This window comes from Schistocerca cancellata, chromosome 4 (genome assembly GCF_023864275.1).
Source record: "Schistocerca cancellata isolate TAMUIC-IGC-003103 chromosome 4, iqSchCanc2.1, whole genome shotgun sequence".
NCBI lineage: Eukaryota > Metazoa > Arthropoda > Insecta > Orthoptera > Acrididae > Schistocerca > Schistocerca cancellata.
The window spans coordinates 587,022,573-587,166,751 of NC_064629.1; the positions used below are offsets into that span (position 1 = coordinate 587,022,573).

Sequence of the window (144,179 nt, forward strand, 5' to 3'; positions counted from 1 at the left end):
GAATTAACCACTGCAGCATCCCACTTGGTTCTATCACACTGATCGGGTTAGCATCACTTGTACCATATGCCTTTTACTTTATACAACAACTATTCATTGACTAAGGACTTCTACTGTTGATAAACTTGAATTCTTAAATAAATTCCTATTCACCAACATACAAATTTTACAAACCAAGATCACTGGAAAAAAATTATCTTAGATATGTGACTAACTGTAAATAATTTATTTTATGTAATGAGAAATTTTATTACCAGTCAATGTCGCTATAGATACACTGTTAGCTCAACAGTTATCTTTTTAGGTGGAATTTTAGAATGTCGTTTCAAAGGGAGGACAGCCAAAATTGACCTCATGGATTTATTAAGTAACTTCACAGATGTTCTATAGACACTTGAGAACAGTAGATGCCAAAAATCACAATTTTCGTGAACAGTATCCATCCATAACTGAATCAACTTTTGAAATGCAGTGGGGGCGGGGGAGGGGGTTAACGGTGGCGGCACACAAATGGTCTCTGGATCTTAGGTCTGTTATTTTACAGAAGACCCAATGAGGGATTTGAACACAAAGTTACAAGACCATAAACATTCATGTTACTTATGCCACTGTATCTAAAGTACGCAGAGCAGCTTGCTTGAGTATTCAAGACTTTCAGGAGCAACAGTAAGGACAGCATAGAAAACTCACTCCACTCTCCCCCCCCCCCCCCCACACACACACACACACACACACACACACACACACACACACACACACACACACACACACACAGAGAGAGAGAGAGAGAGAGAGAGAGAGAGAGAGAGATCCTGGTAGTTCTTAATTAATGGAAAAAAGAATATTCGGGGTCAGCGGTGTTTTCTTCAAATCATATCCAACTGTTGCACTCAAACAATACTTTACTGGCATACAGGATTGACCATTGGTGAACGTTGTTGTGCATCCCGGACAATGCCCATGTATCAATTGATTTCAGTTTCTACTAAACACTTCATTTAAGTGTTCATTACATCTGTGTGTGTATTTACACTTTTAGATGCTCAGCATGCTTGGCAAATTAAAAGTGTGATTTACCTTGTCACTGCCATGCCTGAGGGATAGGCACAGCTTATTCCTCCTATATTATTCCACATCCTGCAGTAGTCTGAGGCAGAGATTCCTTATTTTATCCCCTGCAACTAACCTTAATTCTTAAAAAAGTAACAACAATACAATTTCAGAGCTGCTTGAAATTATGTGGAGCACTTGAGAAAATGTGTATCTGAAAATTTTTTGAACTCTTATAATACCTCATTACAATGGCTTAATGTTGGATAACATTAATATTTTATGCAATCAGTGTAACTGAAAAACTATAACAAGAAGCAACTGGTATTTCATGAATGGAGTTACAGTCTTAACAATAGTGAAATAACCTGTTGAGCAAATATGTAAGACAAATGCGTGTACTGGCATTCACACTTATCAAAGTAATTAATGAATGCCATTTCCAAGTTGATGTTAATAGACACAGGACACTAGTTATGGCCACTGTTTCAAATCAAGTGTGTGTACTTAAGTTTAAGAACAGTATCATAAAAATTATGAAAAATATGTTTAAACAACTTTCAGCTAAATAACCAACCAAAGAAAATTATGCTACGTGTGATTTAGTTTTATCTGATTTTCTTATAGTAAGTGCAAACCTCCTCCAAGCAAAATTCAGATAGGTGAAGTTAAGCAGCAATTGAGTTCATTTTTTAATGATGCACCATTCTAAGACATAATTAGGAAGCACCACCAATACTAAAGCAATCCACATACTCTGTGGCATAAAAAATATCCAGAAACTAAGATTCTTTCAACAGTTTTAATGACACGAATGACACTGAAAATGCTATATAAAATATACACAGTTCATTCGCACACACACACACACACACACACACACACACACACACACACACACGAACACACACACACACACGAACACACACACACACACACACACACACACACACACACACGAACACACACACACACACACACACACACACACACACACACACACACACACGAACACAGAGAGAGAGAGAGAGAGAGAGAGAGAGAGAGAGAGAGAGAGAGAGAGAGAGAATGGCCACACTGATCACAGATTCCAATATTTGGAAGACAAATGGACATTCAATGTAACAACCTGTTAATGCGTGTTGCATAGCACATTAAGTGCCCAACAAATTTTTTACTCAATATACAGAACTCAAAACTTTTGGTTTGCAAGTGACACTCATGTATCCTCATAGAAAAATATTGTTCAATATTCATTCAAACAATACATTTTTGCTGATGACTATCACTTGTGAGCCACAAATAAATAGATCTCTGATGTACTTTTGAACTGACGAACTGACATTTCTTGTATAATAAAATATAAAAGCTATCACTAATAAAAACACTCAAAGTAACAAAGTAGGTAAGTACACTAAACACAGTTTAACAGCAATAAATTGACTAGTAATGTACTTTAAGAGCAAAATTTATTATTTACAAACAAGACTCTGTAGCATTTAACAGTATTACATAATGTAAAATCCATGTTTGATACAATTCATCTTGAGACTGTGTCCAGTTTGTGTTCTTACTAGATTTTTTTTAACTTAAAAAATCTAATACAAAAGATACCCTCTTGTGTAATTACCAACACATATCACAGTTCCCTTTAGAAACAAAACATTTTTGATTCTCCAAGTGACCAACATAGTATTATCTTAGAAATACTAAAGATGTTATAGAGCAGTAAAGCAATAGTACAATTCACCAACAGGGCATTTGCAATCTGTGAGACATTTACAAGGCCACAGGTATTTTATAGAAAGAAGATTTTAATTCACTCCCATTGGAATTCAAACTCTGTCAAGGAGACAAATGAGATTTCAAGGCAGAAGGTTCCTAAAAAATACACTAAGATGATTTACCAAAAATAAACAATGAACCTTTTCTGCATTACAGTGCAATATATACATTGTTGGAACTGAAAAATTCAGTCCCATGCCACACACTATTTTCTCCCTTCAAGAGCACATCATATAAGCTTATCTGTATGGATTTGCTTTTGATTAATATACCATGCTTATCTTTCTAGTTTTGATTTGGCAGTGCTATATATGAAATGTAAAACCTATCACTACCGTATGCCCAAGTACATTGTCAAAGTAATACCAATAGCTGTGGTTTCTTTAACAAATGTCTTTCAGCCTTTGATAGAGCAAAATATCTGCACTACTTTTTCCATTTTTATGTAACGTATTTGTTGTATGCAATCTCCCTTTGTATAAAAAGCCATCACACAAATTAACACAGAAGCCTGATTGCAGTTAACACCATGAACACAGGCAATAGTGGCACCATATTAACATATGCAATCGATAGAATTTCTTTTTTACAAAATGGTCACTTCTGTCATACTGAATGCCTTAATTTTATTACTACTGAGGTCATACAATTAATTGCAGAGTTGACATCAAAGTTTTGTGCCTTTTGGAATATAAATACAAGGACAAAATGTGAATAAAAACAAGCAATGTACTTCAATCTAATTTAATATGAGAAATAAGTATGCATCTTCTTCTTCTATATCTTATTTTAACAATTAGAGAGAGAGAGGTGTGTGTGTGTGTGTGTGTGTGTGTGTGTGTGTGTGTGTGTGTGTGTGCGCGCGCAGTATTTTCCACAAATATTTGAAGCTTATAGTTACTGCATTGTATATACAAATACTGAAGAACGCACAATCCAAAACACGGATAAAAAAAAAAAAAAAAAAAAAAGAATTGGTGTTACATTGTAAGTACCTATTAAAATCCATGACAGGAAATATGACAGCTCCACGTTTCAGCACATGGGCAACCACTATAGTGTTACAGATATGGATTTAATAATTGACATAATGTGTATGTTCATACATAAAATAGAAAAAGTACGTGATATTTCAGAAAACTTAATTAGGACCATATTGCAAGAACTTCCCCCCCTCCCCTCCCCCGCGCAAAAATACTTGATTCCAAGGTCCTGTTTCTGAATGATAGGACACAAATATTTAGTACAGCATCAATAAAAAGAATTAACCCATAAATAATTCTGAGGTATTATTCTTCTTAAGATATGTCCTTCAAATTTCTTCATGTAAGTACTCTAGAGAGAACACTGCAACTTGCCATAAAAGGATGCAAAAGTAGAAAAAAATTCTATGACTCAATAATACTACAGTAAAACAAATAAATTATTGTTCAATAGCAACTGGCTGACTTTTTGACTGAACATAAAAAGCAGTCTATACTCTGAATAGAAGAAGGTATTATGTAGATTTGATTTGTGTGTTGCAGACTTTATTTTCCAATTACGCTGTAGCTGCCATATTTGGGCTGCTCTGCTTCATTTTGAACCAAGAAGTTTCCTTGTATAGGAACCACAAATCTGATGCCCAAAGGAAAAAATTCAGAAATCCAAGAATCTGTAAGACAACAAAAATTTCAATCAGTTTATTATTATCAGCTTTTCATATTTGTATGTATTACTCCTGTTTGATTTAACATATGATTTACAACATAAATTTACTTCAATAAATTACTTTTCCACTGCACCAACACTTGTCTATAGTACAAAACCACTTTTTGCAACGTATCTGCAAATGTTGAAACAGCAGCTGAAATTAGCCTATCTGGCAGATGGAGTGTCACACAGAACAAACACTGCACGAACAGAAGTGTACTTACTATTTAACAACTTGTTAATACAGATGTAATCAATGACAAAATAACTGTTTAACTGAAATACTAAATCACTAGCTGAGTACCTGGTGGTTTATTCCAACCTTACCTTCTGTTAGAGCCACCACCTCCCCTCCTGCTCACCTGTCCAACACCACAACACCACCTTCACTCTTCTCCCATTTACTGCCCCCCCCCCCCCCTCCACCTGTCAATCTCCTTCTCCTTCTCCTCTCTGAATCTCAATTTTATCACCGCTATCCCAGTAGGTGGTAGTCATTTCTTAAACCCATAATATTTTTTTGCATGTAGTAAGTAGAATGTGTACCAAGTTAGATTGAAATCAATCCAGTAGTTTCAGAGAAGCTTTTTACCCACTGCTTTGGCCACTTACAATGTCACATATTTAACATATTTTTACACAGTTTATCTGTATATCTAGCGAATTTCACCCTGCAGTGTCATTTTCACGCAGCTCAGTGTTTATGACAACACATCTTCACAACTGTGTGTTGTACAATGACAATTTTGCACATACATTCAGTGGTTTATGTGAATACTGGCTGCAGAAAGTGTAACAAACACAGTTAATAGCAAAGAAGTAATAAATTAAAATGTAATGCCTGATGTGGCAGTTTTACTGCAACAATGAAACAAACCTGCCAAATTTAAACAGATGCAAAATCCCCAAGATTGGCGATCTTTTACAGAAGTTCGAAATTTAGTGTGGACTCCAATGCCAGATGCTTATAATAGTTTCCACAATGACACTGTCTCGAAACCTGGCAAAGAGATCCTGGTCGTATGTGAAGTATGTTAGCAGCAAGAAATAATCAATGCCTTCTCTGTGCGATAGGAATGGAGATACTATCGAAGACAGTGCTGCCAAAGCAGAGTTACTAAAGAACCTTCCAAAATGCCTTCACAAAAGAAGACAAAGTAAATATTTCAGAATTCGAATCAAGAACAGCTGCCAACACGAGTAACGTAGAAGTAAATATCCTCAGAGAAGTGAAGCAATTTAAATCACTGAATAAAACCAAGTCTTCTAGGCCACACTGTATACCAATTAGGTTTCTTTCAGAGTACGCTGATGCATTAGCTCCATACTTAATGATCATATACAACCTTCGCTCGACAAAAGATCCGTAGCCAAAGACTGGAAAGCTACACATGTCAATACCAATATTCAAGAAAGGTAGTAGTAGTAGTAGTAGTAGTAGTAGTAATCCACTTAATTACAGGCCCATATCATTAACATCGTTATGCAGCAGGATTTTGTAACATATATTCTGTTTGAACATTATGAACTACCGTGAAGAAAATGGTCTATTGATACACAGTCAACATGGGTTTAGAAAGCATTGTTCTTGTGAAACACAACTAGCTCTTTATTCGCAGGAAGTGCTAAGTGCTACTGACAAGGGTTTTGGATCATTTCTGTACTTCTGGATTTCCAGAAGACTTTTGACACTACACCACACAAGCAGCTTGTAGTGAAATTGCATGCTTATGGAATATCATCTGTTATGAGACTGGATTTGTGATTTCCTGACACAAAGGTCACATTTCGTAGTAACTGATGGAAAGTTATCGAGTAAACAGAAGTGATTTCTGGTGTTCCCCAAGGTTGTTTGCAGATGATGCTGTTATTTATCAACTAATAAAGTCACCAGAAGATCAAAAGAAACTGCAAAATGATTTAGAAAATATATCTGTATGTTGCAAAAACTAGCAGTTGACCCTAAATAACGAAAAGTGTGAGGTCATCCACCTGAGTGTTGAAAGGAATTCGTTCAACTTTGGTTACAGGATAACTCATTCAAATCTAAGGGTCATAAATTCAACTAAATATCAAGGAATTACAATCATGAACAACTTAAATTGGAAGGAACACACAGAAAATGTTGTGGGGAAGGCTAACCAAAGACTGTTTTATTGGCATGACACTTAGAAAATGTAACAGATCTACTAAGGAGACTGCCTACACTACGCTTGTCAGTCCTCTTTTAGAATACTGCTCACAGTGTGGGATCCTTACCAGATAGGACTAACAAGAGTACATAGAATAAGTTCAAAGACGAAATAGGGGAGAGAGTGTCACTGAAATGGTACAGGATTTGGGCTGGACATCATTTAAAAAAGCATTTTTTGTTGTGATGGAATCTTCTCACGAAATTCAAATCACCAACTTTCTCCTCCGAATGCAAAAATATTTTGTTGACACTGACCTACATAGGGAAAAACAATCACCACGATAAAATACGGGAAATCAGAGCTCGTACGGAATGATATAGGTGTTCATTCTTTCTGTGCACTATACAAGATTTGAATAATAGAGATTTGTGAAGGTGGCTTGACGAACCCGCTGCCACGCACTTAAATGTGATTTGCAGAGTATCGACGTAGATGTAGAACAGTAAGAATGTAGTAAGCAATAAACACTCTTTCCTTTCATCAGTTACTGGGGGATGTAGGCGAGAAAAAGTTTTGTAAACGTTTGAAACCATATGTAAAGTTTGTTGCAAGTCAGTAAGTGCTCTCATTCTCTAATACTGGATGAATAAAGTCTCAGTATCTGCGCTGTAGACTACACTTCATTTTTAACACCCACCCCTCCTCCCCACTCCTTTCACACACTATGTGATCAAAAGTATCCGGGCACACCCAAAAACGTACGTTTTTCGTAGTAAGTGCATTGTGCTGCCACCTGCTGCCAGGTACTCCATATCAGCAACCTCAGTAGTGATTAGACATCATGAGAGAGCAGAATGGGGTACTCCGCAGAACTCGCGTATTTTGAACGTGCTCAGGTGATTGGGTGTCACCTGTGTCATACGTCTGTATGACAGATTTCCACACTCCTAAACATCCCTAGGTCCACTGTTTCCAATGTGATAGTGAAGGGACATGTGCAGTACAAAAGCATACACGCCAACCTCGTCTGTTGGCTAACAGAAATGCCGACAGTTTAAGAGGGCAGTAACGTGTAATAGGCAGACATCTATCCAGACAATCACACAGGAATTCCAAAATGCATCAGGATCCACTGCAAGTACTATTCCAGTTACACGGGAGGTGAGAAAACTGATTTCATGGTAGAGCAGCTGCTCGTAAGCCACACATCACACCGGTAAATGCCAAACAACACCTCACTTCGTGTACAACTGAACAGTGAAAAAACATTGTGTGGGGTGACAAGTCATGGTACACAATGTGGCGATCTATTGGCAGGGTGTGGGTATTGTGAAGGCCCAGTGAACGTCATCTGCCAGCGTGTGTAGTGCTAACAGTGAAATTCGGAGGCGGTGGTGTTATGGTGTGGTTGTGTCTTTTGTGTGTGTGTGTGTGTGTGTGTGTGTGTGTGTGTGTGTGTGTGTGTGTGTGTGGGGGGGGGGGATGAGGGGGGGGGGAGGGGCTTGCACCCCTTGTTATTTTGCATGGCACTATCACAGCACAGGCCTACATTGATGTTCTAAGCACCTTTTTGCTTCCCACTGTTGAAGAGCAATTCAGGTTTGGCAATTGCATCTTTCAACACGATCGAGCACCTGTTCATAATGCACGGCCTGTGTAGGAGTGTTTACATGACAGTAACATCCATGTAATGGACTGGCCTGCACAGAGTACTGACTTGACTCCTATAGAACACCTGTGGGATGTTTTGGAACGCCGACTACGTGCCAGGCCTCACCGACTGACATCAGTACCTATCCTCAGTGCAGCACTCTGAAGAATGGGCAGCAATTCCCAAGAAACTTCCAGCACCTGACTGAATGTATGCCCGCGATAGTGGAAGCTGCCATCAAAGCTAAGGGTGGGCCAACACCATATTGAATTCCGGCATTACAGAAGGAGGGCACCACAAACTTTTAAGTCACTTACAGCCAGGTGACCAGATACTTAAATAGTGTAGGCAGGTGGGTTGTACTCCTGAAGTGATTCTTTCCTGACAGTATGTGATGTGCATACCAAATTTGGTTGAAGTTAATCCAGGGGTTTAACAGAAGGTGTGGAAAACACCAGGAGATAAGAACTGCATAGGAAACTACCATATTTTTTTTAATAACCAAACCAGAATGTTTAGTCCACCCATACTTGTCCACATGTTTAGTGTCTAGGACTTTACTATCTTATGGATCCATTAGTAGAGCCTATCTAGCATCTGACAAATGAACTGCAAAAGCCACAAACATTCGTATCACAAATAAAGAACAGAAATGAAATAGATCTTCAATACTAATGTTATGTCTAGGGATTAAAGTAAATTTATTCAGAATATAGTAATGTGGGGTACTAGCCTTCTTGTACCCAATTAATTGACAGACATAGGAATCCTTACTCCACTCCTTGGTTTGGACCTTAATTCCATCAACCCGAAAAACGTCAAGGCTCACTGTTGCAAAGATTCAAATGGCTTTTTTAACCAAGGATAGTTGAACATATGTTTCTGTAGTGGTCAGTTAATGGAGAGTGATGGAGGCAGTTTTGAATCGGACAGGATCTTAGTGATAAGTACACAATGATATGAAGCTGTTATGTGGACAGAGGGAACTCTTCAGCCTCTACACCCAAGCTAACAATTGGGCTTGTGGGGTGAACTCTGTCTGGCAGATGACTGCAGATAGTGAAGTGTTCACTTCCATGCAAGTCATGGTCCACTTCCCACTGAGCGATACCTCCAAGGGCAAATGAACACAAGTAGTGTATGGGTATAGGCGAACCAGTAGCAATGCTGTAGTGTTAATTACTCCACCCTGCTCCACTCCTCAGGCAGATGGTGGAAGATCTTGGTAGAGCAGTAAATATGTTTAAATTTATTAAAAGGAGAAATAGAAGTGAGATTTCAGCAATAAAGTTATTGAGCTTCTCAACAATGGGGTGTTGTTGTAGGAGGTACACAGAGCATACTGTGTTAGTATGGGCAAGAACACGACAGGTACTGCTTGTAATGTTAAGTGCACAGGGTAAGTGGCATATGCCTTTGACAAACATTACCACCCCACTCTTTAACCTGTCACCAGTAAGGCTGTCTTTTTCTCGGGAGGCTATGTCTTCCAAGTAAAAGACCATCCATGTTTTAAAAATTTCTTCAAAGGACATGCAGAGGGGTCTTCCCTGCACAGGAAGTCAATTCATTTTTGTATGTCCTGAATTTTAATCTTAAACTGGAGTATGGAAGCAATTTTAACATTTTTTTGATCATGTCAGCTATGTCATCACATCTGAAGGCACCTGGGATAGCTTGTTACTTTATACCATTTCTTCATTCATGGGTGAAGGAGAAAGATTTGGTTTGGAGGCACTGTTCTTTAACTGCTTTTTCTACAATTAATTTACTTCAACATTTTTCAGCAGGGTATCTGAGACGCTATTAAACCAGGTTCCAATATTTCGGCTGGCAACCTTTCAGCCATTCTCAAGATGAGTCACTTGCAAGATTTTGAAGCACCACTTTACACTATGGAGTAAACACTACTGATAGCAAGAAGTGTCAGTTAAAATACCAGAAGAAGATTTTATATTATCCTGAATACAACCCCCCCCCCTCCCCCCAAACAAAAGAAAAAAAATTGAATATTTGATCACGACATTGATATGTTTGCTTTCTCTTGTTCTTATATTGTGGCTACCTTTTTTGCAGTTTCTTGAACCTGTTAGCTTTTGCAGGTGTGCATGTGTGCGCTAGTATTGGTTCCTGTTCAGTTAGATTTCTGCACCAAAAATATAATAATTTTGTAGAGCACATTCCCACAAAAAGCAAAGGTCCAGAGTTTGAATCTCTGTCCAGCACATAGTTTTGGTCTGCCAGGAAGTTTTATGACAGGTTTTTTCACAAAGAGGAAGGCACTGCTGAGAAATGTTGGAGGGTCAGTCACTTTACATTCCTTCTTGGCTTCCACAATTGGGATCTACTCTCTTCTTTTTGAACTTTTTTTGTTCTCAGTGAATTTTGGGACGTCTTGGTTTCATATTGGTTTGCTTTCAAATCAGCTGATACACACAGCTAGAGAGATGCTGTCAGTGCAAAGTTCATGAGTTGCCTTTCAGGGTTTTACCCGCAGGTTGCTTCTCCTTTGGAACTCATTGTTGTCCCTGGGTCGGGGCACAAGTCTCAACCGTAAACCAGAGGAAGCCTCCACACAGTATTCTCTCACTATCAGAGCAGTGGAAGTCACAAGGAAAGTGGCAGTCTTCACCAGCTCTATATTATTTCTTCTTTTCATTTGTTGCACCTCAATTGTTCCTTCATATGGACAGTCTTGTGTAATTTAGGAGACATTCATTTCCTCCATCATGACGCAAGACATACTCTTGCTTCAGTAGAGAGTGTTTGGCACCTCAATGAGAAAGTCATTGAGTTTCTGGATTATCTTTGTAGACCCGCCTGATAGGATCATTTTGTAATGGACAGCTAGCTGGTTGGGGAATACCTTGGGATTTAGTGAAAAATTTTATTCCGCATTTCTTGCTTGTGTATTCAACTAAGCATCCAATGCTAGTTCAGCTACCCAATCTTTTAGCAAAATGTATCCCATTCTCTTTACATACAAGGGTTGTTGTCACCCTGATTCCCACCTTCTGGTGGGATTACCAGTTGGAATGCACCTCACTTTCCTCTGCCACAATCTCCAATCTCTCTTCCCTGGACTGTGCTTTCCATATTTCCTCACATACTCCCCAGAATGGTGCCTGGCCACAGAACTGATCTCTTGCTGGGTCCTAACGTTTTTGTCACTCTCATGACATTTCAGCATCTGTTACATCCAGTTCTTCAAGAGTTCCAGGGTGCTATCATCCTTTACACCAATGGCTCAAACTGTGCCTCAGATGGGATATGCTTGTAAATCTCCTACTGATATCTAACACCACTTGCTCCTGGGAACATGTGTTTACAACACAGCTGACCGCCACTAGCAGAGCTTCTATTTTATTAGACGGACCTCCCTTGACGATGTTTTAATACAAACTGATTCAATGAGCAGGCTTTTGACCGATGCTATTCTTGCCATCCTTTGGTCTCCACTATTCATGACCTTCTCACTTACCTTCATCATGCTGCCTGCTCAGTTGTCTTTCTGAGTCTCAAGTCATGGGGGTGCCCCAGGGAATGAACTGGCTAAGCCATTTGGCTAGGGAGCAAATACATACTCACATTTGCTGTGCTGATCCCAGGTGCAGATTTGTGGGTGCACACGGTGTCTCTGGCTGCTCAGAAATGTAACAAAATGTGATGGGCTACTGCCTCATCTAATGAAATTTGCACAATGTAGATGACAGCAGCATTGTGCTCTTCCTTCTGCTTATCTCAGAAGGAATCCACATTCCTATGCCATTTCCACATTGATCACACCAGGTTAACCCATCATTTTCTTTTGTGTAATGAATTGTGGTTATGGAGCCTTGCAACAAGTAGCTCATATCCTGGTGGAATGCTCCCTCCTTATCACCATCTGCATTAAGTATGGACTTCCAGACTGATTGCCTGTAATATTGGCAAGGATTCATGGATGGTTGAACTGGTTCTAAGTTTTATCTGTGAAAGTGTGTTTATTCTCTGTTATAAGGCTTTAGACATCTCCAGAACAGGGGTAGGGTGGTTGAGGTTGGGGCGTCTTCCACTGTATGCTGTGTCTGGGTGGTCCCCAACCCTACCTCTTTGACCGGACTACTCTCTCATTCCTTTTACTCTGTTTTAATTATTTTCACATTTGGTTAGCCTCCTTTCTGCCTCACCCATTTTTCACTTCTTGGTGTTGCACTCTGTTGGATAGTGGATGATCTGGACTGTAACTCAGATTGGAATGTATACCGCAGAGACAGGCTGAACAGTGAAGGGGGAGGCGTGTTTATAGCGGTAAGAAGTGCAATAGTATCGAAGGAAATTGACGGAGATCCGAAATGTGAAATGATTTGGGTGAAGGTCGCGGTTAAAGCAGGCTCAGACATGGTAATTGGATGTCTCTATAGGCCCCCTGGCTCAGCAGCTGTTGTGGCTGAGCACCTGAAGGATAATTTGGAAAATATTTCGAGTAGATTTCCCCACCATGTTATAGTTCTGGGTGGAGATTTTAATTTGCCGGATATAGACTGGGAGACTCAGACGTTCATAACGGGTGGCAGGGACAAAGAATCCAGTGAAATTTTTTTAAGTGCTTTATCTGAAAACTACCTTGAGCAGTTAAACAGAGAACCGACTCGTGGCGATAACATATTAGACCTTCTGGTGACAAACAGACCCGAACTATTTGAAAAAGTTAACGCAGAACAGGGAATCAGTGATCATAAAGCGGTTACGGCATCGATGATTTCAGCCGTAAATAGGAATATTAAAAAGGGTAGGAAGATTTTTTTGTTTAGAAAAAGTGACAAAAAGCAGATTTCAGAGTACCTGCTGGCTCAACACAAAAGTTTTGTCTCAAGTACTGATAGTGTTGAGGATCAGTGGACAAAGTTCAAAACCATCGTACAATATGCATTAGATGAGTATGTGCCAAGCAAGATCGTAAGAGATGGAAAAGAGCCACCGTGGTTCAACAACCGAGTTAGAAAACTGCTGCAGAAGCAAAGGGAACTTCACAGCAAACAAACATAGCCAAAGCCTTGCAAACAAAAATTACGCGAAGCGAAATGTAGTGTGAAGAGAGCCATGCGAGAGGCGTTCAATGAATTCGAAAGTAAAGTTCTATGTACTGACTTGGCAGAAAATCCTAAGAAATTTTGGTCTTATGTCAAAGCGGTAGGTGGATCAAAACAAAATGTCCAGACACTCTGTGACCAAAATGGTACTGAAACAGACGATGACAGACTAAAGGCCGAAATTCTAAATGTCTTTTTCCAAAGTTGTTTCACAGAGGAAGATTGCACTGTAGTTCCTTCTCTAGATTGTCGCACAGATGACAAAATGGTAGATATCGAAATAGACGACAGAGGGATAGAGAAACAATTAAAATCGCTCAAAAGAGGAAAGGCCTCTGGACCTGATGGGATACCAGTTCAATTTTACACAGAGTACGCGAAGGAACTTGCCCCCCTTCTTGCAGCGGTGTACCGTAGGTCTCTAGAAGAGCGTAGCGTTCCAAAGGATTGGAAAAGGGCACAGGTCATCCCCGTTTTCAAGAAGGGACGTCGAACAGATGTGCAGAACTATAGACCTATATCTCTAACGTCGATCAGTTGTAGAATTTTGGAACACGTATTGTGTTCGAGTATAATGACTTTTCTGGAGACTAGAAATCTACTCTGTAGGAATCAGCATGGGTTTCGAAAAAGACGGTCATGTGAAACCCAGCTCGCGCTATTCGTCCACGAGACTCAGAGGGCCATAGACACGGGTTCACAGGTAGATGCCGTGTTTCTTGACTTCCGCAAGGCGTTCGATACAGTTCCCCACAGTCGTTTAATGAACAAAGTAAGAGCATATGGACTATCAGACCAATTGTGTGATTGGATTGAGGAGTTCCTAGATAACAGGACGCAGCATGTTATTCTCAATGGAGAGAAGTCTTCCGAAGTAAGAGTAATTTCAGGTGTGCCGCAGGGGAGTGTCATAGGACCGTTGCTATTCACAATATACATAAATGACCTGGTGGATGACATCGGAAGTTCACTGAGGCTTTTTGCAGATGATGCTGTGGTGTATCGAGAGGTTGTAACAATGGAAAATTGTACTGAAATGCAGGAGGATCTGCAGCGAATTGACACATGGTGCAGGGAATGGCAACTGAATCTCAATGTAGACAAGTGTAATGTGCTGCGAATACACAGAAAGATAGATCCTTTATCATTTAGCTACAAAATAGCAGGTCAGCAACTGGAAGCAGTTAATACGATAAATTATCTGGGAGTACGCATTAGGAGTGATTTAAAATGGAATGATCATATAATGTTGATTGTCGGTAAAGCAGATGCCAGACAGATTCATTGGAAGAATCCTAAGGAAATGCAATCCGAAAACAAAGGAAGTAGGTTACAGTACGCTTGTTCGCCCACTGCTTGAATACTGCTCAGCAGTGTGGGATCCGTACCAGATAGGGTTGATACAAGACATAGAGAAGATCCAACGGAGAGCAGCGCGCTTCGTTACAGGATCATCTAGTAATCGCGAAAGCGTTACGGAGATGATAGATAAACTCCAGTGGAAGACTCTGCAGGAGAGACGCTCAGTAGCTCGGTACGGGCTTTTGTCAAAGTTTTGAGAACATACCTTCACCGAAGAGTCAAGCAGTATATTGCTCCCTCCTACGTATATCTCGCAAAGAGACCATGAGGATAAAATCAGAGAGATTAGAGCCCACACAGAGGCATACCGACAATCCTTCTTTCCACGAACAATACGAGACTGGAATAGAAGGGAGAACCGATAGAGGTACTGAAGGTACCCTCCGCCACACACCGTCAGGTGGCTTGCGGAGTATGGATGTAGATGTAGATGTAGATGTAACAGATCAGGGATGGTGCAGTTGTGGGTGGTAACATTTCGTGTCACATGCAGAGTCCCTGGGACACCCACCTGCTGACTTCCCTGATTCATCTTGCTTGTATTACTGACAGTGCAAAAGCTCTATTACTTTTTAGCATTATAGTTTCTGCTGTTAAGAGTCTCCCTTACATTGCCTCCATGCCTCCATAATTGCTTTCAAGGTGGTAGTTTATTTTACAGGTAAAAACAATCACCAGAACTCAGGGAATTCCCATTAGCTCAGATTTTGGGTCCGCCCACAAGATATATTCCTGTAGCTCAGTTGGAGACACTTAGTGAGACAGGTATGTTCAAGACACAGAACCAAAAGAGAGCGGGTGACCTTGGGGCACACAGATGGTGCATAATGTGGCCGAGTTGTTGTTGTAGGCTTCCGGCCTCAGAGATGGCAGGGAGAGTGGTCCCAGATGTGAGCCCCATCACCGGCAGGTGCCGAAGAAGGGGACATTCCTTGGGCCGGGGAGGGGGAGCAACTGGAGGGAGGTTGTAGGAACTGCAGGGGCGGGGGAGGGGAAAGGTGGACAGGGCTGGGGTAAGGAAGAGGTAGGAAGGGGAGAGGATGTAACAGAGGCAAAACTTGTAGAAAGTGACACTAGATGGCATGTCTCATATTTTTGGCGAGCCTCAGCATAAGGCAGGCAATCTAGGGACTTTTACTCTTGTATCTTGTTTTCTGTCTTTTAAGCCAGGCAATCTGGTGAGTGAGGGGAGTGGCGGTCGTGACACTTTACACACACAGATGACTGAACGCAGGGTCTTCCCTCATGAAGTGGGTTTTTACAGTACTACAAAGTGGGTCTGCCGTATAGTGGGAATAGATATGCTGAAAATACAAGGACCAAAGTGTCTAATGGGTGGTAGGACGTATGGCTCCGCGTCATATCTGTACCACATAACCTGTACCTTCTCTTGGATGGTATGCCCCTCAAAAGCCAGAATGAAGGTGCCAGTATCTGTGCAGTTATTTTTGGGACCATTCTGCACAGGGTAACAAAATGAATACCTCGTTGCTCCAGATTAGCCCGGAGTTCCTCATTGGTTGGCAGGATGAGGTGTCTATGAAAAATCACCCTCTGGACCATATTCAGAGAATGGTGAGGGGTAATAGACACTGGGACAATGCCAAGATGATCATGAGCATGAAGAGCTGCAGACGAGATGGCAGAAGCAGCTTTGATCAACAGAGAGCCTGACTGCACCTTACTGAGAAACTCCACTTTACCAAAATTGTCCTCCATATTCAATAATATAAAAGGGGAGGGGGTGGCTTTGTGTCAGTGAATGTGTTTCCATCAATCCTTGTACAGGCGAGGTAGTGGGGAAAGTGTTTCATACCAAGATGGTAAGCCGAGCCATCCTTCCATGGTGTAGCCAGAGAAGGCAAGGCTGCCGGGTCGTACAAAGCAGCATTCAATGATCCTTCACCATTCTAAGAGATGGCCATTTGAGAATGGCCAAATTTTTGCAGGTTGACACACTTCATGTGCCCACCCAGACACAGAAAGGGCCTCCTGGTGTGCCGTCACTGGACTACAACACACATCATCATCTTGGCTTCGTTATCAGGTTACTTCTTTTCAATTTTGCGTATTCCTGGTATGCAGTTACGGATGTTCTGGACTAACCTGCCTGCTTGACACATTTAGTGCTGTGCTTTAGGGTTATTTAAAGAATCAGAGCTTACCTAACAAATTTTCCCCCATTCACAGCGTATTAGCTCCAATGCATTCAGTGTCACACAGGCACTATACACAACTAGCTCTGTTGAAATATGGATCCTGAGGAGACGAATTTAACATCTCATCACATGATTGAACATGCTACATTAAAATTATGCTCTTCTTAGATAATACAAAAAATAGAAGGTTAAAAACAAAGGTTTTCTTGTTTTTACCCCTTTAAAATTGCCAGCTTGAAAGCTGTTATGGAGTGCATATAACGTGGTGACACATTCCAGTCCTAACATAATACTCTGATACAAAAAATCCATTTCTAGAATGTTAATTTTCACACTGATTTCATACATCATCAAAAATTACCACTTTACGATTAGTGGTGTGGTAGGGATCACCTTACCATTCATGTGATCATATCTATACTCTTGTGGTGCGTCAAATCTAATACTTCTAAGTCCAATGGCCTAGCAGTCCAATATGAGCACACTAGACAAAAAAATTTTGTGACCACTCAGGAGCCATCAACCTCGCCATGTAACACCAGCACTGTCCTTGATAATGGCCTCAATTCTACAGGTATGAGCTAAAGTTTCAACAAGTATGCCATATCCAGTTGAAGCTACTCACTGAACATTATATCCCAGAACACTACTAAGCTGCAAGAGTGTTTATTACTTTGTTTCACCAAACTTTCTATGGTGATTATGATCCTGTGATTTATCAAAACAATTTGGGTGCAATAATGGATGGTGGGTTGGTTGGTTGGTTGGCTGGCTGGCTGGCTGTGGTGACGGGGTAGGGGTGGTAAGGAACCAAACAAGGTCACCAGTCCCTCCATCCAACAGTGGTGCATCCAGAAGTATAGACTGCCACTGAGAACATTTTCTCATTTAGTTGGGAGTGTGTGAACAGTAGAAACGAGAAGGCTAAAAATTTAATAGACATCTTTTGTACTGTCAATAACACAATGAAGATGAAGGAAACAGTGAAGTCAGCAAGCGAGTGTCCCCAGGGCTCTGCACGCAACAGGGAATGTCACACCCACAACTGTACCATCTCTGATCCATTACAGAGCAGAGCATTCACTATCCAACCAAGTGTAACAACCACAACAGAAAAATGGGAGCAGAGGTGCAAAAAAAGGAGGCAAACTAAATCTAAAAATAACTATAACAGAGTAAATGGGGCTGAGACAGTAACCACATAAGTCTTTTGTGTTCATTTGACATGACAGCTGTAAACTAAGAGGAGACAGTAAAATCACTACACGTAAACACTGGTCAAGGGGGAACTACCCCTCCCCTCCGGAATTCAGACTGACCTGTGCAAGCGTGAATCTGGCAGCTTGGGTGCATGAGAAAAATTTTCTTTGTCCTAAAGCCTTTGACACATTTTTCTGTAGGCAGACACTTATGTGTGCACTGTGTTTGTTGCTGCAAATGGCACATTTCCTTTGCAACTCAAGTTTTATTTCTGTTTTTTCTCGCATTTGTGTTTTATTAATGCAGTATTATTCTGCAGTATCACGATATAGTAATATTCTTTGTTAGAGTGTCAGTTCTTATCAGTCAAAATTACAAAAATTTTGGAAAAAAAACAAAAACACACACACACACACACACACACACACACACACACACACACACACACAAAACTGCCTCGGAGCATTGGAGTATAGAAAAAACTAAACTCCTCCCGAACAGGCATGAAGGCCCAATGGTACCGACCAGCTGCTGTGTCATCCTCAGCCCATAGGCGTCATTGGATGTGGATATGGAGGGGCATGTGGTCAGCAGACCGCTACTTCTTAATCAAGCAGCTCTTCAGTTTCCAGAATGAGATTTTCACTCTGCAGCGGAGTGTGCACTGATATGAAACTTCCTGCCAGATTAAAACCGTGTGCCGGACCGAGACTCGAACTTGGGACCTTTGCCTTTCGCAGGTAAGTGCTCTACCGACTGAGCTACCCAAGCACGACTCACGCCCCGTCCTCACAGCTTTACTTCTGCCAGTACGTCTCCTACCTTCCAAACATTACAGAAGCTCTCCTGCGAACCATGCAGAGCACTTGGCTGTTAGAGCACTTGCCCACGAAAGGCAATGGTCCCGAGTTTGAGTCTCGGTCCGGCACACAGTTTTAATCTGCCAGGAAGTTTCAGCTCTTCAGTTTGCCTCACAAGGGCCTGCTGCACTCCACTTGCCAAAAGCGCTCAGCAGACCGGATTGTCACCCATCGAAGTGCTAGCCCAGCCTGATAGGAACTGGTGTTACCAGTTCTTCTTCTTCTTCTTCTTCTTCTTCTTCTTCTTCACTTCTGGTGGGCAAGGATTATTCAAGGGGCTATATGCACTGAGTGCGGAGACAGATGAAGAGTGGATAGGCCAGGGATGCCACAGGCCGTGACTCATTCAGGCATTGTTTGGCATCGGGCTTCCGGTCTGGAGGCTGCCAGTCTGGGGATACCAAAGGACGCACTGTCACCAGTAGACACCGAAGAAACTGAACACTCTCTGGTTGGGTGTGGGAAGTGGTTCCCGAAGAAGGTACTGTGGGAACCACAGGAGAGAAAGGTGGTGGTAGATCTGGTTTGGGGGAGGGGAGAAATGGATGGGGCACAATGATCATGTTTGCATAATTGATAATCATATCCAGAATTTAGACATTTATATCTGTTCCATGCCTCAGTATATGCCACGCATTTAATAGATCTGTATTGCTAATCTTCTGTTCTTTCCTGAAAACTGGGCAAACTGGCAAATGTGGAGGGTGATGTTCCACGCAGTTGACATACAAAGGTGGATGTTCAGGAAGACTACATTCATGGAGTGATCATCCACAAGCTGCCACGCATTGTGTGTCATTCAGCGGGATGACATATGCCCAAAGCATAAACATGTGAAGCATCTCTTAGGGAACAGGACAAAGATCTCACATCACACTTAACCATGACCTTGACTTTCTCCAGGATGTCATTCCCTTCACACCTCTGCCTGTAAAATTATCCTTCATCCCTTTTGTACAGGACTGATAAACTGTACACCTCTCCAGTGGAGCTCCTCATCTGTTTGGAGCATCTGGAAGACGATTCCTAGTACCGTGTTCAAAGTTCTGTGTGGGGTACTGATCACAATGTAACGTAGCAAGTAATTCTGTGTGTGTGTGTGTGTGTGTGTGTGTGTGTGTGTGTGTGTGTGTGGGGGGGGGGGGGGGGGCGGCTTGTTAGGGCACAAAACATCTAAGGTCATAAGCGCCCAGTATAGAACCATAGAATGCTGGAACCGCAAGGGCAAAAAATTGTTTCAAGGCCCAATACAGAAAGGAAGAAAAAACAAATCTAAAACGTCAAGACATTACAGAAGAGTATCTAAAAAAACGTTGACAAGACACCGGAGTCACCAGGTACAAATCAAATCTCTTTTGTCATATTACTGATTTTTAAAAAACTTAAAATGCGAGCCACAGCTCGCATATCATCCGCTAAAATGTCCAGGAAAGCAGGCAGCAGCCCGACCCTGTGATGTAAGTGGCTGAAATAGGGGCAGAGGATCAGGAAATGTCTGACTGTTAATGGCTGGTTACAGAAAGGACAGTTGGGTGCAGGGTCGCCACTCAAAAAGTGGTGGTGACTAATGCTGCAGAACCCTATTCACAACCAAGCTAACATTACTTCCTCATGGTGAAATGGCCAGGAGTAAGTCTAACAGGCTGTTGGGAGAGGTTTGACTTCCGAGTTTGTTCCCATGAAGGGAGCACCAATTGTCATGCCAAAGTGACGTGATATGCCGATAGAGAAAATTACAAATGTTTTGCAAGGGAACAGAGTAGGAGATGGGCCGACCAAGATGGACTGTGGCCTTGGCTGCAGCATCAGCGTCATTCCCAGACATACCAACATGACCAGGAACCTACATGAATATTACTTGTGCTCCCCATCCGGGAACAAATGGAGGCAGTCCTGGATCCGTCTAACAATGGGGTAGACTGGATCTGGATCATCCAGACTCTAAAAGGGCACTGAGGGAGTCAGAGCAGATCACACAGCGAGGGACGAGGGAGCTGGTGCCTCCGGGGGTTGTTAACAGCCTGAGAGGGGGCAAAAAGCTGTGTGGTAAAAATTGTGCACTGGTCGAGAAGCCAGAATTGAGACTTATCATCCCCGATGACTAAAGCACAGCCAACACTGTGTGTGAACTTGGAACCATAAGTGTACAAAAATATGCTATTGGCAAGTTGTGAGTGAAGTTCGAGAAATTTCAGTGATAAGTCAGCTCAGGAGTTGAATCCTTTAGGAATGAGCTGAGGTCAAAATGAACACAAACCTGTGCCTGAAGCCAAGGTGCGGAGGGGCTCTCACCCATTCGAAAAGTGGCAGGAAGTGTTAACTGCAGCTGCTGAAGCAGGTGACTAAAGTGGACGCTGGGAGGCCGCAGAGAAGAAATGTACATCTCGTATTGGCGGTCAAGAATGTTATAAAAAAAAAGGGTCAAAGGCTGGGTGGCCTGGCATGGAAGAAAGCCGACACGCATACCTACTGAGTAGGATGTCGCGTTGGTAGGACAGTGGTAGTTCACTGGCTTCTGCATAAATACTCTCAACTGGGCTAGTACGGGAGGCACCAGTGGCGAGACAGATCCCCAAATGGTGGATTGTATTTAGACAGTGTAAGATAGACGGCTGTGCAGAGGAGTAGACAATGCATCCATAATCCAACTTGAGCGGACAAGAGAGCGATACATGTCAAGGAGGACAGTTCAGTCAGCTCCCCGAGAGGTACCACTCAATACACGAAGGATGTCGAGGGATCGGGTGCAGCCAGATAGGACACGTGGGGAGACCAGCTGAGTTTCCTATCGAACGTAAGCCCTAAGAACTGTGCTGCATCCATGAACAGGAGAGCATTTTGGCCCAGTCATAAGGACGGTGGAAGAAATGCCTTGTACTGCCAGAAGTTGCTGCAAACTGATTTGATAGCAGAAAAGCGGAAACCATTTGTGACACTCCACGAATAGAGACGGTCCCGACAATGTTGAAGACAGTGTTGCAGGAGACATGTCCGCTGGGAGCTGCAATAAATAGTAAAGTCGTCAATGAAAAGAGCCTGAAATGCCAGCTGGAAGGCAGTCCATAATTGGGTTGATGTCTATGGCGAAGAGGACGACACTCAGAACGGAGCCCTGAGGCACCTCTTTCTCCTGTAAAAAGGTGTGGGATAAGGAGGAACCCACACGTACCCGGAAAACTCTGTCTGTCATAAATTCCCGGATTAAAGTGGGAAGACGACCACGAAGGCCTCGTGTGCATAGTACGTAGAATGCCTGTCCGCCAACAGGTATCATAGGCTTTCTCCAAATCAAAGAACACAGCCACTGTTTGACGCTTCTGCAGAAAATTATTTATGATGAATGTCGACAGGGTGACGAGATGATCAATCGCTGAGCAGCGCTTTCGGAACCCACACTGAGTGTTACTGAGAAGATGGTGGGACTCCAGCCAACAAACTAAGCGACCATTGATGATGCATTCCATCACCTTACAAATGCTGCTGGTAAGGGAAATTGGACAATAGCTAGAAGGAAGAGATTTATCTTTACCAGCCTTAGGTAGGGGAACAATAGTAGCTTCACGCAAAAGCGTGGGAAATACACCATCAGTCCAAATACAGTTGTAGGTATCGAGGAAAAAGGATTTTCCTGCAGGAGGAAAATTCTGCAGCATGAGGACGTGGATTGTTTCCGGCCCAGGAGCTTAAGACCTGGATGAGGAGAGAGCACGCTCGAGCTCCCTCATAGTAAAATAAGTATTGTAGCATTCTCGATTCAAAGAGAGAAAAGAGATTGCACGAGCCTCCTCCGCCTGTTTCCAAGGAAGGAAGGCAGGATGGCAGTGGATGGAGCTTGAAACCTCTGTAAAGTACCAGCCCAAAGCGTTGGAGACATTGACAGGGTCAACTATGACGTTTCCCACCACAGTCAGACCACAGATAGGGGAGTGGGCGGTAGTCACAGAAAGCCGGTGCAGGCCACCCCCAAATGAGAGAGGATGGAGTAAAACTGTTGAACGAGCTGGTGAAGGAAACCCAGCACGTGCTTTCCTCGATAGTGCGATGTCACTGCGCACGTAGTTGCTTGTAGTGGATGCAGTTCATTACCGCAGGATGACTGTGAAAGACACAAAGCGCACGTCGTCGGGCATGAATCTCATTGCTGCACTCCACAATCCACCAAGGGACTGGGACCCAACGGGGAGAAGTAGTAGTACAAGGGATAGAGGATTCAGAGAGAATAACGTCCACGAGGTGCTCGACCTGATCATCACGGCTGGGGAAACTCAAGGAGGAATAGAGCCTCCACTCAGCAAGAGAGAATTTTTAATGAGCGGGCCACTGTGACCGAGTGTGACTGTACGGGCGAGTCACACAAGGAAAGTGGTCACATGAGTAAGTATAGGAAAGAACACACCACTCAAGACGTCAAGCGAGATCAAGAGGTCTAAGTGGGAATAAGTGTGCATGGAATCAGAGAGAAACATAGCTTCGCTGGTGTTAAGGCACACAAGATTAAGATGATTAAGAAGATCTGCCAAAAGAGAACCTCTTGGGCAGGCGACAGGCGAGCCCTAAAGAGGATGGTGGGCAATGGTGTCACCGAGGAGCAGAAAGGGTGGAGGAAGCTGAGCAATAAGCTGCATCAGGTCCTCCCTAGTGGCAGCAGAAGACAAAAGGATATAAATGGTGCAGAGGGAAAAGGTAAATTCAGGAAGGAAAACACAGGCAGCAACCGCTTGCAGGTGGGTGTGCAAGGGGATGGGACGATGACAAACATCATCTCATAGAAGTATGACCCCATCATGAGCAGGAATCCCCGCCGTAAGGAGAAGGTCCATCCGTAGCAAAGTAAAATGGGAAAGAGCAAAGTGGCCTTTAGGACACAGCTTGGTTTATTGGAGAAGGACTACTAAGTGAACACTGCGATCACCAAAGGCCATGGATATTCCACTGTAGAAGGGCTATAAAAATTCGAAACACCGGAGAATGAATAAGAAACACTCACCTCGACAGGCACTTAGGGCGAGCCGTTGAGGTAGAACGGCCAATGGAATCCACAGGTGGAGGATCTTCGTCCATAAACTCAGCAGGATCAACGGAGCTTCCCCAGTGTCGGTCAGTTGAAACGGGCCGACGAGTCTGAGAGGGCCGACTAAGTCGGAGAGGGGGAAGACAGACTGTCTTTGGATGATTGTTTTGACTTTGGGCGATCTGCAAAAGAGCCAGATGGCTGCCAACTCTAGGTACCCAAGAAATCTTCTGGGAATAATCTTTTTTGAATTGACGGTTCGCTTGATGCATTGCAACCATCTTCATTGGTGAGAGCGAAGAGCAGGTAGCAGAATCTACAGCCCGGGAAACGGGAGACAGAGCGTCAGCTTGAAGGCGAGGAGACTTTGCCACCATTGAACTGAACTGTAAGTCACAAGTTTGCGTAGCCATGTTGTTTGTGGCATGGGGAGAGGCTAACATGGTGCTATAGCTTCCGGATGAAGGGACATTCGGTTTACGGCTCGCCAACAGTTTCCAGGCAACAGTAAAATGTACCTTTTCCTTCACCCTAATCTCCTGAACAGCTCATTCATCTTGCTATATGGGACAAGAACGATAAGCAACATCATGTTCTCCATTACAATTGACACAGCGGGGGGAAGGAGGTGGACAGGCGCCCTCATGTGCATCCCTGCTACAAGTGACACATTTGACTGTTTTTACCATCCAACAGCAGGGTCTAGATAAAACAGCGGGATGAGCTAAGTGTTCTGTGAGCCTCCACTTTTATAGGATATTGGTGGACGATTTGGGCCTTGAATAATTTCTGGGCCTGGAGAGCACTATCAATTTCCAAGAGCAGAGTTCCATTGTGGAGACGAGGGCATGACTTCACAGGGCCGGCGATGCCACCCACGCCTTTCTGTATAACAAAGGGGTTAACAGTAGCAAAAGTCTGGTTTTCATCTGAACGTGAGACTACTAGAGGAGTAGTAGTAGTAGTAGTAGTAGTAGTAGAAGGGTTTTGTGGGCGTACGACAGCAAGGTCTTCAGCGCCCGTTCTGAGACTACTAGATATCGAGGCACAACAGGAAGAGACAATGAGGCAGGAGCCTCATTACACTTTCTTTTATGTGAAACACTCTGATAAAGAGAAGGAAAATTAGTCATTGGGAAGAAGTCCCCCATGACTGCCAGCGTCTCTGATGGTGCGCTCCTTCCAGCCAGGGAACCTCCAAAGGGGAGGCAGTACAAGAGAGAAACCAATGCAAATGAGCTTCATCAGCCCATGGAGGCACGAGACATCTCCCCAAGAGAGGGGAAAAGGACAGGAGATGAGGAGACAAGCAGCACAGAGAGAGAGAGAGAGAGAGAGAGAGAGAGAGAGAGAGAGAGAGAGAGAGCAGCAATGCTGTGAGGGCTTGAGCCCTGTGGGCTCCAAGCACGTACTCACCAAAGAGCGATGAGTGCCCTGGGGAGGGGAGTTGCGTTGTCATAGGTGTAATAAAGTATGGAGCTGCCAGCACCTTCAGTCCAGATGCTAACTTAAGGCAGATACTAACTGTGGCAGTGACTCCACCTGGCAGTAGAACACTGAGTATTTATACTCCCTAAGAATCTAAATAAACTAAATTAGTTCTTTTGAAATTTTGTTCAAACTTTACAGAATGCTTTTTTTTTGTTAAAATGATATTGTCCAAATTGTCATTGTGGTAATTCAAAACTGATCTAGTAATGACAATAGATTAACTTCCAACATCATATGGAGCTATTATGAGAAGTTCAGCTCCTAAATGTCAATTAACTACAATGTTTTGTTTTATAAAAGTTTGTAATTTTTATTTGAAATAATATTTGAACCTTATAAAATTAATATTCAGTTATATTTTGTTATGTGACAGAGTGGATGAGGGACAAATGAAAATTTGAAATGTTTGATTTTGTGAAGACGTGTGTGAAATCCAAACTGTAGGAAAAATTCCTGGGAAGAACACGAGTCATAAAATGTCTGAGTATGCTTTTGTAAAAGGCAGCTGAAACAGAAGTTAGGAATAGAGGAAGTTTGTTATTTAGTTTTGGAATTATTTCATACTTTATTTGGTTTATAATTAAATCTAATGTAATACAGTGGAACTTTGATTTCACAATTTTCACAATTCTACACCATAAATTCCTAGCCCCTGTGAAAAACCCGTAAGATCAATACAGAAAATTCCTCCATTTTACACTTCTTTCTAGTAAAGTTTTCATCGATTCCAAGTTTTTACTCGACGTCTCACTTGACTTTGTCCCGTTTTCTTCCTGTTTATGTTTAATGTGACAAACTGGCATCCGGCCACCCCTTAACATTAACCTAGCCAAATCCGTCCCTAACCACACCGACCTTGTAATCATGGGATAAAGGCACCAGCAAGAGATGATGATGTTTAATGTGACAGAGTTTTAAGTGGCACAAAAGACAGATGGTTCACACCATGGGTGGTGGTGGTGGTACTGAGGGAATATTTTAGGCTGAGTTGGAGAGGGCAGATGTGTGAGGAAATGCTGACGTAATCCACAATCAGTGTTGCCAGCACAACTTCCAATATTTAGCTTCACTGTGCAATTATGATACAACTACTGCAACCTAACAGTGTTAGTGGATAAACAAGACAGTTGACACGATGTGTTCCCAACTGAGCCAATGCGTGACGAATGGGGTCCTGCCACCACCTTCTTTTGTGCTACTTACTCACTTTAATCATTCTTCCCATATTTCTGATGTATTCAACACCAATATCAGTCATCACCTTTTAAAATTCCAAACACTGAGTCTATAAGAATATACTCTGTTATAATCAAGAAAACATCGCCCATTTCTAGCTAGTGAACTCTTATTGGCAGGCGCCTTGTTAAGTCACCCAGTAACAAGCGCAACCACGACACCACAGTAACACGTAAAATGAGCTCGCATAATGGATGTGTGGAGAGTGGGAGTAGTTCTTCAGTGATGGGAATGCAGGTGGGGGTGAAAGTTTTGTGAAGTGCTGAAAATATACTTTTCATGCAGTTGATGTGCCACGACAGAGATGTCAACGGAAACAGAATGTCTCTCAGGAACAGAATGACGGTTTTGTGATTGTATATTTTATAGACACTCATATTCAAATCTGACATCATACAGTTGCTACAACAACATACACTACTCAGGCATATACTTTGCACCGCACAAACCACACACTGTAGATCGTAAACAGTGACAACAGTGATAGAGGGTACGAAGCAAAACTGTAGCACCTGAGCTTTCTTCAAATTTACATTTTACACAGGGTACAGAAATTCACCTCCGATTTCTAAAAAGCTTATAACTTCAAGTGGGGGATATAAAGTGTGGCTCATAAGAAAAGCATTAAACAGTATCAAAAAAGGTGACAAAGTATGACATTAAGTTTATGTCCGCATTTATGCTTACGGTTTAACCACTTAAGTGCAGTGATGTTTTATGATCTCTCAAAGCTTTTTCTTAAGAACTGATGATATTCATTACCACAAATTAATGTATAAACATTGCATTGCACATTTAATTTTCTTCACTTACATTCTACTCACACTATTGTAGAGGACTGCAAATTTTCATCACATTGCCAATTAAGTGTGTTTTTGCTCTCTCTCTCTCTCTCTCTCTCTCTCTCTCTCTCTCTCTCTCTCTGTCTGTCTGTCTGTCTGTCTGTCTGTGGGGGGGGGGGGAGGAGGGGGGTTAACATTTTCCTTGATTCTCTACTTTCCTTAGTTTTACGTTTAAGTCTGGATCACACGAAGACATAAAATAGGGGTTTCACTGCAAAATGAAGTTTTTCTCATGTAAACTCTTCTAAATGGTGATTGGGTAAGAGAATTGTCTAGAAAGAATTTTCTAATTGTCCATTCAGATCAACAGCCTATCAGATATGATAGTTTTCCATTAAGAGAGATGGATGTTATCTATAAGAGAACACTGCCCAGTGAGTCGCTTCGAAATCATTGTACCAAACATGTTACGATCACTCTTCGCAAATAGTATGTAAAAAGAATTAGAGATGTCAATTCAATGCATTTATCACTAACTGAAAGCAACTAGAGTGGGAAGCTCTTTTGTGAATGTCTAGCAATTTTATGAGCTTCCATTTGAAATAACTGCATGTGAAATATTTTAGACAGACTTAGAAACACCATGAGGCACACTTCTGATTCAGATGGAATAGCAAGCACTTCTGTAAAGGAAGACCACTGAATTGACCAAATGTTTAACATGTCTAAGGTTGGGGGTCAGTGACTGTTTAGATTGTGAATAATATTCAGGAGGAACTTGCAAAATTCTGGCTGCTTTCATGTGACTATGTGTAGCACATCTTTGTAACTGTAAACTTGCAGTGGAAATATTAGTGCAGACATAAATAGGGACTATATAGCCATTTCACGTGTCTTCATGGCAATAAATAGTAAATAGAAATTTAAACATCTTGTTACAAGAAGATAATCCAAACGCCCAACAGTTATCATGAACTTTCAAGAAGTTATTTCTAAATTGAGTTTTGCTAGCTCTATCTGGTAGGTATTGGGTGGCGATTTCTTTAACGCTGCTTTGCACCATCTAGATAGTATCTGCTGCGAGACCGTGAAAGGACAATGAGCAGACAAGAATCCTGTCTAAGTAGATGCACTGCACTGTGTGAATATAATGACAATATGAAGAAAACTGAACACTGTGCCCTGCAACAGTTATGTCACCTACACCATCACACACCTGAAGAGCTATAGGTTGGGCAGCAGATGAAATATCGATTAATAACAAACCATTTCACAACTTTCCCACACACTGAACTTCCCCAAATCTGTCTTCAATGTTTTCAACACAAAATAATGGTTTCATTTCGGAAGTAGTATCCCCATGAGTTGAAGTACACACGAAGTATTGGATTAAGTATTGCACTCCCAGACATCTTTCTCGTTCCCCTTCCCTTGGTGTGGCCTCCGAAAGCAATGATGTTGGGTCTTATCTCTCCACGCTGTAATAATCCCTCTCATCTGAAGGGACTATTGCAGCACAAAAGAAATTAAATTCACTTCATGTGTGAATCTTCTGGTATGGTGGCACCAAGTCAGAATCGACTTCTTGCTCTTCACCAGGGCAACCTTTTTGTGGTGCACTTACTTGGAAGACATTGCACTGTTTCATACCAATCTGTAATATCATTTCAATAATTCTCTTTCCCACAGCAGATGTCTGCCTGTGTATTTACATCTTTTTTGAAGTCTTCTTATGTGCCTATTCCAGTGCAACATACAGTGAAATCCCGCTTTTACACTTGTCAAGGGACTTCAAAATAAATGGAGTAAAATGCGGGAAAATGTAAAATGTGGGAAATAATATTTTAAGCCGTGAAAGTTATGTATAGGATACCCCCTTGCACTTTATGTATGATAAATGTACTTACCAGGCATCAAAGGACTTGTCAGGGAATTTTTGATTATCTAATAAAGGTTTATTATCTAATAAAAACCACTGATCAACTGGAATTGATAACTGTCTAGGAAGTGGAAACATTTGACTTCATTTCAAATGTCATAATTGATGTTTTTGGAAAGCCTGCAGCTGTCATTCATTATTTAAATAATGAAATACTGCACTAATTACGCATTTTGAGGATTTTTTTCCTTGTTGTCAAGTGCAAATATGCAAATAAGTATTTTGTATGGTGTTTGAGTATGTGTTATTCTGCGTCTGTTGCACCGTACTTGTCTTTTTTTTGAGGTTATCAGGTACTGTGCCTCATCAGTTATGTAGAAACCACCACACACACACACACACACACACACACACACACACACACACACACACACTATCACTCACATTGATTGATTGTGTAATGTCACAAAAAATACATACATAAATACTGCACTTGACAGCGAGAATAAATTCTCTGAACACGTTTTGCTCAGCACGAATACAATATGTAACGGGCACTGTGTTTGCACTAAAAACATTTGAGCAATGCAAATAGAATGACTGTGTCAATTAGCGCTCCACATGGCCATATGCCGAGACGTGCTAAATGTGGTTTGACAAAGGTGTCACGATGATCACAACAATCACGAAACTGCATTTCTGCAGTAGAGACAGTTTGGAAAAGGTTGTGATTGGTCATGATATCTTCATTCGAACAAATCTAGTTACTCCTCTCAGCCATGCCGCCAAGTACAGCTTGGCAGCGGCGGGAGATATGGCACAAATTGTTACAGCTTTTACTCGTTTACCAGTTCAAATTCGCTGACTAGAGTGCCCTGGTGTTAAGAAATGCAACCACTTAATATATGTGAACACTGCTGGACAGCAAACAATATACCAACATCATATTTTCTCCACGAACATCTTTTCGTAATGCATAAATTGAGGGAAAATTATAAATATGTTGATGCAAAATCAGGTGCAAATTAATATTGTGGGTGTAGGAAATTTGACAGAACTGATAAAGTTATAAACAGTGGGAAAACGTTAATTCTGGGTACATAAAAGTGGGGTTATACCGTATTATTGTTTATAAGGATTCTTACCAGTACCTATCCATTTGGCCTCGCTCAGTCTCAATATACTCAACTTTCACTATGAGCTCTATTTGGTCTTCACATTTTTACAGGTAAATATTATGTACACTAATTTTTTTTTTCCTCAGTTAAATTTTATTTCACCCAGCGTTTGATGCATCCCTAAAGGCCTCTTAACACAATTTTTATACTTAAATATAAAATTACTCCCGTTAGAGCTGAAATTTCACTTATAATTCTACCAGAGAAAGCTATGAGCTTACGAAGTTGAACTATAGTTATCTGTTCATGATTTGTCTAAGTGAATGTGATCAGACATCTAACTCCAATTTGGTTTGCATACTTACAATAGATATATCAAGACTTGAGAAGCTGCCACCAACAGATACTGAACAGGCAATTTGCTTGCAAAGGCTAGTAAGGAAAGAAGGGTTTGTAGCCATCTTTATCTGACTTAGTCCATTAGCCCAAGCAGCACTTCCAGACAACCACAATACAGCTAAAACAACAGTGGCAACAAAATCCTGAAAATATAAAATCAGAAGAAAACATTAGATCACCAACAATGTTTCAGAGAGTTTAAGAAATTAAAAGATACTAAAATTATCTAATACACAACAAGGAAAGGGGGGGGGGGGGGGGGCCACGGGTGGCAAGGAAGATGGAGGGTGAAGGGAAGTAGAGCAAAGAAGATGCTGATTGGTAGAAGGGAATTGAGGGTAGTAAATCAGTTAAAGTGAGGTTAGAAGAGTGAGTCAAGTCTGAAGCTGGAAGAGATTAGAGCTGGAGATGTGGTGATTTAATGGAAGAATGACTTGAGTTATTAAGTAGTCCAGCTAGTTTCTGACTAAAGGGCAAATGTATATAATGATCTAAGAATAGCTGGGCGATATTTATTCAAATGTACTTCATACATATAAGTATGGCAAAGAAATTTTCGACAGAACGAAAATAATTTAGAATCAAAGACGACCACTCGCGAAATTGTGGAACTGTTGAGTCCTTAACAAGCATTAAAAAGAATGAAAACATTGCTATCTTTCAGATACATTCTTGTGCAGTCTCAGCACTGTGTCACTGTGTGTGTGTGTGTGTGTGTGTGTGTGTGTGTGTGTGTGTGAGTGAGTGAGTGAGTGAGAGAGAGAGAGAGAGAGAGAGAGAGAGAGAGAGAAAATCTGTTCAAAAGCTAGTGAAGTTTTCAGTCTTTTTAGTATGACTGTCAATGACTCAACACTTCTATTTGGTAAATGGTCTCTTGCACACATATCTTTTTGTCAAACAAATTCACCATTGATACAACAACTCACAGTAATGTCCGAATTACTTACAGCACGTGGCAGATGATCATTGCTTTGGTACATAGCATCAAACAGCACGTACACCACAATAATCAAGATGCAGTAGATGAATGCCAAAACACCAGCAGCAACAAAGAACTGGGCATCTGATGATGAATTTCCAAGCAAATAAAAATCTAATGGTGGGTCACATGGCACAGTTTTACCTTCACGATCTAACCTGGAATAAAACAAATATGAAGCCTTTCTTTAGTAAGGTGAGTGTTCCTTTTAAGTGTCATAAGAAGTAGTATTCGTGAATTCATTTCACATCAAATGAGAAAATTAACACACACTACTAAATTTTAGATACTGTTGACATACATTTTCATTCCCAATTAATGAACCAGGCTGTTACTTCTCAAGTGTGATTGGTGTTGCTATATGCACGACTCCTGGTACGTAGAAGCACACACAAGTAATAGCACTTAAGTGTCTTGGAACCCCAAATCACTTCTTCAGTTATGAATGAGTTGGTCTCCCTCTCACTCTCCGTGTGTGTGTGTGTGTGTGTGTGTGTGTGTGTGTGTGTGTGTGTGTGTGGGGGGGGGGGGGGGGGGAGGGGGGCGCAGGTATTTTTTTTTTTATAAATTCCTTTTGTACTTTTTTATCGACTGCAGGGAGCTGTTCTTAAATACATACTGGTCAGCCCATCTGTCTCCGAATTATTTTAACTTATCAGGCATGATTACATTTTCAAAACAAAGAAGGCAATGACTTACTACCAGGTTGTAATGAAGATACAAACGACAACAAAATAAAGGAGGGGAGAACGTTGGGGTTTGACATCCCTTTGACAACTGGATTATTAGAGATGCAGCACAATCATGGGAAACCTAAACCTGGATAGCTGGATGCAGATTTGGATCTTTGTTCTCCTGAATGAGTCCAGCGTGCTAACCACTGTGCCACCTCACTTGGTATATTAATCAAGACTTAAGTGTCTTAATGTCCTCAAAATAGAAAACATGGTTTTATTACAGTAGTTGGAAGACTGAAACAATTGAATTTATGAATGGGAACAAATTAACACCTGAAGAAAGGGCAAAACTCCAGTGGTTACAAACAACTCCATGTTAACAGTATAATGAGATCAAATAAACCTTCAAACTCTTCTCAGATTAAAGAAATCAGTGCAGCTTGCAGTATAATGAAGGAAGTATACTTTCAGGTGAGAGAAGATACTAGACTAGGTACGTGGAAGTTATTAGAATGCAGTACGGAGAAACAGACTGGTAGGCTGAAGAGTGGAAAAGTGAAGAAAAGTAACTGCTCACCCATTTTGTACACACAGTTTGTTCTGCGTAATTATAGCTAGATTTCTCAAGCCACCATTTGGTGTATTGCGGAAGGTATATCTGTGCACAAGTATAATTTTCTCCTGTCCTTCCAGCCACAAAAGGTGTTTACTACTGGCATGTGGCACAGAGAAACATGCAACACGAAATCATGAACTTTCACACTTGCTGTCCACATTTACATTACCATGCCACCATAATCATTAGTTACCATCAATTACTGATGCTACACTCAAAATTTATTGGTGCACAAACTTGGGACAATACATGTCATACTTCTTTGCATCAATGCAGTTCCTCTTTAACTCAAGCAAATACACAATTTTATTCTAAAGCATTGTTCATATGTTTTACACATTTTACAAAATATATCTTTCATAAAGAAAATGCAGTTTCCCAATATTCACCAATGAACTGAAGCCTCTCCTTTGATTGAACCATAAATGAAGCTATAGAACACAGCAGTTTTCCATACCATGTACTCTTGCTCAAAACACTTTCCCAACATAACTGACTCAAGTTACTACAACATTGATATGCACACCAAATACTGCTAGATTACAAGAATGTTAAGTTACACTGTGCCACATGGTCCACTAACATTTATACAGAAAATTTGATAGCAGTTCACAACAAATGAGAAACAGCGGACAACATCCGTTTTTTTTTTTTTTTCTCCACATGTTACCTTATAGTATGCGGTGTTAAGTGCCAGGTCCAGATGGCACCTCAATTTGGTTTTATGACTAATTCTCTATGGCAATGGCCCCTTACTTAGCTTGCACTTTTATCTCTCACCCAGTGCAAACATCCAGGTGATTGGAAGAAAGTGCAGGTGTTTTCTATACAAGAAGGGTAGAAACTGACCTGCAAAATTGCAGACCGATCAGTTTGTCACAGACTTCTTGAACATTCAGTTCTAATAAAACGAAGTGCCTTGAGACAAAAAAAGCTTGTGTCTACTAAACAGTATGGCTTTAGAAAACATCACTGATGCAACACGTGGCTTGCCTTTTCCCCCACAATATGGATGAAGGGGACAGGCAAATTCCACATTCCTAGATTTCCGAAAAGCATCTGACATGGTGTCCCACTGCAGACTCTACATTGAAGTGCTGAGGAAACCGGTAAACACATGCGTATTCAAATACAGAGATATTTAAAAAGGCAGAATATGGCACTGTGGTCAGCAACGTGTATATAAGACAAGTATCTGGCGCAGTTGTTAGATTGGTTACTGCTGCTACAATGGCAGATTATCAAGATTTAAGTGAGTTTGAGCATGGTGTTATAGTCGGTGAATGAGTAATGGGACACAGCATCTCCAAGGTGACAATGAAGTGTGGATTTTCCCGTAAGACCATTTCATGTGTCTACTGTAAATATCAGGAATCCGGTAAACATCAAATCTCCGATATCGCTGCAGCTGGAAAAAAGATCTTGCAAGATACAACTGACAGGTGACACTCATGTAAGCACCCTGTCTGATCATCTGCATCCATTCATGTCCACTGTGCGTTCCGACAGACTTGGGCAATTCCACGAAGACAATGCAACATCCCACACGTCCAGAATTGCTACAGAGTGGCCTCAGGAACACACTTATGAGTTTAAACACTTCCATTGCCACCAAACTCCCCAGATAAGCATTATTGATCATATTTGATATGCCTTGCAACATGCTATTCAGAAGAGATCTCTACCCCCCTCATACTCTTACAGATTTATGGACAGCCCTGCAGAATTCATGGTGTCAATTCCCTCCAGCACTACTTCAGACATTAGTGAAGTCCATGCCACATACTGTTTGTGGCAATTCTGCGTGATCGTGGGGGCCCTACATCTACATACCACTGTAAAGCGTGTGGCAAAGTGTATGCCCCATCGTACCAGTTATTAGTGTTTCTTAACATGCCATTTACTTATAGAGTGTGGGAAGAAGGACTGAATGCCTCTGTGTATGCTGTAATTAGTCAAATCTTGTCCTCTTGATCCGTATGTGATCAGTACATAGGGGGTTGCGGTATATTCATGAAAATATTAAATATTTTCCTGTCCTTGTAAATTTGTAGTAATTCTCAGAATAGTTTACCTCTCTCTTCATGAGTCTCCCAGTACAGTTTCTTCAGCATCTCAGACTCTCACATAGGTCAAACAAACCTGTGACCATTGGTGCCGTTCTTCTCCGTGTATGTTCAATATCACCTGTTAGACCTATTTGGTACGGGTCCCACACACCTGAGCATTATTCTGGAATGGGTCACACTAGTTCTTTGCAAGTGATCTTTTCACACTGATTGTACTTCCCCAGCACTATACCAATAGACCAAAATCTATCACCTTCTTTACCCACAACCAAGCCTACGTCACCATTCCATCCCATATCCCTACCAAGTGTTACACCGAGGTATTTTAATGAGTTGGCATATTCCAATAGTAACTCCTTGATATTATACTCATAGGGTATTGGTTTTTTGTTTTGTTTTGTGAAGTGCACTATTTTGCATTTCTGAACACAAAGCAAGCTGCCAATCCCTGCACTAATTCCGAATCTTATCAACACTGACAATATTTATGCAGCTTCAGTCAGACATTAATTCATTATACATATCTGCATCATCTGCAAAAAGTCTGAGATTACTATTAATATCACCCACAAGGTCATTAATACACAACATGAACAGTGAGGGTTCCAACACACTTCCCTGAAGCACACCCACAGTTACTTCCACAGTTGACGACTACTGTCCATCCACGGTAACACACTGTATCCTTCCTACAAAAAAGTCCTCAATAGAATAACAAATTTAGTTTGATACCGTACTTGATCATACTTTTGTCAATAAGCGTAGATGTGGTACCGAGTCAAACGCTTTTCGAAAATCAAGAAATACTGCATCTACACGACTGCCTTGATCCTCTAAGCTTTCAGTATGCCATGTGAGGAAAGTGCGAATTGGGTTTCCACATGATGAATATTTTCAGAATCCATACTAGTTGGCAAGGAGGTGGTCATTCTGTTCAAGATGTGTTTAGCTCAGAATATGTTCGTTCTAAGATTATACAATAAATTGATATAAAGTATAATGGACCATAACTATGTGGATCAATTCTTCTACCCTCTTTGTACATGGGTGGAACTGTGCTTTCTCCCAAACACTGGGCAAGATTTTTTGTTCGACGATCTATCATGGATTATAGCAAGAAGAAGGGTTAACTCAGCTCAAAATTCAGTAAAGAGCCCGACGCGCGAATTCTATAAAGAGCCCGACGCGCGAATTCTATAAAGAGCCCGACGCGCGAATTCTATAAAGAGCCCGACGCGCGAATTCTATAAAGAGCCCGACGCGCGAATTCTATAAAGAGCCCGACGCGCGAATTCTATAAAGAGCCCGACGCGCGAATTCTATAAAGAGCCCGACGCGCGAATTCTATAAAGAGCCCGACGCGCGAATTCTATAAAGAGCCCGACGCGCGAATTCTATAAAGAGCCCGACGCGCGAATTCTATAAAGAGCCCGACGCGCGAATTCTATAAAGAGCCCGACGCGCGAATTCTATAAAGAGCCCGACGCGCGAATTCTATAAAGAGCCCGACGCGCGAATTCCATCAGGCACTGGAGCTTTGTTCCATTTTAACGATGTCAGCTGTTTCAACATTACCGACAGAAACACTTCTTTCACTCATTTGTTTGGTGGTACAAGGATTAAACTGGGACAATTCTCCCAGGTTTTCCTTCGTAAAGACACATTTGGAAACAGTGTTAAACATTTCAGCTTGTGGTTGGCTACCTTCTATGTCAGTTCCTATCTTCTTCACTAGGGACTGGACACTAACTTTAGTGCCACTAATGAGCCTTTATGTATGACCAGAATTTCTTTGGGTTTTGTGGAAGATCATTTGAAAATATTCTGCTGCTGTTTTCATTGCGTCAGCCATTAATCACTCTGATTTTAATACTGTCACCTGTAGGAGGCATTGCTTTAGATCTTTCACCGATACATCCGGTTTTCTACAGCTATCATTATCTGGATTAGATAAAGAGTCACCTAATCTAAAAAGCCCTTGTGTGCACCACACACACACACACACACACACACACACACACACACACACACACACACAGTCAGGTACCTGGGCAGCAGCCTCTGATGTGTAGTGCAAATATGACACAAATGATGGGGCCCTACAGTTCTCAAGCCCATGGTTGAAATCCAGTAAGTCACAGCCTAGCTTGTCACAAACCTAAGTATCTGGTTCAGTCCTACACTCGACTAAGAACCAAAGGGCCACAGTTAGTTCTGTGGACAATGCTGCAAATTGTGAGCTACATTGAAACACTGTGCACAAGGCTGGTGGTCTCGGCCTTTTCTGCCTGTCGCTGGAATAATAAAAATATGATCTTGGAGCCCAGACAACAGGCACCTGCTGTCCTTTCCTGTCCCTTGCTGACATTTCACTAAGGCATACCATCATCTGCCAATGATCAATAGACCCCTAGACTTTTGCATTTGCCCCCTCTTGACACTGAACAAAACAGGTGATTTAAGTCCCACTATATCAGTTTAAATGAAAGACAGCATCTTTAACACGTTTGTGAGGGGGATCAGTGTAATACCTGGTGTCCTCTCTGGTCCCCATCCACATTGTATGGGACACCTGCATCCACCATTTAACCACCACTTGCTGTCAAGTGGGTGATCAATGACAGATCCTGGAATTTCTGTGGAGGGACAGGATCTACAAGAGATAATAGTTCTTGAGGTGCCATTGGTAGTGGTACCGCAGGTACCTGACTCTCGGGAGCTCTTCCTACATGCTGATCCATAGCAGCTGTCAATGTTTTACATGGAGTAGGTTCCCAGATATGCGAGTGGCTAACAAGGAACCCCTTGAGTGTGAGGTTGCAAAAGGCCACAGATGTTTAAAGCATTCGACACCCCATATACTGTCTACTATGCAACGACAATATTGGCTGCAAGGGGGTGGGACTGGAGGTATCCAATGGCGAGCACAGCATGAGGCTACAGAGCGGAGTTGCAATGCTTAGTCGACGAGTAATCCACTCTAGTGCTACTGGTATTGATAAAAAGCAGAGCAATGGCAACAGTAAACAAAGCAAACATTGGTTTGGGTGGTTAATTTTGGGGAAAGGATGAAACAGCGAAGGAACCATCCCGGCATTTGCCTGAAGTGATTTAGGGATATCATGGAAAACCTAAATCAGGATGGCCATATCTGGGTTTGAACTGTCATCATCCTGAATGCGTGTCCCGTGTGCTAATCACTGCCCCACCTCACTCTATGCAAACCCACCTCGCTCTGTGTAAACATTGCATTGTATCTACAGCAAGAGTTGCTGAAGTTGACATTTTTTTCAGTACGGAATGCAAGGAATTTCACAGAGTGAGAAAGAAGTGGCAGATGAAATGTTAGTGTTTCTGCAAGATGAGTCACTGGAATGCGAGGGTTCGTTGCTTGACTGTGGGGACAATTTACCTTAGGAGTACAATGATAATACTTGCTTAAGAAGTGAAAGTGATACCGAAAAAGGTGTATAACCATGTAGTTCATCACCCTTGTCGGACAGGAAGCCACAATTCCTGCATACAGTGAAATGTAGTAAAGGGCAATCCAAGGAGCAGGTGCTAAACATAATTAAGTACATGGAAGATCATCTGCAGCATAGTAAAAAAAGTTATGAACAGATTTCAAGTAAGTCTGCAGAAGTACGACGGCATAGTGTATCCCAACAACAATGGATATTCAAGGGAGGATAAGACGCACTTGTTACAAAAATTTTTGCGCATTTCAAGGATGCTTGATACAATTTACAAATGTGCACAATAGTGACCTCCTACATTACACATGCCTAACTGCACATGACATAGATTACAGTGATTTCAAGGGAAGCAATGGATGGTTGCAGAACCTCAAACAGTGCTATAAAATTGGAAGACAACAAAATTTCATACAAAGCGTCCATTTGACGATATATAGCAAATTGCTCAATTGGCCTGAAACTTTGTAGAAGAGAAACAAAATTATCCCATTGTTCAGTACAAAATATGGTATCAACTCCAACCAATTTGGATTTGAAGAGAAACTGCATATGAAAGGAACACTGGAAATTAGAGGTTCACAAAAGTTTTATCAAAATCAGCCACATTCAATGGCTTAATGCATTTGTATGCAGTTATGCCGACTGTTAACCTGGATGGTAAATTGGCTGCAAAGTTATTTATTGTTGTGCAAGAAGTTGGAGGTTCTCTGTCCCCTGAAGTTCTTTCTCATGTGTGTGATCTTACAAAGGCAGCAGAAAATATTTATATCACAGCAAGCAGGAGTGGGGAAAATGGATGTAAAAGAACGACAACTATGATATGAGCACTGCTTTTGGCCAATAGTTGGTCAAAATAACTTTTTTTGCACGATTCCTGGTCTACATATAAAAATGATACTCCTTCACAGCAAACTATCCCTCCTGAAAAGTGTGTGCACTGCAATTCATACCACTGGAAACACTGGACAAATTCAGCCTCTAGATGTTTGTTTTTTTCCATGCCTACAAAACATTATTGCACTATCTGTAGGTTCCACGATGAGCTCCAGGACAGGCTGTTTCGCATTCAGTTGCGGTACCTCTGCACATAATTTTTCTCTGGTCTTTCCAGTGAGTCTATGCTGCACTCAAGTCTCCAAATTATTTTTTTAGTGACTATCTTGCAGGCGACTATTCCACTTTTTTTTTTTTGCCTCAGCGAAACAAGTTCTAACAATACATCCACAAACTTTGCTACCCTCTTCACAGCATGACTGTCAGCACACCTTTTTTTGTGCTCCAGTTTACACACAGTGCGTATGATAGGAAATACCCTCTACTATCTCCACGGACAACGGGAACTCTTCAACTTCAATCAGCATTTGTACACTGTGTTACACCCTAGTACAGCAGCCACTATCCCCCTCGCCCCCTTTTTTTTCTGTTGCTCATACATTTAACTTTTCCATTATGAACACACATTTGAAGATGTTCATGATCCTTTCATCTGAATTTTAGCCACTATTACTCAACAATAATTCACCTTGTTCCAAACTAAACATTATAGCTTCTACTTCAAATATGACACTACTGCCTTCTTATCTCACTTGCTGACCACAGATTTTTCTGTAACCTTAATAGCTCATTTTAATACCAGTTAGTACTGATAAGACTGATGCCATCTGACTGAGAACATTTGTGAAAAGTGTAGGCTTATATATAGCCAATAAATCTAATACATTTCTAAAACTGTCTATTTTCTGAATTCCCTAAGCTGAACTTATTTTGAAATAAGCTTCTAGTGGTTTAACTGATAATTTGGTCTTATCTGCCACATATGAAATTTACATTTTCTGCTAAATGTCACTAGTATATGCAAAAGAGTTAGTTGGCTAGTAGATAGTGAAGTTTTTGCCCGCAAACAGATCGGACAGGGTTCTAGTTCTCACACCATTCAGAAAAACCAAAGTACAATATCTCACTTTGTTCTCAAACAAGAAACTTGGGTAACACTTGTCCACTTACTGCATTGTACACTAGAGCACTGCATTTGCATTTATGAATAGCTGATGAAATAATGCTCACATTCAGTCTGCAGCTAACATCACATTAATAATGAAACATTTTGGAGAGAACAGATGAAAGATTTACATTGAGGAACACAGCAACCAATTCTTACTTTCAGCTTTGTTCGAAAAAATGAAAAAAAAAATTGTTCTAACTGATTAAGTTAACTGTACTGACTGGAAACAGAAAGGAAGTTGAAGGTGTCATGGTAATGGAAGCTCAGCACACTGCAAATTCGCAGTCTATGTGCAAGTGAGAGCAAGTGACTATGAACAGCATTCACATACTTTTGTCTTTAGTCAAGGCAATGTGTCATTTTCAGCCGCTTCCACCAAGCTATGTGAAGTTTATTTGTGCACTACCACAACATCACCATGTGCAAACTAGTTTGGCAAGTCTCTCACACCTGCAAGCTCTATCATACACTTCCTTCATTAAAATATTCTACTATACATTACACATCAACTAAAATTCTAATATTACATGACAATTTACTTGTGGTTGAAACTCTAAAGTGCACAACATGCACTTCTCATACCATTGTATCCTTCCAAGTAGTCTTATGATTTCTTAATGATGACAGTTATACCACAGAAACTGTAACGTTACCAAGATCTGTTATATAATTTATAGTCACACTTACCTAAATGGATAGGAGATATCCAGTTCAAACTTTCCAGTATTGGTGCTGTTGCATGAATACTCAACATTAACTTTGTTAGTATATCCTGTAGTGGTTGCAAATGCACATATCGAAAATACCTGAAAAAGTTAGTACACACAAACTGTAAAGCATTTCTCCACACAAAAGCAACATGTGTTTTAAAAAGGTGTGCGCACACACACACTAACAAAAATTCAAAAACAGGAGGTAACTGTATTATAACAAAATTTTTGAACTCTGCAAAAAATTATTTTACAGTCCCTGAATTAATTTCCACATAGGTAACTGGTAGTGCAAGTCTCAAAGACAGAAATCATTAAGATCTGTATGTCACCCGGTATATCCAAAAGAATTAATCTATGCTCCAGCAGAATGGCCACTGTAGTGAAGAAAGACTAATCAGAGAAAAATATAATCACAGATATTAAAAATACTTCAGCATTAAATTGTTAACAAAGAATTTTGAGCTAAAAACCACTTAGCATAATGAATACAGGAACAAATTCACATTTGTTTCTTCATTCTGAATTGTGAAATAATTTTACTAAGGACTGATAGACCAATCTAACATATGAATTCTACATTATTTCTTTGACCCTTTTGTCCCTCTCAAACGCATTTGATTAGCACAATGTTTAAATGGGATGTTGCGAGTACTTACGGTTCATTTATAAACCAAATGTGGCACTAATTTTAAACTCAAGTTACATTTTTCTTATAAAATGTTTATATCATCAGCAAAGTTGAAAAAAATTGTCCACATTGCAACACTATGCCACAGCATAAAGATGATGAGCCACTACAGCAGGAATATCTCACTATGATTCACATATTACTCTTCATCTAAATGAATTGCAGTAATTTGTTCAAATCACTTATGATAGCAGTTGAGACAAAAGTCTACAGAATATCATCACACATTACTGCTAATTATTTTTGTTTCTCCATAGTAAGAAAAAGTCAAAATAGGGTGCCCATTTGCAATATACATTCCAAACATGCACCTTAGTTATATGGATCCTCTCAAGGTGTCACTCCAATTTAGTTACTAGGAAAAGCAGTTTGCAGTCACCACTACACATTTTATTATATTCTCCTCCTATAATATGCATCTGTGATGTATTACCTGTTTCAAGAGTGTGCCTGAAAGCATTTTCCTTTCAATCAGATGTATTAACCACAATACACATGCTTTAAGAAAGTCTTACCCGAAATGAAAGTAAGTGCTGTGTCCTTATTTCTGACTTACTAGAGGCATTAAATAAACACAAACGACCATCAGAAATAAGTAATCCACAGTTGCCTAGGATATAAGATTTTGTTCATACAAACCTTTCTCCTTAACTATATTACTTATGCCTATTTTTGCTTCTCGTTTCAAGGCAGCCACAATGTAATGACCTAATTCCTCTAGAGCTCCAGAAGTAACTAGAGTCTCTGGTGACACCACAACGGATTCGAGTACTAACTACACACAGCTTCTTACAAGGGAAACTCCCCATCACACCCCTGTCAGATTTAGTGGTAAGAGGGCCTAGTGGAAAGCCCATCAAAAACTGGACACAGATCAAGCATGAGAACAGGAAGGTGTATTGAACTGGGAAAAAAGCAGAATAGAAACAGTTAACAGTCCAAGTATAGAAAGTGCAACATGAGCACTTTCGAGCAGTGATGGCATCATGGTAGAGTGGTCATGGTGTTGGATTGCAAAGGAGGTGAGCTGTATTCAAACCTTCCTCGTGCCAACATTTTTTCTGTGCTTTTTTTTTTAGCTGTTCAATGTATTCAGATTTGTGTCTGTGTCATGGTGTAATGTCCGTTTGCAATAGCGAGGTACAGGGAAGGGATCTATAATCAAAGTTCATAAGCTGTGACAAATTAATGCAATAGTTTCACAATCATACAATCTCTCTGTCTGTCAGAATATTTGTTTTTAATGTTTTTGAAGTTGCGTTCCATTTTGGAAGTTTTGACTGTTGAATTCCTTTGTCGTAACATAGTTCACTCTTATTTGTTGTTTTCCATTTCTGTGAGATGTCTATGTCGTATCTCATCTGCTCTCACTATTCATCACATTTACTTGCGGCAGTATGCTTATCACCTGACTGATATTCTATAACCAGTGCATAGTATGACGACTGCCAAGACTACAAAAAGAAAAACATTTCAATGACCAGACGGACAGTTCATAATTCATAATGTTGAGGGCAAAAAGAAAGAGAAAATCAATGACACAAGGGAGTTCTGAACCCAGCTCTTCCACTTTGTAGTCCATACTGTGACCACTTATCCATGACACAGTGGCTCTTCCACTTCCCTCAATGTTGCAGTTGTTAGGCCTGGACCATTCACTCTTTCTATTTTGCTTCTCTCTCTCTCTCTCTCTCTCTCTCTCTCTCTCTCTCTCTCTCTCTCTCTCTCTCTAACACACACACACACACACACACACACACACACACACACACACACACACACACACACACACCTTCATGGTTCAGTACACCTCCTTCCTCTTTTCATATTTGATGTGTGTTCCATTTTTGACATGCTATCCACTGGGTCACCTTATTAAATCTGAGGAGGGTGCAATGGGGATTTTTCCCTTGTTAGATTTATACATGGTGACTAACATCCAAGAACAGCACTGTTCAACCTTTCAAAAGTCACAACAGATCTAACTAACAGTGAAGTCAGAGTTAAAAACAAGGAACATTATATTGCATCACCACGAAAGAAGACTGCTTTCTGCACACAAGACAATTCAAAAAACTGGCCACTTAAGGGTGGACTGTGGACATACAGGCTCCACACAGACTCAATGCAGCTGCAATGGATTTCTATTTCAATTATTGAAGGATCATCTGCATGGGCAACAGTTTTGAGACAAGCTTGCTGCATGCATAAAAGTCTTAAGGTGAACAAATTATAGAGTTTCAAGAATGTATAGCTGTGTCATGAAGAAACATCAGAGGTATCATTCATTTCATGACATTTCTGAAGATTAATTTTCTTCTGAATGTCACTACTGATTAACATAATGACTCTTCAGGATGACTTTTCAACACCACCTGTATCATATACGTTGAGCTTTCTACATTCCTTTACTGACAAATTAAGAGTGTTAACACGGAAAAAAGGAGACTGCAGTTACTGGAATAATACATCACAGTCATTTATGAAGATGGAGCATCTGAAGGTATCTGCAAAATAATCAAAATCAATATGCTGATCTTTAAGTGTTAGTGCATGTTTAGTATCTGCTGGTAGTGCTACCATCAAATTGACACTGATGTCCATCACACTTAGGTGATAATGCTCACTACACTTACAGCAGTGAAGTACAATAGAGATTTAAGATTTATGAACTTGTGTACAACTGCTGTGGCAGTCCACTGTACTTAGGGCAAGATATGCTTCAATTGCTATGGTCGTCCACCAGTGTTAATTAAATTCATCTAATGAGACTACATTTGAAGCAAATTCCTTGTGTTCCTGTAATGCTGCCTTAAGCTGGCAGTAAATTTGCATTCTACAATTTATTAGATTAGTAACCGTCATTGTTCCCACAACACTGTTATATCTCAAGTACAATTTTTATCTGGGTGGCAACACAAAAATTCATTACTTATGATTGTACTCTTAATGCTATTTTAAATTTTGTCTGTGATATAAGTCATGTATTATCCCATAAGAACACTCCAGGTTCACTTAATTAACCTGACAAGTAACATGTAAATAATAAAACATACACAACTTAGAATTCACCAAATGTGGTTATTGCAAAGAACAATGACCATGTCCTAGATCTCTTCCAATACTCTAACCTGTAAGGCAAATGAAAATTTTCCTTGGGAAACAGGTTGACACACAATACTGCTAGCAATAGGTGTTTAACACTAAGAGTTCTAAGTTCTTAGTTAAAACAAAAAAGGGGGGGGACATTTTATTAGTAGCAATTGACTGGGATGGCTGGTATATACCACATTTATCCAATTACAAGATGAGGTTTTTCCCAACTTAATCATTATAAAAATACAGGATCCTCTTACACTCTCATATTAAACTATTACTGCTGAGGCCAAGGTTTTTACATTGTGCAGCAGATTCATATAGGGGTCATCTTGCATTTACAGATGAAGCTCTGGTGATTGAAGTCACATGCAGATTTATTTTGAGGAATTCTGAAGGGTTGGATGGGCAACAGTGACATCAGTTTGGCTGAAAATTAGGATGAATGTGGGTAAGGGAATGGCGATCAGACAGCAAATTCCATCATGCTGCCAACTGTGCTGAACATCAAGTTTAAACTGCTGCCTGAATATCTTTGCAGCCTTAATCAAAATAACTGTAAAATTGGACAAATACTCAACAGTAGCATTCATTTCTGCAGGAGAATTTAAAAATCAATATAGGGGCTAGAAGTGCACAGCACTGTTAACACTTGCTGTGATCCTGTAATGTATGATGGGAATGAAACTGGGTGGGCTGGGCGGGGTGCATAGCCAAGGTGTGTGTGGCAGGCATCTGAGATGTTTGTATGCGAGAGACTACGAAATAGTGTCACATTCTCACATCCACATAGTAACTAGAACCCCAGAAATTTCAACATATTCAGAACAAACACCTAAATATCTGTGGGGATCTTTTAATGATGACCAACTCATTCGCAGCAATTTAAGCTGTGCTATTAGATCTTAACCTTACTATGACCTCATAATTTACAAAATATGTGGAAAAAAAAAAAACAGTTAAGCATTAGATCTCAGTTAATGATTTCTTTAGATTACAGCAAGAACTCAAATTGTTTTGTTACTTACTTTTTTGATGGGTATAAAAAAAGACTGTATATCACCACATTAGTTTTGTGTAATACTACATAAAAAAGAACAGCTCTACAACAAACTTCATCTGAATGCAGCAAGCAACTGCCGATATCTATTTACAACATAACTGACAGAGCCAGATGAACTGCAATGCCAAACTCGTGATTTATGTGGCAATTTAGTTAAATATTCACCCTCTGGTTCACATACGGTTATAATAATTTCAAATTACAGGATTTGCATGCAGAAGGTTCAGACAACACCTGCCAGGAGTCTGACTGATGATCAGTATTGTCTTACTTAACACACATTTTAGTACGACAACTTCCCCTGGCAAATTTGCTGGCCAAGGTAGGGATTGGCAAGCACTAAGACAAGCAGTAGGAACTCTCACCATGTGTGGACAGGCATTACCTTGCTTAAAGGCAAGTCTAAAATGGCTTACCATGAAGGGCAACAAAATAGTGTTTAGCATATTGTCGATGTACCACTGCACTGTAAGGATGCTGTGGTTGACAGTCAAAGGGGTCCAGCTATGAAATGAAATTGCACTCCAGGCCATCACTCCTGGCTGTTGAACCATATGGCAGATGACAGCCAGGTGGTATCCCTCTGCTGTTCGAGGTGTCTTTAGACAAGTCTTCACTTCTCACTGGGGTGAAATTTGAAGCAGGATTCATCACTGACAACAATTCCACTAGAGTCAATGAGCTTCTAGGCCAAATGTGTTAGACTCCACTGCAAATGGGCTTGTTGATGTACAGTGGTCAATGACTGTCGGCGCACAGGGCACCTGAGCGTAACAGCCCAACCACACCCTCTTTCTGTGAGCTGCCTATTAATGGTCTTATTCATATCTCTAGGTGAACTGCTTCCTTCTTGATGCCATGCTCAGCCATGGTTCACCCATTTCTGCTCACACTGTTGAACAGTGGCATCGCTTCTACTTAAATGTCTATTGATTCACCTATTACTCCAACTGGCTTCTTTGAGCCCAACAACCTGTCCCCTCTCAAATGCTGACATCTGCAGATACTGTTCACATACCTGACTGCGAGGCATAGTTAATATCCAACTGAGTACATAGAATGAAACTAATGAAGACTATGCCCTGGTATCGACATATTCCCTCTTTACTATCCTTGCCAGCTGCGTGGTGAAATTGTGCTGCAGCATTAAGACATTCATCTATTGGCTGCCAAAATTTACAATTTTCATTTTCTATTCATACTTGTATGAATATCAATTTGTGACCTATTTGGATAACTCCTTTGTGGTGAGATTTTTTGTCTTAGAGTGAATTTTGATCAGGCCTAAAGTTGGAACCTATTACACACCAAACCTCTAGGAATGGGTTGTCTTTGGAGGAGTTCGAGTGTATAGCCTGAAGTTTATACAGAAACACAATAACTCTATATGGCACTGTAACTGCACAGATCTAAACTGATTGTGGGTAGCAAGAATGTCTTGTCAACTACACTCTTTAACTAGACCTTAATGGAGTATATCATCAAGAGGGAAACAGATGGCAAGCCCTCTGGAAGCAATTTATCACATTACAGTGTGAAACAAATAAACATGCCACTACGCTGCATGCATAATGTGAATGATGCCACATCTAATTAGGAGTTTAACACTGAATTATGTGATCACTGAGAGCTGCAGTCTTATTAATAAAATGTTTATGGTAATTACTTAAATATACTTACAAACTGCAATATGCGCATAACTCCTCTTGGTTCCTTGAACACACTTGTGTTCATGCCAGTCTTCACACCCTAAAACAATTATTTTAACATCAATAAAATTTAGGATTTTTTTTAGTTATGCTTTAAATGGTCATCACATAAAATTACAAGATTATGTAACAATTAGATATAGCAATCACAGGCATGTGGTGCTAATGCCATAATAGTGCAGTCACTGTACAATGGAAGTTTGAGGACTTACAAACAATGTTAAGACTGAACAAATAGTGACAAAAATAGTCCTACAATTTCTAATTATAGAGCAAAATAAGGAGAAGAAAAAATACCTCATATGGTACTCCAGGGGCCCCTAGTCCAGGTGGCTGCTTGCAAACAGGTTTTACCATCGTCAGTTAACATACCACAAAATAACAACAAAAATTTTCTTATGCAATGGTTTACATGCACAATGCACCGTTTGTGTAGAATTTTAACTCACATGATGGAAAAGATATTTTCATAAGCATCATTATTACATCAAACTAATAAACACACACATTTGTTATATATTAGGCCATTAGAGAGCACGCGCCAGGATTGCAGGAGGTAATGAGAAGTGGCCTATAAAAGGAAACATCCCAGAAATTGTCTTAACAACTTTTGAGAAATCACAGAAAACCTTAATTCAGGTGATCAGAACAGGATTTGAACTATCATCATCCAAAATGCAAGTCCAGTGCCTCGCCACTGCACGACGTTCAGTTTTTGTGATACTATTCATTAGAGATACCTCATCTGTTTCTCCACTATGAATCACAAAGAAAGAAACCTTAACTACATTCTGTTTTTAGAAGAATCTTCCACTCTACAGCAGAGTACATGCTATTTGAAGCTTCCAACAGTTTACAACTGTGTTGGATAGCTCATTTGGTAAGAACACTGTCCACAGAAGGTAAGGTTCTTTGTAAGTGGCCTTTCCCATTTTTAATGTTAATATATGTGTAAAACATGTTTGAATCACTTTCTTTTCTTTCGAAGACAAGATTTACTGGTACAACTAATTTACTGAACACACAAGTTTAAGGAAAGGCAACCAGCTGATCTACAGCAGATTGATGCGTGAGGCAAGGAAAACCACAACAAAACAGCATTCCCACTAGCTTTTGAGAACTAGCTCTTTTCCTAGCAATACTACACTCCTGGAAATTGAAATAAGAACACCGTGAATTCATTGTCCCAGGAAGGGGAAACTTTATCGACACATTCCTGGGGTCAGATACATCACATGATCACACTGACAGAACCACAGGCACATAGACACAGGCAACAGAGCATGCACAATGTCTGCACTAGTACAGTGTATATCCACCTTTCGCAGCAATGCAGGCTGCTATTCTCCCATGGAGACGATCGTAGAGATGCTGGATGTAGTCCTGTGGAACGGCTTGCCATGCCATTTCCACCTGGCGCCTCAGTTGGACCAGCGTTCGTGCTGGACGTGCAGACCGCGTGAGACGACGCTTCATCCAGTCCCAAACATGCTCAATGGGGGACAGATCCGGAGATCTTGCTGGCCAGGGTAGTTGACTTACACCTTCTAGAGCACGTTGGGTGGCACGGGATACATGCGGACGTGCATTGTCCTGTTGGAACAGCAAGTTCCCTTGCCGGTCTAGGAGTGGTAGAACGATGGGTTCGATGACGGTTTGGATGTACCGTGCACTATTCAGTGTCCCCTCGACGATCACCAGTGGTGTACGGCCAGTGTAGGAGATCGCTCCCCACACCATGATGCCGGGTGTTGGCCCTGTGTGCCTCGGTCGTATGCAGTCCTGATTGTGGCGCTCACCTGCACGGCGCCAAACACGCATACGACCATCATTGGCACCAAGGCAGAAGCGACTCTCATCGCTGAAGACGACACGTCTCCATTCGTCCCTCCATTCACGCCTATCGCGACACCACTGGAGGCGGGCTGCACGATGTTGGGGCGTGAGCGGAAGACGGCCTAACGGTGTGCGGGACCGTAGCCCAGCTTCATGGAGACGGTTGCGAATGGTCCTCGCCGATACCCCAGGAGTAACAGTGTCCCTAATTTGCTGGGAAGTGGCGGTGCGGTCCCCTACGGCACTGCGTAGGATCCTACGGTCTTGGCGTGCATCCGTGCGTCGCTGCGGTCCGGTCCCAGGTCGACGGGCACGTGCACCTTCCGCCGACCACTGGCGACAACATCGATGTACTGTGGAGACCTCACGCCCCACGTGTTGAGCAATTCGGCGGTACGTCCACCCGGCCTCCCGCATGCCCACTATACGCCCTCGCTCAAAGTCCGTCAACTGCACATACGGTTCACGTCCACGCTGTCACGGCATGCTACCAGTGTTAAAGACTGCGATGGAGCTCCGTATGCCACGGCAAACTGGCTGACACTGACGGCGGCGGTGCACAAATGCTGCGCAGCTAGCGCCATTCGACGGCCAACACCGCGGTTCCTGGTGTGTCCGCTGTGCCGTGCGTGTGATCATTGCTTGTACAGCCCTCTATCAGTGTCCGGAGCAAGTATGGTGGGTCTGACACACCAGTGTCAATGTGTTCTTTTTTCCATTTCCAGGAGTGTATGTGCGAGCATGCGCATGCATACTAATGCTAGAAAATAGTATGCATGTTTCTCCCTCTCCCCCATTTTCAACCCTTCTCTCCTCTTATCCTCTTCATGCTCACCTTTCTCTCCTCACCTTCACCTACTATTGCTAGGAGAAGAGCACCCCCATAATAAACAGGTTGTTCGCAAATTTATAAGTGCAACAGTAAGAACCATGATGTACAATGTGACCGTATACAAACGTGCACAATCTGTTAACAGATAAGTTGGACAGCATGAGTCAATTTTGTGACTACCTCGTCAAAATACAAGAAATTCTGCTCTTCTGAAAAGACAATAAGAGAATATAGTCATAAATTATATGTATAAGAAAGAAAAATGTTGCTGTATTTCATGACCAGAGGAGCAAGAAAGCAGCCACTGGCTGTTATACAAACAATTTCAGTATTCACTTTAAATTCTTTAGGAAACCAAAGGTTACATTACATTTGTTAGTTTGAGGTTTCCTGTATCTCCTGATAACTAGTCCATAGTTTTAGTCACTCAGCCACACATCCTGCCTAACTACATTGTACTAGCAGTGCACCTTGTGTGTCTCTTGTGTACCAGTTAGCTCAAAAGGACAAAGTCCAGAAGCTTAGCGACATTTTGAATCTTTCTTTTGTGTGTGTGTGTGTGTGTGTGTGTGTGTGTGTGTGTGTGTGTGTGTGTGTGTCTCAACCACTCAACTACACGATGAATTGTTAATTTTACTCATTCCATTATTTAACATGTGTAAAGGGGATATACTTGAACAAACATTGCTCACAAACAACAATGAAAGTTCAAATCTTAACCTTGCACTAGTGTCCTATCAAGTATCAAGTTCTCATTTGTCTTTTATTTAATGAAGAGAGAAACTGATATATTAAGATCAGTTTCTAATACAATATGGTAAATAGAAAATGTTGAAAACAAAGTATAAGGTATTCAACTTATATTTCACTGCCACAAAAATCTTACAACTTTCCCCTTTAAGAATAAATTACACAATTACCAATATTAAAAAAAAATTAAATACTGTACCTCATGTTGCCCTTCATTTTTACATTATTCTCATATATAGTTGATTTCCCCACTGCTTGCTGCAGTATTTCATTTGATACATGACATATTTAGTCTTTAATACTTTGTTTTAAATTGACCAGTGCAAAAGATGAAGTCCTAACGATAGACCACAAAAATAAAATTCAGTCCTGCATATACCATCTTTACAGTAGATCTCACAAATAAAAGGAAAATAAATGTAAGCAAAAGTAGCAACCTTGCATCCCAAATTGTGTCCAGTCAAGATTGTCAAGTAAAAAGTTTCAAAGATGTAATTTATTACCTTTTCTTTTGAAATTGCGGAAGAAAGAACATTGCACAATCAAACTTACTCACTCTTCATATAGGCCATAGGTTAAGGTAAGGTCCTACCATGCTATGCAATCAAAATTCACTCAACAGCACTAACTTGCAATTGGCAGTACAGTCATTCATGAAGTCTGCTGAAGTTATTAACCTCCAAGTAATTATAAGTATCATGATAAATGTAACTGCACTACTGGGCTCATTCAACACTCATCTACGCAATGCGACTACAGATGTGCAGTCAAAAAATAGACACCAGAATTTCTTAGCACAGATGACAGCCTTGTTATTTTATGGACTATGTGCACTTCAGTTATCTAACTGGGTTTTTTTTTTTTTTTTTAACAGCAGCTCCAGTATCCTGAAAGTTGGAAATGCTGCATGATTGAAGAGTTTCCAACGATGATATCACAACAGTTGAATAATGTCTGAATTTGTAAAACATTACAGCTTTTAGAATTCCATGGTGCTGCAAACTGCATGTAGCTGCTGTAGTGCATTACCTAAGGCTTCCCTACCTTTCCCAATACGGTACTTGTAAACCGAGCATTCTATTAACATCCTTTACCCAATCCCATTCTAGCAACAAGCTCTATAGGAACTTCATACACACTCTGCAAACATTACCCTTTTGATACATGAATTTATGTCCAAGAGAAAAATTACATTATGGCTAAGCATCTTTTACCAAGAGAGAAATAATGTTCTTTTGTGTTTGTCAATGTAATTTCTACAGCAGCTTTATTAAAAGATGAAACAAATTTGACACTGTAATGACCTGTAATAAATCTGCATGTTCTCTCCTACCAACCACTACAGGAAACAAAGTGGTACAAGACGAGTGAACATGACAACATTTACACATAAGAGCCATTTTTCCTGAAGCCTCAATCAGGTGACTAACAATTCAAACTATTTTACACGTAATAGTAACAATACAAAAAGATTGGACTTTGAGAACTCGGCAACAAATACACCCATAGAGAATTTAGAAACCTATTTAGAAACCGTATCAGTTGGTCAGTATTATGTACTTGTAAACAGAATGGAAATCAATGTAAGTTATCTTTCAGATTAAGAAACAAATTGCTAAAGAGAACAGTGACTAATATTTTGCTCTAAAGTTACATTCAATTCTTTGAAGTATTTAGAGACCAAGTTAATATCTTTTTCTCGACACTCAGGTGAAAGACAAGGCAGATATTTCTCTTAGCTTTGAAGTAGTAAGCTCCATTGTGAAAGCTAACATTTGTTTACAGTAATGCACCTGATTTCATTCTGTAGGTCAAGCACAGAATACAGCTCTAAGTCACATCATCCTCCGTACATGCAGAATTAAACCTAATCACTAACTGTTTACTAGATCAACATCTATAAAAATAATGATCTGCACATATAACAAAGCCTATATTTACCATGCAACAACATTTATCTTCACCTGCTACAGCTGAATTCAAAGCTTTATGCATGCATCACCCGGTTTAGAGTATTTGCTGATGACATCAGAACACAATAAGGAAGTACAAGAAAGTGAGGTGGTGAGGAGGAGGAGGAGGAGGAGGAGAAAGGAAGGAAGGTTGGGAGAGGGGGAATGAGGTAAGGGGGATTCTAATCAATAAAATGGAGGTTTTTCTTGAGACAGTTTTTTCATCTTCATAACATTCATTTCCACAGCTACACTGTGTTCTGTTTTAGCTACCCAAGTTACACAGAATTTATTACCCACTACCATGTGTCACTGTTCACATGAAATTTAATTGATCATAAAAATTTAGAGAGAGACCACCCACCCACACACAGAAAATCCCAACCCTCTTTATGAAGGTATTAGCAGCAGTAGTATGACAAGATGAATGAATTGCCTCTCCTGTAATATACTGGATCTTGGTATACATACAAAATCATACAAAATATTGTAAAACTATGTCCATGCTGAAAGCAAACATTTAACAGTCATTATACAACAAATCATAGGTATCATCAAAGGGAAACATTCACCATTGCAAAACAAACAAATGTAAATGCTATATTAAGTATACTGAGATGATCATGAATACTAAGAACTGAAATCTGTAAGAGCGATTTGATGGTAGATTACAGCTGAATAATGTATTCTGCAAACATAACTGCAGTTGCTAACAATACTTTATTCCATAATAGTATATATATATATATTTTTTTGTGGCACTAAGTAAATGGCATGGACCATGCAATAACCAAATCACTTCTACATAGAGCACTGTGTTATTAACATTACCATTGCCGTTTCGTATTGTGTAGGCATAGGCTGCAAAAAGAAAGTATGATTAACATCATGTCACACTCACCAACATATGTGATAGGTATTTACACAATGTCTGTAAAATGATATGTAAACATTCATTTTAGCCTAAGTAAATAAATTTCAGTACTTTTATATCTGATATATTTGATAAGTTTTAAGTTTAACAGCACGTTAAACAGTGATATCTGTGGGGGAGGGGGGGAAGAGACAGATGAACAAGAGATAGTGAAGCAGCTAAGTTCAGCAACTTTTGTTCTTCACACAATTACTTTGCTAGTTTCAAAATATAATTCCACTATGTCTCTTGTTATAATTTTCTGCAGTAACTCACCGCTTAGGAACAATGTACCAATTGGACAGAAGTGAGCTGCAAAAATATTATGTGGTGGCCACCCAGTCATCTAGTACAATCATCTTGAAAAAAACTTACACATTCAAATAAACTGCCTTCACACTATATATTTAAATTTGTTAAATAATTCATCATAAATTCAGAAGAATAATTATGTCAACAGCTACAACATTAGAAAAAAAAAAAAACCTTTGGTATCCATTACTTAAGTTGTCACTGGCTCAGAAAGGAATTCAATGCGAGGTCATAAAAACCTTTGCTTACTTTAAATCCATCTGAAACCATTTTTTCTGCAGGCTTCCTATTCCATAGATGAATAAATTCTGGTATCTTATGAATTATAGTAAAAAAAGGTTTTTCCTTTGATGTTAAATATGTGTTTCACTTTTAACATTAGTTACAAAGATTAGTATGTTCATTTTTATTTGATTTAATCCTCTATACTACTTAGTACCCAGATATGGTCACATGCAGGCACACAAACATTTGTAAACTCATTCCTTCCACATAATTTTGAAAGAAATTATGCAAATGATATCAAAAATTTAACTAACTTCAACAGAAAAATGGAAAAGGAAATTCCAGATTGTCTGGACTTACTAAGTGTGTACAGGACACTGAAGGAATCTGATCAGATTAGGAATTTCACAGCATGAATTCCTTTCAGCTGATATAATGCCTTAAAGACTGCACGTAACTATTAAGGTATCAGCTGTAAACATTTACAATTTTAAACAGAGTGTATCGGCATCTGTTGCCAATAATTTCCACATGGCAGATAGTGTTAAATGCTCTTGGGATTAGTAAGTCTCACTGAGCCATACACTATCCATGACCTAGTTGTGATTACATAAAAGTGTTTTAATATATGATGAGACATATTGTCTATTCCCCAGAGCCTGTGATTAGGAACTTCCAGACTTCCAGTGTCTAGAGGAAGGTTTTCTTTGTATCCCATAATTGTGTTAAGGACTACAGTTAGGAAACAAATATGAGAGAAAGCTCAAATCTTTAATAATTAAAGTAGACCCCTCATTTGCTGAACAAGTAAAGTAAAAGCAATGTGTACGGTGGGAAAAAACCTCATTGAATAGTCAGAACATCAACTGTGCACTGAAGAAAGCAATGGGTTAGAAAGAACTCCACTCATAGAACTGTCTGAGAATTTTGTACCTCTGTGTAGTATTCCACCATTTTTCAGCAGAACAAACTATGCCTATTTCATACCTTCTTTGCAAAATGTGTGTTATATTACCTTCTTCAGTAACATCATGTGACTGTTGATAGGCTGATATTAGAATAACTATCAACAGTAGCCAGGGAGCTTTCTTGTCACTAGGATCTCAACTGGACAACTGCCGACCTTTCTAAGGTCCTTCCTTAACAACTCCTTGCATTGATACTTCAATAACTATTAGGACATGTTCAGTCATCCACAAGTTTGAGAGATGACTGATGAAAATTGCCTACCTCCACGAGATTGGAAAATCTGGCCTGTCACAACTTTTTTATTGTTCTTTAAAATTCAAACAAGCCTATATACCTGGTTGTTCACAGAACTAGATAAATTATCAGTATTTAAAATCTTAGTGTGAACTATTTTTGACTGTGTGTTCAAACATGCTAAGTAAAGTTCAGAATAGATGAAAAATAAGATAGTACTTTAATGAGGCTGGTTGGTCATTTTAAGGAGGAAAACTGATCCAGTCAGTTTTATACATAAAAAATGCTTAGGTAGGAGACCGGACACCACTAATTGCATGTCAGCAATTTAAAATGTTGGCAAATTAGCAAACAATATGCATCTAGTTAAAATTTGGATTATATTGCATGACTGGATGCTGATGGGTCCTCTAGTCTAAAAAGGTAGTGTGGATCATAGGCCAATATTCTATTCTGAGTGATGAGTGACATTTACGTCTATGTATATGGGCTTCATTAGCCACAGCTTGTTCATCACTTCTAATCACTTTCTTTCTACTGCACTGACTGCCAGCGGGCTAAGAACATGTAGTGAGAAAGGATCAAATTACTCTGTGCTATATATAAATGCATGTTCGGCTGGTACATCCACTATCATTTCCCCTTCTTTCCACATGCTCCATCACCCAACAGAAATAACTTGTTTTCCTTGGGTCTCAATAGTTCTTACTGTCACATTTTTAATACTGGAGGGGAAAAAGTGAGCACATGAGAAATTTCCTACCAAGGTCACTTTTAATCCCAAAGTGCCTTTTGGACAGTGTAAACTTCTCCATCATAAATGTTATACATGGTTAGGAGACACCGACTTTAAAATTGGTGCAGAAGAGTTGGGGAGCAGCTGAGAAAACTCTCCCAATTAGGACCCATTGTTATATGAACATGATTCTTATCTTCATTTAAATCTCAGACAAAAATTTAAAACCTTATGAAAGGTACACTATTTTGTGTTTGGCAATCTTTAAAATTATATTCTGCATTTTAATCAGCCAGAGTGGCAATCTGTTTCCCACTTAATTATGATCTTAACGCATTTCACTTCTAAGCCTACAAAGGCCTTCATGTACTAAGATCCTGGATGGTTTTGCTATACTGCATATCTGAACAGCTGTTCAATACCACTAAGCTTCAGTCCAGAGACTGGTTTGAGCAGCTCTTCACATTTCTCTATCCTGAGGAAGCCTTTTCATCTCTCCACATCTGAACCTGAATACTGTATCTGAGCCTCTCTCTCCCTCCAAAACTTTTACACACACTAACATACTTAGTAGTGATGCCTAATTCTGTTAGCAGTTTTGGCTCAGATGCCTTTACAAAATTTGCTTTCAAAATAACGGGTCATGTAAATTAGTGTCAGAGTGCAATCATCTGATCTACTTTCTCTCTTGGCAATACATAGAAAGAAACTTTTGAATCATCACTAAGTACTGTAAATAATTTTATTGGTCATATGTATGAAACCATTAGTGGTACCCCAGTTCTGTCATGCTTACCAACTACCATTTGCTGTTAAGGCACTGTCCAGGCCAAGCTTGCACAGCTTCATGAACAAGGTATCGTTTTGCCAGTTTAAACCAGACAACTGGCAACACCTATAGTTGTCATTAAAAACTTAACAGGTTTCTACACATCTGTGATTATTTCAAAGCAACTATCAATGCTTGGTCAGTCAAACACTGATCTCTATACTATGTCTCACCCAAAGGGTTTGTTAACTAAATCAGCCAGAGGCTAATATTACTAAAAAATTGATTTAAAAGATGTTTATCTACAGCTTATATTAGTGACTCTGAACTAGTCTTAAATACAGCATTATGCTTGTACCAGCAAAATTGTTTACCACCTCAGTTAATTCCAAAAATACTTAGTACATTTTATTCATGGTGTTCTACACTGCATTAACTATTTAGATAATATCAGTGTAATGGACAATACAGGTGGAACACCACAGGAAAGTTTAATACTTTTTCATAAAGCTCTTGCAAAATGGCTTACATTGTCAACTTGGCAAGTGTAGTTTTCTGGTCCCAGCATTAAATAGCAAGCACACACTATCATCCCTACATGCAACCACTTTAATGCAATAATAAATTTACAAGTACCCACTAACCTCAACCTCTTCTTGACAAAATCACATACCACAAAGTTTATACTCCAAGCACTGCAAATGGTGCACCCGCTTAACAAGCAGCACAAAAAGGGCAACAAATTTGTGTGGTCGGCTTCCTGTTTGAAAGCTTTTCAATCCCTTAACGATTATCTCAAAACAGCACAATGCCTGATAATATACACACTAGGCCTGTGATGGATTGTGACAGATGAGTCTTGGATGGGGACTGCAGTGGTTTTATCTCAAACTGTCTGGCAGGTATGAAAGACCAGTTGCCTATGCCATCGAAATACCAACAGCAGTGCAGCTGAACTGTTTCCAAATAGTTAAGCATACATTAGCAATAATTTATGGTACTAGGAAGTTTCACCTGTTTTGCCAGCAAATTCCACCTGTTAATTGTACGCCAACCTTTAATACTAATTTTTGGGCATAAGTCTAAGCTCCCAAAAATTACAGACAACTTTCACCGACCACCCAACTTGCCAATGCAGACGCCCTATATACCACTTTTCCATTGGCCCACCTTGCGTTGGGTCAGCAGGAAAATGTTTGTGCTCTATCGGCACCTGCAACAAACCCTGGACGAATTCCTGTTCACAGCACCAGAGGTTGCAACAGCAATAGCCAGCTACTGCATTCCTCACACTGAGAGCGCACACTGATTTTGCTGGGCCACTTCAAAGAGCTATGTGGTTATCAGAGGTGGACATCCTCTTGAATTTGACCTCTGTGACACGGATGTTGTCAACAACCATCCATTCTACCATCTGCACCCCCTCTACAATCTTCGCAATTGTGGGAGTGCACCCGTGTTGTGTTACCATCTCTAAGAGCAGCTTAATTGGGAAAACTACCTACCTGAGGTCTCATTCCTTTGACTGTTTTTAACCCCTTATCACTGGGAGTAGTTTTAGTTTGAACTAAGGACCATGTTGATCCCACAAATGGTTAGGGATATATACAGTTCACACACTGCAGACCCCAATTTCTTAGATATACAAGCAACATGTCCCCCTGAGGCTGCCTACTAACATGTGTTTTGTATCAACAACCACATAAACACTGAGAACACCTCAGGCTCTGTGTTTAAAATAAATGTTTGTACCTTCCTCATGACCGGAAAAGTTTAACCAAGAACTCCATTCCCAAGAATTTTCCACTGCCATGCCCAATTGGTAATTGTTACAGAACCTGTAATCATTTCTCTAATTGCATATACAAGCTATATTTGTATTAATTTCTTGAATGCAAGCTAGGCACTTCTTAGCAGTCCAATGAAAGTTGTATATGTTTAATACAGACCAATTTGCTATTCTGTTCATTACCTTTGACAAAATGTTCTGTTAAACATGTGCACTTACAAACAACTCAATGAAAAAGTTAGTTCACAATACGTTCATACTGTTTGAGGACTCAATACAGGAGTTTCATATACAGAACATAACCTTCTTCATTATGTGCATGTATAGTTGAAACTTTCTATTGTTTGTTAAAACTACAGCGCTAAAAGCATACACAATATGAAACTGAGCACTTAAAGCATAATATGGGAGGTAAATATTTAAAAATACACAACAAAGGCTCATGCACAGAATGGGTTCCGCTGTACTTCGGCCATGGTTAAGTACGTATACAAAGGGCTGAAGAAAAATACAGAACACTGTCACTGTTTGCCAGCAGCTAATAACCCAATATTGCTAATCCATATTAGCATCATATGGCACTATATGTCACAGCCATGGACTGAACAGAGGGCAAGTCAAAGATGTCGTCGTAATTTTGTGTAAGGACATCAATATAAACTTGCTGAAAAAGGGCGTGAAGAGTGTTATTAGATTGAATTTCCACTCACGAAGGGTCAGCTACCACAGCAGCAACGTGTTGACAGAGCTCACCATCCATCAACTTTGATAGTAATTGTGAATAGACAGATCACAATGTAAAAACACATTCACAATTTCAGTCACTAACAACAAACCAATGAGCAGGTACCACCACCACCACCACCACCACCACCACCACCACCACCACCACCACAGGGCTCTGCTCTTAATTTACATCTATTTTACAAAATCACAATTTTTTTTACATACATGCAGTGTCATTATGGAATATGTGGAATGTAATGGAAATGATTCAGTAAGGTTATCAGCAGCTTGTGACTTTGAGAGAACAGCGTCACAGATTCCAACATGACTACTACCAGAATGGTGTGATCATTAGACTGAGTGAATCTGAATATTTTGGATTTTTAAAATTAAAGATATAAGGAGAGCTGAATGATATTACAATGAAATCCAGACCTTTAGCTGCTTACAGGTGTTGATAAATATCAAATGTGTGCCCCAACTGGGACTCTAACCCGGTGCAGGAGGTTTTTGTAGCAGTTTAATCTGGTTTATGCTTTGTTCCTATTCTCACAAGGTTTGACACTTGACTGATTTAAGTCTTATCATATATCTTTGCAACACCCTGATGTGGCATAAAAGCAATTTAGATTCCTGTATCTTTTTTGAATGCAGAGCGGATCAATGAATGGGGAATGAGAGGGGTTGCTTGTATGATATTCCTTTGTGGATGAAACTTCCACAGGTACTACATCTGGAGGACATGCTCAAACCTTGAGCACTGTTAACTCACTATGGGTGGAGGAATGCAGAATTTAACACCTCATCACTTTATCATTTTCTTAATTTTTTTTGTTTGGTTGTTCCTCAAAGGTTAGGATAAAGATATTGGTACTTTATCACATTTTTGTCCCCACTGGATCTGACAAAGTTAGCTCCTCACTGCTCTAAATTAGCGTGCAATTCCTTGTCAGATTTTAACACCAGGGCCCAATGAAATATGAGCTCGAGTCAAAATCAGTATTTGCAAGGAATAACAGGCTGGTATGTAACCTGGTTTCTTGCAAAGTTGAAGCATATCTGAGTGATGTTTTCTTGTCTTAAGTCATTCTTTGTCTTTTCTATAGCTGTGACTGTAACAAACTTATGTTTCATGTGTGAGAAAGAACAGTGGTTTCGTAGCCAGAAATAGTTCTCTATCGCTCCTCCAGCACACCAGGTACAGGGTAAATTGGCTGACTCCACTCCTTACCTAGATCTCTTCCCATGGTGCTGATACAGGCAGGAATGCCACATGATATTAATTCTCCACATTAAATCTTTTATTCACATTTGCTGAGACTGCCATTTCAGTGCAGCAGCCACTGTGTGAGAGTTGTATCCATTTTATTCTGCATCATCTGTCCTGATGCCACTAACTGATTGGAGGCTACCCATAAAGACCAACCCAACAGAGCAATAACTGCTTGGGCAACATGGGGAGTTTACAATTCATGCATCAGCAGTGCTATCCCTGCATTGTCAGGTGGCTACAGCTATAAAGGTACATCATGACCGCCTCCCGGAAAGACAGCTTGGCAATTATGTTGAGTACTGTTCACTAGTGATAATTCATTAAGCCAAGGGCTGCTTTAATTTTTTTTCTTTTCCTTTCTTCTTTTTTACACACAGTGGAGAGGGTTTGCTCTATGTTAGGTGTTCTTCCTCAGATGGCAGACACTTCCATCAAATTTGGAAGGAAGTGGAGGTAAATTCATAATGGAAGCACAACTTCTTCTTCTTCTTCTTCTTCTTCTTCTTCTTCGAATTATCTCAAGCATGGAGGTTCTTACAGGTTGTCCTACTGTAATGAAAGCTAACCTGATGTTGCTCTCCATTAACTCATCTTTAACAATATAGAGGAGTCACTGTCTATTGTCCAATTCTGCAGAGGGACATTAAGTCAGAGAGTCAGCAACAGAGATTGTAGCACAGAAAGGAAGAAATGTTGCAATATCCTGGCATCCTGGTCCTGAACTCACCATGCACATGCCCGTAAGAGTCATTACAGCCTTATGGGAAGAAGTTTAATTTACTTGCTCCACAATTTGTTTCTCTAGAAAACTGAAGGTAGTTACGAATTACAATTTATTTTTGTAAATTTCTTTGTGGTATGGCAATTTACGTTAATTTACCAATTTATGGTTTGTAAACACATGTCTCCACTCCTGTTACTACAATAATTAGCAAAATCTTAATGGTTAGTTTCTCAAAAACAGTCTTCAATTACAGCACTAAATGTAGTTAAGGATTATATATTATACTGAACACTAGTTTTCCTTCAATGACAGCCAATATCTAATGCAGTCCCCTCACTAGTCAGAGGGAGGCAGGGGTACAAGCACCTGCAATAAGACCATGCTTAGGAAAGAACTGAGGTTCATACCACACTTCAGATTGAGGACAGCTCTTGTTTAAAATTAAACCTTGCATAGCCAATGTGAAGCATTTTTCCCCTTCAGAGGAAACTGTATTACATTTCCCGCAGAGTCTTTCATGTTCCTTTCTCACTTATCACTCTTGTCAAAGAAAGTGAATGTTTGTATTTTACAAATCGATTTGTCATTAACTGGAGTTAATTTTTAAAGCAGCCACTACCTAAAAACATAAGTTCTTTATTCTTCTGGACAGTAGCAAAATAGCCAACATTCACATAAAAATAAACATCACATTCATGCATGTGTAATTCAAAACTTCCAGTAACCAAGCTCATTGACACATGCAAATTTATGCAGTTCTTTACATGCCACTGCTATCTAAGAATAAGAGAGAAACTGGAAATTTAAGTGTGTGTTACTCAAGCTATCAGTGAAATTATCTTTCTCCAACAATGCAGTAATGAAACTTAGAAGGGAAATTTAACAATAAGTCCCCATCTCTCACAGCTGACAAGTACCAGAACCAATCATCAAAAGCTTATTTAGCAGCATTAAATTTAATAAGTATCAGCCTCATAAATTAAGAATTACTGTTAATGTTTATCATCCTACCTGGATGTCATTTTCATAGTTAACATTTCCAGGAAGCTAGAATGAAAAAATTCCAGCAATTCATACAAACATAGCATTTGTGAAGCTGGAGGGACAGGAAAACACTCACACAATCACACTTAAGAATTTCTAAAAGTAAATTTTATTGGAGGCATTATCCACAGTTAAAACATTAATAAAGACAGGTTGTCTACCAAGAAGAGTAATGGTGTTCCACCAGCATGCATGGGAAAACAAATTAGTAGGAATTCACATAAAATAAGGTGCAAGTTCTGGTTTTTGTGTGTGTGTGTGTGTGTGTGTGTGTGTGTGTGTGTGTGTGTGTGTGTTGGGGGTGAGGGGCTTCACATGGTTATAGTGGCAATTTAAAGACACACTGCCTCTTATCTGCAGATGATAATCACAAATAAAATTTTCTACTTTATTCTCTTAATACAAAATCTGAACACAAGGCAGTGACATATCTATGCAACACTGAGGACGCAAAACAATTTCATGCATTTTGTGATATAGGGATACACTGCAACATAAAACATTGAAAATACAATGACTGGAACAAAACTCATTCATATTAATACACAACAAATAAGAACCAAACATGTGAGCAGCCTGTTATAACTGAAGTACTATTGTACAGCAGGTTAGGTATCAACAATAAATGATATTATCTGACTGTACTTACTAATAACCAAATATCAAGTGTATGGAATTAACTCGACTGTAAAACTCAATTGGTGATACTCTGAAGATAGCTGCTACTTTTGAGTAACAAAATACCTTTTATTTCCCCACTACAAAAGACTTTACTAGGCAGCCTGAACTATGAATAACCACGTAATTGATAAATACTCCCATTTTTGATCAGCTCACAAAGCAGTCCAACTAGCAATGTTAGTAACTCAAAACAGTAACAAACTCAACATTTGTATGGTGGGTTGTCTAAGCAATTTCTACCAACCAAATCAATACTGCAGTTCTAATTTAATACTGGTACCTGTACCTCTTTGTAATTCTTTTTTTAAAAAGAAGAAAATATTGCAGACTTAAGACATTTCCCACGATTCCCATATAATTAAAGAATTTTCTTCAACTTTCCTGCTCTCCTAAACAACTGGATTCCTAGTGAAATTTTGCTAAGTGCCAGAAGGTCAGAACTGTTTTCTATGCCAGTGACAACTGCCAGACACTTCTTTCTGGGTGTCATACTTTGCTACTATCCAACACTTCTTTACATTCCCCACTACCTAATTCCTTCTTATGTTTTCCAGTGTCTAGTTCGTACACCTGTGGGCACCAGCTGAATAGTAGTAGCACCATTCTGAATCCTAGCCAACAATATGGAGGACATCAAGAAAATTCAAAGAAGGGCAGCTCATTTTGTATTAGCGTGGAATAGGAGAGAATGTTTCTGATATGATAAGAGTTGGTGAGGTAATCACTGAAACTAAATCTTCTTTCACTGTTGTGAGATCTCATCACAAAATTTCAATCACCAACTTTCTCCTCTGAATTCAAAAATATTTTACTGTCACCAACCTACATAGGGAGGAAAGATCATTGTAATAAAGTAAGAAAAATCAGAGGTTTTTACAGAAGGACTTAAGGCTTCATTTTTCCCACATGCTGATAGTGTGGAACAGTAGAGAAATAGTCTGAATGTGGTTCAAAGAACCCTCTCCCAGGTACCTAAATGTGAATAGCAAAGTAGCCATGTAGATGTACACTGAAATTTATTACTAAAATAACTGAACTGTTAAACAGATAGCAATTCACTTCTCTCCACACAAAAAATTCTCGATGACTGCAACAGTCACTGTGGCCAAAATAGAATGTGTTAAGCTTGCTGTATCAATGAGACAGCAACAGCAGATGAAGGGAGGAGAAACTTCTAAAAAGGAATACAGAACCTATTCTGTGTGCCTAATACTACTAAATTACACAAATGACACCACAAACTGCAGGCGGGGCACCACCTCATGCCATTGGGAGAGGAGACAAATGTTATGGACTATGATCTACAATTATATTTCAGCTGTCTACACCATGCTATTGCTCAGCTCTGGCAAGTTTTCATTTTTAGATTATTTAAGTACCAAACGTAAAAAAAAAGAGTTGGGACTTTTTAACATACGTTTAGATCGAGTTGTTTTGTTTTCGGGTGCAGAAACAACTAGGGTCATAAGCACCCATGTCAGAAGTGTAGAACTCAAAGACAAAAAGATGAGTTAAAATGACACTACGTTGATCCCAATCGACAGAAGAGAAGACAGCTAAAAACAGAGACATGGAAACAGCTCACTAGAACGAGCCATAGAGAAATGGAGGTCCTGAGCTAAAAATTAAATGCCCTTTGCCATACTGCTACGACAGATAAAAAGTGAAACGCTTTTGACAGCCCATGGGTCGCTTGCTAAAAACTGTTGATAACTCAGACAGTAAACACACACAAAAATGCAAGTGTTAAAAAAAAAAAAAAGGGCATTCAGTCAGGAAATGGCCGACCATCAAAGGTTGAGCGCAATGGGCACAAAGTGGTGGGGGGAACACCACTTAACAAATGCTGATGGCTAAAAAGACAGTGCCCGATACACATCCTAGCTCATGGCAAGAGGGCCAAGAGGAGGTCATCTAGGCTGCTCAGAGAGACTTAATAATCCAGAGCCTGTTCCCATGACGGGAGGACCAGTGGTGATGACAAAGTGACACCACCTGCTGACAGATGGCAACAAGAGATAATTGGAGGGAATGTAAGAACTAGCAGGCTGAGGTAAGAGGACTGCAGTCTTGGCAGTAACGTCAACGGCCTCATTTCCTGTCGGACTGACGTGACCAGGAGCCCCCATAAACATCACAGTGACTCCAAGAGTGAGCAAGTGACACCTTTCCTCGACCTGTTGCACTAAGAGATGGATGGTGTACACCACACAGAGGCTTTGAAGGGCACTGAGAGTCTGAGCAGATGACAACTGAAAAACCATGTGTCACCGGATGTACTGTGTGGCCTGATACAGGGCGAAGCACTCTGCTGTAAATACTGAGCAGTGTTCCAGAAATGGATACTGAAAAACTTCGGTGCCAATGATGAAGGCACACCTGACACCATGGTCAGTTCAGTTCAAGAGCCATCAGTGTATTGCTAAGTTCTGTGTGAAAGTCTTTAAACTGAAGACGATAGAGTAAGGCTGGAGTAATGTTCTTAGTGAGCAAACGGTGGCCAAGGTCTGCCGCAACGAAGCCAAGGTGTTTAAGGGTTCACACCTATTGGGAAACTGCTGGAGCCAGGAGGTAACAGAGAAGAGAGACGAGCCCCATACTGGCGATCAAAGGAATCATAGAAGGAGCCATAGGATGGGTGGCCACACACGGCACACAAACAGCATACACCTCTGTTGGGGAGAAAGTCATGGTGGTAGAACAGCTGTAGTTTGGCAGATTCTGGATACAGACACTCAACCGGGCTAGTATAGAAGGCGCCAGTGGCCAAACTGATGCCACGATGGTGGATAATATTGAAACAGTGCAACATGGACAGATGTCCACAGGCATAAACGAAACACCCATAGTCAAGTTTTGAACAAACAAGGGACCAGTGCAAATGGAGGAGGGTTCTTCAATCTGCTCCCCAGGAAGTACTGCTGAGGATACACAGGGCAATGAGGAACAGCATACAGCAGGCCGCCAGGTAAGACACATGGGAGGGCCAAGAAAGTTTCCTACGGAGCATGAGCTCCAGGAATTTTGTAGTATTAATGAATGAAAGAGCAACACGCCCAAGATATAAAAATGGTGGAAGAAACCAATTCCGCCACCAGAAATTCATACAAACGGTTTTGTCAGCGGAAAAACGAAAGCCACTGTCGATGCTCCACAAGTTAAGAAGATCGAGACATCGCTGAAGACACTGATCAATGCGACAAGTCTGGAGAACTGCAATCGATGGCAAAATCATCAAAGAGAAAGACGCTGGAGACGCCTGGCGGGAGACAGGCCATTATAGGGTTAAAGGCAATAGCAAAGAGGATGACGTTCAGGATGGAACCCTGAGGCACACCGTTTTCCTGGATAAAGGTGTCTGACAATGCAGAACCCACATGTACTTTGAAAACCCTGTCTCTTAAAAATTCCTGAAGGAAATAGGGTATGCGGCCATGGAAGCCCCATGTGTAGAGAGTACGGAGGATACCAGTCCTCCAGCAGGTGTCCTAGGCTTTCTCCAAATCAAAACATAGCCATAGGTTGGTATTTCCACAGATAACCATTCCTGAAAAGTGTTGACACAGTGACGAGGTGGTCAACTGCAAAACAGCGGGCTCTAAATCCACACTGTGCAGTGGTTAGTAAACTGCATGACTCGAGTCATCATACCAGCCATGCGTGAATCTTTTGTTCCATCACCTTGCAAACACAGTTGGTGAGAGAAATGGGGCGGTAGCTAGAAGGAAGTTGTTTGCCCTTACCAGGCTTAGGTATGGTTATGACAGTAGCTTCACGTCAGCATCTGGGAAATGGGTCATCTGTCCACAGGCAGATGTGCATATGAAGCAGAAAGTGCTTGCCCGCAAGAAAACAGTACTGCAACATCTGAATGTGAACATCGTCCAGCCCTGGGGCAGAGGATCGGGATGAAGTGAGAGCATGACCTAGCTCCCTCATAATAAAGGTGGTATTGTAGCACTCGCAATCCTGAAAAGAGAAGGGTATCGCCCGAGCCACCTCCACTCATTTCCAATGGAGGAAGGCAGGGTGATAACGGGAGGAGCTCGAAATTGCCGCAAAATGATGGCTGCCCAAGGTGTTGCAGATAGCAAGAGGGTCCACTATGACATCATCTGCTATAATAAGGTCGGAAATCAGTGAATGGATCTTGGTCCCAGAGAGCCATCTAAAGTTGTCCCACATGATGGAAGAGGGAATGGAACTGTTAAAAGAACTAGTGAATGAAAGCCAACTAGCTTTTTAACTAACCTGAAGAACGCAACGACACTGTGCTTGCCACCGTTTATAATGAATGTGACAGCGTAGTAAAGAGGAAGTGTGAGGAATAGAACATTCTGCGATGGTAAGGATAACATTTTTAAGATATTCTACCTAGTCATCACAACTGGGGAAATGATGTTCGCCGAAGGTCAGCAGGGACGATTAAAGCCTCCCATCGGCCTTAGTAAACTGCTATTTCAGTGTGCACATAGGTAGGGTAGGAGTCAGCAAATGGTTAGCACACGGGAAATGGTTGCTCGAGTATGTGTCAGAACAGATAGGTCCAAATGGGAATAGGTGTGCATGGAGTCTGAAACGACCATGGGTGCTCCTGTGTTAAGGCACAGGAGTAAGTTGATTGAGAAGGTCAGCCAAGAGGGCACCTCTCTGACAAGCTCTGGGAGAACCTCAAAGGGGATGGTGCGCATTAAAAGTCCCCGAGCAGCAGAAAGGGGTTGGGTAGCTGCCCAATAAGCTAGAGGAAGTCTGCCCTGGTGATACTGAATGACAGACAGATGCAAACAGTACAGAGAGAAAAGGTCAAGTGAGGAAGGAAAACGCAAACTGCAACACCTTGAAGGTGGGTAGTCAGGGAGATGTGTTGACTACCAACATCATCCCATAGAGCAGCATGACTCGCCCATGAGATGAAATGCCATCCTCGGGCTGGGGAAGGTCAAAACAGACAGGACAGAAATGCGAGAGTGGACACTGCAATTCTAAGAGCAGCCATAAATCCTCCGATCGATGGCCATGAACATTCCATTGAAGGAGGGTCATAACAAGAAAAGGGGAGGAAGGGAAAACTGAAGGTGTGTCACCTCAGCAGCTGCCAACTGCCAGCATACAAAGACTCACTGCTACATGGTGCAGAGGCTGGAGGATCCTGCTTCACGAGATCTACAGAGGCTTCGGCATTCTTCCCCTGTCACTCTGAAGTTCAAGGTTGGTTGGTTTAAAGGCGGAAGAAGGGACCAAACTACAAGGTCATCAGTCCCTTGTTCCTAATAAAACAATGCCACAAGTGTGAGAATAAAATGGATGAAACACATCACACAAAATGGAAAGAAAGGAAAAGCCACAAGAACGAAGGGAAGGCAATGAACACGAACAAAAGAGGACAAGAAAACAACAGAGATGCTAGAAACAGAAGAGAGTAAAACATGAAAGCAGATTACAGTGGCTGGCCAACCACAAGAATAAAAAGGGAAAGCCAGCCACTCTGCAACACCCTAAAACCTCCACCCTAAAAGCACTAGGGTGGAGGACACAGAGGGACAAAGGACAAGCGCTAAAACCTACATAGAAGTATAAAACCCACTCTCACGGATAAAACGTAAAACTAAAGCCGCTGTGGTGGCATGGTCATCGACGGTGCAGAAATCGACACTGCACAGTGAATGGTGGAAAACGCACCCAGGAAGGTGTCCTCGCCCAAGAGATGGAGAATGGGCAGGACTGCAATGCGACAACGAGAAAGTGGGCCAAAGATCTCAATGCACGATGGACACAATGCACCTTGTAAGGCGCCCTTCCCCAATTGGCTCACTCTTTGGGAAAATTTTGAAGAATGGAGGTCAAACCCTACAGGGGACCATCATATAAAGGCCGAAATGTGTGAAACTCCTTTTAGTCGCCTCGTACGACAGGCAGGAATACCTCGGGCCTATTCTAACCCCCTGGACCTGCAGGGGGGAGTGGAGTCCAAGGCAGAAAAACAGTTGGCGGTGCACACTGGCGACACAGAGGTCAGCCAGGCAAGAGTATCAAAGAGGATCTCCGAGTTAGCGAAGGAGAAGACAGTTTCCCTTTGTTGGACTTCTTGGAGCCTTCCTGGTCGGCAGATAAAGACAGACGTTTGTTGGCTGGAGATGTAGGAAGTTTTTGTGGGAGTATTCCTTCTGTCCCTTCCAGAATTCCAGCCTACCGGTTGTGTAGCAGGTGACTATGCCTCGTGAAACAAATGTTTAGCAGCTTGTTGCACAGCTCGACAAGGAGACGGCAATGTCAACACCGCAGTACTGAATTTGACGTCACATGTCTGTGTGGCAATGTGCTTCATCAAGCGAGCTGTAGCAAGAAAACTACTGTAGGTGCCAGATGGTAGAACAAAGGGTTTGTGACTAGCCAACAACTTATGAGTGACCAGGTGACAACTTTTTTCCTCTACCCGGATCTCCTGGACAGTCCGCTAAAGATATACATGACAATCTTGAGAGGAGGCAGCATGTTCACCAGTGCAGTTGATACAGTGGGGAGGCAGATGGCGGACAATCAATCTTGTGTGCATCCCTAACACAGGTTACACATTTCGCTGGGTGTTGACATGACATTCAAGTGTGGTTCAAACGATGACACTGGTAGCAGCACATTTGATTGGAAAATACAGTTGGACTGCGATAACTTCGATGCCTACTTTGATCTTTAACAGGAGCACCAATCTATCAAAAGTGAGGGAAAAAAGCATGTGTGGGCACTAAGAGTGCATCTACCTTTTTCATCACCCCATGGACTGCAATGACACCCTGATTAGAGAGGTATGTCTGGATTTCTGTCTGTCAGAGCATCGAGCAGCCTGGTGTAAATAACACCACGGGAAGAATTCAGAGTTCAATGAGCCTCGACATGAATAGGATAACCGTGGAGAAGCAAACCGGCAAGCAGTTGTTGTGCTTAAGAATCAGAAGTAGTCTCCAAAAGCAAAGTGCCATTGTACAAACGAGAGCAGGATTTCACAGGGCCAGTAATTGCATCAACACCTTTCCGAGTACAGAACAGATTTCCGTTGCAAAGGACTGACTGACTTCAGTACACGAAACCACAAGTAACCGTGGTGCAGCTGGGAGGGTCTTTGAAGCGGGAGTTTCATTCTGTTTATGTTTGGTAGACGTTGACTGAGAATAAGATGACTCGTTCATTGCGAGAAAATCACCCATGGCGCATTCCATCCAACTGCCCCCCCCCCCCCCCCGCCCCCCACCTTAGATGATTGTTCACACCTCCTGAACACCTGACAGAGGGACCAGGCTTGGGAAGGTAGCAGCTCAGACAATCACCTCTCCCTGGGCCTGGCCTGTACCAGGGGGTACGTGTGAACCCTACTTGTCAACCCGGGTCTGGGAATTTTGTGTTACCTAGTCACCTGTTACGCGTCAGATGCATGGACTGGCTTTAAGGTGCGCACAGGGAGGAAGAAGAAAAAGAGCAACCTCAAATACCGAAGTGAAGGAAGGACAGGAGAAGGTGAATGAAGAAAGAAAAAAGTAACGGAAAACACTGGAGAGTATTCTGATATTGACTACCAAACATGCAGAATACATTTCCAAAAACTGCCCAGACATGTTACCCAAGAGAGGGGAAAAAAGAACAGCAAGAGGTTGGACATGCAGCATGGAAGGGAGAAGATGCTGCAAAGGCTGGATCTCTGTGGTAGCCAAGCACAAACCTGCCAAAGAGCGGTGAGCCCCCTGGGGGTTCAGCTTGAGTTATGGAGATTATCATGTGTAGTGCACATCACAGCAGCAGTATTTAAAGAAACAGTAGAGCCATGAGCGAGAGCTGTACTAGCTTGAGGTACACATGGCCCATGTTTGCAGCACCACTAGATCCTATTTGTGAGGCCTTTCAGTGTTACTGTCCAGTGACTACATGAGGATCAAAAATAACTGTTCTTCAGTATATCGTGTTCCCTCCAGCATAACATTGATAAATAGATAAATCACATAGGGATACGATTATTGAAGAATAAGCAGTCAATTTATAAAAAGTTTGCACTTCTCAAGTCATTCCTCCTGAAACTGGCAATTGAGTAAGATAAATAGAAAATCCTGTCTTCTGGTATTTTTTTCCCCAGTAATTTCTATCATCGAAGATCGGCACTGTCCGGCTTGGCTAGTACTTTGCTGTTGGCAAGCAGAGTGCACTCAGCCTTTTGAGGAGCTACTCCATTGAGAGATAGCAGCACCAGTCACAGAAACTTACAACAGCTGGGGAAGCAGTGTGCTGACTACATGCCCCTGTGTATCCACATCTGGTGATGCCTACCGGATGAGGATGACACTGCAACTGATTAGTACTGTTGGGCCTCTACAGCCTGTTCAGGTGGTGGTTTTTTTTTCCCCCCACACAGAAGAAGCGTTGTCATTTGATGCCAGACACACGGTGTTTGTTGTCATTACCAAAACTTCGATAACACAAGCTGTACGATCAGGTTGTATTGCATATTCTTACATTAGCTCCTGGCATGATCATGGCCCTTGTTGATAGAACAGTGTCATAATCTGCACGATTTTTCAGTTGCTCTTAATGCAGTCTGTCTTAGGTTACTGATTGTACAGAAATCTTACACAATGACACCTACGGTTAGACAAATGCATTTTAACATTACTTGGCTTGCCCAGTGCGAGGCATTTCTGTATTATGTTCAATTTCCTCAACATATCTTTTTATGATTCATATATTTCAGTACAATTTGCAGAGAAGCCCATTAATAAAATATTCTTGCAACATTAGACATGTAAGATTTGATTTCCTCTAGAAGGCCATTACTATCTGTCCTTTTTGTAGGAAACTATGAAAAGCAATGGAGGTAGTGCATTTTCCTGTTACAGGCTGTTCCTGTGCTTCAGCTATCTAGGTCTCTACCCCTCCATACTCTCAATTTGCACTTCCCTGGTAAAATTATTTTACTCTCAAGTCTCCTTTTCTACCCTTTCTTTCTCAATGCTTACTGAACTTTACTTCTGGGTACAGTGTAGTGTGCTTCCATCAAAGTCCAAGAAAAGCATCAGTAGATATTTGTCATACACATGGTCGTTCCCACAGCTGTCTCACTGCTAATATGAGACCTATCACGGACCTTCCTGGCCTGAATTTCTACTGTTCTCTCTGTTTTTGTTTGCCAGATTTCTCTAGAATCTTTTCAAATATATTTTGCACAATGGTACATAATGGCAATGTCACTACAGTTTCATTAAACTATCTCAGCTTCCCTTCTCAAAATCAGTTACAATTATTCCCTTCTTCCAGCCCTCTGGAGTTCATTTCCTTCCATACAGCTCCAACAACTCCATAAACCCACTGTGTGTCCACTTTTTCCACTGTTCTGATTGTTTCCACAATTAGTTCATCTAACCCTGTGCCTTTTTGCCCCTGCCCCCCCTTGTTCTTCAGTATCTCCTCCCACTTTAATCCATAATGAATTTTTCCTTTTCCAGTTCTTCTTTATTTCTCTCTCCACTGGTCCAACTTAATTTAGCAGCTTGTCAAAATATATCCTCAATAGCTAAGGTCTACTACCATCTTTATTAATCGATTTAAATTGTCTGCCACTCCTATTTCTGATCATTCTACAATTTTTTTTTTTGTTTTCTTTCCTATACTGCTTGATTATTATGGTGCATTTAGCCACCCACTTTCTCTTTCCCCCGGCAGCAATTTTTTGTGCCTCCCTCTATCTCAATTTATAATTCTCTTTGCTTCTTATTTCCTTTCGTTGAAAGCCATACATAAATAGCATTTTTCTTATATACTGCAGCAAAAGTGCACTTATGATATACACAGCTTTTCCTTTGAATGCTGCAATTGGTAACTGTTTGTGCAAAGAACACTGGGAGCTGAACACTACGAATCACGAGTAGGATCTGGATAGTAAATGACACAGCTTGTTCATTATTTCCTTTGCTTTGTAAATGAAGTTAGTTGATATAATGTTTAAGACTAGCTATTAGGTCCCTACCCAGCACCTATTACATTCAAACCTGACCACCACCTCATACGATGATATTCAGAAAAAAAGAGCCAAAAGTTTCTGACAACCATGATTAAAAGATTGAGCAATTCTCACTGGCTACCATATACTATTTGCTACAGCTAATAATAACCTCTACCAGCAGCATGAAACAGAAGAGCTGGGTCCACCTTAAGTGCACTTTACCATAACTGTTTCCATAACTTCAGAATTCCACCAGGATGTCATTATCTCCTATAACCAGTTCTTCTGTGACCCAATGTTCTAAGGATGTTCAGTGGTATTAGAAGGCTCATGGAAACTGAACAGCCAAATTACCCAGTGTTTTCTCGTCAGACTAGTACAGCCAAAAAATTGCTGAATCATTCTTCCTCAGTACTGTGTAATACCACATTTACTATATAAAGCAGAGATGTAACAAAAATTACAAAAATTTATCCTCATCATGGGAATGCACTATGAATGTGTCATTAGCTTTATCCCCAAAATATGATTGGTTTCTAAGCTGCAGAATAAAGAGTTCTGTTTTCAAAATACTGTATTAGCATCACACTAATATGTTCTTGGCACATAGCCATATAGAATTTACCACAAACCCATGTTCAGTTTGTGCAGCTGGTTGCTGATCTAACTGGAATACAAGTCTCATAATAATGCTGACTAAAATTCAGTACCAATAACCCATTCACAACCCAAATTATCACTGATACCACCCATCGAAGATAACATGTTCTAAAATGTAGAAGAGGACTAAATATAAGCCCCTTGCCCAAATATTTTCAGAGATGTTTCATGACTTGTCTCTCATGCACCACCATATCATCTGTTTTGAACTTGAGCTGTACCTTCAATGGAAGTGTTTTAAGCCATCAGTTTATCTAGCATTGTGTTGAAGGTTGGTTGGTTTGTGGGGGTTGAAGGTACCAGACTACAAAGGCCATCAGACCCTTTTTCCATGATCATGAATCACCTACAAGAAAGAAAAAACAAGCAATGGAGATGACAAGGGACGACACACAAGACATAGAAGACCAGAAAAGAGGAATTAAAAGCACACACAGTGTTACAGTAGTTAGCTGATCATGGAGGAGAAAAAAGCCAACCACCAAGAGACACACTAATCTAAAACTGTAGCCAAAGGCCAGACTCAATACAAAAAAAAGAGAAAAACCCTCAGATCGAACGATAAAAGCCTCCTGCATGAATAAAACTCAAAACTGAGCCTGCCATTGCAGCGTCACCCGTTAAAAGTCCAGGGAGCATATCAGGCAGCGCAAACATCTGCCTGAGCACAGTTAAAAGCAGACAGGCCAATAAGATGTGGACTGCTGTCAATACTGATCCACAGCAACATAGAGGTGGGTTCGCGTGGTGCAATATATGACCACGCATCAGCCAGGTGCGGCTAATGCATAGCTGGCAGAGATCAACTGAGTCCTTGCGAGAGGCTCACAATTAGGAGCGCCATACACCTGTAGTCTCTTTGAAGACCCGAAGTTTGTTGGGGGAAGGCAGGGTACGTCATTCATCACCCCCAGGTACTAAGGACTTTTTGCCGCAATACTGGCTGGAGATCACATTCTGGAAGGTCAATCTCCAGGGCCGGTGTGCTGACAGCCTGTTTGGCCAGCGTCTCAACACATTCATTACCCCAGATGCCGACATGACCCAGGGTCCACACAAAGACCACGGAGCAGCTGCAATGGGTAAGAGTATGGAGGGACTCCTGGATAGCCATCACCAGAAGAGTGAGGGAAACACTGGTTGATAAATTGTAAACCACTCAGGGAGTCACTACAGATGAAGGACTCACCTGAGCAGGAGCGGATATACTCTAGGGCGTGAGAGATGGCTACCACGTCTGATTTGAAAACACTGCAGCCAGCCGGAAATGAGCGTTGTTCATAATGATCCCAAGAGTAATAGCATAACCAACTCCACCAGCAACCATCGAGCCATTGGTAGAGACCACGTCAGAGCTGTGAAACGCAGCAAGGATGGAAAGAAAGCAGCAGCAGCAGCAGCAGCAGCAGCAGAGGGTCTCAGGAGGGACAGTCCTTTGGGCCCTGTGCCAAATCCAGCTGAAGCCATGGGTGGGGCACACACCATAGGGGCATACGTATATGGGCCCAGAAAAAAAGGTGGAAGAGGGAAAAACTCAAGCCCACAGAGAAGAGCCCAGATGCAAACCACGATCGTACAGCCTGACCGGGGCTGCTGTCCTGGAAGATGGATGACCGAGTTGGCGAACAGGAGATGGTAATTTGGATGCCCGGGCAAGCTACAAACATGTGCAGCATAAGCAGTTAGTAGTTGGCACCGCATCCACAATGGAGGGACACCAGCCTCCACAATTATATTGTTTACAGGGCTTGTGCAGAAAGCTCCAGTTGCGAGTCAGATCCCGCATTGAAGTACGGGGTCAAGCAACCGCAAACGCGGAAGGCGATGCTGAACCATAAGCCAGGCTCCCATAATCGAGACGGGACTGAATCAATGCCTGATAAAGTTGTAGAAGTGTAGACTGACTGGCACCCCAGCTGGTGTGACTCAAACAACAGAGCATTAAGATGCTGCCAGCATGTTTGTTGAGGGAGCCAAGTCAACTGGGCATCAAAAAGCAATCCCAAAAACCGATGCATCTCACCACAGCAAGAGGTTCGTCATCAAGATAAAGCCGTGGCTCAGGGTGAACAGTGCGACGCCGGCAGAAATGCATGATGCACGTCTCGGTGGCCAAGTCTGGAAGCCATGTGTGGCAGATAGCGCCCTGTAGCTGCCTTTCAGTAACCACAATGCCAGTGGAGCTATAGTACAGGCAAAAGTCATCAGCATACAAGAAGCTGATACGGACATTCCCACAGCTACAGCTAGCCCACTGATAGCAACTAAAAAGAGGCAGACACTCAAGACAGAGCCTTGCACGACCCCATTCTCCTGAACTCGGGAGGGACTATGGGAGGGATCAACTTGCACATGGAAAGAATGAAGAGAGAGAAAATTTTGAATAAAAATTGGGAGCGGGCACCGAAGACCCCACCCATGAAGCGTGGTGAGGACGTGATGCCACCATGTCATATCATATGCCTTCCGCATGTCAAAAAAGACAGCAACCAGATGCTGACGGTGGGCAAATGCTGTGTGGATGGCAGACCAGATTATGTGGCAGAGTGGACCTTACGGAACCCGCCTTGGGACGGAGCCAGAAGGCCACGAGACTCAAGTAGCCAACTCAGCCTCCAGTTCACCATGCGTTCGAGCAACTTTCATGGAACGTTGGTGAGGCTAATCTGGCAGTAGCTGTCCACCTCCTGTGGGTTCTTGCCATGTTTCAACATGGGGATGACGATGCTTTCCCACCACTGTGATGGGAACTCACCCTCAACCCAGAAACAGCTGAAAAAGTCTAGCAGGCGTCACTGGCAGTTCACCAAGAGGTGTTTGAGTACCTGATAGCGGATGTGATCCGGCCTGGGAGCCATATCAGAACAAGTGGCTAGGGCACTTTGGAATTCCCATTCACTGAATGGAGCATTGCAAGATTTGGGGTGGTGAATATGTAATGAAAGGCTCTGACGTTCCAACTGCTCTTTCAGGGAGCGGAAGGCCTGAGGGTAACTCGTAGAAGCGGAACTCTGAGCATAACGCTCCGCTAAGAAGACTGCAATTGTGTTGGAGTCAGTACAGACTGCTCCATTCAGGGAAAGCTCAGGTAAGCTGACTGGGGTCCAATACCCATAGAGTCACCTAATCTTGGCCCAAACCTGCGATGGAGAGGTACGGATACCAATGGTGGAGATATACCTTCCCCAGCACTCCTGCTTCTGTCTGTGAATAAGGCGTTGGGCTCGGGCACAGAGCCACTTAAAGGCAATGACGTGGTCCAGTGACAGGTGCTGCTTATGACATTGGAGGGCCTGCGTGCGACCGCGAATCGCCTCAGCTATCTCTGGTGACCACCAAGGCACAGTCCTCCACGAAAGGGACCCAGAAGAACAGGAAATTGCAGATTCCACTGCAGAAACACGTGTGAACCACCACATCAATGGCGCGAGGGCCCACTGGAGGCTTAACCACAGGGACAGCCGTCGCCACCTGGAGCACCAAAGTTGCAGTCACAGTATACAAGGTAGTCATCTCCACTGGATGAGGCTGTTCATATTCCCTCTTCCCATCCTGATAGTTAAGCCTGTCCAGGATTTTTATTTCCATGTGTCGACACACCTTATGGAGAACAGGGCAGTCAGGCAAGCAGGGTGGGTGGTGCTTCCCACAGTTGACAAGTAGGAGGCGGCACACACGGAGCACCGGGTGCAGAGAATGACTGCAATCCATGCACATGGCGCTGATCGTACAACGAGATGACATGTGACCAAACTTCCAACACTTTATAAGCACAGCATAGGGGGAGGGACATATGATTTGAACGGTAAACCATCACCTTGACCTTTTCAGGTAACGAGTCACCCGCAAAGGCACCAGTGGCAACCCTGTTGTCTTTGGGTCCCCTATGCATGTGCTGGATGAAGTAGATACGCCGTCGCTCTAAGTTGGCGCGTTGCTCCTCATCTGACTGCAAAAGGATATCGCAATGGAAAATAATACCCTGGACTATGTTAAGGCTTTTACGGGGCGTAATCAAGACAGGGATGTCACGCAGCTTGCCACAGGCAAGCAATGTCCGCGACTGGGCTGGGGAGGCTGCCTGGATCAATATCACCCAACTGCGCATTTCAGACAACGCTGCCACTTCCCCAAACCTACCTTCGAGGTGGTCTACGAAAAACTGGGGCTTCATTGCCTGAAAGGTCTCTCCATCAGTCCTGCAGCAAACCAGGTACCAAGGCGAATACGGCTCAGGAGACCGAGTCACCCCACGGTCCTCCCAAGGCATGGCCAGGGAGGGAAACGATTGGGAATCAGGTCAAAGCATAAAATTAATTTTGTACGCGCTTAGAGACTGCTGGGGCTGAGTGACCACCAGCTTGATTTGATTGAATCCACTTCATTGCGGGTCATTCGTTCTGATGCCACCCACTCCGACCACGGGCTCTCCCCACAGGCACCACCCAGCCTCAGCATTGCTGGCGGGATTGCCATTGCTGGGAATTCTGGTGCCCCAGAAGGATGGGCACCTACTACTTGGCATACGTGGGGAGGTCTCAGCTCTGGCATCAGCAGTGCAATCCTTGCGTTGTCAGGGGGCTGCCACCAAGAGGGTATATGACAACCCCACCATGACGGACTGGCTACCATGCTGGATTTCGGGTGCCGAAATGGTCCAGAATTGTCTTGGGTGCAAAGGGAAGTATGGCACAGGAGACAAGTAGGCAACCCATAAGACATTGCGTGCAAAGCCCGCTACACGACAATAAGTAGCATGCAAGATCTTGGTGCATGATGGACAAACAAAAAACACCACGTAAGGCGTCCTTCCCCAAACAGCACGCACTACCAACAGAAATTTGGAAAAGGTGGAGGTCAAACCTGAGAGAGAACCATCACAGAAAAGCCGAAATGTTGGAGACTCCTTTTAGTCGTCTCTTACGACAGGCAGGAATACCGCGGGCAAATTCTAGCCCCGAAACCGCAGGGGGCATTGTGATGTAGATTCAGACAATTACAGGAAACACAGTCAGTGCATCTGTAACAACAGTTGCAATCTATTACAGTTATCAAGAGTTACTGCACCTACTGCCATTAGAGAATACAGAACTCGTGGAAAAACTGTTTACTAAATGTCACAGGGGAGGGAACAGTAAACATTCCAATATAGACAAACTCATCAAATAAGACTTCCCTCTAAAAAGAATACCACTGCATTGATTCTGTTGTTCACTCTTTACATTTGGAGATATTAAGCACAACAGTGTGACAATACATGCATAAACAAATGTTTATGTCACATTCCAGTACCTGCAATCTTAGAGTATTATCCAGTTGGTTGGTTTAAAAGAGGGGGGAAGGGACCAAACTGAGGACATTGGTCCCTTATGCCTAATAAAACAATGCCACAAGTGTGACAATAAAACAGACAAGACAAACAACAAAATGGAAAGAAAGGAAAAACCACAAGAACAAAGGAAAGGCAACGAACACTAAAAGGAACAAAAGAGGACAAGAAAACAACAGAGACGCTAGAAACAGAAGAGAGTAAAACAAGAAAGCAGATTACAGTGGCTGGCCAACCACAAGAATAAAAAGGAAAAGCCAGCCACTCTGCAACACATTAAAACCTCCACCCTAAAAGCACTAGGGTGGAGGACACACAGGGACAAAGGACATGCGCTAAAACTTTGATCAAATGATAAAACTCACCCTCACGAATAAAAAACAAAACTAAAATCCGCCAATGAGTTGTCAGATAAAATGAGAGGCAACGAGTCTGGTAACTCAAGATTTCATCACTGGACAGCCAAAGTGAGGAATGTGCACCAGAATATGGGCCACTGTCAACCGGGTGTTGCACCAACACCGAGGTGGGTCTTCACGGCGCAAGAGGTAATTGTGCGTCGCCCAAGTGTGGCCAATACAGAGCCAGCAGAGGACAACTGATTCCCTCCAAGGGGCCCACATGGAAGCCTTCCACACATTCGTCGTCTCCTTAATGACATGCAGTCTGTTGTGTGTACTGTTATGCCATTCCATCTCCCACAGCCGAAAAACCCTACGGTGTACGTCAGAACGCAGGTCAGGTTCAGAGATGGCCACCTCCAGAAGCAGTTTCCCCCACATAGCCTGTTTGGTCAGCCTGTCAGCAAGTTCACTGCCTGGGATGCCGACGTGTCCTGGGGTCCACACAAACCCCACTGAACAACTGACCGGTCCAGGGCATAGACGGACTCCTGGATGGTCGCCAACAAAGGATGGCGAGGGTAGCACTGGTCAATAGCTTGTAGGCTGCTCAAGGAGTCAGTATACAGAAGAAATGATTCCTTGGGGGCATGAACGGATATACTGAAGTGCACGATATATGGCCACAAGCTCTTCAGTGAATACACTGCAGCCATCGGGCAAGGAATGCTGCTCAATATGACATCTGTGGGCAAAGGCGAAGCCAACATTACCATCAGCCATTGAGCCATCAGTGTAAACCACTTCAGAGCCCCAGAACACTTCAAGAATCGAGAGGAAGTGACAGTGGACAGCCGCAGGGTTAACAGAGTCCTTAGGGCCACGCGAAGCTTTGTCCTACCGCTGCACCACCGAGGTGTACATGACTGGACCTCGAGTAGAAGTGGTGAAGGGGACTCCAGTTCAGACAGAAGCGATTGCACGCAAACTGCAATCGTTAACCCTGACCTGGGCCACCTATGCGGGAGGTGAACTGCCGTGGTTGGGACAAGAAGATGGTAATTAGGATGTTCAGGAGAGCTATGAATGTGTGCAACGTAACTGGCAAGCAGTTGTGCATGTCTGATCTCCGTTGGAGGAACTCCAGCCTCCACCAGTACGCTTGTCACCGGACTAGTCCTAAAAGCTCCTGTCACTAGTTGAACTCCGCAATGGTGCAATGGGTTGAGCAAAAGACAATGCTGAGGGCACCGCTGAACCATAAATCACACTCCCATCATCAAGGCGGGATTGAACAAGGGCTCTGTAGAGCTGCAGCAGCGTGGAGTGATATGCACCCCAGTAGGTGTTGCTCAGGCAGCGGAGGGCATTGTGGTGCTGCCAACACTTCCATTTATGCTGACGAAGATGAGGAAGCCAAGTCAAATGTGTGTTGAAAACCAAACCTAAGAGTCAATATGTCTCCACTACAGTGAGTAGATTGTCATTAAAGTAAATTGCTGGTTCCGGATGAACAGTACGATGCTGACAGAACTGAAACTTCCTGGCAGATTAAAACTGTGTGCCGGACCGAGACTCGAACCTGGGTAGAGCACTTGCCCGCGAAAGGCAAAGGGTCCCGAGTTTGAGTCTCCGTCCAGCACGCAGTTTTAATCTGCCAGGAAGTTTCATATCAGCGCACACTCTGCTGCAGAGTGAAAATCTCATTCTGGCTGACAGAACTGCATAACATGTCTTCATGGCAGAAAACTGGAAGCCATGAGCTAGAGCCCATGACTGCACCTTGTGGATAGCTCGCTGTAGGCAATGCTCAGCAACACCAGTACTGGAGCTGCAGTACGAAATGTAGAAGCTGTCTACATACAGAGAAGGTGAGACAGAGGGCCCAACAGCTGCTGTTAGACTGTTAATGACCACTAAAAATAGAGACACTCAATACAGAGCCCTGCAGGACTCCATTCTCCTGGCTATGGATGGAACTACAGGAGGCACCAACTTTGACATGGAAAGTACAGAGCGACAGGAGGTTCTCTATAAAAAAGGGAGCGGGCCCTGCAGACTCCACTCATACACTGTGGCAACAATATAATGTCGCCCGGTCATGTCGTATGCTTTATGTAAGTCAAAAAAGATGGCAACCAGGTGTTGGCATCTGGAAAAGGCTGTTCAGATGGCAGACTCGAGGGGCGCAAGATTATCAGTGGTAGTGTGACCCTGGCGGAAGCCGCCCTGACATGGAGCCAGAAGGCCAAGTGACTCCAGAACCCAATTCAACTTCCGACCTCCGTTCATTCCAGCAGCTTACAAAGATCGTTGGTGAGGCTGATGTGCCAATAGCTATCCAAATCAAGCAGATTTTTACTGGGTTTGAGCATCGGAATGATGGTGCTCTCCCGCCATTGCGATGGAAAGATGCTGTCGCACCAGATCCGGTTGAAGATGACGAGGATACGTAGCTTGCAGTCAGATGAGATAGGTAGGTTGGTTGGTTGGTTTGGGGGATGAAAGGGACCAGACTGCTACGGTCATCAGTCCCTTTTTCCAAATACAAAGAACACCCACAGAGAATAAAAACGAGGAACAGAATAGATCACATACGATACAGAACAAGAGAAATGGAGACAAGGACAAGCCAAAACGAACTAAAACCACACAGAGTGTGACAGTGGTTGGCCGACCATAGAAATAAAAAAGGAAAAGCCAACCACTTAGAAACACATTAAAAGATCAGTTTAAAATCATAGGCCAAAGGCCAGAATCAACACAAAAAATAAAACAGAAACACTCACACAGATGAAAGAATAAAAACTCCCTGCCCTAATAAAATGTAAAACTAAGGCAGCCATAACAGGGTCATCAGATAAAACGGCAGGGAGCGTATCAGGCAGCGCAAATGTCTGCCTGACCACAGCTAAAAGGGGGCAGGCCAACAGAATGTGGGCCACCGTCAAAGCCGCCCCGCAGCGACATACAGGAGGGTCCTCCCGGCGCAGTAAATAACTGTGTGTTAGCCGGGAGTGGCCAATGCGGAGCCGACAAAGGACGACTGAGTCCCTGCGGTTGGCTCGCATGGAGGACCGCCACACAGTTGTCGTCTCCTTAATGGCACGGAGTTTATTGGGTGTAATCTGATCGCGCCATTCAGCGTCCCAAAGCGCAAAAACTTTTCGGCGGAGGACTGCCCGCAAATCAGCCTCTGGGAGGCCAACATCCAGAGATGGTTTACTCGTGGCCTCTTTCGCCAGGCGGTCAACATGTTCATTGCCTGGGATACCGACATGACCGGGGGTCCACACAAAGACCACAGAGCGGCCGCAACGCACAAGAGTATGCAGGGACTCATGGATAGCCATCACCAGACGAGAACGAGGAAAACACTGGTCGAGAGCTCGTAAACCGCTCAGGGAATCGCTACAGATAACGAAGGACTCACCTGAGCAGGAGCGGATATACTCTAGGGCTCGAAAGATGGCGACTAGCTCAGCAGTGTAAATGCTGCAGCCAGCCGCCAAGGACCGTTGTTCGGAATGGGCCCCTAGAGTTAGCGCATACCCGACACGACCAGCAACCATCGAACCGTCGGTGTAAACAATTCCAGAGCCCTGATACGAGGCCAGGATGGAATAAAAGCGGCGGCGGAAGGCCTCTGGAGGGACCAAGGCCTTCAAGCCCTGTGCCAAGTCGAACCGAAGGCAAGGGCGAGGAACACACCACGGGGGTGTACGCAGAGGCGCCCGGAAAGGAGGGGGAACAGGGAAAAACCCAAGCCCGCAGAGAAGCTCCTTGACGCGTACGGCGATCGGACAACCCGACCGGGGCCGACGGTCTGGCAGATGGACGACTGACTGCGGGAACAGGACACGATAATTTGGATGCCCGGGCAAGCTTAGAACATGGGCAGCATAAGCGGCCAGCAAACGTTGGCGCCGGAACCGCAGTGGAGGTACACCTGCCTCCACTAGTACGCTGTCCACAGGGCTGGTGCGGAAAGCACCAGTGTCAAGGCGTATCCCGCTGTGGAGAATTGGGTCCGGCACCCGTAACGCAGATGGGGATGCTGAGCCATAAGCCAGGCTCCCATAATCCAGACGAGACTGGATTAACGCCTGGTAGAACCGCAACAGGGTAGAGCGGTCGGCGCCCCAGCGGGTGTGGCTCAAGCATCTCAGAGCGTTTAGATGCCGCCAACACGTCTGTTTAAGCTGCTGGATATGAGGCAGCCAAGTCAACCGGGCATCGAAAACCACCCCCAAAAACCTGTGGGTCTCCACCACAGCAAGGAGTTCGTCGGCAAGATAAAGCCGCGGCTCAGGATGGACTGTTCGGCGCCGGCAGAAATGCATAACGCGGGTCTTGGCTGCCGAAAACTGAAACCCATGCACTACAGCCCAAGACTGCGCCTTACGGATAGCGCCCTGTAGCTGACGTTCAACAGCTGCAATGCCAGTAGAGCTGTAATAAAGGCAGAAGTTGTCAGCATACAGGGAAGCAGAGACAGAATTTCCCACGGCCGCAGCGAGCCCGTTAATGGCTATTAAAAACAGGCAGACACTTAAAACAGAACCCTGTGGCACACCGTTCTCCTGGACATGGGTGGAACTATAGGAGGCTGCGACTTGCACGCGGAAGGTACGATACGACAGGAAATTGCGGATAAAGATCGGCAGAGGGCCCCGAAGACCCCATCCATGAAGCGTAGAAAGGATGTCATGACGCCATGTCGTATCGTACGCCTTCCGCATGTCGAAAAAGACAGTGACCAGGTGCTGACGGCGGGCAAAGGCAGTACGGATGGCCGACTCCAGGCTCACCAGATTGTCGGCGGCGGAGCGGCCTTTCCGGAACCCACCCTGAGACGGAGCCAGAAGGCCCCGAGACTCCAGTACCCAATTTAAGCGCTGGCTCACCATCCGTTCGAGAAGCTTACAAAGAACGTTGGTGAGGCTAATGGGGCGGTAGCTGTCCACCTCCAGAGGGGTCTTTCCAGGTTTCAAAACGGGGATGACAACGCCTTCCCGCCATTGCGACGGAAACACCCCCTCGACCCAAAGACGGTTGTAAAGATCGAGAAGGCGCCGCTGGCAGTCCACTGAAAGGTGTTTCAGCATCTGACAGTGGATGCCATCTGGCCCAGGAGCGGTATCAGGGCAAGCAGCTAGGGCACTGCGAAATTCCCACTCACTGAATGGAGCATTGTAAGATTCTGGGTGGTTGGTGCGAAACGAAAGGCTCCGACGTTCCATCCGCTCTTTAATGGAGCGGAAGGCCTGGGGGTAATTCGCAGAAGCGGAACTCATAGCAAAATGCTCTTCTAAGCGATTGGCAATGACGTCGGAGTCAGTACAAACTGCTCCATTTAGTGAGAGCGCAGGGACGCTGGCAGGGGTCCGATAGCCGTAGATGCGTCGAATCTTGGCCCAGACCTGCGAAGGAGTGACATGGAGGCCAATGATGGACACATACCGCTCCCAGCACTCCTTCTTGCCTTGGCGGATAAGGAGGCGGGCCCGCGCACACAGCCGTTTGAAGGCGATAAGGCGGTCTAAGGAGGGATGTCGCTTGTGACGCTGGAGCGCCTGCCGGCGATCTTTAATCGCTTCAGCGATCTCAGGCGACCACCAAGGCACAGCCTTCCGCCGAGGGGACCCAGAAGAACGGGGAATGGCAGATTCGGCGGCAGTAACGATGCCGGTGGTGACCGATTGAACCACCGCATCAATGTCGTCATTAGAGAGAGACTCAAGAGCGGCAGTGGAGGAGAACAAGTCCCAGTCAGCCTTATTCATAGCCCATCTGCTAGGGCGCCCAGAAGAGTGACGCTGTGGTAGTGACAGAAAGATCGGAAAGTGGTCACTACCACACAGGTCGTCATGCACACTCCATTGGACAGACGGTAAGAGGCTAGGGCTACATATTGAAAGGTCAATGGCGGAGTATGTGCCATGCGCCACACTGAAGTGTGTGAAGGCACCATCATTTAAAATCGAGAGATCGAGCTGCGACAATAAATGCTCAACGATGGCGCCTCGACCTGTTGCCACTGACCCACCCCACAGAGGGTTATGGGCGTTGAAGTCGCCCAATAGCAAGAAAGGTGGCGGCAATTGGGCCATCAGCACAGCCAGGACATGCTGCGAGACATCACCATCTGGTGGAAGGTAAAGACTGCAGATGGTAACAGCCTGTGGCGTCCACACCCGAACAGCGACAGCCTCTAAAGGTGTGTGGAGAGGGACAGACTCGCTGTGCAGAGTGTGAAGGACAGAGGCAGACGCCACCCGACACCCTTTCATATGCTGCCCGGTTCTTATAATAACCCCGATAGCCACGGAGGGCGGGGGTTCGCATTGCTGGAAACCAAGTTTCCTGAAGAGCAATGCAGAAGAAAGGGTGAAGGCTGATAAGTTGTTGGAGCTCAGCTAGATGGTGGAAAAAACCGCCGCAGTTCCACTGGAGGATGATATTGTCCATGGCTGAGAAAGGCGTGAAAGGACTGGGAAGGCAATTTACGCCGCTTGTTCACTCACTGCCACCGATTCAGTACCCGTATGAGAGGCATCCATGGCATCTGAGGGACCAGCGAGATCAAGGTCCTCAGCGGACGCTAGAATCTCGACTGCATCCTCAGACGCAGAGCGCGAAAGGTGCGGTGGGGTAGGCGCCACCGCAAGTTCTTTGGCCTTAGAGGTCTTTCTCTTGGACTTCTCTCACTGAACCTTGGGTTGCACCGGCTGGGAAGGCTTCACCGATTCAGTCTCCGGGACAGAGGAGGATCGTGAAGCCCTACGCCCGGCCGCTGGTGAGGACTTATGCCACTGGCGGCCGTCATCCTTCCCGCTGGTGGAACCCTGGGAAGGGAGGGTCCCAAGGGAACTCTTACGGGCGAGAGTAGCCGAAGAAGTTAGACGTTTCTCCGGCTGAGAAGCGGGGACGGACATCCCCGACGGGTGGGAGGAGGTTGCTCCTGAGGTAGGTGGTGCAGGTGCAACCGGTTGGGTAGAGCCCCCCCCACAGGCAAGGGGGCAGGAGGAGTCTTATTGCTTATCGAGCTGGCTGGAAGTCTCGAAACTGATGGGGCTAGCACAGTTGTCGTAGCAGCTGCATAAGAAGATGTCATTCTCACAGGATGGAGTCTGTCATATTTCCTTTTGGCCTCAGTATAGGTCAGCCGGTCCAGGGTCTTATATTCCATTATTTTGCGCTCTTTCTGAAAGACTTTGCAGTCAGGCGAGCAAGGTGAATGGTGCTCCCCGCAGTTGACACAGATGGGAGGCGGGGCACATGGAGTATCAGGATGAGACGGGCGTCCGCAATCTCGACATGTGAAGCTGGAAGTGCAGCGGGAAGACATATGGCCGAACTTCCAGCACTTGAAGCACCGCATCGGGGGAGGAATATAGGGCCTGACGTCACATCGGTAGACCATCACCTTGACCTTTTCCGGTAACATATCACCCTCGAAGGCCAAGATGAAGGCACCGGTAGCTATCTGATTTTCCTTCGGACCCCGATGAACGCGCCGGACGAAATGTACACCCCTGCGCTCTAAGTTGGCGCGCAGCTCGTCATCAGACTGCAAAAGAAGGTCCTTATGGTAAATAACTCCCTGAACCATATTTAAACTCTTATGCGGCGTGATCGTAACAGCAACATCCCCCAACTTGTCACAAGCAAGCAACCGTCGTGACTGGGCAGAGGATGCCGTTTGGATCAGGACCGATCCAGAGCGCATTTTTGACAAGTCCTCCACCTCCCCAAACTTGTCCTCTAAATGCTCGACGAAGAACTGAGGCTTTGTGGAGAGAAGAGACTCCCCATCAGCTCTCGTACAAACTAAGAATCGGGGCGAATAACTATTACCTCCATCCTGAGACTTACGCTCCTCCCACGGTGTGGCCAGAGAGGGTAACGTTTTCGGATTGTACTTTTCAGCATTAAATTGAGCCCGAGAACGCTTAGAGACTGCTGGCGGCTGGCTGCCAGCGAGAGATGATGTACCACGCTTCATTGCGGGTCATCCGCCCTGATGCCACCTACTCCGACCAAGGGCCCTCCCCACAGGCGCCACCCAGCCGCAGCAATAGCCACCTGGCAGGATGTCCATTGCCGGGAGTCCTGATGCCCCAGGGAGACGGGCATCTACTCCTTGGCATACGTGGGGAGTTAACAGCGCAGGCATCAGTAGAGCGATCCCTGTGTTGTCAGGGGGCTACAACCAAGAGGGTACATGGCGGCCCCACCACAACGGACTGGCTACCGTGCTGGATCTTAGGTGCAAAACTGTCCAAGGTCGTCGTCGCAGTTAAAAGAAACACTGCAGAGTGCAGCGTGGGAATCGCACCCAGGGACGTATCCTCGCCCAAGAGATGGAAAACGAGCGGGACACCATTGCAACGACGAAAAAGCCGGCTAAAGGTCTCAATGCACGACGGATACAGTGCACCATGTAAGGCGCCCTTCCCCAGTTGGCTTGCTCTTCAGAAAAATTGCTAAATATGGAGGTCAAACCCTACAGGGGACCATCACATAAAGGCCGAAATGTGAGACTCCTTTTAGTCACCTCTTACGACAGGCAGGAATACCTCGGGCCTATTCTTACCCCCAGACCCACAGAAGGAGATTATCCAGTTTCGCCATATTCTATCCACAGTTGCGCTGTGCTCTCATAAGCATCACACCATTACCCAAACCCTGACAGAAATTTCCTTCCTCCGGAACAGCAATGTGCAGTGACAGGTAGGTTGCAAGATGTCTCATGAAGGAAGTGGTTATACTTTAAGCAAGTACAGGCACATATCTCAAGTTTAATCATGTAATATTATTAACTACTACAGGATGAATTTATACACTTGCAGGCATTACTGCACTCGTCTGCCTGTACACACAGTGATTGCCCTTCCTAAACACCATAATGTTTAACATATTATTCTACAAGGAAATCACTCCAGAATTACATTCCAGTTCAGATGATGTGATGCAAGATCATTGTTCGCAAAATCCATATAGATTCGTATTTTGAGATTTTCATTCCAACAACCACACTGGGGGAGAGAGAGTGTGTGTGCGCGCGCGCGGTCACCTCTCCTCAGTTTAGCAAGTTTAAAGGAATTTTCCGTTTTGCAGCCACTTCCCATTATTTGTCATTTCAACATTCATGCAACGACAAGGCCAGAACCGTAGCATGATTTTTTTACTCCGGTGAAAATTTTTGGAGGTTTAACAGATTATTTCAGCCTAACCTACATCATCATTTCAGTGACAGAATCATTAATGAATGATTTTATGAAAACTTTTCCACCTACACTGTTTTTGAATTTATTTATTCACAGTTGTGTTTCAAAATTAGTACGTTTAATAACAGTCTAGGTGAATAGTTTGGTGCATCAACACAGATTTATTGTACACTAAATGTGCTCCTGATTTATGATTGAATGGAGGTGTTCATTTGTAACGAGAAGCTTGATAGTGGTTATCGGTTGTTGCATCTGATTACAATGTCACAATACACTGAAGATGGTCTGTTTATGACAAGGCGGTTGTATAATAAATTTATTGATACAGATCTGTGCAACCACTGATTTTTTAACAGTGGAAGTATGTTGTCATTTCTGAACTCTTGTGAGACTATGTACCCCAAGTATGTGGAAGAATGATTAGTTTACAGAGACCACCTAAAACCAAAACATCTTAGAATTTTTCCTTGGATCAGTAGGCCCAAAATTTACATCATAATTTACCAAATACTTCTCACATTCTTCTAGTTAGGCTTATTTAGACTTAATTTAGGATTTGCTTGTAAGTCAGGAAGATAAGAAATGCAATGATCTTCCACCTTTTACAAAGGATCTATCTTATCTTTTTCCTCATACAACTGAGAGAAACTACAGAAAACCTTAATCTGGATGGTTGGACAGGCATTTTAATACTGTCTAGCAGCTGTAACATGGCATATCCTTGCATCATACATATTTATCAACTAGGCTTTGACTGAATCAACAATCTGTGTGACTTACCTTACATCAAAATTGCAAAAATTTTGAACACTGCAGTTTAATCCCAATTGTGTATCCTCATCCCACATAACTTTGCACAGCATATTTCTGTCTGAACTGTGCTGCACATATTTTCTCTAATTTCATGGGTCAGTTGAACTCACCAATACCAGCTGTCTGCTTTAGGTCTTTATGTAAGATATGTGTGGAGTAATACATGGGCAAATGAAGAACACTAAAGTTTAGTATGTAGAAGAGGGACAGCGATGTCATACTCAAGGCTCCAATTGACCCAATTCACTGCTAGCTCCATCTACACATCAATCATCTTACCGACAATATACAGGGGGTTACAAAAAGGTATGGCCAAACTTTCAGGAAACATTCCTCACACATAAAGAAAGAAAATATGTTATGTGGACATGTGTCCGGAAACGCTTACTTTCCATGTTAGAGCTCATTTTATTACTTCTCTTCAAATCACATTAATCAGGGAATGGAAACACACAGCAACAGAACGTACCAGCGTGACTTCAAACACTTTGTTACAGGAAATGTTCAAAATGTCCTCCATTAGCGAGGATACATGCACCCATCCTCCGTCACATGGAATCCCTGATGCGCTGATGCAGCCGTGGAGAATGGCGTATTGTATCACAGCCGTCCACAATACGAGCACGAAGAGTCTCTACACTTGGTACCGGGGTTGCGTAGACAAGAGCTTTCAAATGCCCCCATAAATGAAAGTCAAGAGGGTTGAGGTCAGGAGAGCGTGGAGGCCATGGAATTGGTCCGCCTCTGACTGCAAAACCACGTTCGTGATGAACACTAACCTGTTGATGCTACGTACTGATGCACTTGATGCTAGTACTGTAGAGCAATGAGTCACATGTCAACACAAGCACCAAAGTCAACATTACCTTCCTTCAATTGGGCCAACTGGCGGTGAATCGAGGAAGTACAGCACATACTGACGAAACTAAAATGAGCTCTAACATGGAAATTAAGCGTTTCCGGACACATGTCCACATAACATCATTTCTTTATTTGTGTGTGAGGAACGTTTCCTGAAAGTTTGGCCGTACCTTTTTGTAACACCCTGTATAACAATTTACTACATGTAGTGCTGAATATACAAGGCAGATTATGCACTATGTTTCAGCAGAATGTAAATTCCTTTCCATTCTTACAGAATAAAAGTAAATTATTACTGCCAGTTATGGATAAACTGGGTCCGAACACAAGACATTTCATAATAATGATTAATTAAGTTAAGATACCAGCTTTGAATCAATCAGACTAGCAAATTCACTATTTTTTTCAAATGTAAATGCAATGTTCCTCCTCACCTTATTAAAGGGGTATCTTACTCATTTACAAAAAGTGATCCATAAACACTTTTGTTCATTCAGCAATCAAAACTAGTGGCCCGAACTCAAACAAGGAAAAAAGCACTATCGCCTTCAGCACAGCACTCCATTGCCCTAACAGCATATAAACTAAAGTATTTGTCACATTACATTAACTGAAGCCTTCGGTACCACTTCAACTCTCACCTAGATTGTCACCTTTCAATTTAATCTACCCCTCTAACTGCATTACAGGACAGTGAGTCACCCAAACAAAGAGTATATTCTTCACATTATTGTTAACTAATTCCCTAAGTAGAGAAGTGGGACTGTCACGGGTACACACTTATAAAATTTCAAAAATTCACATAAGGAAACGACATTTTTATAAAATTTATGGCTTTAAGCAGATAAAAACACACACACATTCAAACTTAATGTTAACACATACAAATTCCAAATGTCACTAGGAAAACCTGATTTAAACAGTGTTTTAAGACTGAACTTCTAGTTAAATGCATCTTTTGTTTTTATAGTTTCATTCCAGTAATCTGATATATTCTTCCTGCTTGTGTTTACCTTGCAAAGAATATCATTAATAGATAACTACATATCATCTGATTTTATAGGATACGTACAAGGTAGTGATGGGCCAGCTGGGTAAAGGAAAGTAACTTTAACGTCATCAAGATCTGCATCTTTTGTTAAAATATAAGATGACCACCATTTCTTGTCACACACAGCAGTAACATATCCATGAACGTCTTTCGAAGTCAGTCTTTCTGGAGATTTTGTAACTGTTTCATCAGTATATTGTGTTGTATCTGATAAAGTCTTTGCCAATATTTTTTATGTCCTTGACGCAGTTGGTATAAAAGCATGCGGCATGTATGTACCTTTTTTGGGAAACAACTGACTGAAGTGCTCTTCCAGGAATATCTCAATTTCAATGTACTCTATGTTGAAAATAATTTCGCTTTTAATCACTGAAATAGCTTTTTTCGAAAACAGTAGATTCCTATGGTATTGTGCTCTAGACAGTTACAAATTATGACATAACTCATGTGCTCTGTTCTGTTCTCTCCTTTGTAATACTCTAACAAAGGGGTGCACTGTTGCATGATCACTAGTCAGTTTTCCAGAAAATAATTCAATTAAAACCAATGAGGTCTTCTACATCATTTCTAAGTTGCACATGTCTACTGAAACCCACTACCAAAAAGTGATATTTTCAACCACATTATCATCAAATGCACTTTGTAGTGTTCTTTTTATTGAGTCACTTCCTGGACAAGAACTACAGTTTCCCATAATGCATTGGAATGATGCTGGGATGCGCAGAGGCCTATTCTCCATAGGTCAAGATACCAAGCTTACTTTGACATTTTTGTTTGTTTCGTTTTAGGGCGCAAAAACACCTGGGGTCATACATGCCCAAGTCAAAACTATTGAACAGTAAGAGGAGTTATGAAATGGCAACATGTCAGTCCCAATTGCCTTAAGAGAAGACAATTATAAACAGGGATGTGGGCTAAAGTCTGAAATACACCATAGAGGATTGGACGCCCACGATTAAAAATTAATTGGTATTCGCCATATTGCTATGATAGATAAAAAGTAAAATGTGGTCGACAACCCACGCGTCGCTCACTAAAACTGCCGATAACTCAGATGACAAACACAAGCAGGAACATAGCAAGCAAGCACTCTGTCATCAGGCCACAAGTGGCCCATCGGGACCATCAGACCGCTGTGTCATCTTCAGCTGAGGATGCGGATAGGAGGGGCGTGTGGCCAGCACATCGCTCCACCAGTCGTTAGATGGTTTTCTTTGACTAGAGCTGTTACTATTCAGTCGAGTAGCTCCTCAATTGGCATCAAGAGGCTGAGTGCACCCCAAAAAATGGCAACATCACATGGCGGCCCAGATGGTCACCCATTCAAGTTCCAGCCACACCCGACAGTGCTTTACTCCGGTGATCTGATGGGAACTGGTGTATCCACTGTGGCAAGGCCATTGCAAGTGGGAACATAAACAGTTTAAAAAAATGGGGATTCCGTCAGGCAATGGTGGACAGTTAAACTTTGGACACAATGTGCACAAAATGGTGGGGGAGCGCCACTTAACAAATGATGACGGCTAAACAGGCAGTATCCTGTATGCAACCTAGTTAAAATGACCTCCTCCCAGCAGGAGAGCTGACAAGAGGTTGTCCTAGCTGCTGGGAGAGGCTTAATAAATCTGGAGCTTATTCCCATGAAGGGAGGACCAATGACGATGCCAAAGTGACACTACCTCCTGACAGACAACACATATCACTGGAGGGAATATAGGAACTAGTGGGCTGAGGTACGAGGACTGCAGCCTTGGCAGCAGCTTCAGCAGCCTCGTTTGTAGCAGACCAACATGGCCAGGATACCCACATATACATCACTGTGGATCCATCAAGATTAAGTGATAGTTTTCCTGGACCCATTGCATTAAGGGATGGGCAGTGTACAGCACACAGAAACTTTGAAAGGTGCTGAGAGTGTCTCAGCAGAGGACACAATTTAAAAGCCTGTGTCACCAGATGTACTCCGTGGCCTGATACAAGGCGACGAGCTCGGCTGTAAGTTTGACATTTTGATGTGTGGTGCAATCAAATATTGACTGCATTCCGCTATGACCAGCTAAAATGCAGTGTTTTGGACACAGTTCTGCAAATTTAGAAAACCCGATCTTCATAGCTGGAAATTTAGCTTTCAAACTTTTATATGCTTCTTTTAAATGACGCAAAACGTGTCTTTTGGATATTACTGTTTTGTCTCAGTCTTCCCCATTGGCCGTTACGCAGTCTTTCTTTCCTTGTATTACTCTACTTATTTCATAATCCTCATAAAATAATTATGCACTGTTTGCACAACTTCTTGTGACAAATTCTTTCCCAGCTTTTGATCAGGACTTTGACATACCTCTTCTCTTCAAAAGCTTTTTCCCCCAGCGTACCATGTAGTTGGGAGCACTGGATTCATGCATTATCTTCCTAATATCCTAAGACTCAGGCAAACGAGTTAGTAGCATTAGTTTCTTTTACCTACTACATGAACAAAAACTAGCTTTCAGGTTATCTGTTACAGAATGTTCCATTGACTCACATTCACTTTCTGAGGGATCCTCTGCATTAGCAAAATACTGTTTTTCAAATGCTAACTCAATGGTTTTCAATGTTTTGGTGGAATAATGCTTCACCTAAAGTTTTATACTACATGCAGGAGACACTCCTAATTCCTGAAGAGATGTATTTTGTGTCTCCAGAACTTGTTTCATTATCATCACATGAAGATTTACTACAATCATTATGTTCTTTAATATTTTTCAATGAACCAATCTGCTTCCTATAATTATCACAAATTTTTGATATCTTTGGGATGAGATCAGGAAACAAATCACATCTATTCACGCACATTTCATAGTGCCTTTATGCTTTTCACTGAATGATTCTTTTTTTATTTTTATTTTTTAAATGATTGCAACGTTGTAGTGTCCAATATCTGTCTAATGTCTGTCTAATACCACCTACAAGTAAAATTTGTGTATGTTTCTGTACAGAAGCTAAGAAAATATACTGAAGCAATGAGTAATGACTTAGATAATTTTGTTTGCTAACCAACACATTACAAAACGGTAACAAAGCTTGTGTCACCACATTAATCACCAACAATAGTCACATCCACTGTCATTAAATCAGCATGAAGATGACAGGTTTAACGCAACTGAATCCGAAAAGCTCCAGACTCCACAGTTACAGGTGACTTTATTCTAAGCTGGCATAGCAGAGCTTAGACAGCTACAATAATAGCAGTTAGCTATTTATGACTGCTAGAGTTAACAACTGGAATTCTACCCCAGTTTGTTCTTTTTACATATAGTAATGCAAGTCTTAATCACAGTTACAAATTACAATTGTATTAAAAAACCCAGTTTTAGTACTTCTGATAAAATAATCACTCATCACAGTCACTAGTGGCATTTTAAACATATTACAAATAATTTTATGAAAAAGTGTAAATTTATTTACTGGTAGGCTAAATTATGTATATGTCCACTTGAATCTATGAATTTTACAAAAACGTTATTTAAAGAATTGCGCATTTTCAAAATTTTATGAAAGTGTGAAGCAATGACAGTCCCATTTTCATACTTAGAGACTTGGTTAACAATAATGTGAAGCATTACATACAATATTCTGAAAATATTTGAAGATGCAAGTTTTGAGAAAATAAAAATTTAAAAATCCATCTCAAACCCATACTGTGTTTATCACAGGAGAGCTCATGGAAGATGCTGCAAAGTAACACCTATCCCACCATTTCAGTTTAAATTAGAAGAGTTCCTGCAGCAACTTTACGTTATTGGGGTATCTTGTTTTTTTTTTTTTTTTTTTTTTTTTTTTTTTGTGGATTTCTGACAACTTACAGATTTTAATAAACTTAAGTTTTTCTCTTAATCTATATGTAGACTTGCTTTGGGTCAAGTTTCAGCAAAATCTGAGACAGCAAGTTAAAATTAATGTTAAAAGTGTGTGTATTTGAAATGGAATGACCCTATGACACTTTAATTGGAAGATTTTGCATGTTAATTTAATTTTCATAATCAAATATAACTGAGTTCTTTAAAGAAACCAGAATGTTCTTTCTAGTCAGATTAAAGTACAACAAACCTGTCCCTACTATATGTGCAATGTTGTGCTGATCATACACAAACTCCATCAAATATTTTGTTTCAGAATTCAGTGGCCCTTGTTAGCTAATTTCTTATAGTTAACAGTAGAATGATTGATGCACAGAATGCAACACTGAAGTCATTGCACCACAAAAACAATGGTCACCTTTCTCATCTTAATATACTTTTATTGGCTAATTCGAGCCTACACGTCACTCCTCATACAGTACCTAACTCAATAAGAGCTTAATGAAAGGCAAGTACCTGCGATTTTCAAAATAATGCACCTACATCGTAAATAAAACTAACGGGCGAAAAATCAGTTTTTTTCAGCCAGTAAAACGTGACTTGTTATGGAACACAGATTGTTGTATTGAATGTATATCCGAAGGCGGGATTTTCCAGAACAATAGAGAGTATACTTTGTTGATAAAATCATCAGAATAATATCTTGGAAGCAAACTATTATGGTGCAGTAAGTTTTTCCTTACTATACCGTTGAATTCGTATATAAAACCATTATTTTACAACAATTGTAAGCACTTTTTCCCGACGCTTACTGTTTGATTTCTCCTAAGAGTATGCTCAAATAAACAAGTCTACGACCACAACAATCAAAACAGTGGTGAATTCAGATTTAATGGCGAATAGAAAGCCAATTACAGGCCAATTTCGAGTGCACAAAAAGGTAACAAACAGTCGGATCAAAGCATTATTGAAATACATGTTAATATTCTGATTTTACCAATAACTCTATTCACTTTTTCAACTGTTGTTCAACAAGCACCACGTTGGATTTAATTAAATGTTTACGGTGGCAATCAGGACATTATACATCGCATACACACACATATACAATGCAAATAGATAGAGGAGTCCATGACATAGAACAACAATGCACCATTAACATAATACAAGTCTTGGTAACTTACTATTTAACATCCTGCGTATTGGACGAAATCCCGTTCACAGCCTACCACGCCCCCCTTTTGCGGAAAATCATTACGGACCACAATCAGAATAAGCATGAGAACACAGAAGTACTGACAGAGTTAAACACCCATGCCATCGACTACACAACAACGATATAAGTAACTGCACGCACTCCTATTAATAATTACCTGAGCAGAATCCATTTCGCTATCTTCTGTTACGTTCAACTACACCAACAACCAACAGCCTCCAATACTCTACCAGTCTACCTAACGATTTTGGTTCTGGCATATAGACACCAAAGCTCAGCTTCGACAGATGTAACACTCAAACATAATGCTTGAAATTCTCAGACGAGTGGTCTCCATACTCTATGGTGGTCTCCAACGATTACTTGCAAAATTATGGGCCGTTTCAGTGATCAATAATATTCCAATTAAATTTATTCATGCATAATTCGCACTACTGGAATATTACCATACCACAAGTACTTACCGAGTCAAATCAAATCCTCTTATTTGTCTGAAGACAACATTGCTTTTGCATGAGACGTCGTCTTGTATAAGTTATTTATATACAGACTATAATGTTACAACATAATATATTGTTACATACTGAATTTATATAAATGTCAATTTATACTTGTGTTTAAAAAGCTTATATTGCAGATCATTTAGTTCACATCAGAATTAAATTATTAAATAATTTACACTAGTACACATGAGTTTCTCAACATTGTAGAAGGCCCTTCTTTTATCCATGATTCCATCACCATTTTAAATTTATTGTGTGGCAGTCCCTTAACACTTTTTGGTATCTTTTGCAGAAACACCACACAAATGTGTGCTAACTTATTTTTAGAATTGGATAGTCTAGTGAGGGGAATTCATCAGGTTTCTGTTCATGGTTGGTTGGTTGATTTGGGTGGGAGGGGACCAAACAGCGAGGTCATCGGTCCCATAGGATTAGGAAAAAGATGGGGCTGGAAGTTGTCCATGCCCTTTTAAAGGAACCATCCCAGCATTTACCTGAAGTGATTTAGGGAAATCACAGAGAACCTAAATCAGGATGTCTGGACACGGGTTTGAACCGTCGTCCTCCTGAATGCGAGTCCAGTGTGCTAACGACTGCGTCACCTCGCTCGGTGCATTCTCTTGGACATAGACAAGAATTTGGAGTAGTATAATCTGGGAACAGTAAGTATTTTTATTTCGTGAAATATTATTTTGAAGAGGTTGTGTTTTGCAGAGCAAAACTGCATGTGATTACTTTCATCTGCCAGAGGAAGGCATTCTTAGTGCCAACAAGGTTTCCCCAGAGTATTAGCCCAAAACTCAATAGAGCATGGAAAAATGCAAAATAGGCCATCAGGAGGCAGTCTTGATTGACACAGCTTTTTCATTTTCTTATCGTGTACACTACTTTAGATAGTTTATTGCAAATCATTTCTGTCTGGATATTCTGCATAACTTATTGTCTAGATGGATGCCTGAACTGACACTTCCATGAGATTATGCAAGTCAGTATCAAGAATCCTGAGAGAGAAAAGTAAGTGTTCTGTTTGGTTATAACTTAGTTTTCATCTATTATCCTTGAACCACAGACCTGCCTCTTTCATCAGGAGGTTATTCATTTGTATAGTGACCTTTCCATCTGTTTGAAATGTGGGGATAGCGGTATCATCTACATACATAACTTATTGTCGAGATGGATGCCTGAACTGACTCTTCCATGAGATTATGCAAGTCAGTATCAAGAATCCTGAGAGAGAAAAGTAAGTGTTTTGTTTGGTCATAACATAGTTTTCATCTATTATCCTTGAACCACTGACCTGCCTCTTTCATCAGGAGGTTATTCATTTGTATTTTGACCTTTCCATCTGTTTGAGATGTGGGGGTAGCGCTATCATCTGCATACATCACTGCTTTACATGTCACAAGACTTGGCAGACCATTAACTTCAGTGGTTGCTATGTGGTAGAATAAGGTTAGGCTTCTCTTTGTTTGACTTTCTATATGTTGGAGTTTTGTGGGGAATTTCGTTTGTGCCTTTTGGAATCCTACTAGGAATTATGTTGGAGGCAACAGTGTGGATCTCAGGCGTCTGTGCATTGCATGATAACTGCTTCTTCCAGTGTTGCTGCTTCTATCCTTGCATCATTGAGGCTATCCCCTAGTGCATACAACAGGTTAACTATGGTCATTCTCCCATCCAATGCACTTCACCAAGGTTGAATTCTTTCCAAGTTGTTATTCATCGTCTCCACATTGCCTTTTGTATGCTGCACCAATTCTCATGCTATGAAGCACTTTCTGCATCATGTATTTCAACTGTTTAGTATCTCATCCATATGCAGTGCTAGTGGTATCCTCTATTTTCCGTGTTTGTTCTATTGTTTTATAAAATTTTTGTAAATCTTCACTGTCTGCAGTGCCAGATATGGTTTTCAGCAACTTCTGCATCCAGCTATCCTCTTTTCTTCCTGATTGACACTTGTGGTATTGTTTTGGTCAACTGGTTTAGTTGTGGTATCGATTCGATTTCTTATACGAAAGTCTTAGCTCGTGATACTCGATTTATATTTCATCAGAAACATTCACTTTCCACACTTCCTCGTGTAATTCCGTGAATACCCCCGGTAACCTGTACACCTCATTTCGCATTTGACACATGCCAAAGGTTAACCTTAATGTCCACTGATAGCACATATGGTTTTCTGGTGAATAATAACCCAGAACCGAGTGGCTGCTTCTCAACTGTATTTGGTACTCCTTCCTTGACGAAATGAAGCATTATGAGGACTGCAATTCCTGTATGGTATTTGTGTGACTCTACACATCATAATTTTTCAATTAAACAGCACACCTTTACTCTAGCAACCAACATATGAACACATGGTGAACTTTACGGTCAAATGATACCTTAATGAACACAAAGGCCAACTCACTAAGATATCTGAAAATTATGCTTCATAAATTACCACATGGATTATTGGAGAATGGAACTGCACAATCAGCTAATGCACTGTTTACACTTTAACATTCTGTGGGAAAACTACTACAGAACAAAAACTACTTCAGAACAAAAATGGAAAATAAAAATTAGTCTATGAAATGTCTCCTAACCTCTTTATTGAATGAGAAAGATCGATCATCCTCTAAAATCAAACTTAAGTAACACCAATACTTTTGTCCATCTACCAGTGGATTGCATCAATCCACTACTTATAATAGTGTAAAAACAGTTTCGAAATAATTCGATATTAAAAATTTAGATGAATATACAAGATTACATAATATACCTGACACTTTAATTTTAGCAGATATTTTCGAAAATTTTAAAAATACATGTATTAAATCTTGTAAACTCCATCCATATTGGTATTTTACAGATCCTAGTTTATTGTTAGGAGTCTATGTTAAAAATAACAACATTTGAATAACATGTACTAGACAACTATTATATGATTTTATTTCTTAAAAATATAATTTGACTGGAATTTCTCAAAATATTAAAAGATTTCCTAAACCAAATAATAAATGTAGGTAAAATTTTGAGCCAGAAGAACAATCAAAATATATTTCATATTTAGAGGCAACTAATTTATATGTTTGGCAAATGCCTCAATTTTTACTATTTAAAGATTTTAGTTGGTTAGAAACAAAATGCTTTAATTCTGGAAAAGTTCTTAAAATACCAGATGAAAATAAATATGGCTACATATTAGAAGGTGATTTAGAATATCCACAAATTACATGATTTACATAAAGAATTACCTATAGCACCAGAAGGAAGAATTAACTATTAACAATAATAAATAATAAAGAAAAATATTTTGTATGTTATAGAAATCCCAATCAAAGTTTAAATAATGGTTTAAAAGTAACGAAAATTCATAGAACCTTATCATTTGTTTGGCTGAAAAGATATATTCGTTTTAATACAGAAACAAGAAAAAATGCAGCTAACAAAATTGAATAAGATTTCTGTAAAGTTAATGAATAATTCAGAATTTGGAAAAACGATGGAAAATATAGGAATCGAGTATTAAAACCATAACAGATCGAAATAATTTAAAAATATCATTCAACACCGAATTATGAATATACTACAGTAATTGTAGAAAATATATTTGCAGTTTCTATGAAAAAACAATTGTAAAATTCAATAAACCAATTGTTATTAGAATGAGTATTCTAGATACTTTGTAAATAAAATGTATCATTACCATTACAATGTTAAGAAACGAAAATATGATGAAGTAATTGATTTATATTAAATGGACACAGATTCGTTTAATTATGATATAAGAACTGTAGATTTTTATAAAAATATGAAATCAATGATAAACGAATTTGATACAAGTGCTTATTCAAAAGGTAATATTTCTGGAGTTGCACAATTAAACAAGAAAGGTTTAGGAGAAATGAAAGATGAGAACTGTGGAAAAAAAGATGCTACAGCACAATACTTAAAGGTCGAAAATGTATGCTTATAAAGTTGGTGCTAGAATAGAGAAAAGTGAAATTAGTTTTGATCATTATAAAAACTGAACAGATAACAACACAATATAGAAAAATGAAATAATTTAAATAATTTCAACATGAATTGTGTACAGTTGAATGTAATAAAATTGTTTGAAATTCTGATGATACTAAACATATTATATTACAAGATGAAATTAATACATTACCATATGGTTATTATAAATTAAACTCAAATAAAGTAAGATATGATAACTATGATTTGTAATGTGAATTAAACATTCCCATAGAAAATTAATGAAAACACTTAATGAAATACACAATTTTTCAATTTTTAATATTTTTCATTATATAGTAAACTTTTTTCAGATATACTTTACAAACCAATTTCCCACAAAACATAAAGCTTTTTGGTAATTCCTTTCTTTTTGTCTTTGATTATAGAAACAGCTATGGATATATTGAGAAAAAATTTTAATTCAATTTTTACAGTTTTTACAAGTAAATGTTTTTTTATTCCACTTCTTATTAATTCTTTTATCTGTTCATTTCCATTTTCTCTATATTTCTTTTGTTTCTTTTTTATAAAATCAAAACATCCCATTTTTAAATGTGTATACTTGTTTGTGATTTTTATATCGTTATGAATTTCTTTTCCTTGTTTGCACAATGGACAAATCATCTTATTTTCACTTTGATTTATAAAGAAAAAATTTTTAGAATTTTTTAAATAAATGTTATTAAACATAAATCCAGTAGGTTTCAGATCTAACAAATAACAAATTTATATATTACAATATTAATATATTTGGTGAATATATAATCCTTGGTTTTATGCAAATCAAGGTGCTGTGTTTTAGAATATAAACATCCTCGAGATGATGTAAAACAACATGTTAAAGAAAAATATTACAAAATATTCAAAAATTTAAGTTCCAGTTTTCCTACACTATCTGAAAATATTCAACACGATACGAAATTTGTTAATCTATCAGGTTTAGATACGAACTCAGAAACAACATTTGCAGAAAATTATCAAGATTTGGCTCATGAAAAAGTTTTACCATCTTCTTCTTCTTTCGTTTCACCCTCTTTGGGTTACGCTGGATCAATCATTTCTTTGTGCGTTGTTCCTTTCTTAGGGCCCAGTATTTCTTCATTCTTTCTGATCTTCTTCTCCTCTCTTCTTCCGAGATGAAGGATTTGGACTTTTGTGTGGATTTGTCTTGGAACCTTATGTTTTCATCTTTAGTAATTAATTTAGCAGTTAGATCAATAAGTGAACTTTCTGAAATATTTAATTCCACTAGGCCTTTCTCAGTTTCTTTAAACCAGTTGGGCTTCGTTTTTCGGTTACGGAAGAAGTCAAAGATTTGTTTAGTTAATCTGTTGGAATTCATTCTGAGAAGATGACCATAAAAATTTATTCTCCTTTTTCGCATAGAATCTGAAAGTTTTTCAATTTTCTTGTAGAGAGTTTCATTTTTGATGTATATAATCTTATTGTCTTGAAATTTTGGCCCAACGATTTTTCTTAAAATTTTTCTTTCCTTTACCTCAAGTTTCTCCATTTGGCCTTTGAAATTCATGTTAAGTGTTTCTGCTGCATACAGTGCTTCTGGCTTAATCACTGTCTTGTAATGTGTAATTTTGGACCCCCATACAAGGGATTTTTTGTTGTATGTATTTTTTGTTAGTTGGAAGGCCAATTCAAGTTTATTTTTTCTGGATTCCATTGCTTTGCTTTCCCCAGCATTCCAAGTAATCCATTCTCCGAGATATTTGAATTCTTTTACTATTTCAATCTTCTGTTCTTGAACTTTGAGGTATTTACATGAGTGCTTGATGTTTGTCAATATCTTAGTTTTTTCAGAGGAGATGTGAAGACCAATTTTAGCTGCTTGTTTCTTTAGTTCAAGGATTTGCTCCCGTGCTTCTTCCATTGTTTCAGCAAACAGGGCCATATCATCTGCAAAAGCAATGCAATTTACTTTAAGGTTCTTCTTTTTGCAACCCAGTCTTATACCACTCTTAATATTTGTGTTCCATTCCCTGACTACTTTCTCAAGCGCACAATTGAACAGCAACAGTGAGAGCCCATCGCCCTGTCGCACTCCCATTTTTATTTCAAAGGGTTCTGATAGTTCGCCCATAAATTTAACTTTCGAAAATGTATTTGTAAGGGTCGCTTTTATAATATTAGTTGTTTTCTTATCCAAACCCATTTCTTCCAGAACTGATAACAGAGATTCTCTATCAATCGAATCATATGCTTTTTTGAAATCAATGAAGGAGATTACGTATGTCTTTGCCCTTGATTTTTGGTATGCCATAATGTTTTTGAGGTTTAGTATTTGTTCCGAACATGATCTACCCTTTTTAAAACCTCCCTGGTATTCCCCGATTTTCGGATCCAATTGCGGCTCTGCCCAGTTCAAAAGGACTTTAGAAAGAATCTTGTACGTTATATCCAGCAGTGATATTCCTCTGTAATTGTTGGGGTCTGTCTTCAAACCTTTCTTGTGGATAGGGTGGATGAGAGCTGTTCTCCATTCTGCGGGGATCTCTTCTTCTTTCCAGATTTGATCGAAAACACACTTTAGGGATGTAACTGCATTTTTGTCGACCTTTTTCCATAGTTCGGCCACTATTTGATTTTCTCCAGACGTCTTGCTGTTTTTAAGTTCTGAAATGACCTTCTGTAGTTCTTCACTCGTCGGTGGTTCTGAATCCGGCTTCTCATGGTTGTTTGGAATGGATTCAAATTTTTCAAGGATGGGTTCACAATTCAAGAGTTTCTCAAAGTAGCCTGCTAGTATTTTGCAGTTTTCCATGTTGTTGTGAGCGATGGTCCCATTTACATCTCAAAATTGGAGGGTGGGTGCTTTGTATCTTGATAACCTTTGTTTGAAAGTTCTGTAAAAGCTCTTTGTGTTGTTTTTTGCAAATTCTTCATCAATTTGGAGGAGAGTTTTGTTTTCGTGTGTCTTCTTAATACTTTTTATATCTTTATCTACCAGTTTTCTAACTGTAATGAAATTCAGTCTACTTTCTTCTGTTTTCTGTGATTGCCAATTTTGCCATGCCTGTTTCCTTGTTTCAATGAGGGCATCACATTCCAGCGACCACCAGGCATGTTTTTTACTTTTTTTGTTAGGTGCTATCCGTTCAGCTGTAGTAATGAGGTTTTCCTTGATATCCCCCCAGCTTTGTGTCTGAATGGTTTCTGTTGCTTTTGTGAATTCATCTTATTTTAATATCTTTTCTGTGCTATACTTCCGACCATTAATTTGTTTCATGCTGCGTTTCCTGTTTGGGATGACTTTGAACTTAATTTTAGAAAGGTAATGGTCTGAATCCAAGTTTGCACCCCTGAGTACCCTAACGTTCATGATTTCTTTGCTAGAAATCTTCTTGATTGCCACATGATCAAGTTGAAATTCCCCAAGGCTAGGATTTGGGGACACCCATGTCTTTTGTCTTCGCGGTAGTTTCTTGAAAGCTGTGGATTTAAGAATTAAATTGTGTGCTTGGCAAAGTTCTATTAGTCTCACACCATTTCTGTTTGTTCTCTTGTGTGCAGGATAGTTGCCAACTATTTTCTTATATCTTTTTTCTTTACCAATCTGCGCATTTAAATCTCCAAGAAGAATGATGATGTTTTTATCTGGAATTTTCTGAATAATGTCATCTAGATGATTCCAAAAGGCCTCCACTTTTTCTTTGTTTTTCCTGTTATCCTCGTTTATAGGGGCATGTGCATTGATAATTGTGTAGATTATGTTTGTGCTTGTGAATGTAAGACTTGAGATTCTTTCTGATTGGGAATCAAAGCCAACTATTGAGTTCAAGATTTGTTTGTTGATTATAAAGGCTGTCCCAAGATGTGGTACATTTTTCATTACTCTCGGTCCCACTTTCCCTTTGTATATCCTAAAACCTTCGGAATCGAAGGTATCTGTACCCATGTATCGTGTTTCTTGAATGGCTGTTATGAGTATGTTGTGGTTCTTTAGCGTATCTGTTAGATGTTTTAGTTTTCCGGTTTTCAACAATGAGTTTGCATTGAAAGTTACTAGGTATGTTGATTGCCTATACTGAAATTTGGATGAGATTCCAAGACACTCCAACTTGTCTTTGTGCAATGTTGCAGACTCTCCAGAATCCGAATGTCTGCTGACGTACTGGCGTACGGTGGATCGTCCACCTGGGGTAAAATAGTTTACATCACACACTTCCATGATTGATGAAAGTTATTTTGGGTGTGGCCCAAAGGCCACAAAATGTACAACCAAGATTGTGAGTCCTGGAGGTAGTTCTTCCGCTCTCTCTGCCGTTGGGAATCTGAACTTCCTCTTCCGCCTTTGAGACCGTTGACCAGGTTTCACCTAGTAACCATAGGCAGGGGCCCTTACAGGGTGCTACCATCCGGAGCCATATGGACCCAGGTTTTTTTTAACGAGGTGTTACTCCTCCCCCTCCTCCTTCCTCATCACTTGCGAAATGAGGCCCCGGACTTGGGACCGGCAGTGGTGGAGTTGTTTTACCATCTATTCAAGAACATTGTGAATATTAAACAACGAAAGATATAGTAAATTCCTATAAAAACGAAATGAATTATTTAAAATATTTACACAATATTAAGGAAAATTATGTAAACAACAAGATGAAACATATTCTAGAACTCTAGAAATTGTAGGTGGAAGAAGTCAACATATAACCAGTTTATTACCACATGTTGTTCTTTAATTAACTGCTGAAAATTTAAGACCTACTTACGTTATTTTAAGATTATACAATAATAAATTTATTTCTGATTATTAAGTTATTCAAACACAATTTACATCGTTGAAAACAAATAAATATGATCAGAAATAAACATATAAACTGTGTACAACTTTTAGTAATAATAACAAATTCATTTAAATTTATATTAATCAAGGATATTAACTTTAAAAATTCTTTGTTGTCAGAATTACGTCAATATCTTGGATTACTATTCACGAAATCAATTGTATGATCAAATACATTCTTAGAACATAAAATTGTATTTCCAACCATTTTCATCAAAATTTAATTTTGAATAACATTTGTAAAAATTTTTATACATCACTAATAAACTAAATTCATTAAAACAAGTTGATTCCATTAATTCAAATTAAAAATTTTCAAATAATTCCTACATTAAATCGTTTGGGTTGATCTTTATTTGAATATCGAAATAGTCCTTATCTTCTTTAATAAACAGTAAGCCTAATATATACCATATTCAATAACAGACATCTTTAAATTTTTAATTACTAACTAAATGCAGATAGGTATGTTTGTATATCTATCTATATCTGTATCAATGTCTTTATACATATAAATATTTTTATAACATTATTTTATTTTTATAAGACATTTTATTTGTTAACCTAATTTGTCCTTAAATTCGCTCATAAAATCTTGAGACAATTATTGATAATTATAACCTTTTAACCGATCAACTTTATCTTGAAACTCACGAATAAAACCTTCAGACAATTCTTGACTGTATTCTACAATATTCCAACTCAATTTATGTTGAAATTCTCTCATATATTCTTCAGCTAATGTATGATACATTGAAACAGAATTCCAATTAACGTTTTTAAATGTCTTATAAAACCTTTAGATATTTTTTGACAATTTGATACAATATTCCAATCTATTTTTCCTATCTACTCTATTAAAAATCTTCAGGTAAGTCCTGATCACTGAAATTTCACTCCAGTTAACTTTATTTTGACATTCTCTAACAAAACGTTCAGCAATTTTTTATGAGGTAATATAACTTCCAATTCCCATTTATCTTGAAGTTCTCTTATAAAAACTTAATGCAATTCTCATATATTGAAACACCTTCCCAAAAATTTCTGATAATTGTTGTTCACTTGAAATTTGTTTCCAATTAACTTTTTCTTCAAATTGTGTAGTAAAATCTTCAGATATTTCATAATAAAATTATATTTCGTCCTGCAGAAATTAATTAATGAATTGTTCTCTTTAAAAACCTCAACAAATTTATTTCTATATGTTCCAGTGTTGTGGGATACAATTCCTGTAATTCCTTAAAATGTAAAGCATAACTAATCATTGCAATAAGGTTTTTCTTATTATGTTACAAAAATCTTTTATTTCTGATAGTTTTGCTCTAGCATTTAGACTCTGAATTTTTAAATAAAATATTTTATAAAAGGATTATATTTTACCTACCCAGCTACTATTTGTGAGATCAACATTTGGAAACCTCATTTTAATAGTTCTTGTACACACAAATTTCCTTTTATTTCTTTGTTGTTCAAAATGTCCAAATTATATGTGATTGAATTAGGATTAGTAACATCTTCAATTTCAAAAAATTATTTGTATCAATTTGCTGATTAACCTTTCTCGAAAATTCTTTGTAATTGACTTATTCTTACCTTATCAGCAAACTTATGTTTCACATTAGTAGCTAACAAAGTTAACATAAATAATTTTTATTGTTTTTGTTTAAACCTATTAGTTTAATTTTTTATTTACGAAAGTTTTGTGTTATTATATTCATTAACAAGCATTTATAGTTTCCTTCAAAAGAAATTATTTTCTAAATTTTTCTTTTAAACTTCTATTAAATCGTTCAACAGATTCTTTTAATACATAAAAATGAATGACGATTAATATCACATTTCTTCACTAATTATTGATATTCTGTATTCTAACATTCTTTATCATTATCTGCTTGCCAATTTTTTTGATTTTCTCAACTCGAATATTTTTTCAAAAGGTTCAACTAAATTTTCAAGCTGTTTTATCTTTAACAGGAATTGGACACACAAATTTGGAAAAAAACATGATAACAATTAATAAATACTTTTATGCTTTATTTATTTCTGATATTTCTTTTAACTGTCCAGAATCAATTGTGAATAAATCATGTAGTTATAAAACATCTATTCTAAAAGAAAAAAATTTCTAAATTGATTATGTAATTCATTACTACTTTCTTCACGAGAATTTGATACATTACCTACAATTTTTTAAACAAATTTGCTGCTGTAGATTTACAAATTGAACACATACCTTCAATTCTGTGTTTTCCATTTTTAGTTGTGCCTCAATGAGGATTATGTGCTGCAGTAAGGTTTTAACTCTTCTAACAGTAGGTGTGATTATGAATCTCGGTTTATATAGAAAAAAATTAAGTTTCTTCTTCAAAAATAATTAACCTTACATTAAATGGAACAGTCTTAGCAGAATCTTTGATCATGACTGTCCATTTACATAAAATGAAAAATATTTAAATTATTTCAGCAATTATGATTAACTTAACATCAACTGGAACACTTTTTACAGACTCTTTTAATCTTATAGTTAGAAAATTTGATTTGTGTACCATTTTTGTTGATTGTATGTCATGAGTTTTTTTGTTAAGTTCTTCAAAAACACTCATAGAAAGATCAAAATCACTGATTGTTAAATCTCTTATTATATGTTTGGTAAACACAACTACTGTTTCAGAATGAAATCATATTCAATGAAATTGTGCAATTTTGTTTCGATCCAATTATAAAACTAAATTCTCTTATTTGGTTATCATATACTTTACTTTTAAGACTGGTTATTGCTTTTAAATATGTAGTTAAATCTACTTTTCATAAATAATATGAAAAAGTTTATCAGTTACCTTCTTTGTACACCACGAATTCGATTAATTTTATTAAGATGTTTGAAATCTCTTTGACTGACAGTTATTCAACTGTATTAAAATACTTGCATATTCAGCTTTAGTAACAGGATTCTTTAAGTAATTGACTAACTATAAGTTGTTCACCTCATCTCTTATATCAATTTGAACATTTAAATTTGCAATTCTTCTACCTTTAAAACTAATACAACCTCCAACTATTTTATAATTCACTTTCAATTCTTTCTGATTGTTCAGTTTCGTTATATATTTTTCAGTCTACTGATGATTGGATATTTTTACTATTTGTTTCTAGTAATTGTAATGTGGGTTTTAGCTTTTTAAATTTGGTCGCTAAATCTCCTTGAATTTTTGGAGCTCTTGTTGAGTGAATATTTTTACTTTTGATAGTAAACCTTTCATTTTGGTTGGAATCTTTGTATGTTGAAATTAATTCAGTAATAATTTTTGGTTCTAATGATTGTAAATCTTTTATTTTTACTAAATCGTTACTGAGTTTAGCATCTAAGTAATGTTTCAAAATGTCTGTTTATCAAATTTAAATATCATTAAACTTTTAATACTTGCATTCAATTTTAAAACAAATAAATTTAAATATTGCAAATAAATTCCTTAAAATATTGTATTATTTCGATGGTATAATAAAAATTATTTTCATCTACACCTATATATTAGCTGTTTTGGTATATTTCGTCCAAATCAATCAAAAACAAATTTAATATTTTTATTGTTATAATAACAAATCCATAGAGTACCAACTTACTATTCCACATTCAAAATTTTTTGTTTATCAAATAATTTTTTGTTGATTAACTAACGTTTCTATGTTTAAATTATGTAACCAATTATTGAATTTTTTATTATTTCATTGATTTTTCTTTATTTTCATTGCTTGATAAGTCTTTCTCGTCTTTCTAATTCCTTATCAGCTTTCTTCTTGTTTATAATGGTATTCGACTATATACAGCTATTGAATTTGTACCAGATGAAATTGGTCAGAATAATAATGGTAAAAATCCACCATTCCTAATTGTTTTATTTTTATCATTAAATTATCAATAATCTTTGTACAACAGGAAAACTAAATGTAATAAGCAAATTTTCACTAATTTATTCATCTTTTGTTTTTTTTGTGCATCAGTTAAAATGGTTCAATACTATTACACCATTTATTATTTATATAACTATAAATGACTTTGGTTTTGTTTTTACCATTCGGAAGTCTAGTGTAATCGATACAGGAATTAACCATTAGTGTAGATTAAAAATTAAACAAGAATTTTTGTAGAATCCCCATTTTGATCGACATTTAATCCAGATCCTACATTCGTTTTCCATACATCATTCCTCTAACTGCAGTTGCAGTTAATTTTTCACCAACTGAAGCATGTGAAGTGTACACTCTTTTTTGTTGTAATTAAATATAGTTCTTTTTGTTACTCTTATCTTTTTTTAATTTGGTATTACGTCTGTAAGAAATACGTTATTTGCAAGCTTAATCTAATGAATTAGTTTCTTCATTACCTCTATCTAACCTTTATTCTAATTTTGTTCCAGGGGCATAATAATTATAATAAGAAATTTGTAAATCTTACGTTCATTTATACATTAATCTATTTACAAATTTTTTACCATATTTTTCCCTTTTCCAAAATGTAGTGGTAAATTATTAAAAAATCTAATTAAATGACTTCCTTTTGGATTGATAATAATAAATCGCTAAACTGATTTGTTACCATCTGTGTAATTCCAACTTTTCCATTATTACAATTTTTATTTCCAGCTTATACTTCTCCATGGACTACTGTTAATCAGTCGATTAAATCATTCAATCAATCAATCATTCAGATACATTCGAGTGGCTTTTCTATATTATTTGTAATTAATGTTTACCTTTTTTCATGTACATTTGAATTTAAATGTGATTGTAATTTTTTGGAAAGATACAGTTTAACAATTTCTTTTACCTTTACGTGATTTTATTTTATTTGGATTATTGTAAGAGTATAATGCTCCTGAATGAATCAGTATACTGCATAATTTGCAAAACCAGAACTTATAAATAATAATTCATATCTGCCATAGTTAATTTTTTAGTTAATGTATTCATTAATCCATCTGTACTTTCATATGTTCTATCATCAATAGTTAATTTATCTCTTCGAATTCTACTGGAAAATTACCAACAAATTTATGTGTACCAACAGGTCTTAATCCAAAAAGTCTGTCTTCACTATTATTAATATATTCTAACGTCTTTAAACTTATATTTATTATTTCTAATGTTTGACGATATTTCTTTTGGAGGTATTCTTTTCTTCTCTTCTCCACATTTTGTCAACCAGTATTGTGTTTCTAATTTGCTGAATGTATAATCTCTTTTATTACTATCATATAGTTTAATTGATGGATTAAAGTTAAATCCTTCTAAATTATGTTGATTAAAAGGAACCATTTGTCTTTCAACTTCTCTGTTTTCTTCAGTTATGTTTAACAAATTATAATGTAATCATTAATTCCTTTCTTAACTTGTTCAATAGCATTGATAACAGGTTTATCGTCTTTTAAAAATTTTTCATATTCTGTTGTTGTTTTTTTCCATTTTTATATTATTCTTTTAATTCTTCTTTTATCTCTCTGTAACCTAGCCCCTTTAACAACCTCTTAGTCGTTCTTTTACATTATACATTCATGTTTACTGTTTTATATTCAAGTTAAAGTTAAACATTTTATGTTCAATGTTGTTATGTTTAAGTTTTTCATGGTTAATATTTCTGTGTTCAATGTTTTTATGTACAGCGTTTTATGTTCAACGACTTTGTGTTCAATGTCTTACTGTTGAACGTTTTTATATTCAACTTTTATGTTTTATGTTTATGTTTAATTTCTAAAAAAATCTTGAGGTTTTCTCTGTGTTTACCATTATTAATTTTGCTTGTTATACCTATTGTAATAAAACCAAATTTATCTTTATTCCATCATAAACTACAAATTTCTTTAAAGCAGTCAAATGTAAAAACATCAATAACAAACTCGCAATAAATATTATTAAAATTTGTGTCATCTTGTCTGAAAATGTTAAAAAAATTAAATTATCTCTAACTAATTGTACTTGTGTTTTTGAATAAGTCTGAGTTAAGTAAAAAGACTGTGGTCCTTTATGTCTACACATAGTAAAATAACCTCTAACTACATCTTGAATTTCCAGAATGAAATTACCAAAAACTACAACAGAATTATTCTGACATTCATATAATGGAATAATTTCATCAATAAAAGTAGCAATTTTTCATTAATTTTATCTTAATTTTTTCCATATCTTTTATAAATTCTTAATACTTGCGTTAATCTACACATATAGAATAAATGTACAAATGATAATTTTTTTCTAATTGAACAATTCTCAAACTTGAATACAATTATCAATCATTAATGTTGTTTCTGCACAACCACTTGGTCTTCTTACTGTACTTGGAATAAAATTTGGAGTAAGGATGTTTATTTTTAATTTTTTTCAGGTATTTTTATATGCGCTTTGTAATCTATGATTATTTATACAATTTTTATTAATATAAATGACTAAATTATTTAAATTGAGTAATAATTCATGTGTTCTGATAAAAATATTAACTGTTCCAGTGTAAGAAACTTATAAATATTTTCATGGTTTATTTTTATTCGACTTTTTTCAGGCAAAATATTACATAAAAAAGTAATAGATTATACACTAATGAAGAAGCGATAGAAATTCCTGTTGGACAATGTTGTGAAAATTTAGAATAACTTATTGAACCGAAAAACCTTATACAAACATGAAAGAAGATAAAAATTTAAACAGGGTTTTTATTGAAAGGGATATTGAATTATGTACGGATAAAGAAAATTGTATTGCTAAAATTTTATGACTTAATAAACATATTATTGAAGTTAATGTAAAAGGAATTGATTAAAATGCTCCTAAAGTTATTACATTTGAATTAATTAATATAATCTTGGTTGGTAGAACACATAACTAATGATGAGGTACTGAATAGGATTGGGGAGAAGAGGAGTTTGTGGCACACCTTGACTAGAAGAAGGGATCGGTTGGTAGGACATGATCTGAGGCATCAAGGGATCACCAATTTAGTATTGGAGGGCAGCGTGGACGGTAAAAATCGTAGAGGGAGACCAAGAGATGAATACACTAAACAGATTCAGAAGGATGTAGGCTGCAGTAGGTACTGGGAGATGAAGAAGCTTGCACGGGATAGAGTAGCATGCAGAGCTGCATCAAACCAGTCTCAGGACTAAAGATCACAACAACAATATTAATTTTAATTTAACTGAAGGAATGTTTGTTAAACATAACAATCATTGTCATACAGAAATTAATATTATTCCTTAATAATCACAAATGCTAAATTTGGAGTACTCATAATTTATGAACGAAATTATCTTTTAATTATTCCAATTTTTGCTATTAACCAAAATTTAATAGTTACTGGCACTGAAAAAATTGATAATTTGATTGAGTTCAATATTTCTTGTCTAACAGTAATTTAAAAATGGATTAATAGTGTTTTTCCTTAATATACCAAGAACAAAATCAAGAGTTATCAGTCTGTCTCATTTTCTGTTAATAAGAAAACTAAACATTATCTGAATCTTCCTAACAAAGAAACAAAAATTAATATTAATATTGGCAGTGGATGGATTCAACCTAATTATTCAGAACTCTATATGACATTTGACTTTTTTCACACAGATAGAAGAGATTTTTCAGCATACGATGATAAATAGATTATTAATCTTACTGATTATTATGTGTTAAAGTTTCCTGATGTTATTACTATTAAAAAAAGAAACATTATTTTATCCGGAAGAGAATATCCGTTTAGTTCTTCATCAACTCGTATTTGATTAACTTCATCTTTATCAAATGAATTAACTATGGAAGGACATACATATTCTTAACAACAATAAACTTAAAAACAAACGAAATAAGGTTCTTTATACATCAGAATTATTTAGCAGATCTTTTAAAGAAATAATTTGGGGAGTAGTTTTAACATAAATGTTCACTTGGAGTTCAAGAATAGAATAATAATATACTTTTCGTCGATGGACTACTAGTAATGATAATGGTGCACTTCTAAAAGGCGATAAAATTGTTGTAAAAAGTATGGAAATTTGCGTTCCTGTTTTTAAATACGAGCCAGTATATTCAGTTGAACTAGAATAAGAAAGACTGAAAAGTCGGAAATTCCAATTTCTTTTTTTGAACTGCAAACAACTGAATTTTCTGGACTAAATGGAAAAAGAAATCTTGAACTGGATATTAGTAATTAGTAGAATTCTATTGAATTTCATATATCTTACTTTACTTTCGTTGTTTTCCAAACTAATCAAAAAATAATCAGTTAAATGATCATTCTTCATTCGATCATGTTAATTTGCTAAAATTTATGTAAAAAGTGGGCAGAAACGGAATTTTTCTTCAAGAATTTTCTTGATCTCCAGATAGCTTTTTAAATGCTTTCAACGCTTTTAGATAATAATGATGCAAATGTAAATCCATTAAAATTTATTCAATATTATCCTATCTATGTCATAAATATAACTACAACAATGGATGCTTTAAGTACTTAAAAGCAACAACAAAATTATGTGAATTTTTAATGAAAATGCACCTAATGATAAATTGCATGTATAATTATATATGGTAAAAGGAATTTAACTTATGATTCACAATATAGAATTTTGACAGATACTTTTTAAATACATAAATGAATAAAAAATTAGAATAAGTAATAGAAGTATTAACTTCACCTATACATTTACTTTCAAAGTCTTGCTAGAAAGACAGAGAAAGTAAAAACTGAATAAATTATGTATTAAAAAATTGAAATATTTGGATGATAGATTTTAATTTTTGAAAATCACAGATTTTTCAGTTTTTAAAAATTCCAATTCAAAAATTCAGTGTTTCCAAATTTTTAAAATGTTCAGTTTCAGATTTTCAAATATTAAAACGTTTGACACATATTTGAATTTTTGAAAAATCTGATTTTTATATAAATAAAAGAAAAACAAAATGAACTTGAATGGTATTATTGAAAATCTAGTAAGTGAACTTAATAGTACAGTAATGCTTGTGCAGTAGTGTTCACTAACTTATGAGAGCTGAAAAAAAGTCATGCAATATTTCAATAGCTGAAATTTTGATATCAAAATATGGTCAAAGAGCTTAATTATTTTTTGACATTAAATATGAACTCACTCCTCCAGATCGTTATACTAAGATCTTTTCAGAAGTTGAAGTTAAATTACAGAAAGTTATTGGATTAATTTTATTTATTGAAGTAAAAAACAAAATAAAGTAAATTTTTCATGTTATTAAATGTGATTAAATTTTATAATTTTGGTAATTTTTTAAAAATTACATGAAAATTTCATTTGTTTTTGTAGATAAATTTTTGAATGTGGAATATAGTAAAACTAAAATGTTGGTTTTGAATACGGAAAAAAAATTCTCTTTGTGCCCCAATCTGCATAAATATACTACTCATGTTACATCTTGTTGAGGTTCACAATAGACTGAATATGTCACTGTTGATGTGAGACATCTTACTAACCGGTATCTTATTGACATATTGGTACTGTCGCTTTCTTATACCTAGTGTCTCTCCTAAAAGTCATCAGACGCATTTTCTCCAGTGTTTTGGCATATATTTGCAATTTCCTGTTTGTGATGTCTAGCTAGATTCATGCCAAAACTAATACTGCTCATCATATCTTTCATGTGACTCCCAATGTAGAGGGGAAGTGTCAGTTTGCTTTCCATTACAAAGAAAATGATTTTGAAAACTGAATTTTGCATAGCCATTCTATAGAGCAGTCCAAAACTAGTCTATTGTTATGGTTGTTTTATTGATGTCTGTTAATAGGGAGAGTAAAACACGAAGAATAACCAGTATACCAGCAGCAACAGCACTGCCCTGCCCCATGCTGACTGCTAGCGCCATGCAGCAGTATTGCTCATTTGCAGCTAGAGTTCAGGCTATTCTTTGTTTTTTACTGTCTCTGTTAATCTATATCGATGAAACCATTATCGTAATGGACTAATTTGCACCACTCTGTCGAAAAGGGTAACTGAAAATCCGTTTCAAAGATCGTTTTCTTTGTAAAGGGAAGCAAACTGGCGCTTTCTGTCGGCAATAGGTGTCACACGAAAGGTGCAATGAGCAGCATTTCTTTGGTCTCACTCTACCTACACACTGAAAAATCGAAATATGAAATATGTGCCAATATACTAGAGAGAATGCGCCTTACTACTCTTAAAGGAGACACCCTGTATGGTAATGTGGACTTGCAGGTTCCCATGAATTTGCTTATCTTTGGCCCTTTGTTGCTGATATTGTGTAGCTTACAGGATCTGGGAAAGGTCATATACCAGACAAACTTAAAGGCAATTTCTATCTTATGACTTGGATTACCACTGGGTAGGCAATGCCTTTTCCTATAACTAGGATTACTACTGAACTACGCATGAAGGTATTATATAGTGTGGCATGTTTGATGACTGAATCATCATGTTCTGTGCATGGCAGTGCTGTGTGTGTTTCTTCCAGTTTGTGCACATCGCCTCCTGTAGTGACCAAGAACTCCAAACATTCAATGCACCACTATGGCTCAAAGAAGTATTCATGTCACTCAGCAGCTTTCTGAAATTCCACTTGTGAGGCCAACACTTCTCACTCATCCTTGAGTGCAATGCTTTCTCACAACATTTTTAAATAATCTATGAGGGACATTCAATAAGTAATGCACCGTATTTTTTCTCGGTCAATTTTTATTTGAAAAAATGCAGAATTTATAGTGGAAGACTGGAATATCCCCGCTTCAGCCCTTAATTGATTGACTGATTGATTGATTTTAACAGGGAAGCTAAAACAGTTTAGGTCTGACCTGCCACTACCCACACTGAAACTAAGTTCATTGTGCAGTATCGCTCCCTGTATATCTAGTAAAGCCAACCAGTGCCCTTAAATAGTGCAAGGAGTCCCTCTTCCAGTTTTTTGTTAGACACAATTTCTTCAGGTCTAGTTGTCCCGAAGATTCTGTATCTTTTACCCTCCAATGCCATACATTCGAAGATTAGGTGTGATGCAGTTTCTTCACCCTCATCACAGATCCTACATTTAAGGTCCTCTTCTGTTGTACCCATTGTGTGTAGGTGTTTTTTGAAATTCCCATGGCCGGGCATGAATCCAATCATGAGTTTGATCTCTTTTCCTGTTCAATCCCAGGATTACAGAGATTCTTTTAAAATATGGCTTCGACATCATTACCTTACCATGTTTATGTTTATGGAGCTTGGTGCAATATCCTCCTACATGCTGTTTCCTAAGCCAGTTCTGTAGTTCTAATGTCATCATAGCCTTGGTGATTCTCAGGACAGGTCCTGGTCCAATAAATAGAGTTGTTGGCCCCATCCTAGCCAATCTATCGGCTTGTACATTGCCACAGATCCCTGAGTGATCAGGGACCCACACTAGGTTTACCCTACTCCTTCCTCCTTGTTCCACCAGAGCCCTGTGGCAACCTGTAACAGTCTTAGATCTTTTTACAGGAGCTGCCAATGATTTCAGGGCCACCTGGCTGTCTGAATAGATGTAGATGCTACGGCCATTGTAGCACCTACATATATTCTCCTCCACACATGTCCTGATTGCAGTAATTTCAGCTTGGAATACAGAGGCCAGTTTTCCTAGAGGGATGATGTTCTACAGTCTTGGCTGAACCCCGTACACCCCTGCTCCAATGCCTTGGTCTGTTTACACCCATTGGTGAACTAAACGATGTCCCCTGTACAGTGTCGAACTGTTTTTTTCCCACTGCTCCCTTCTTCAAGTTATTATGTTGTAAGGCTTGTCGAAGCAATTGTGAGTTATTATATAGTCGGCAGGCATGTCCCCAGTGATTCCTCTATTTACCTAACTCACTATGTTAGTGTGTGATTCTGGATATCCGAATGAGACTCAGTTTTTGCCAGTTTTAAGTCTGTGTGCCCCAGCTACTGCCTCCATCTTGACCCAAAGGTGAAGTGGAGGCATATCCATCATGGCTTCCTTTCCAGCGGTTGGTGTACCGCTAATTCCGCCCGTTATGGCTAAGCAGGCCAATCTCAGCACCTTAGCAAGCTCCTTAGCAGCAACCTGCTGTACTACGTTCTAACACCACACTACGGCCCCATGGGAAATCCTAGGTCTAACCACTTTGGTGTATATCCAATGCATACCCCTGGGGCTTAGGCCCCAGTTTTTGGCAAAAGCCCTCCTAGTACTCACTAGGGTACTTTTTGCCTTGGAGTAGATGCTCTTAATATGAGGGGTCCAAGTTAGCTTCTCATCTAAGGTTACTCCTAGATATTTCACTATCCCTTTCACAGGTAGAGTTTCATCGAAGAGCTTTAGAGTCCAACTTGAGTGTTGAAAATATCTGTTTGTAAATGGCACCACAACAGTCTTCTTAGGAATAACTCTCAGATCCTGTTTAATGGAACATTTTTGCACAATGTCCAATCCTCCTTGTGCCATATTCCTAACTGTGTCAGTGAATTTGCCATGTATTACTATGACATGGTCATCTGTGTATCCTTGGCAGAAGCATTGTCTAAAATTTAGTTCCTCAATGAGTTCGTTCACCACTAGATTCCACAATAGAGGAGACAAAACTCTTCCTTGTGGGCAGCCTCTAGTGGAGTTAATTGCCATCTTTTCGTTCAACATGGTAGCCTCTGCCTTCCTTCCACTAAGCATGGCCCTGGTCCACCTACATATAGTGGTCCCCAGATGATTCACCTCTGTTGCCCTTACCAAGGAATCAAAGGTCGTGTTACTCAAGGCCCCCTCGATATCCAGGAAGATGTAAAGGGCTATTTCTTGGAAGTGAAGTGCCTTTTCCACCTTCCTAAAGAGTTGGTAGAGATTTTTCTCACATAATTTACCTGGTTGGTACGCATGTTGGTTCGAGTGTAGAGGGACCCTACTTAGCCTCCTCTCCCCAGCATATACATTAACTACTTTTTCCAATGTTTTGAGAATGAAGGAGGACAGACTGATTGGTCTCATATTCTTGGCCTTGGTATGATCAATTTTCCCTTGCTTTGGAATGAAGACAACCCTTACTGCCTTCCAAGTATTGGGAATGATTCCTACTGCTAGGCTAAACCTGAATAGCCTGCATAGGACTCTTATGAGCTTTCCTCCTGCTTGTTGCAGGAGAGCTGGAAAAATTCCGTCTGGGCCAGGTGACTTGAACGGTTGCAATGTTCCCACCGCCCACTGGAGTTTAATAAAGTTCACACACTCCTGGGCCGATTCCCAGTCCTCTCCTTGTGTGCCTGCGAACCGTTGTCTCTCTGGGGTCACATTGAAACGTCCCCTTTCAACAATTATACATGACTGTGCTTAAACTGACACACAATATTTTTAGCGCAACGCAATCTGACTTTCAAAAATCCCTACAAAAGAATGGCCCTGACTAACATTAACCTATACCTTTCACAAATCACTTACCTCACCAAAAATCTTCGTTCCTCGAACTACTGCAATACAGTGAGTGCCACTACTGCCAGCTAAATAAAAGATTCAAACTACGGAAGGCACTAACTACTAGTAGGCATAGTTAGCAAATGAAAGATTTTAATAGAGAACAAACATTGTATTTACCTTAATAGTCATTTTATATATATCAGTTCATAACATCCATTCTTACAAATATCAAAACTCCGCCATTTCTCTGCCCTCATCCACCACTGCTGGTGGCTCACCTCCAACTGCGCAACGCTACGTGCTGTTCACGTCCAGCTGCCCAACACTACAATGGCAGACAACAATGCAAACTACCCACAGACTGCACACAGCACAGCCAGTGATTTGCATACAGAGCGCTACGTAACGTTGCTAATAAGAAAACATAAACAGCCTACTTACATAGCCCCCATGCTCCCCACAAAAAATTTTACAAATTGTTTTGGGCAGTGGCCAATAATGATTTGATAAAATTTTTCATAATTACGATTACAATGATATCAAATGCACACACTAATTGAAACAATGTTGGCCAAAAGCTAAACTTTTCTCACAGTCCATAAAGACAGTCCTGATCATTCATCATAGTAGTAATTACAGTTTTTTTACAAAGTCTCATTAGTAAAAGAAATTGCACACAGAAGTAGTGAATTTCCATGTAGTCTTGAAGAAGTAGTGTTGTCCTTCCAACAGAAAGACAGTGCTGGCTCTCGACATGCAGACAGGTAATGGGCCACGACAGAGTAAACCCACAGCAGAGTCATTCGAAGTTTTGAAGAATATTGGTAGGTAGGTCATCACAGAGCAGACCACTGTAGTCCTGGTAGAGATTACGGTATTGGTGGGCCACCAGAGATGCAGACCCACTGTAGTCCTTGTACAGATGGCCAGCAGCCATCTGTTGTGACTGTGCAGGTGCACAATCACCATTGAAGAGTCTTGCGGATAATAGAGCAAGTCCATAAACCACCACTTGTGCACGCACAAAGTTTTTGGAATTGTCCTTTGAACCAGCAATGCTGTTATCCAGTCCCTTGCTGAATTAGTAACACATGTGCAAACACTAACAGTCCCAACTTCTCACATATTGTGCATTATTATGACCAACAGAAATGTGTGCAGTGAAATGAATGCTTACAAGTTAGTTAATTTGATGAACTGGTGTCACTTACAATATTATAACATGAGAATACAATTACAAAGGTACAAAATACATCATTAAAAACATAACAATACAGATAACATTTGTAGTAAAACAGACTTTACAAAAGAATAGAAATAACATATACATCCGTGTTACAGGAATTATGACATGAGTACATACATAAAAGATCAGAATAACTTTCGAAACATCAACTTCACACATGAGCATTAAAACAAAACAGAATAAATAATGTCTAAACATCTTTACAAGGTAAATAACATATTATTAATGCCAATTATATTCGAGGATAACAGTATTCCTCATCATAGTGAATGTAGCTTAGTATTAGAAGAAGAAAAAATTCTATGAAACTACACAGAGACAGGAAGAAAACAAATACACAAGGGTACACAAACACATAGCAGAATAACACAAAAGGAAAGGACAGGGTTCGTTTTCAGTGTAACATTTGGTACTGCAGTCCAACCCAAAACTTCATTCCATAGATCGTTCCTCTTATTTCGACATTTGCTCCAGCCAAAAAATTCTATCCAACCATGCTTTCTGTATTCTGTTCACACATTTCTTACCTCATTATTTATTTACCATTATCTTACCTCAACATTTATTTCCAAGAAAATCCTACCTAAACCTGTTATCTCTAAACCCTACTTTTTTGTTCATATCCTCTTTCAAAGTACGTTTTGGCCAAACCATTTTCTTATAGCTTCTCAATGCATGTCTTCCAATTCATCACAATTCGTTGTCTTATATAGCCTACCCCATCTTAAGCTAACTTAAATCTACTGAGCTCAGATGCTTAACTAAGGGACGAGGCAATGCAGCAGCACAAAACAATTAACACAAACAGCAATGACCAAAAAATTCAAATTGGCAAAGTAAGCAACAATATTACAACGAATATAAGGCAATGAGCAGCAAACAAGAAAAATAAATCAGTAGTAAACTGGCTTAGCAGAGTAACACAAAGTCAAATTCAGTAACACTATGCCTGGCAAAAAGCAGCAGAAATAACTTATATCTAAACATGACAAAGCTCAAGCAAAAAAAAAAAAAATTACACTAAAGAAAACAATGCAGATAAGGGAAATGTATATTCACATCTTAATGTCTATGTAATTAAAGTGGTGCACCACAACTTATTCTACGAAAAATATTACCAAGTAGTTGAAAAGAAAATTCCGTATGCAATTCCTGTGAAGGGAAACGTCTTTTTATGCTCCTTCGTTTTTTTGAATAGCTCATAAAATTATTTACTGGATCTGTAGGCATAAAATATTTATATTAGTGCATCTACTAAATTTTATTTTAACCAATGCTGCTGCAGCTAGAAACTAGATATTAAAAAAATGAAAATATGTACAAAGGAAGGCATGAAACATCATTCATTAGCCATATGGCATTTCATAAGGTAGTAAAAAATCTCTCAACTATAAAGACAGTAGTCATAATCAGGTGTATAGACATAAAATATTTCTTGTCATTTCATAAGGCATTTCAGTAAATCATAAATTAAGAGCTCCACAGTGTAATCATGTTTTCAAGTTTGAGGGTGTCGTATTTACGATGCTTTCCACAAAGGAATGTCAATAGCGAGAATAAGGGCCTCCCTTTTTTTCTACCTGTCCCTCTGAAAGGCACTCACTAATGACTTGTTCTCCCGGCGTCTGACACAGCTGGGTGCCCACGATGCATTACGTGCAGATGGTCACTTTCTTACGGAAATATTTACGATGGCAGTTTCCGCTACAGTGACAGTCTCATATACAAAATTTCATGGGTCGAGAATTTGCGTTGCAAATGTGTAGAAACAAGATCCTATGAATATAACAGTGTTCAAAACGTTTTTGTCGGCATTGTGATACATTCATGCATTTACATACATTTCATAACTCTTAAAGTACGATTCTTGGTTTCCAACATCCTTTTTCACAAACCAGAGTTCCTAAACACTACTCATTATTCCTTACCTTATTCATCGACACTTCTTCAATGTTTCATCATAACAGATACATAGCATAATCAAATAACTCATATAGCATCAGCTTATTGATCATAAACATACCGCAACACCATAATACACATAGTCATCGTAATAATATCATAACACCTCAGTCAACTCTCAAAATCGTCGTAGCTTCCTCCAATAATTAAAAAAAAATTCTCTGCTCATGTCAAAAGTGTCATCTGCCTCAAACGTACTTTAAAACTCGTGATCCCATACCAAATATATCATTCAAAGCTCTCATAATATCACAATGGGTCCGAAAAAATATGAACGGTTCACAAAGTACAGACAAAATACAATTTCTTAAGTGTGAAGTTATCCAACGGTGTAATTACGTAAACATCTGTCACTGCCATAGTAAAAAAGTTTGTCTCTCTCAGTTAAATGATCAGATATCTGTGTGATTTGTGTTAGAGAAATATGGTACCGATGTGTAAAGTTGTATAAGCAAATACCATATTAGCTAGGGCTCCTTGTGCTTGCCAAACACATGATACACAAAGTAAGCGTGTACCCCCCTGAGGATTAATGTAATTATACCCTCAGGTGTTACAGATTACAGCAATGGAATGAAATGTATAACGGAAAACCTTTGTGTCATTGTACTTCAAATATCTTTAAAAATAAATGTTTTAAGTATAAAATTAATCACTCAAATATGTGTACTGTAGCGCTAAACTGTGCGTCTTGTTGTAAGATAATCTCTGTGGAAGTGTCGTAGTTATCGTCCTCCGAAAGCTAAGTTATGAAGAAGTCAAGTATTTACCTCATGATAAACAAAAGTGAAATGCTTTGCGTATAGATATCTTAGTTATTACGCTTATTGTTGTGATGAAGAAATTACTGTGCTGTAACGTATTGTTGTGCTACGGGAAAGGCTGTCTCATTGTAACTATACCACAAAAGTTACTATTATACATGTTTTACTTCCCAGAAGAATTCAGAAAAACTGTGCAGATATAAAACAGATACACCGCAAAAGCAACATTGTAAATTGTCACTCATTAGTAGCGTTGCGATAAAATCGTGTAGCTGTCACATAAACTAACCACTGTCTCATCTGGTATCTCACAGAAAGTACTTTAAATCCGGAACGTATTTTCAAGTAAACCAAAATGTTACATTAGAATCTCATTAGCGGTACCAGTATATGTTCTAAGTATGTGAGCCTTATAGTCGTTACGTAATCGTGCAACTAACAAGCAAGAATGTACACACACAATAACACTGTGTCGTCTGTTCGCAATAACAATGCATTCGTAATTTCTGTTTAAATAAGTTCTCTTGGTTCTTGACTGGATATTTAACTTCAAACATTGTTGCATGGTAACAGATTCTAAGTCTGACAAAGCATACTACCGATGTAAAGTGAGAAGTTATATGGCAAAGACAAAGTTAAAAAGCAGATTATCTTTCAATAAACGGTTTTACATGTGAAATGTGGTGTAGCCCTTTGCTGTTCCTAGTACGCAGAGTTTCAACTTTAACGCAATTATCATGTGGTATACGTCGGTAAAGAATACTGGAATTTTTCTCAAGGTTAGCGTCTATGTTATTTTTCTCTGAGCCAGCCGGCGCACGCGGCAGCCTGTGGTGCAAGTCATTGTCTGTTCCTTTGTTGGCGCGCGTCGTTATTGGGATTTGGAGACCTAACTTCTACAAATTCACCGTGACGAGAGGGCCCTGCCCTGTTTAAATCTCGCCAGTTCTGATGCACTTCAGGTCTGTCGTTACGATTATATCGTCTGTCGTCATGTCAGTAGATTCTATAGTTTCTTTCTTGCCGGTCACGTGTTGGGGAATTTCTTCCTGAATTGTAACTGCGCGCTGAACTGTTGCGTCTGAAGTTATTCTGTCTCCCATGATAATAATAGTTCTGGTTGCCAAATTGTCTGTTCCTATGATTGTCTCTGCCATATTCATTACTACGGAAATGCGATCTCTCTCTGTAACTATTACTCTGCCAGTGGTTGTCATACGGGTGGTGTCTCTTTTGGTCACGATTTACGTTGTAGGAATAGAATTGTCGTGTCCAGTTATTGTTTCTTTCATCGCGGAATTGCAATGGATGTGACCTGTAATTGTTGTGTTCCTGTTTTCGTGTTCCGCGATTGTCAGTGTCAATTTCTAATTCTTGTAAGAGTCCCTGAAAAGCTTCAATGTCGTCTTTGCAACGTCCTGCGAAAATAATATTTCTTAAATGTTCAGGCAATTTCATTAAGCAAATGCGGATCAGTTCTGAAGGGCTGTATGGGTTTGACAGGTACTGATTCTTGTGCAACATGTCTTCAAAATATTTCACAAGACTGGAAAAGTCAGATTGTTCGAAATGTTTCATCAATATGATGCTATGTTTTACTCAGTCTTGTGTAGCTTGAGACCAATATGCTGAGAGGAACGCATGGTAAAATTCTCCTTCACTGTGACAATCGTGAATGACCGATTGCATTCTTACAGCTGGTTCATTCTCCAAGTAGCCACACATAAATTCTAATCTGTGTTCCAATGACCAGTTGGGAGGAAAACAATGAGAGAATTGATGGAGCCACACTTGTGGATGAATGTTGTTGGCAGAATTCTTAAACGTTTTGAATTTATGTGTAGTAATGAACAGCTTATAGTCAAAATCATCGTGTCGGCGAGTAGCATATCGGTCATTGTCACGTCGTGTCGGCGGTTCCATCTCAAAATTCGGTGTACCTTGCCAATTTCTTTCATAATTTCCGAAATGCCCTGAGTTATTATTTTGTGGCTGTTCCGTATTTCTATGTCCATCTTCCCGTATTGGAGCGCGAGTGGCCTCTGAAATACGTAATTCTTGTATTACCTGTGTCAGCTGATCTTGTACTTCGCGGATTTCTCTTTGGTGTTGCGTATTAATTTGATTCAGATTTTGTTTTAGTTTCCTAATTTGTTCATACTCTTCTGTGTCAGTGAAGGGTACAGGTCTTGTGTCATTCAGATCATCATCTACCTTTGTAGATAAGTTAGTGACCTGATCCGAAAGTTCGGCTACTTTCTCCGATAGTGAACACATTTCCTCAGTGTGTTTTTCTGAACCAAGTTTCAGAGTGTCCATTTGTGTTGAAATCGAATCTACTGAGTCCTTTAAGTTTTCCTGAGTTTTTGCAAGTTGCGTAACCGAATCGGTAGATGCAACTGAGTCAATTTTAGCCCACAAGGTCTCATGATTTTCATGAACAATGGCTTGCAGTTCTTTTATGGCTGCTTCGTGATTCTGTAATGCATTTTCATGCCGCGAAAAAATAGGTTGAAAATGCTCACAAATTTGTGTTTTTACGTCATTACAGACTTTTTGACATTTCGATTCAATGTTATGTAACTCAGTAGTTAAATATTCACGTGTTTGTTCAAGTGTGGTGTCTAACTTTTGAAGATTTTGTTCCATTGTGTCTAACATTTTAAGATTTTGTTCCATTGTGTCTAAGTGTTGCTGTGTTTGTCTCTGGTGTTGTTCGATTGTGTCTAACTTTTGAAGATTTTGTCCCATTTGTCTCTGATTTTGTTCCATTTGTTGCATTAATTGCAATAATAATGTATTAGTGTCTGGAATCTGTTTCTCTACGCCTTTTGGCAGTGCATTTTCACCGGCAACATTCACATTTTGACAAGCAGAAAATGTGTCTTGACTCATTTGAGAAAACGGTGAGTACCCAAAACCTAAGTCTACAGTATTTGCAGTATTGTGTTCTGTCATTTCGGATTCCTGAGGCGAGCTGTTTCCGACCGATCGATCGATAATGCTTCCCTGTTCACTACCTGTTTCACTGTCTACACCATTATTTGCCGCCCGCTCCATTTCCCTATGCACAATTATCAAATTACTACTTCGAATGTCTGTTAATTCACTACACAGTGGTGCTGATAAGCTACGCTCTTCGTCACTATTATTTATCAGTTTACTTTGGAGCCTAGTGTTACGTTTTTCACACGCCATTATTGTCACAATATTTCACACGACAACACAGAAAAGCAAAATTTGAAGAGCAAAAATAAGAGAAAACATTAACATAGCACTGAAAATAATATCTAGTTAATTGCAAGCGCAGCTGCAAAATACTTGGTGCAAATCTAAATGCATGCCACAACTGTGTACAACAATGAAAAACTACAACTACAAAGGAAATTCTCTCTATAATTACGCGCTAGCAATAAACAAAAGCTACACTAATTACACAAACTACAAGAAAAAATCAGAAGATTCCAGTGAGATATCCTGGCAGGGTCGCCATATGAAACGTCCCCTTTCAACAATTATACATGACTGTGCTTAAACTTACACACAATATTTTTAGCGCAACGCAATCTGACTTTCAAAAATCCCTACAAAAGAATGGCCCTGACTAACATTAACCTATACCTTTCACAAATCACTTACCTCACCAAAAATCTTCGTTCATCGAACTACTGCAATACAGCGAGCGCCACTACTGCCAGCTAAATAAAAGATTCAAACTATGGAAGGCACTAACTACTAGTAGGCATAGTTAGCAAATGAAAGATTTTAATAGAGAACAAACATTGTATTTACCTTAATAGTCATAATATATATAGCAATTCATAATATCCATTCTTACAAATATCAAAACTCCGCCATTTCTCTGCCCACATCCACCACTGCTGGTGGCTCACCTCCAACTGCGCAACGCTACGTGCTGTTCACGTCCAGCTGCCCAACACTACAATGGCAGACAACAATGCAAACTACCCATAGACTACACACAGCACAGCCAATGATTTTCATACAGAGCACTACGTAACGTTGCCAATAAGAAAACATAAACAGCCTACTTACAACATATTGGTATGTGTTGTCTGGTAGAGCATATTGAGGAAAGTGAGTTTTGAGGAGCAATTACAGCATCTCATGTGCTGTCTTTGTTTATTCCCCATTCTCCTTCCTCAACTTACCTCCTGGACTGTTTGGTACTCTAGTGAGAATCTTGTGAAGTCTGGCTTTTGCAGCCATGCCCTCCACTTCCTCACAGAATGCCTTTCCAAAGTGGTGGCGGCAGCGGAGATACAGTTCCAGCAAAGAGGAGTCACTGAGTTTCTTTTGGCGGAAAATCAGAGCATCACAGATATTCATAGGCACTTGTGGAGTATCTATGGAGACCTAAAAGTGATAACAACACAGTGAGTGACTGGGCGAGGCGTCTGTCATCATCGCAACAATGCTGCGCAAACCTGTCCGATCTCCCATGTGCTGGCTGGCCTCACATAGCTGTGACTCATGCAATACTGGAAGGTATGGACACTCTCACTCGAGGTAACTTACGGATCACAATCAGATGCTCGCTGGACAACTGGACGTCTCTGTTGATAGTGCTTGTTCATTTGTCCACACTGTTCCAGTAAGGTGGCTTAAGGCCGTCACATTGAATGCAGATTGTGTAAAGAAAGGATTTTGTATCCAAAAACTGGGGAATAATATGGTGTACTGGAATCCTGACTAAAACCAAACTGCTTGTAGAAAAATGTGTTGAATTATTTATTGAATGCCCCTCATACAAGTGCCATCATCGGCAACCATGTGTCCAAGATCTGTCAACACCATACCTAAGAGCAACATTTACTTACCATTAGGGAAAACCAGGTAATCATGATTATGTACCAACTAGAGCCTATAGTGGAGATGTGACGCAGAAATACATTCATAATGTCCATTGATTACTTATTCTATATGGACATTTATGTTTAAAATGTAGCGCACGCCTCTAGATTTTTTTGGCTGAAGGGTTTCGAGCTTATATGTCTTTCTGCAGGTTTTCAGCCTGCTTTTTTATGTTTTCCATGGAAGACTGGATGATTGCCTGGAGTCTCTTCTTTCCATTGGGGGGAAAATTTACCAAATCACAAATGCTGTTAAGAGGTGGCTTATTTTTTAACATAAGGAGAGGAGCTGAACCCATAGCTACATAGGGTAGTTCATTCATAATGTTCTGGAAATCGCCCAGAAACACTTCCCATGTCCTGTACTACTCGGAGGAAAGTACCTTACACATCTTCCCAAGCTATTTTATGGTCCTTTTGGATCGACTGGAAGCTGGTTGGTACCACGAAGCATGTGCCAGTGTTACCTTCCATCTTACTAGTGCTACTATTCAAGCAGTTGTGGTTCACAGCAGAATGAAGGTTATGAACTCTCATGCTAATTCCAAAGCCACAAAATACATTGAAAACCCTTCATCATTCAGGGAAGAGGACCATACAGGTAGCATTTGCCATAACAAATGAAAGACATTTCTTGCAAATAGGATGAAGTTTGATCCGCCAATAACTGGAACTTTGACTTAATGAAACTTTTATATAGTTCGTCCAGCAAATAGGGCGGCCAGTCTCCATGCCTATGAAATTGTTAACTTGTCTACAGTCTAATACCAATCTGATCAGCCCATCCGTTTTCGAAATGCAGAGGAGCTAGTTCCTGTATGTACAGTCTTAGACAATAAAACTGACCGCCGGCCGGCCGCCACAGAGACTAAGTCCGAGTCATTCACTTAAGGTGGCCAATAAAACTGACCGCCCCTGACAACTCTAAGTCCGGCCATATGCACAATCTGGCAACAATGTAAGATGCGGAAGTGTTAGGAGGAACTGTTGTCTACTTACGAGACGTTGTCGGACTATGTGAGCCCGTGGTCTATTGGCAAGCATCGTCCGTTCTAAACTTATAGTCGCCTGTTCGGGTCCAACTGTATTTTTTTTTTTTTTTATCACAGTCGGTCTAAAGTTATGAGTCTGACTGAACATCGAAGATAATTCGCTTAACATTCTACCCACCAGCAATACCCAGTATTCCAGAAACAATTCCGCAGGACAGTTCATGGCTGCGCCGCGATCATAACAGCTTACGCTCGAGTGTTTCCTTGCGCTGCAGCGGCTACCGACCACCGGCCAGACGCCACCCGCCGCCTGACGTCCGGCGCCGCACAGTGGGTCAGAATTCCAAAAAGCTGGTCAAAATATAAGTAGTTGTTCAATTTGTACCAAACTTAGTATGTAAGGGTTTATGGAGTTTCTGATTAAGAATATGATATCAAAAAGTGAAAAAAACAAAATGGCGGACCCAAGATGGCAGGCTCTATGTACACTACTATAATTTTTATGTATAAAAGTAATTTTTAGGGAATTATCGAGGTTACTGATGATGACAGAGTTCAAAAAATTTAAAAATGGTGGTCCAAGATGGCGGTCAAAATCTATGTCTTTTTATTTATTTATATTTATATATTTTTATTCATACAAAAGTCAGTATTTAGGGGTTATTGTAGTTAATGTTTAAAAAATAAACCAAAAAAGTGGAAAACTCGAAGAAAGGACCAAATATAGGTTACAAGATGGTGTAAAATATTACAAAAAATTATTTCATTTTAATTACAATTATTTACTTTGTAAATTTTTTATAACTTAATTTACAAGTTTTCATTTTCTTATTCTTTTTCATCTTCTGCTTCAACTGAATCGTCACCATCCTCAAACACTGTTTCCTCATTATCTGCATCTGCATCTGAATCTTCATAGTCTTCCACCACAGGAACTAAGAGGGCAACGGCTTCTGGCGACAAACTCTTCAGTTTCTTCGGCGAAGATTTGCGTAAGGAAGAAACGTAGGGGTCTGTCGTTGCCAACAATCTCCTGAACACATCTTCCATAGTCTTAACTCTTGAAAGCTTTCGAGAAAAACTCAGGTGATATTGCTTGATCACCTTATTGGTTGATTCCTGAGCATCCTCCGATAGTTGACCGATGGGTAAAATGGCCGAAGAAATAATGTCTGGACCGTGAATCAACAATCTATGAACTACTGTTGGCATGTTGTACCAGGGGTATTCTTTCACGTAGTGCCTGGCAGTTGCTAAGGCGTATGCTCGAAACATTTCAACGTCGATCTGACATCCGCTCGAAATCGTCTGCAAAATTATATGGAAACGGTGGATTAGTTCTTCGGAAACTCCAGTTATCAGCGCTGATGTTGGAGTGTTTTCAAAAAAACGTCGAGCGGTGTTTCCGTCATTCATACTGCCAAACCCTTGTTTCGGCATGTCAATTACAATTCCAAGCTGCTCTTTGAAAGCTTTTTGAATGTTGGCTTTCAGTATTGCTTTTTCCTCTTTATCTTCTGCTTTACGTGCCTGCCACCTTTTTGTTTTCATTTGGAATGCCAAATGAACACAACATTCAAAACATCGAATCCAGGCATGAAGAGTTGATAGTCCGTACTGCAGATAATCGGCGGTAACTTGTTTTTTCAATACATCGTCAATGTTATTAAATTGGGCAGACGTAGCCTTGCAGAGATAGCACCGTTGCGCAGGTTTCGTGTTGGTAATAGCATTGCACACTTTACCATCTACCATGGTCATGTTTAAATTGTATTTAATGGAAATGTCTTTCCCATGAATAACTGTTTCGAATGACTGGAGTTGTTCGATCTGTTTGTCGTAATACGCTTTCTCATTTAAAGACGTTTGCTCTGTTTCCTTTGTAAATTCTAACTTCAGTGGTCTGCAAAAGAGGGTTGAAGATGGCTTCAGATTAATCCATAAGATCTTTTCTTCTTTAGTTTCTTCATTTACACCTGCAAGTTTCAGTGGAACAAGCGAAGTGAAAAATAAAGTTGCATATGAAATACTCGAATCTGAAAACTTCATTTTATACATGCTTTGCCTGGAGGTTCCGTCAAAGCGCCACTTACAAATAAGGGCCATATTAGACATTTCCGAATCACTCATATGTAAAATATCGTCTCGTTTCAGCAGTAGAACACGTTGAACAGTGTGGTCTAACAAAGCTTGCAACCGTACCCCAGCTTTTGATTCGGTAAAAGTGAGGGTTACGTCTGGAGGTCAGCAAGCTTTTTTTGCTACCAAAACAGCTGAATACGGTGGATATAGTGTGTTTAAGCCTTTTCCGTTAACACCATTTCTCAAATGCTGGTAAGATTCTTTTGACAATTTCAAGTCGAAAAGGAGTGCTAGACCTTCATTTGCATCATATGAGGATGGCGATGATGTTGAAAATCGCAAGCCTGCCTTGTATTTTTTCACCTTGGATGGACTTGAGAGTGTGACGTCTTTCACAATCTTCGCAGCATCTGGGTGCCCCGAAGATCGAAGACTCATTTGCGCGGCGAACGATAATTCGACAGGACTGAACTTCGTACGAATCTCCTCAGTTCTCCTTCTTTTAGACCTATCAGATAATGTTTCAAACTTTATGGCAGGTCGGCCTGTTGATTTAGTCACACTTGCAGGTTTCGAATCAATCGGAATATATACTATTGTATTTAACCAGGTTTCGTTCTTCTTGAAAAAATATATCCTTGTCACCGAGTTGCTTCCTTATACTCGCTTTACACTTTTCGTCATTTTTCTAATTATTTTATTCTTTACAATGCTTCTACATGTCGATTGTAATTTAAATTGTACAAATAAAACTCACAATTAATTGATTCTACTGTCATTTTTGAAGATGTCTGAACAATGACATTTTGAAAGTGTCGCTTAAAACGTGGCTCAAAGCCAGAGTCGCAACTAGTCGCAGGATTTGAAGCTTAATTTACAAAGGTAATAATGTATACTTGCGTACACAGCGCAAAAGAAAGCGGAATGTCGTGGAATTCGTAACTTACGTCTATTTTTTAAGCGCATTTTACGATTTTGTCATTCATTTCCCTGTAGTACGTTAATTGAAATGTAAACGTGCGTAATTGATGATTTAATAGTGATATAAGTGTTTTTTCACTAGTACATACCTCCTGGAATACATTCCATATTGAAAGTATTGGTTTCACTTGCACAAAACATAAATAACTTCCTTCAACAACAAGCCTGTTTTTGTAGCCTGGCCAGCTGCGCGCACGCTAACAATGAGCTGCCGCATTTGACCTGAGATATTACCGAACAAATGAACATCTGGTCGTCCACACAGCCGGCATTCAGTTGTCCCATCATTGCTACTGCCAACCTAATAGTCCAAAATCCCCATCTTTAATTTTTTTTTCCTTTTTGGCCACGTTTTCAAGATTCTGGCCCACTGTGCGCCGCCCAGGTGAACGCGGCGCCACGCTGTCAGTGTATGTACAACTGTCATTTTCGAATTTGAAATTCTAGTTATCATCTTGAAGTTAAGCATTGGATTTTGCATACTAGAAAATCATGAACTACAGTTAAGCATTGTAAAATTGAGTCGCAAGTGGAAATAGGTGTAACATCTGCAACACAACGTTTACTTTTGGTATAACAGAGGGGTGAATGCAGAGGAGGCAGCTAGAAAGATTTGAATTGTGTGTGGAGCGAGTGCTTTTGGGAAAAATATGCCAGAAAAAGATATTCTTGTTCCAACAAAGATCGTTCTGGCATGAATGATTTTCCACAATATGGAAGTCTCGACTACTGATATATGTGATAGATTACCATTTTACGATCATGCGACATTTGCATTCAACAGGCAAAGTTCAGAAGTCTGGTGTAGGAGTACTGCATGCTCTAATTCGAAACAACAAAAATCAACGGAGTGACTATTATTGAACGTCATCAGGTCGCTCATTGAGCATTCGTATGCAGTACTGTTACTGGTGACGTGTTATGATGCCTTTATCGTTAACTTCCTAAGAAGAAATGAAAGGCTGAGCGCCTCCAAAAGACATAACCTCGAGCAAAGAGTAGTGTGAACATAATACACTCCTGGAAATGGAAAAAAGAACACATTGACACCGGTGTGTCAGACCCACCATACTTGCTCCGGACACTGCGAGAGGACTGTACAAGCAATGATCACACGCACGGCACAGCGGACACACCAGGAACCGCGGTGTTGGCCGTCGAATGGCGCTAGCTGCGCAGCATTTGTGCACCGCCGCCGTCAGTGTCAGCCAGTTTGCCGTGGCATACGGAGCTCCATCGCAGTCTTTAACACTGGTAGCATGCCGCGACAGCGTGGACGTGAACCGTATGTGCAGTTGACGGACTTTGAGCGAGGGCGTATAGTGGGCATGCGGGAGGCCGGGTGGACGTACCGCCGAATTGCTCAACACGTGGGGCGTGAGGTCTCCACAGTACATCGATGTTGTCGCCAGAGGTCGGCGGAAGGTGCACGTGCCCGTCGACCTGGGACCGGACCGCAGCGACGCACGGATGCACGCCAAGACCGTAGGATCCTACGCAGTGCCGTAGGGGACCGCACCGCCACTTCCCAGCAAATTAGGGACACTGTTGCTCCTGGGGTATCGGCGAGGACCATTCGCAACCGTCTCCATGAAGCTGGGCTACGGTCCCGCACACCGTTAGGCCGTCTTCCGCTCACGCCCCAACATCGTGCAGCCCGCCTCCAGTGGTGTCGCGACAGGCGTGAATGGAGGGACGAATGGAGACGTGTCGTCTTCAGCGATGAGAGTCGCTTCTGCCTTGGTGCCAATGATGGTCGTATGCGTGTTTGGCGCCGTGCAGGTGAGCGCCACAATCAGGACTGCATACGACCGAGGCGCACAGGGCCAACACCCGGCATCATGGTGTGGGGAGCGATCTCCTACACTGGCCGTACACCACTGGTGATCGTCGAGGGGACACTGAATAGTGCACGGTACATCCAAACCGTCATCGAACCCATCGTTCTACCATTCCTAGACCGGCAAGGGAACTTGCTGTTCCAACAGGACAATGCACGTCCGCATGTATCCCGTGCCACCCAACGTGCTCTAGAAGTTTAAGTCAACTACCCTGGCCAGCAAGATCTCCGGATCTGTCCCCCATTGAGCATGTTTGGGACTGGATGAAGCGTCGTCTCACGCGGTCTGCACGTCCAGCACGAACGCTGGTCCAACTGAGGCGCCAGGTGGAAATGGCATGGCAAGCCGTTCCACAGGACTACATCCAGCATCTCTACGATCGTCTCCATGGGAGAATAGCAGCCTGCATTGCTGCGAAAGGTGGATATACACTGTACTAGTGCCGACATTGTGCATGCTCTGTTGCCTGTGTCTATGTGCCTGTGGTTCTGTCAGTGTGATCATGTGATGTATCTGACCCCAGGAATGTGTCAATAAAGTTTCCCCTTCCTGGGACAATGAATTCACGGTGTTCTTATTTCAATTTCCAGGAGTGTATTTTACATCTGATAGCTCCAAAAGTGTGTTTTGGGCTACGAATTCTGCCCCAAGGGCTGTGTGCAACACAGCTGGAATTTGTTGCCAACAATTGAGACACCTTTCGGTCTCAGCGTAAGAAAATCGAGCAGCACAACTACGAAAGCAGCTTGCACCTGGTAGCCAAACATGTTTCTTGGGAACAGGCTACTTCCTAAAGTGGGAAGACATTCTTTTGTGGTTGAATTGTTGGCAAATGTCAGTCAGACGTGTGCCGTTGGTCTAAGCGTTTCGGTGTGTTGAATTAATATCAATGATTTTTCTACAGGTTTTTTCTGTTCCAAATAGAGAGTTGAAGTCTCCCATTAGTATTTTCACGTCATCTTGGTGAATTTTGCTCATAGTATTTTCGAGTGTGTTCCACAATTTTTCGACATTTTCGGTGTTTTCCTTATTTTCGATGTTGGTGGGTGCATGTGCATTTATGAGTGTATATTTTTTATAGGGGCTCTGAATGAGCATAGTTGGCTCAAATGGCTCTGAGCACTATGGGACTCAACATCTTAGGTCATAAGTCCCCTAGAACTTAGAACTACTTAAACCTAACTAACCTAAGGACATCACACACACCCATGCCCGAGGCAGGATTCGAACCTGCGACCGTAGCAGTCCCGCGGTTCCGGACTGCAGCGCCAGAACCGCTAGACCACCGCGGCCGGCTGAGCATAGTCATAACTCGATTGTTGATGGGTGTGATTTCTTCGACAGAGTTGTTGATAGATCTGTGTTCGAGAAATGCAATGCCGAAGATTGGTGCGCCTTTCGCTACCTTTTGTTGTATTTTGCTCTTGTAGATGCCATGGTTTCCGTAATGCAAGTTTTAATTGTCAATTAATCGTGGTTCTTGAAGAGCAAGGATGAGAATTTTTTGGCGGACGATTTCTTTTGTGAGATTATTTAGGTTTCTTGTTTGGATCAATGTATCGATGTGTAGTTTTCAAATGAATGTTTTCTGCTTCTAGGGAAATTTACCAGAGATCTTCGATATTCTCTGCCGTGCTAACCTGGACTCCCCAGAGTGCGAAAATCCAACTGCCGCCTATCGGTGGCCAGCTTGTGTACCACCTGGGGTAAAGTTACCTTTGCTTGCATAGTTCATGTTTTCTTGTGTTTCATTGGTTTGGCCATGGTCATACCGGGACCAGACAGGACTAGAGGGTGTTGAAGCCTTTGGAAGCAAATATTTTCAGCCAAGCTCATTGAGATAACAGACGGTGACCAGAGTAGCGGTGATATTCACTCAGATGTGTCTGGATTTTGGGTTCAACGGATTGAGTAGCCGTTCAGGATTGTGTTAGTATTTGGTTCACCCCAAGTATTTGATTTCCTCGGTACCACCCATATGGGGGAGGGTTTCCCCTATCGGCCACACGGGATTTTTATTATTATTATTACTGTCATTATGTCATCAGCAAATCTGATATGGAGTATCTTCCCACCACTGAAATAGATGTGTATTGTTCGATTCAATATTTCCATCAGATAAATATGGGTTATAATTACGTTACATTGCTGCTAGAAGACATATTTCTCACTTTTTCTTAGACAGTTGCTAACTGTTACTCCATCATAGGAATTTATGAGCGCAGCATTTTTGCAATACAGACGTTCAAATTATCCGATTTATGTAATTTCATTTCGATACAAGATCGTCCTAATCGGATTCAGCCAGTCAGTCTTAATTTGGATATCCGACTACGAATCTCATCATATGACAGACTGGGTGAACCACATTCTTAATCGGACTGTTGAATCCAGATCACTTATCTATGACAGGGAATGAATTCTTAAACACTGTGGAAAATAATAATCCAATGTGCTTATTACAAATACGTTATTTAAATAAAAATATATGAACTAACGAGATAACAGATTATTTACAGGAGCAGAGACCCATCCATCATAGCAGAGCAGTGCGAGATTGGTTTCAGGGCCAAGAGAGGATAAAGCTGTTGCCGTTTGTTCCACGATCACCGAACATCAACCAGATATAGAATATGTGGGCAGAGGTAACAAGGTCATTGCCATGTGTCCCTACAAATGCAAGCGACCTTTGGACGAATATAGAAAACGTATGGTGGGAAGTAAAACATCACGCTACACTGTCGACGACTTAATGAAATCAATTCCCCTACGTCCTCGAGAAATCTTACATAATGATCGTGGGTCGGTTGGTTACTAAAAGTATACTCGTCCACAAAACCCATGCGGACAATTATCTGATAATCGGTCAAGCTTTGCTTTGTCGCAGGTCTTTAGCACACAGCAAGTCCATTTACTTTCAGTCCCCTACTTACAATTCTTGCAATGCTAGGTAATTGAAAAATCTCATCCACTCGACGCCAACTGAGGAACTAACTGGTGCATGTGTTGTTCAACACACAGTAGTTGTCACCCTCACTCGAATCAATGACTGTTTGTGTGTGTGTGTGTGTGTGTGTGTTTTCGTGTTCACGCACAATCTGAATCAATACTATTAACATTAGAGAGACAACCAACAATAAATATTGCAGCAAATATGACTGTAAAGTATTTTAATGCGATGGGAAGTTACAAACTGAATTTTTACCCATCCCACGTCCTGCGTATTACGTTAAGTAATATGTATTAACTCCATAGTATCGTTAGCAGAGACAGTGCGCTCTTGTTGTCGAGGCTCGCGACAAGTGCAGCGATTAGCAGTACCCAATGCCGCCGCGATTTGTTTATGTTGGCTGAGCATGGACACTGCAGCAGACGCTTCGCCCTAAACAGAAAGAAATCACCTTGGCTCTGACTGCAGTGAGCGGATATCACTGCCTGCGTGTTCTTATGGTAACCAACGTGAGACTCTACTCACAGGTGCCATGGAGCAACTGCAACGGGTATCATGTCATTAGTCATCAGAATATTAACCAGTGATGAAATGTCCACTCTATTTGAGTCCCAAGAAAATAGGAACCTTCTCACAAAGGAATATGAGGTGATATCAAAATTTATCCAACATACAAAAATCAACTGCAAGGCTTCCATGTATGCAGTAATAGCACACAAGGAAATATTATGTCTTGAAGCGTATATTTCATTTCCTCTTCTCATATTAACGCCCCTGTTTTAATATGAAGTGAGAAAATAGACGCGAAAAACTAAAGTTCCTGAGAAGCATATAAGTCATTTCCTCTTCTCATAGCCCGCATTTCGTGGTCGTGCGGTAGCGTTCTCGCTTTCCACGCCCGGGTTCCCGGGTTCGATTCCCGGCGGGGTCAGGGATTTTCTCTGCCTCGTGATGGCTGGGTGTTGTGTGCTGTCCTTAGGTTAGTTAGGTTTAAGTAGTTCTAAGTTCTAGGGGACTGATGAGCATAGATGTTAAGTCCCATAGTGCTCAGAGCCATTTGAACCATTTGATCCTCTTCTCATATCACAACTTTTGTTTTAGTATGAAGTAAAAAAATAAACAGTTTAGAGTTCTGAAGCATAATATGACACCAGATTATTATCGTAAGCGCTATCGGAAACGCCAAAAGCAGGGAGCTGTCCATTCTTTTGTCCAACAGTCTGTTTCCTTTCATGTATTACTCCCGCTAGGAGATTCTTATTTAAGGACTTGTGGGCATCAAGTTCTTCAGCAGAACAAGCCTTATGTTATTGTGCTAATTACGGTATGGAAAAATGCAACAAAGACGAGTTCCGCCAGAGCAGTGAGGATATTTGCACATGTGTGTATTCAGCAATGACTGCCAGCTGCCACAACACTTCACAGAATCCTTGCGGCAGGCAACACAACTGTGCGTGCACTTCAGACTTCATTCAGTGAGACGTCAGGAGATGGATGAAAACGTCAAATTAACGTCGCTTTCCGAGTCGTATTCAATCCAGAATGAGGTGTTATTAAGGTAGTTGAGCGTTCTAACAATTACACTTTTATGATTCCCATATGAGCATTTCGATAGCCAAAAGAACCCGTTAGTGTGAAACTGTCGGCAACTGCATTATATCAAACTGCAAGAACTTGAGACAATACGTGGACTCTTCTCTTCGCAGGGTGACCTATTACTGTTATTTAGCGTTCTCTCCGTCCTAGTCGTAATGCAAATGGAACTTCAGAGGCGCTTTCAGCTATTCTTGACAAACATCAGCAACCTGTAAACACTGAGAGTCACAACTGCGTGATGATAATGGTTCAGGTTGTCGGTAGTTGTGGTGGTGTTATGCTGTCAAACTGCTTACAGTAACGTTAATGGTGGCGCACATAATTTAGCGCTGACTACCTATTTAAGTAAAGATAGTGTTGTGGCGTCGTCGCTTGTCTTGATTTGGCCTCAGCTTGAGTAATCCGATTTAACGAACATAGTACTCCAATCGCGGGCTCCTAATACAGTATGACTGCAGAGATTATCGTGTGGATATTACATTAATTCTGCAATGAAATGCTTAACAAATCTTACCCTCAGCTATGCAGCTGGAATGACTCATTACACAGGTACTCCATGTTGCACTTGATTAAGTGATCAGTTCGCTGCAATCCTGCTTGTACTGTTCGTAAATACTCGTATAATTCAGAAATGGTTCAAATGGCTCTGAGCACTATGGGACTTAACTTCAGAGGTTATCAGTCCGCTAGAACTTAGAACTACTAAACCTAACTAGCCTAAGGACCTCAGACACATCCTTGTCCGAGACAGGATTCGAACCTGCGACCGTAGCGGTCGCGCGTTTCCAGACTGTAGCGCCTGGAACCGCTCGGCCACTCCGGGCGGCATACTTGTATACTGACCATTCGTTATTTGACTAAATATGAACTACAATCTAATTCGCATGTATATGACATGGGTTACCGCCGGCACAAAGGTATGACTAAGGGTTGGATGCCGTTGAAGTCCTGTTACTTTGATGGCGAGACAAATGTTCGCAAATCATCTCAATTGCCTCAAAAAAACAATTGCATCTTAAATATCGAAGGACCGACGACCACACTGTCACAGCGCGTTGAAATACAGCAACGACGGCAGATGAAAATTTGTGACCGACTGGGCTTCGAACCCAGACCTCCTGCTTACTAGACAGACCTTCTGATCACTGGACTATTTTTTTTTTTTTTTATTGTTTGATAAGACTTTCAGCACCAGGTAGGCGGAGGCAAAGAGTGCAGGGGTCGAAGATCCGGTCCTGTCATGGTCCTTCAACAAGGTTCGGATGACATTCCACTCCCAGTTGTTAGTGACCATGCGCTTGGGATTCGCCCTTAACCACAGTCGGAGTTGGAGACTCTCTTCAGTTACATCTAACCAGTGCGCATCTATTGCACTATTGTAAGAACCGAGATGCAGTATTTTGGTATTAAAATTTTGTAAATTTGTGGTAAGAACTTATGAGACCAAGCTGCTTAGGTCATCGGTCCCTAAGCTTACACATTACTTAATCTAACTTAAACTAACTTACGCTATGGACAACACACACACCCATGCCGGAGGGAGTATTCGAACCTCCGATGGTGGACACTATGATGACACAGCAGTCAACCTCCCTGCAGCACCTATCTACACACGCTCCTCGTCAGACGCGAATTCCCATTTTTGCCGCATACCACATGCGCGGTACCCCCCGGCCATTGTTCCACTAGCTTGCGTCCACACTGTATTCCTGCGAGGGTCGGACGATGTCGTGCGTCTAGCACTGAAAACTTTCGATGACCCGTGGAGACCCACATAATTATACAGGATGTTTCAGGAGGAATAGTAAATATCCTAGGAGATGGTAGTATAGACAAATTGTTGAAATAATGACATATAACATGCGTCCAATTTTTATTGAACTTACAGATAGCTGGGTTCAATGCATTTTCGTTTCGTATGTTGGTCCTTACAGGACCCAGTTGTCTACACTTCCTTGAAAATGAACTTCCAGCGTCATTGGCAGAGGTTTATTTGGCTACAAGGATTCGTATGTTCCTCCAGCATGACGGGGCTCCTGCACATTCTAGTCGTCAGGTGACATATTGTCCAAAACTAACATTTCCTGGAAGATGGATCATTAGATATGGTCACTTTTCTTGGCCTTCAAGGTCTCCGGACCTTATCTCTTTCGATTTTTGCCTGCGGGGATGGTTAAAGGCGAAGTCTACAAAGAAAAAGTAAACCCAAGAGCCGATTTGATCGTTCGGATTTTGAATAGTGCAGCCCTCATAAAAGAACGCAAAGACGACCTACACGTGGTGTTATGAAGAGAAGTCAAATGTGCATTGAAGTTGGTGGGGGAATTTTTGAAAATCAACTTTGAATGTCCTCGTTGCCTTTGCTTTGAGTTTGTTAGGGTTACGTACTAACAGCTGTATCTCTGTACAAAATAAAAAGTGGACGCATTTATATGGAATTTTTTTATGCAATTCGTCTGTACTACCACCTGCTAAAATATCTAATATGCCTCCTGAAACGCTCTGTATATGGATACATGTGTGGTGTCTGTTCTTTCGGACATGTCCGAAAGAAAATGCTTCATGGCATTCTGCAACGACCTTCGGTCGCAGGGGCTGATAGAGATTTCAGAGCTGCTTGGCTGTCTGAATAAAAGTAGATGCTACGATTTTCGTAGGGTCTACTCTAATTCTCCTCCGTGCACATGCTGGTAGGAGATACCGTGTAATACTGTGGCCATCTTCCCTAAGGAGATTCTAGGCAGTACACCAGACTCGGTACTTTCATCTGTTTTCGACCTGTCAGTAAACCACTATATTATGTCTCCTGAACGGTGTAGTGGTTCGTTCTTCCACTGCTCCCTGCTTCCAACTGTTACATGGCAAGGTTTATTGAAACAGCTAGAAGTTATTGTATAGTTAGTCGACATTTCCCCAGCCATCGCCATACTGATTTGGGATTCCGTATATTCTAACTATATCCAGTTATTTACAATTTTTAGCCTTTATGTACCTGCTGCGGCCTCCATTTTAAGCCACAGGTGTAACGCGGGCATGTCTAGCCTAATATCCATCCCAAGAGTGGGTGTCCTGCTAATTCTGTCTGTTTGTGAAAGCAGGCCAGTCTCTGCACTTTGCCAGACTCCCTAGCAGCTACCTTCTATTCGACTTTGTTCATATTATATGACAATAAATTGTCATTGGTACTGGGTTTAGACCCCAGTTTACCCTACAGCAGCTTCTAGTGCTTATAAGATTATCTTTCGCAGTGGAATATATTCTTTATGTGAGGTGTTCATAATAGTTTTCCATCCAGGGCTACCTCTAGATACACTACAACCCTCTCTAAAGTTTCATCGAGAAACATAATTTTTCAGTATATGTGCTGGACATGCTTCCCCATAAATAATACTACATCAATTTTCGTGCGGCTTGTCTTTAAATACTTTTTCACAATGTTCAGTGCACATAGGTTTAACAATACTATCAAATTTTCTAAATCTTACTGTGAATAAATCGTCTACTTATTCTTTTCAAGAGTAGTCTCTCGCATTATGCTCATCTATGAGTTCATTCACCACTAGGTTCTTCATCTCTAACTATTTTCTCGAAGATCGTATTACTAGAACCCCCTCGACATCCAGGAAGATACAGAGAGCATCCAGAAAGGGTAGTGCTTTTTCCACCTTCCCGACAAGTTGGTGAAGTGTTACCTCACATGATTTGCTTCGTAAGTATTATGAAAATGTGGCAGTTCATAGATAAAATTACGTATTCACAACAACAAAAAAGTATGTCGGCAGAAAATAAAAGTGGCATTATGAATTTGGCAGTACCGTAAGGTTTTTCGCTTTGACCCTAAGGGTTACTAAAAGTAGCAAGATGAATTTTGCTAGAGCGTTGTCTTACCATTCCCTCATAGAATTTGTATCTGCCTGCTTGTAGTTCTGCTACAAAAGAATTAAAAATTTTGCATTCAGCGAGTCTCGAAAGGCGAATAAAGGCAGCGTGCACCTGACAGTCAAGCACGTTACCTAGAAGCTAGCGAACAGGTGGGAAGTCTTTGACACTGGCTCAGTAGCAGCTATGGCAAATAAATCGCAACATAAGAGACGAGAGCAGTTGTATTTCCCGTGTGGAACCACTTTCGTTGACTCAAAAGCATTAACTGATATCCTTATGTCACGTCTCAAGAGAAAATCACTTACAGTATTCAATTGAAATGACACGATAATATCAAGTGAATTTAGCTGGATATTTCTGTGCCATCAAGGAAGTAACTCGTCGGTCACAGAGTTGCCAAACATATTCTACGCTGTTGCCAAGTTTCAGTTATAGTGCAGGAAGGATACCAGCTGATGTGTTCTGTGAGTGACCTCGGAAGTGACTGTAGTTTCATCTCAAAGTTGCGGGTGGCAAGGGCCGCAAGATCCTCATTATATGCCCATGAGTCTTATTCGCATTTCTGTAACTAGGTTTAGAGGTTAGAGTGCAATTACTTGTAATACATCGATGCACTGAATGCAAACTAAATGTCATATATTAATAACTGCGACAATTATTTGTGTTTTACTGTCTTAATCGGATCGAAACCTTGAAAGCGTATTCACCAGACGCGATTCACAATTTTGGAGCTTCTCCAGTGGTTGAGGTGGCAATGCCTCTTTGCTGTACAATATTGTTATTGAGATCACTGTCATTGGCACATCCACCAGAAGACAGGCATGGCCTGGCTTATTGTTGTCAGCTTTCCTGACGGATATTCTGCCTTTGCTCGAAACGTGAAGACTTAAGGTGAATTCGAACATTCCATATGGCGAAAATTTGATGTTTCTATTCTTCCAGCTCTAACATACAAATAACAGTTACAATAAGCGGCAGAAAAGCGCCTGTGAATCTACAGTCAATGATGCAATCATAATTATTGGAATCTGACAAATTCCATCTGTCATCTGATAATTGTGAAAACTACTTTTTCATCTTCACAGCACCGCAGTATGAACTCAAGGGTTTCATAGAATACCTATACTTAATTTCGTTGTGATCGTTTTCAATGACAGTAGGGGAGGAGCAAAACCATCTGACTTGAAACACACTTTTCCAGTGGGATTTGAATCTTTGGCTACAGTTGCAGTAGCACGTCCAGTGAGGTATCAAGA

The 144,179-nt window shown here is 40.3% G+C and overlaps 1 protein-coding gene across 9 annotated transcripts; it reads right to left on the reverse strand.

Annotated features, from left to right (window-relative positions):
* Positions 1 to 3,705: 3,705 nt before the first annotated feature.
* On the reverse strand, positions 3,706 to 97,365 carry LOC126184259 (synaptoporin-like). Of its 9 annotated transcripts, XM_049926625.1 has the most exons (9): positions 97,209 to 97,337; positions 63,022 to 63,057; positions 54,172 to 54,201; positions 48,268 to 48,303; positions 47,942 to 48,010; positions 41,389 to 41,507; positions 31,830 to 32,019; positions 30,849 to 31,025; positions 3,706 to 4,489 (listed from the first exon to the last, which is right to left on the reverse strand). In XM_049926625.1, the coding sequence occupies exons 1-9, from the start codon at positions 97,221 to 97,223 to the stop codon at positions 4,376 to 4,378; spliced, it is 786 nt and encodes a 261-aa protein (XP_049782582.1). In that variant the 5' UTR covers positions 97,224 to 97,337; the 3' UTR covers positions 3,706 to 4,375. The 9 variants fall into 9 exon arrangements, with proteins under 9 accessions (XP_049782582.1, XP_049782586.1, XP_049782584.1 ...); XM_049926629.1 differs by lacking the exon at positions 63,022 to 63,057 and having other exon boundaries at positions 97,209 to 97,335; XM_049926627.1 differs by lacking the exon at positions 63,022 to 63,057 and having other exon boundaries at positions 48,268 to 48,306; positions 97,209 to 97,335.
* Positions 97,366 to 144,179: the final 46,814 nt, after the last annotated feature.

Coding starts and splice junctions, on each gene's coding strand:
- LOC126184259 (XM_049926625.1), bottom strand. Junction 48,011..48,267: donor CCCCTGGAGTACCATATGAG/GTATTTTTTCTT, acceptor TAATTGTTTTAG/GGTGTGAAGACTGGCATGAA. Junction 32,020..41,388: donor GATATCTCCTATCCATTTAG/GTAAGTGTGACT, acceptor GTTTTATTCCAG/GTTAGATCGTGAAGGTAAAA.